Genomic DNA, 144,179 nt, shown 5'->3' with positions numbered 1-144,179 from the left:
CTTTTTTCTATAAATTTAATATTAAAGCATCTCCAGTTGTTTTGCAACGAAACCATGTTCTTATTTGCGTTTCTTATGTGACCAAGCGTGGATCCAAGGCTACGTGTTGGGAGTGGGCGATTTATTGCGTAGGTTTGTAGGATCATCCTGTATTTCCAGGGAGGGACCGATTTTTCCTATATTAACGGCTCTTGGAAAGGGTGATCACCTCCCGCTGGATCCGTATTTTCCAGTGGTTTGAAATTGCAACCAACAACGTTTCACGCAATCTGGTTCCATCTGCCGAAGCGATATTTACAATACGTTGTGTTTTTCCTGTTTTCATCATTTCATTTCTTGGTCGAATAATTATTTTATTATGGAAGGAATAAAGAAGGGGTAAATAAAAAATAATAAATAAATAAAATAAATAATAAATAATAAATAAAATCATAATAAAATAATTATTCACCCGAAAGGGTGAATAATTATTTTATTATGATTTAGTCCGAGATGGGTGAAAATTTTCTGAAGAGAATAATGCGAAGAAAAACATCTTTTAAAATAAACGATGAAATTGTATTAATAAAATAACAAAGAGTTGAGGTCATTTCATTTGTGTACATGCCCAAAAATCAAGCTTCTCAAGCTAATACAAACACACCAACACATCAATAAGTCATCAAGACGTTGTATATATAATTTTCAGCTTCAATATTGAAAGAATAGTGTATTTAAAAATATGCAATTTTTTGCAAATATCTTATCAAAAAGCCCCTTCTACATTCAACTACTTGGAAGTTCTTGCACTTAGGGGACTATATAAAATGTCTATTTTTTAATTTTTTTTCATGTATACATGGGAAAAAACCCTAAAAAAACATCACGACGTTTCAAGAAACCGCATGTCGTTTGAAAATTTTTGTAATTGTAAATATATTTTTAAAGTCAATAGTTGCAGATATAGTGCTACGGACACACAATTTGAAACACCCTTGTATAGCAAAGTAAAAACACTGACAGTTTTTTCCCATTCAAGCTCCTGCCCCCCCCCCTTTCCCGAAGTCTCTCCGCCTTAACTGATTTGGACTGTATAGAATTGTTATACTCGACTTTTGATCCGCACAACACAATCCCGACAATTTCAACGAAACCGTTCAGGATTTGGTCAAATTCTTACGTTATGTCTGCATGAATCGCAAACGCTCAAATTTAAGGATAACAATTTGCTACCTAACTAAAATTATTCTGGAACTTAAGTCCAATTGTTTTTCGAATAAAGTAATTGAATGCGTGTCTTTCATATGAAACATGCGAGAACCTGAAAATATCTCAATTTAATTCATGGAGATTATTCTCTTTCTATTCGCTTTTCAGAACGTTTAGTGCTTACATAGCGTTTTCAGATTTTTCTTTTCTTCACAAATGCAAATGCAACAAAACAAATTTATGGCAAATTGCACAAGAAGGTGACAAAAAATATATAGAATAAAATGGAATGGTAAATTTTATTTTATACGCGTGAATTTTTTTTCTTAAAACGAGATATTTTGAATTGAATTATTGTTTAGCCAGAAGCTATGAAATCAATAGACTCGCATCGTACAACAAACACCTCTATCAGATTAAAAACTAAATTGCGTATTTTCCTCTTTTAATTCCTCATTCGAATATTTGAATTCGTTCAAAGACGAAATTCTAAATCACGAGTTCACGAAAGAGACGGAATAAAAGAAAAATATTTCAATAAAAGATTCAGAGAAATCAATTTGCATGAATTAGTTCGGAATAGGTTGTTAGTATAACGGCGAAATTCATATTTAATTAACTCCCATAAGGAATTTCGATTCGGAACGTCGCCTAGCATTTCGTTTAATTTTTATTTCTTAGAATCTCAAAGATCTTTATAATGTTAGACGCATTTAATATTGCAGTAGCTTCATTTCTGAAGGGCCTACAAATAACGTTAATTAAAAAAGGGCATCGCTCATGTCTCACTAGTGACACTTGATTTGAGTATTAAAAAAAATAAGCAATGATTTTCTTGTATACATTTGCTCTCTAAAATAGTTATACACAGAATAAATTTGTATAATTGATTGTTTAAGTTTTCTTTTTTGCAATTAAATGCTACATTAAATCTGAAGAACATGAAATCTTGTGAACTTAGTCGCCGGTACGGTATATGAAACTGAAAACAAGACTTTCTTTTACCAACAAAACGCATTTCAGTGTGATTGCGCTGAATAGGGACATTGCAGCGTCCTCTGGTGTAATGGACTACTACTACTACTACTACTACTACTCAACCACTTAACCGTACATTCATCTCGTATACATTCCTCTGCTGAATTTCTGATGAATCGGTGCATGCAGGAACGTGTTGTGTGTGTGTATGCGTGGCCCTAACGTATTTATGTATTCAGAGTTGCGCTTGTTTCTTGATGGTGCTGCCATCGTGATCCCTACACGACCACACAGTGGCCCTGATCTGAGCTGACAAAAATCATTTCTCTTTGCTTTTTCTTTTCCTGGTGCTGCTATTGCTGAAGTTAACCCTTTGACTACTGACGATACTTATAAGTACCACTTTCATTTCTACATGTTAATTATAGTAGACATTAATTACCATAAGTTAATGAATTAATAATGTCCCTTTTGTTATGACATTATTTATTAACTATTAATAATAACGATAGTTAATCGTTACAAAACGGTATTGGATTTAGTATTACACCATAAAACGGATAACCAAAGTGTACGTTTTAAGGTGCAAAGTATCCGAATTATAGTTTAATATACCCTTGTAAAAAGCATTCGAATTGAAATGTAATAGTAATATTAATAATCGAATTAAGTGTTATAGTGAAACATATCAGACTTTCATGAAAAAAAATTTCAGTCAAGTACTTTAAACTTTCAGCTCGATATTTGAAATATAGAAATTGAATAGACTTGGTCATGCATTTAGGAGGACGAACGGTTAGACTCATATATGCAAAACCTTGCCTAATAGGAAGTTACTCCGCCCTTTCAATGTTCATGCCATGAAGTTCTCTTCGAAATTGTATTGCCGTTGATGAATGGGGTCCTTTATTGACCATTTGCAGCAATATTTTTGCAATAAGTTGCGAAGCAATTGCCGCTAACTATCACAGGCGTCGGAATTGTTTGCTTTGTGTGCGCTCTGCCTGAGCTTGAAGTTAGAGATTTCGATTTCTGAAATGATTCTGGGGATACTCGGCCTCGTGCTATAAAATACCGTTGGTGCTCGAGCACTCGTGGCGTTTCCGGCTTCAACGCCAATTCTCACTACATGTGATTGTAGCTCATTCACATGTTTTCCGAGGACGTTCCATCAATCTCGATTTCTACGTAGATTTGATGATGAATGCGTCTGTCTTCTCTGCCAATAAAAGCACTTCCTGTGAGAATTTAATAATACAACACTCGGGCCTTCTTTTTTTTTGACGTCATAATTTCTTTTTGCAAGTTGCTTACATAATACGTATGAAAAGTAATTAAAATGTGACTGGAAACATTTCAAAAAAGTATGTTTCGATAAATAATGAAACATATTTCTTATAAAATGAATTGAAAGTACCAACTGATGGATTTCAACTTTTTTTCGGTCCTAATCCAATATTATATCATGTTTGCATGTCTATTCTAATTTCCTTGCCATATGTTTATTATTTACGGAAAACTACGAATTGCAGTTAAACTCGGTTATAACGACATCGGCAGAATCCACAACATTTTGTCGCTATAACCGAGGTTTCGTTACAATTTTGAGGAAAAATATAATCAAAGACAATCAAATACTGTGCACAAAGTTTTTATTTCTTTATGATTGAGAGGAGGGTAACCATATTTGATCCAGAAAAATCGGGTTAATTGACACGGGAGATGTATGCGAGTGTGTATGTCCATGCACAGTCTCAACGTATTGATGTTGTTAGAATTGTACTTTTTCGTGTTCTTGCTAGAGAGCTGTTTACCCCATTTTGAAGTAAAGATGTTAAGTGCTTGAACTTTCGTGTCGTTATAAACGAGTTAGACTGTACTTACATTTTCAATTAAAACGTTTCCTAACTTATGAATGAATCACCTTGTAGTACATTTGATAGGCCCATATCAGACATATTCACGATGAAAAATTGCAACAACCTTTATCTCAATTTCATTTAATCAATTCTCAAATCCATTTCCTGAAGTCAAACAATTTAATCGTGGATTTCATCTTATCCATTGCAAAACTACAGATTACAAAAGAAAAGGAAGTTTTTTCTTTAGAAGAAATAAATTCTCTTTATTGTTTTTACGTGATAAATTCTTTCCAGGAGACATTCTATACGGTTTTGATAGACGGCGACTTTCTAGCTCCCTCTTAATATACTATAGTACGTACTTCCGACAACTTCCAAAGCTACCAATCAGTTCGGGAATACTGTAGCTTGCTGGAGAAAATTGTCCGATCAACATCCAATGAGTTTCTTTCTTCCAGCTATCACGTATTCCAACGAAAACTACTCTGACATGTCATTTGATATCTTTTCTAACTCACTTAACGGTATCAACTAGGCGTTACGAGACACCCGACTTACGTAGTTCAAGTGCCGGCACAAAAAGAAAATTCTTCCTTGAGAAGAAAGATTGGAGTAAACTGACGTACTCCGTAAGTTGCTGAATAAATCGCATCCCTTCACATGTTGTGTGAAGTGCGGAATGTTTCTCACCCTCGCCGATAAGACACAAACTTGCGTAGCTTTACGTTATACCAGTGTTTCCCAACCTGTGATCCGTGGGCCCCTGGGTGTCCGTGAATACTTTGTAAGAGGTAGGCGGTATCATTTTCATCTTCTACCACTGTATGAATGACACATTTAGTGCTGTGAAATTATAATTTATTATATCAATTTTCAATTTTTTATTATATGCAAATTTACAGAAAACAATACATTTTGGGTTTTATAGGGGTGGGGTGCTCCAAATTGACCTTCACTGCAGGGATCCGTGGAAAATTCCCCTTTACTATGGGGGGGGGGGGTTCGCAACGCATTCAATTTCACTAACGGGGGCCCGCGTCATCGGAAAGGTTATAAAACAAGGGAATTATATACATACATATGTATATATTTATATATACACATGCTTATTGTTTCCAAAATGATAATCAAAGACAAAAATAACGCAAAATACCTGAATTCATTATTGCAGTAAAGCGTCCATGTGGCAGCTATTTACGAAGAAAATAAAATATCAAGGAGAACACAAAACACTAAAACTGAAAAATGCATGACAGGCATTTAGAAGTCAAAGCAAAACCATGAAATCTATATGTATAAAATTGATTTTCTGTCTGTCTGTCTACATGTGTGTGTGTGTATGTTCTCTATACAAATCTGCATTTTTAGATCGATCGTCGCCAAATTTTGCATATATACCAAAATATACCAAATGAGACCCGACTTGAACGATAGGCTACTATAAAATTTCGTCAGAGCAGGGGAATGACCCAAATGGGCAAAAACTGTCGGGCAACAATGGTTTTTGGGCCTCAACAATCACTTTCGGAACGTTTACTTTGGTTACCGTGGTTCCCTAGCAATGCGTTTTCAGACGTGTATATGCCTTTACAATGGTTTGTCATTTCTTCAACGCTGCCAATGTACGTATAATATTTATGCCTTTATAATGGTTTGCCACATTTTCAATACTCCCAGTAACGAGGTTTTTTGAATGACGTCGTAATCATCATCAGCATCGCTTTGATGGTCAGGAAAAGGGTGATCCTCATAGAAATCAGTGTTAAAATTGCCGATTTTAATGTAGAAATGCGGAAATTTGGTGGAGTTTTTTCTGTCACATCAATAATTTTGAAAATTGTATTAAATACTCGATTTTCGAGATATTGAGTTCGCTTAGAGATATACGAAGCCCAGGAGATTAAATATGACGTAATTAGCCGCACCTACTTTCGAGTTAGATATCCAGGCAATAACATTGATTTCAACTTTTTATTTATATCTTCTCAACCATGAAAATTAATGTCTCCGTATTGTGTCTTTTAATATTCAACTGCATAAATTCATATAGTTTAGGTTGTTTTAAAATTAATTATGGGCCCGTAAAAAGTACATCGCAAAAATTCCACAGCTTTAAGTATTTCTTGAAGCGGAAACAGGCAGAGATGGATAACTTGGAGTTCAAAGGGGGGGGGGGGAATCGAAATACCTAGCACCCTTTGAAAAAAGAAAAATATATATATTTTTTTTTTTTACGTTTCTTTGAATCTAAATGTGTTTCTTTCATGAATCGCGCAGGAAGTCGCCATATTGGTGAACTTAGACACGATTTGTATGTCCCTCAACGAAAGAGGGAGATATCACGTGATCCAAAAAAGCCTCATTGAAGAAAACCCGGGCAACGCCGGGTATTGTAGCTAGTGTAATATATTTGTATTGGCATATGTCAAGATATCTCATTCATCTATATCTAGTTTGATTAATTTTGCATGAGCTTTTCAGGGAACACAACGTCTCTCTTATCTCTGTTGAGAAAAGGGGAAAATGCTCTCCCTTTTTCCCCGCGAGGTAATCTCTCATTTAAAAAATTATTTCCACACAGAGCAATCAGGTCTATAACATTTAAAAAACTCACGCCAGCCGAAATAATTTTCCGAGTTGCTTGTTCCGAGTTCAGAAGGCAGATTGCGGCACTACTAAAACACATTACAGGCATTCTTTGAAAACAGACTTTTGTACGGGACACATACACATACGACAGTTTTTTGTACGGGACACATACTGGTACATTGCGATAAGCACCAATTCGTTAGAAGTTTCTCAGGGGAATTTGATATTGAAAGGATTTGTTATATGAATTTCAAAGTTTCTACGAGGTGAATGTGCAGTTTAGCAGTGGTGGTGGGGAAGCGAGTGACGCAGTGGTGTGCCACCATGGAGGCTACAATAAGGTCTTCGGGTTCGATCCTGAGGAAGGACATAGATGATAATTTCTTTTTCTATGGAACCTGAGGTGACCACCGATAGATGGTGCCCCAATATGCTCTCGCAACGTTTCAATTTATATGACTAACGGGTGTGTGTGTGTTGCGTCGTACATATCAACGTGAACAACAGTGACTAAGCTTGTCTAGAGCTGGACGCACACCGGTTATGCAAGACAAAACAAGACAGTTTTGGACAAGCTTAGTCAATGTTATTCACATTTATTTGTATGCCGCAACGCACAACGGTTCGTCATACAAATTGAAAATTTTCACCAAGCAAATCGTCAACAACAATGACTGTGCTTGTTTGAAGCTATCTTATCTTGTCTTGTATAATCGGTATCCCCCCCCCCCCAGTCTGACATGACTTTCTCTAGAGAGAATGATTTCCAACCTAATTCAAATCCCCTGAATCACCGGAGGTGTGTATAGTGAAACGGAATGTCTACCTCCTCCAATTACGCAACTTGATGCACTAAACGGGAGAGGAGCGATCGCCCCCACTTCTTCGTCATTGCCTATGCAACTATATCGGTGGTAAACTGCTATATGGAGATATCCAGCATTCATCGTGCTGGACTCTAATCATGAGGATCAAGGTTTGAACTTCTTCGGCCGCACAGTGGTGATCAACTGAAGTTGGTTTTCGGCGGTTTTTCAACTCCGAGTAACGAATGCGAGCCTGTGTCCCATTTGAAAAAGTTTCTTCGCAGACAGCAGAGTCCTTAGACATAATACTCACATAACATGGAAATTCACGCATTTACTATCTTTAATTCAAGATATGGAAGGCAGATGGCAGAATCATCAAGAACACAAAAAAGCACAACTAAGACAACATAAATACGTTCGGGCTACGCATAAACTCACACAACACTTTCCAGCATGTACCGATTCGTTAGAAATTCTACAGAGGAATGTGCACCAGGTGCATGTACGATTAAGTAGTAGTTGTTGTCAGGAAATATGTGGCCGGAGTTAATGTCCGGCAAGTCATAGTAGTTGCGGTTCCCCTTCCTGAGCCAACTTATGATCCTATACTGCATCTGCAGCTTCTATTCCACCCTCTGTCCTTTCTAGATCTCCCAAGGGTCGATATCAACCACTGTACTAATAGTAAGTATATTAGCTATAGATAAACCGCTAAAGATAAATGCTCCCGCGACAATTTATGTATACAAAATTATCGAAAGTTTCAACTTTATAAATTCAGCTCCAAACAGGAAGAAGTTTAGGAAATATTAACATTCAACCTGCGAACATTAATAAAACATGACGCATGAACTAGCAAATGAGGGTGAGTTATAATTGAGGCAGCGTTACAACTATGGCCAACAGTTCATAATATTGTTGTATCCAAGACACACGTACTCAAAGGTATTTTCTTGGTTTTTTTTCACGAGTTAAATCATGTTCCGTAGATCGAACAGCCTGCAGAGGTATTTCCACCTCGACTCGTTTCTCTTGGTTTTTTAGGCAAGATTCGACGACGCGTGAATCCTTTTCTTACTCGTTGCTCCGCGAATTTTCTACCTTTTTCCCGAAGAGATTGCGGAACTAGGAGATAAAAAAAAGCATAAGGATTCTCTCACCATAGACTCTCCGTCGAAGATCGAATCCGATGCCGAGGAAATGAGAAGACGAACGAGAGAGAGGGAAAACTATCGAAGGGGGAAAACCCACGCTTATACGGTAATGAACGGAGATGAGAGAAGAAGACATTGGCTGCACATATTGCTCGTTGACATCAGACGTGCGAAACGGATTTCCTACTACGACAAAGAAGGAAACCCCCCTTTACTAAATCGAATAACATGGTGAAATATTAGACAGGGATTTAATAGTCTCCACATGCCAGAGATTATGTTAGAGTTAAAATGTTTTCATATGAGAGAATAGCGAATTCTTCCTTTCCTTTAAATTTTTCACTTTATTTGATTTTCACAAACAAAACTTTAGTTCTAACAAAAGGAAAGCACGTTCATGTTCTTGTACACATATATATAGATATTTGAATGCTTCTTTAGGCTTTTTTTTCCAATTTTCTAGGAAATCAAGACCTATCTTTATTTTCTGCAAATTCTTGACTGTAAAGAAATTCTACCGGAAGGGTATTTTTTTCATTTGGGATATTTCGCCATCACATAAACAAATTCTTGAATTCTTTCAGATTATTGAAATGTGTTTCCCCAACTGATGTTATTTCATGAAGAAAATAGTTTTCATCACAGAATAAAAATAAGAATTATATAACGTAAATATAGTAGAGAGGGAGAAAAGACGTAAATATATTCTCTTGTATTACACGCGCCTGTGACAGAATAAAAATGAATTTATGTTTCGGCAAACAATTCACTACGAATAATGTGAATGAAAGCATATTTTCACACTTGCTCCACGGAAGGATAACATAAGTGTTGTTTTTGATTTGTTTTTTATTTATATTTCAAGGGCTTATTAACCCTTCAATATGTCCATTGTAATATTAAGTTTGAAGTTCTGTGGAAAAAATACAAAACGCCATTCTTTCTCTTGCCAAGTGCGTGCCCTGGTTTGCGATTTGAAAGTAACCGTGAGAATAATTTTGCGTGAGTAACACACACGCAACCCCTTCCCTCCCCCACCCCCATGTTCTCTGCTCTTTTTTGCTTGAGGGATTGTATATTAGAAAAATTTTCGTGTAGAGGGAGTATTTGAAACTGACTAGTGCGTTATCAAATTAGAAATAATATCAAGTACACTATGTGCAAAGGCGTGAAGTTATTGAAAATATTAGGAGGACTCAAAAATACCGTGGGGGGGGGGGGTGGCTCAAACCCAATATTTCCATAGGTGTTGTCTAGATGGTGGCAAATGACGAGTGGGCTCGGGCTCATGGACCGGATACAAGCACCTACGAGTGCGACATTAGTATAATTGGGTAGCAATTATACAAATGTCGGAAGCTGTGAGTGTATGTGTTGCTGACCAAACGTGAAGTTTGTTTCTGTGTAATGATTGTTATACTGCTGCCATCTGCCACCTATATTTTGAAATATGAGTGTGAGGGAAGTGTAATAATTGAAAATTGCGCCGTTGTGGGCCTGTTGCTGTCTGTGGCGAGACTTTTTTAATGGGGAGATAAGTGGAGTTTACGATGATTCAATCACCACAAGGGTCTTACATATATTTTACAAAAATTTTTCCCTTACCCCTTTTTCCTTTTTTCGACAAGATATGATACACGTGCTACAAATTAGATGCATATGCTCGAAAGTAGCATGCTTTCGTGATACTTAGTAGCGTGTGTATAATGTACCTAACACTTGAGAATTTATTTCCCCATTTTGTATTTTTTATTTGGTACACATTTCATTCCACATCGCCGAATGGTGCTACAATCTAAATGCTCAGTTTTAAGTAGAGGAAATTAAATTAAGGTGCGTCTGAAGTATTTTAGACCCGTGGTGCTCAGCTTGAGCTTCATATAAAAAAATTCTGTTGTGCTAGGAAGCAAGTCAAAAAATATTGGGGATACTCCAGCCCCCATGGCTCCACCGCAACAGTTTTACTTTCGAGGTTATATAAACAGTCCTAGAATGTGGGAAGTTCCAAAATCTCTCGTTTGAAAAAACATCAGTCATCTGGCATTCAGTCAGACGACTAAATACGTTTGACGTTCTCTGAAAGCGATCTTTACATGCTACTGAATTCGCGATTGCAGAAGAGTGTGATCGTTAATAATCTTGAGGAAATATTGAAAAACTGAAATTTTTGTGAAAGGGATCCAGAGGGGGCCTGTATTTATCTCAACTCCATAAATGAAGACCTTTAATGACACATGAATGGAAATCGCTTAATTTGAAATAAAAATTGAGCGATTTCCATCAAATAAGCATCTTATAATTATCTGATATTGTAGTACACCTACACAAAAACGTAATAATTTATTGTTAACTGTGATAATAAGTGTTCGGTAACGTTTCTGGAAGAAAATGGTTCTAGTTTCTGGGTTCAGGAGCCAAATGTTCTTGAAAAACACGAATCCTTGATGGTTCGAGAATAAGAGAGAGGATAAAAGAATAAACGAGAATAATCAATTCTACAATTAGATTATTGCACTACTATTGAAGAATTTCAAACCAAAACCTGCTGAAGAATGTTGTTTTTAATATTACACAAAAGAAATTATCAGAAGAGAAAAATTTCTGAGTTTAATCTATTTGCATTTAAGTAACATGATCCCTCATTTCTAAGTTCACGTTTAATTATTATCAACGTTACCAAAAAAACTATATTTCTTTCCTCTGCGTATATTTTTCTTATTGATTGACTGCTTTAAGTACACTTCTTTTCTCATATTGGTGAATGGAACAAACTCGCCAGCTCTATTGTCGACTCTCCCACAATCATTAGTTTTTTATACAATACCAAACTATGTCTATGTTGCATTCAACCGCATTCTTTGGTATAGGCCTAGCAAGGCCAACAATTTCATATAAATAAATTAATTAATTATAACCATATGTCTTTTTTTGTATAAAGTTTATTACATTTTTTTAATGTTATAACAAAAAACTGGTTTTTTACCCCTTTTGGATGTTAGTGTATATCAAATTTAAGCCTAAAGCCATTGCTTATATCGGTGTAGTGATAAAATAACATTTCTCTGGATGTCGTCAAAATGTTTATCTTCTTCATTCTCCCTTTTTTGGTTTTTTTTTTTAGTTAATGGACACCAAAGAAGAGAAATGTATATTGATACCAAACTATTGTACCAGAGAAGTAGGTCCTACTGATTCAGGATGAAAGACAAAACATGCTACGAATAGTAAATATTCAATATCCATCATTCACCATACGCCTATAAATTGTAGATTACTTGGAATTCTGAGATGTCTTTCTTTACCTTTCAAAGCCTTCTTCCATCTGTTTGGCAACGTGCCTTAAAGAAATGTTTTTTCTATGAGCAAACAACTGCATAGCACTTCATATGTGCTTCCAGTTTCTCCCAGGGTGGTTCGGACTATGCAAACAAATGCTATTTTTCGATTGGAAAGGTCGCTTTTTTCCTTCTTTCTTTCCTTCTATCTTCGGAACGGAAATGAAAAGGAGTCCTGCTTAAAAATCGGGATTTCCTGCAGAATAGTGGCAGCAAAGACATTCGATCTCTTTCGAGTGGGACCGGATGGGATTTATCTTTCCTGAAGCTCTGGCTTTTCTAGCCCGTGGTATTTCATACATAAAGAATAAGTCACGACATCATGCAGTACCTTTTTTTTCGTGGGGACACGGTAGGTGCTAATCAATTGGAACCAGCTATCTCAGTACCTTTTTCGGGTTAACTTATAGGAAACCTTTGCTGCGCGTAATTTAAAATACGCCCTTTCAATATTAAATTGTAATTTTATTTTTCAAGTTCGGTGAAGCTGGTTTTGAAGATTAGCGGTCATATTTTCACATTTCTTCTTGAATATTTTCAAAAAAACGTTTGTTTGTTCTAAGGGTCTGTGATCAAAATATTCCTAGAGTAGCGTGAAAAAAAGCTTTTCTCAATCGTCTCCAGAATAGTGTAATTAGCTTCCGTGTGCATAAAAATAACCATTAGTCCCAGAAAACGAATAAATGAGAAACTTGTTTGGTGAAACGCTGCATATAGAAACGAGTTCAAATCTTTTATGAAATAGAAATACTGTACAAGGTGTCCTGGCTAAAGATATTGAAAAGAAATGATTCGTAGTGAAAGAACCACTCTTGACTAGTACTAAATTTTAGTACAGTCATTTTTAGTACATTTTCAGCATTGAAGAGAAAAACTTCTAAAGTTTATTTGCAGGTCAATAAAGTATAATGCGAACGCCATTACTCTGCAGATGTTCAAATCATCCCGATCTCATGTAAAGTGTTTAGTAGCAGTTGAGATGTTATTACATCAGCTGCTGCAGAGATGCGTTGCTCATACGGAGACAACATTTCAATCAGTTCGTACACACGCTGATTTAAATCCTGCTAGTCAAAGCATTTACTTAACCTTGTGCTTTGGTATCCACATGCTGATTACTGCTACTTAACAAACCAAAAAATCAGCCATGGCTCCCCGTCGTCCCCCATAGCGGATATACTACTACTTAACAGCACACGCACCTTATGAGCATTCATCTGAGGAATTTCTAACGAATTTGTGCATGCTAGAATGTGCGTTTGTGTGTGACCCTAACGTATTCATGCTGTCAGAGTTATGCTTTGTTCGTGTTATAACACCTATTATTCATAATTTAGAATGAGCATAGTAAGTTCCTGGATTTTCATGTTATGCCACGTGCTGACTACTGCTACTTCTTTGTCGTACATGTTCCTCTGCGGAATTTCTAACGAATCGGTATACGTCGGAACGTGTTGTGCGAGTGGTTGAATATGCATGGCTCTAACGTATGTATGTATGTTGTCAGAGTTGTGATTGTATCGTGGTCTTGCTCTGGTGCTGTCATTTAGCTTCCATATGTTGAAGTAAAGATGGCAATTGCTTGAATTTTTCATATTATGTAAATATCATGTTGAATGTCATGTTGAATCTTTAAATGGGCGCATTCACGACGCAAAGTTTGAAAACCGCAGAAAACCAACTTCAGCCGATCACCACTGTACCGCCAACGGAATTCGAACCTGGATACTCACGTTCTGATCGTGAGGATCCAGGCACTTACTGGAGGGTTAACACTCGACTGCTGTTAAAAGCGTTTCAAAGCAGCCACCGATAGTGTTCTTGCGCGATCTTGACAGGAAACCCGGATTTGGAAAAACTTGGTGCAATCTCCTGTGATTATGAAAGCGGAGCGGTTCCGTAAATAAACACGCATGACTCTGAATATAAGCGAGTACATTTGAATATCTTTACCCCGGCACCTTGGAAAAAATTGTTTTTTCCGATAGTTGGTGGAAAAAATAGTTTTTGGTTGTCTATGCAGAACGTTTAAACTTTTGTTTAACGTTATGCAGAACTTATAATAATAAATTATAATAACTTCATGCAGAACGCGCATAAAGTTATAGAAATGCAGTATTGGTGTGGCTCGGGAATATTGAGGGAGCCTGAGACCCATGGGTCCAATACAAGTTTACGGCTGTGAGAGACGAAGGATATTTTCCGAATTTCATATGAATTCATTCATGAGCTATCCACGTGGCGCCCGACTGGCGTGGAGGTAAGATGCTCGCCTACCACCGTTAAGGTTTCTGTCTCGATCCCAGGTTTAAACCTGAAAGAGGATATAGGTAAGATATTTTCCCTAACGAGGTTGAGGCGACCACCATAGCGTCTTCATTTCTAACCCATCTCATTAATGGCAGTAAATTGCAATATAGCGGTATGGCCAGAGCTGGTGTGTAGTGAAGTAGTTACCCCCGCGACCAACAACCAAAAAAAAATTTTTTCGTCCACCCCGTACATTGTCAACAGTTTGTTTTTTATTAAGCGTAAATCCAAAAACCCCTCATCTTTTCTGTATCACACATTACTCGTAGTTTCGGATGGATCTTCCTCCATCATTGAAAATTTTCACCTCATACTACAGCATATAATCAATTTAAAAATCGAGAAGCAATAACACTTTACCTTAATATCAGCGAAATACAAAGTTCACAACGCTTTCCAAGGCAAATAAATATAAAATTGATATTTATTTGCCTCTTAAAGCATTATGAACTTTTTTTCGTCTTCTTGTATAATCAATACTTGTATATTCACGTTAATATCACGAGAAAAAAACAACAGAAATGTTAACTGTTTATCTTCATGGCCAAAACCTGTTTGTTTCAATCAATTTCAAGACATAAAGCCGTGAAACATTGCCATTAGGATGGTGCTTTTTCCGATTCACAGCCATTATAACTAGGTTTTTTTTAAAAGAACAATGATCAATTTTATATCCTTTTTTTTCTTTTCAAATATCTCTTTGTGATTGCCATCAGTTCCACAAAAAAGTCCGATTACTCCTTATTTATTCAATAGCTGTAAATGTTTTCGCCTCAATGAGCTTCAGTTTCCATGTTATTCACATCGTTCTACATCTTCTTTTCTTTTTTTTTTCATGTCGAAATATAATCATTCTTCCCCATCTATTCAAAAGAAACGATTCGAAAGGCTTTGCTTCTAGGATTACGCAGAAATGAAATAAAATCGCTGAAAAGAAAAGCATGAAAACAAAATAAATTATGTTTTCGATGAATCAACAGAAAATTATTTGAGCTATTTGAAAAAAAGAAAAAGACAATATATAGCGAGCCTTTATGAAAAAAAAACAATTGAATACGCATTGTTCTTGAATATTTTTCAACAATTCTCCAATTTTGCGTAGACCTTTTTTCAAATTAAACAATATCGATACATGTAATTAGCAATTTTGTTAGTTAAATCGGATGTGTTAATTCTGATGACAAGAACTCCTTGTGGAGTTCTAATGAAAATCGCTGAATTGATACTGAGAGTAATCGACTACAAAATACCGTAGCAGGGGTTTCCAGTGACCTGGAATGTCGGTTAATGTCAGGGAAAATGTGACATATTTTTTCGGCAATAATCACAGAAAAATATTCAAATATTTAATAAAAGTCAGGGAAAAATCCTGTGAAGGGGGAGAAAACAAACTTTTGGAAGGTTGAGATTTTGAGGTTCAAGAAAAATTTATGAGTTTTGGTTAGGGAAAATCGTGAAATGTTTTTAATTTCGGTCAAGGAGATAGAGGTCGAGAAAGTCAAGGATCGAGCAGGTTCTACTGTTAACTCTGTGTTGGTGCCCATAGCACTACCTCCCCCCCCCCCCCCCCCTTCGGCTCAAACGCAACTGATCTCGATAATCTGCGAAATTCTGTCTGATATCGAAAATTCTGTTCTGTTATCGGCAATTCTGTGCTGTTATCGGCGATTCTATCGAATTCAAAACTTCCATACTAAAACAGATGCACTCGCTCGGAGTCCGTTAATTACTACAAAACTACTTAATTAAACGTGCATTTGTGTGTGTGCACTTCTGGGAATTCCTCTGGGAATTTCTAACGAATTGGTACATGCAGGTGAGTCTATATATGTATGGCGCGAACGAATTTAGGTTGTCAGAGTTATGCTTGTTTCGTGTTATGCTTGTGCTACCATCTGTTTTCTATATTTTGAAGTGAAAACGGCTAGTGCTTGAATCTTCATGTTGGGTAAGTATCGTGTTGAAGGTCTGCCTCTCTCTCTACGGACAGAATTTTTAAAATGGGCCATCGGCTCGCACATATTCGTACCTCAAAGTTGGAAAACCGCAGAATGTTGGAGTCCGTCCACTGTTAGGTTGGTGACAACTCATCCCAGTAACAGTTCCTACCTTCTGGACCATCTTAACAACATCCTGAACACCCGGGCCAAGCAATGCACAGAGGTTTCCTACATGTTTGACAGAATTGCTGTGTATTGTTTTGTAATTTAAAAGTACCTCTTTGTCCAAACACATACAGGGTGTTCTGTTAATGCACCGATAAATGCACATCAAGAGGAACAAAAATTGTGATGGAACATGGTGTCGCAAACCACGTTGAGAGGGTGAAAATCGCGAAAAACGCATGCAGGTTTCGACGTGAGATGCAACCGCTCTTGTACTTGTCGATGGGGAATCGGCAAACCGTTGCAGCACGGTTTCTTCCATTAAGCCGGGTTTTCCTAGGTGTAGAATTTCTGCGCCGTGTGCAGCGTGAAAATGCGTTAAAAACCTGAAATTCAAGTTTTTTTGACCAATCAGCGTTTTCACGCTGCAAATGCTGTAGAAACCTGCTCCTAGGAAAACCAGTCTTAAGAGTGCGTACATTGCGTGGTCTCTCCTGCATCACGCCGTGCTGGGTGGAAGTTCCCTGTCTCCCGTAGTATTCAATCAATCGTGGCGAAAGTAGTATGGTGCAGACAACGCCTCATCTGATATTGTTGTTGGTACCATCCGCTGTGCTAAGTGCCCATTGCCCTCTGCTCGATCGTAAATTAGATGCATATCAGCGTATTCCTCGTTCGTGTAGTCAACCATCACGATACTCATTGAAACAGACAACTAACTGCTACACGTGCTTACTACCTCAATACCGGTAATTTACGTAGTTCACAATGCATGATCCTACCCCAGCGCATGCGTTTCACGACGCTGCTTACGTCAGGTATGGTGAGCGAACCCACGCACGCATTCAGCGATCAGCTGACATCCACTTTTCTTCTCTTCTGGTCTCAGAGCCTGCATGTGTTTTTCGCGATTTTCACCCTCTCAACGTGCTTTGCGACACCATGTTCCATTGAAATTTTTGCTGCTCTTGATGCCTACTAACAACCCTTTGAGTTTTTCGGCCCACAACACATGAACACCCTGTATAATTTCCATCATTTATGTCATTATTAATTTTTTTAACCTTAAAATCTATTGAGATCCTTATTTCTTCGGGTTTTCGGTTATTCGAGATAATTCCTCTTCACATAAGCTCAGCCAATCGGAAACCGCCAACTGTAGTTCTATAACAACTGCGTGTTGAAATTTTTTTAAATATGTTGCTTTCGTTCATATTTTATTCGAGGAAAAATGCTCAGTCTCTACTTATAAGACGCACTATATTTATGCTCTCTATCATATTTTATATTCCTTTTATTTTATTTTCTCAGTGGAAAATCCCAACAAGAAAACTCATAAAGTTTTGTTCCCTTCTGTATCGGAAAATGCATCCAATGTACCTTCGCTGTAAAAATATTTCACTCCAAGAATTTGTGATATTTGCATTTTAATACAGTTTGCAACATCTATCAGGCATAGTGCCTCAAGGAATAAGGATGTAAAAGATGAAACTCTGCGCTAGAGAAAAGCTATATAGTTGTTCCTGATTACCTGATATGGGCTCGACAGTTTTTGACAACTTAGAAGAAACTCAGAATGACAGAAAAATGTTAGAAGTGAGTTTCCCTTCCCCCACCCCCCACTTCTTATTTTTCTTCGGTTACACAAGTTGTGTTTCCTGAAGGCCATTCAAATAACTTTCGGCAACAACCAAAATCGCATTATAGCCTAAGCCGGAGCTCGGGAGAAGAAGCAAAAAAAAGGGATATAACTAGCAAAATAAGAAATGTAGCGTACGTACCTGAGCTGGAAAGAAAAGAAAATTGTGGAACTAATGTTGATTACTTTTCGTACCCTTCAGGCATGAGAAACGGCAAAAATAAAACTACAATTTCTCATCTGGATGAAGGAGAGCGCGTAAAATACTGTTTCCATATACTATTTACCAAACTATTCGATAGTCAATTCGTATGCCGCATCTACATCGTGATGTACTATCACGTAGGATGCCAAATAGAGAGACATGATTCAATTGTATTTTCTATTTGCAGAAAATTGAAGGGAAAAAAATCATAACATCATCGATAATAAACCAAACAAGACTCGATGAAATATATTGATGAAAGAAAATGCTCTAAATTCGAATTCAATAGTTTTGATATCAGAATATGAGAGCATTGTGTGTGCATTGAGTTTGAAATGCGCATTCGACGTACGTGCATTAGTCACTTGCATAGTCATGTTTATAGAATAATTCGTCAAACTACTGGGTGATCCAAAAGTCTAGATCTGTTTCGAAAAAAATATTTCAAAAGAAAGCTGTCAAAGTTAGAGACAAACGGCTTAAAGCATTTGAAAGAAATGGTTTAATTTTTTTTTACTTCCCTCTTTACCTCCATCCAGTTTATTACCATTCTTTCTAACATCCATAATATGCAAGAACGACTTTAAAACTTTAAATCCTCCTCCTCATTAAAGGTTTACTTTAAGCCGTTTTTCTAAATGTTTAATAGTTGTTTTTTTTTCTCAAAACAAGCCCACACTTCAGAATTACCCTGTAAATTACTAACTTCATCTAATCTAATCACATAAATTCAACCACTTATTAGTGTCTCCCGTGCTTGATGGGTGCTTTATCCCAAAATAAAACGATTAAATTCACATAAATGTAAATAAGTTAGAAACATTTTAAAAAAAATTATCAGTCTTGCAATGGTACCTTTCTTCACATTTATCATCATTTTTATACATAATCGCCAATCACATCGTCGATCGAATCCATCGTCCTAGACTAAAGTTCGAGTGAAATATCTGCTAAATTTAAGTAATTCATCGATGATTTATCATATTTACCTATACGAGCTGTAATCACCAGTAAATTCGCAAAACTTATCAAAATGGCTAGTGATTATGCATAATTGCCTGTTAATATTCACAGTTGCCTACTATTATGCATAATCGCCGGATTTATCACATTTACCATAACAAAGGCTACATATCTCAAAAAAGGACTTGTAGCCATTCTCCACGAGGAGACGGGTTGTGTAGGAAAAGCATTTTTGTACCCAGTAACAATTTATACTTCGTGTTAATCTTCTCAGCCCCAGAACAACAATGATAATAATAAACACGCATCAAATTCCGTAGCCTTTCCTTCTCAACTTTATCGAATTTCTTCTCTTGTTACTGAATTAAAACGAAAACTCCTTGGAGGAACCTTCAATTGATTCCGCTTTTATTTCACGCAAACTTCAAATCCTATAATGTCACGAACAATATCTAGTATAAGAGCTGTGTATACAGTATAGCTGTGTATACTATAGAAGGGAAAATAGGATTTGTGTGACGAGCGTTTCTCATCAATAAAATGGGGGAAATTTTTCATCACACAACGGCCATGGATATTTGAAAATCTGAACAAAATTTTTTACACATGTTTCAAACTGATATTGTGAAATTATAAATGCCTTGAAGCCGCTTGTTAGAAATCACGGGGGAAAATGTTATCATTCGAGTATGGTCATCACTTTTGTGCAAAAAAATTTTGTTTATAGTTATCTGAGCTTCGGATAAAAAATGTTATCGTTTTTCCGGCGAAAGATTTTTCTATTTTTTTTGTGCATTCTGAAGTTAAAATTTAACTAAACTTTTTTCCCCTGTAAATTATCGATATCAAGCTGCAAGACAATGTAGGAGGCTAGAAGCTGTCTGTAATATTCGCTGGATCCATGTATGTCTATGGAGCTGCTTTTGCAATGGCTTCAGAGAAAGAAAACTGGCTCATATAGAAAGCAAAAGTATGACAAAAAAGCCCTTCCTTGCAGTTCTTGCTTAGTTTTTTTTTTATTTGACCACATTCAGATCTCTTTCACCGAGGGACTTTTTCCTCAAGCTATCTATGAAATGTAGTCTGAACATTAAAAAAAGTATCGGAATTCGTGACATACAATTACATTCTAACGGCTCACAATGGCTGAATAATAAAATTGCAGGATCTGGGCTAAGAGCGGGGTTCTCAAACTAGATTGACCGTTTTTTTGAAGAGAAAAAAATAGAGTGATTGAAGATTTTGCAACAAATTATATGGGAAAGAAAAACAGAACGGTTCCATTTTACCAATACCCGTTTACTATGCATCTAGACCAAACGGGATGTATGGTCACCGTACTAGCAAACGGAATTTTTCGGATATAGTTATCATTTGGTTATTTTTATCGGAAATTCTAAGTCCCGATGTGATCGCATTAAGTGGCGTGGATTGTATATTGAAGTAAATGATAACACATAAGTAAATGATAAAAAAAACACAAAGAAATTGATAGGAGTCTAATACATAGTGTGGGACTTAATTTCTTTCCTCTACTAATGACTAGGACGATGCTTTATGTTAAAACCTATAATTCAAGGAGGCCAATATAAATTCAAGCTTAAAGGAGAATAATTTGTAATTACAACGAAATAGATATTTTGCATGATTTTTGAATTCTTTAGATACTTATATTAAAGGTAAACCATACAGTAAACGATTTCTTCATTTGTAGCAATGGCAAGAATGATCCAGACCGTCCGTTATTATTATATTTGAATATATTTATTGTTGTTTATATGATATGCAAGGTGTCCCGTAAGTGCTAGAACGTCCTACATTTCATCAACTGTCCGTCTTAGAGGTATGATTGAAATTTAAAAAATGCTCAACAGGCGTTCAAAAATGACCTTGTACCAGTTTTGATCGTGAAAATACAGTATAAAAAAATAAAAAAAATCTAAATTTTAATACGCCCCCCCCCCCATCGTGCTCTAATTTCCAATAGGAAAATTATTGCCCTGTCTCTCCTGGTACCAACAAAAACATTTCCATGTTGCAATATTCACGGAAATATTTGAATTCAAAAAACGGAGGAAATTTGGGAAAAACAGCTGTAAATGTGGTAAGTTCGCATATCATTTATTTATTTATTTATTTATTCAATATTGATTGGCCGAGGCCTATACAAGAGTATGCGGAATTATATATGGTGAAAGTGACGATTAATGGTACGAGAGAATTTTGAAATCGAGGTGCAATCAACAATATTTGATGGTAGGTTGTTCCAGTCGATAATAGTTCTTGGGAAAGAGCTAAATTTGTGACAATCTGAAGAGGCAAAGATGGGCTATAATTTTTTGGAATAATTGAGTCTAACAGAGAAATGAGAAGGTTTGATTAGAATATTGGAGGTGTCAATATTTTAAAAAACCCATGGAGGATTTTGTAAAGAAAAGTTAAACGAGAGATTAGTCGAAGAGAGGAGAGCGGTTGGATACTGAGTTGTCGCTTGAGTTCTGTTATAGAGACAGAAGAAGACCAACAGTTAAAAATGAAACGAGTGGACTTATTTTGGATAGATTCTAATTTGTCTATGTTGGTTTGGGTGCGGGGATCCCAGGCTTCACAGGCATAAGAGAGGGCAGGGAGAATATATGTTTGGTAGCACAAGTGACGAACATGACGGGTGGAGTATTTTAGGTTACGGCGAAGGAAAAAGAGTTTTTGGAGACATTTATTAAAGATATAACCAACGTGAAGGTTCCAGCGGAGATCGGAAGAGATTATAATGCCCAGGTATTTATAATGCGAAACCTCAGAGATCAAATAGTCGTTTATAGAATAGGGGAATTCGTGGGGATTCTTTTACGGGTGACTCATAAAAACAGTTTTTGAGAAATTGAGGGGTGTTGGAGAGATTCTTGGTCAGAAAGATTGGACACTGTTTTATAGATGACACAGTCATCAGCGAAGAGTCTGATGCGGCAGTTTATGGAGTCGGGTAGATCATTTATGTATTATGAATAATGAATTTTTAATTTTGGTAAACACATTCAACACGCCAACAATTGTTTTTCTACTTCCGTGTTTAGAGTTTACTCATCTCTGCCAGCTCTTAAATATTAATTAATCTTTGTCGATAGAAATGGCGTTCACAAGAATTTTTTCACGGCTAGTTTCAGCTTTCAGTAAACAACAAAAATACGTTATGATACTTTTGGAACATTAAAAAAAATGCTTCGTTAAGGTCAAAACTACTTTTTTTTTTTTACCAAAGCTGGAGAAAATCAAGAGTTTACAGAATACGGCTAAAGAAAAAGAACAGAAATAAAATACGAAGCAAAGTGTATTTCGTTCTTCCGAAGCAATGATGGATCACGTTGTTTTACTGATGCATCCGCACAAGAGCATCTATACATTGTTCTTATTGTTTTGTCTTTGAATGTCTTCTTCCTTTGGTTGGACATCAAAAACTCTTCGTCGTCATTTATCTCCCATCGCTTCTAACCTCCTTTTATCATTAGAGTCTACTTTTATGAAGTAAATTGCTCTTCGAACAAGATCGGAAGAACTCCCATTAGCGGCTCTAGGGCATCGCTCTTACCTAACATTCTGATGCAGCAGCGAGCACACAACCGAACTCTTCACGCCATTTTCCACATCTCAAGCTGAGAATTCCAATGATGAATGTGAAATAAACTCGGGAATTCGCTTATAATTTTCCGTATCGTTATTCAAACATTTGAATGTATTTGTATAACAATTTGTCTTTCTCTCTCTCTCTCTGCCACACAGACATCTTCCGAGAACTCTGTGCTCGCTGTTATTTCGAACGTTCTTCACTGAACTTGTAATGGCTGGGAGCGCTTATCACACTTATGATATAGAAAAATTGCTATAGTTTTGGGTTGAAAAACATGCGAATGACTCGATTTACAGGGTGACTCGTTATACAGGGTGATTCAAATTGTTTGTCCGTAAGACTAACTCTGCAACCGGTTGACTTTAGAAGTATACTCCCAATTACAAGATGGGTTCAAATGACGTGACATGCGGTTTCTTCAAATGACGCAGTTTTTTTGAGGGATTGTACACATAAAAAAATAAATAAAAACCTTAACTTTTCATGCAGTATCCGTGTGCTAAAAAATCCAGTTAGAAAGTTGTTGCTCTGTCTCTCCTGATGCCAACAAAAAACATTCCACGTTTCTAAGTGTATATTCGCTGAAATATTTGAATTCAAAAAGTAGAGAACGGAGGGGAAAACAGCATAAATGGGGGGGGGGCGCAAGCATTTTCCGTAGTTTTGTCTGTAAAATAGCCAAAAAGATTTCAGAGGCTAGTAAGGCTTCTAATTATAGCCAAAAAATAGACTTCAGGGGGTCCATGAGTTTTGATGAGAAAAAAATTAGCTCGTTTTTTATATTTTTATCTATAGAATATTATTTTGTAAATAGGTCAGTAGACTTTTTTACTAGCAAAAATTGTCGATGGAAACATAAAACGTCAGGAAACTTCCAAAGAAAACACTGAAAGAGGGAAAAAAAAAGATGTCACATCACAAGAAATTGCTCGAATGTAAATGAACTAATAAAGAAAATAGAGAAACTTCTCAAAATTTCCAAGCCTTAATATAAAATCTTATTTTCAAATTGCCACCCATAAAAGTCAAATTACCCGCTTTGGGGGCATGGACCCCTCTTTGGTGGGAGGAAATAAACCGTTGATCTTCTCTCCTCGTGTTTTCGGAGGAGTTATCCGCAGCTGCAGATTGGCTACCATGACCATTTGGGATCTTTCCGACAACGGATTTCATTCTTCAACAAATGATACCGTAGTTTCAAGTTATTCCAAGTTCAAATTCAAGAAAGAAAAATGACGGGTTTGAAATAGTCGAACTCTTCCTTAAACAAGCAATTTATGATGTAGGCATTAAGCTACGGGGAAAAAATTGTAAACATGTTTCGAAAATGTCGTTGAAATAAATCAGGAATTTATGGGATGTGCGAATCGATTCCAGCTCATATAATAGCTGTTTTGTTATTCCAGGTCTGCCACTGAGAAGCAGGAGGCGCGCGCGGTAGTAAAATTTCCTATTTTAAAATCTGTATAAGTATCAATGGAGTAAAAAAAAATTTTTTTTTCTTGTTATGACCCTTGTTTTTACGATCTTCTTTATTACGCTAAACACAAAGAGGAAAAAAAGTATCAGGCAGTTGCACTCATCCAAAAAGAGCCGGTAAGTATGAGTACGGCCATCATCAACATCATCTCGGTGATTATGTAAATGATTTTTTTCGACCAAAAATAAAAACACGAGCGTAGGCTTCTGTTTTACTTCCGCGTGATTTTGCATTAGCCGGTCAGATTTTATTGCAAAGATTCGCATTTTTATTGCTATTGCTCGATACACCGTTTCCCTCTGCGGGATAGAAGCTCTTCTCTTCTTCTTTTTTTCAATTTTCAATGCATTTTTATCGGAAAATATATATCTTCCAAAGTTCGTTTCAATGGGATGCATTACAGAGATTCTCAAAATCGGAAATTTATGTTTTATTCTTTCTCTGCGACGTTCAAAAGTCCTTCCTCTTTTTTCATTCTTCTTCGTTTTAGAAGAAATGTCAAGAAGACAGCCGTGCTCTGATGAAAACAATATCGATGCTCTGCAGAAAGAGTATATTCGGTTCGTTTCTTCCGGGTCCTGATGGAGAGACATCTATACACGTCATAAATATTTGTCGAACCTGAAAAGTTATAAGACAAGGGAAATCCTAAAAGCAATCAAATGAGTTTTAAAAAAAACACATCTTGTTCTATTCATGCGATGGTTTTTATTTCTCCTTCAATGCATGAATTTTATAATTTAAAATTTACCATATTTAACCATAACAATATGAAACAAAAAACTTTTCCTTTGTTCCTGGTTAGAAGTTAGTTCTGGGTTTGCTTGGCCTGAAAAATTATGAAAATGCTCATTATTGTCTCCCCCCCCCCCCAAACTTCATTTTTGTGGTAGGGGGATCGATATTTCAATCAATCAATCAAACTTTATTGTGTGGCACAATGTGTCCTACAAGAGATTTATTTATTTGAATCACTTGTGAATGGCGGGGTGCCACTTACATCACGAAGAGGGAGAGAGGGGAAGCCCACACAAAAAATAAACAAGAACAAACAAGCAAGTAAAAAAAATAAAAATAAATGTTGGTACAAATAAAATATACACAACTATTGAAAGAGATGTATGTAAAAATTACGTAAAAGAATGCAATGAAAAGTTAAAACCACAACGACATAACAGTAACTGGCTCAGAAATGATAAAAACCGTGAAAATTCTTCGGGGAAAAAAATAACAATTAAAAAGCATAGCATCAAAGATGTGGAGACAGATCATTGCTTTTTAAAGCTGCCTTAAACTGGTGGATTGTAGGCCTCGTCACAATTTCACCGGGTAATGAGTTCCACACTCAGGCTGTGCGAAAGAAAAAACTATGGTATCTTGTGTTATTTTTGCACAAGGGAATTCTGATAGTAAATTCATGGGCGCTTATTGTTCAGTTGATGTAAGTGAGATCAACGGCTATGACTGTTAGTCCTCACCGTATTTTGTAAAGCAGTACTATATCAAGGAAGAGTCGACGCCATTCGAGTGACTGTTGATTCCAGTCTTTCTCTATAGGATTTCCCGCGGAAACCTGATAGGTTCTCTGTAAATCTTTTTTGTGGCTGTTCAAGCGTTTTGATATCTCCCGCTCGGTGAGGGGACCAAACAGGTGAAGCATAAGCATAGGTCTAGCTTAGATAAAGAACCTGATTTTAAGAAAAGAACCTATAGAACCTATATTTTATAGCTGCCCGTCACAAGCAGCCTGAAGGTTGAAGCATGAGTTGAAATCATGAATCTTCGTATAAAATTTTACATCATTTGCATACTTGTATGGAAGCCAGTTCAGGTTAAAGGTCGTAAACAAAACCCGAAAAAAGCACTCGCCAGAGAACGGAACCTTGAATACAGCCCTCGACAGATAGCTTCCAACATAGACCTGCTGAGTTCTTTCAGACAGTAAGCCACTGATAGCTCTGACGACATGTGGGGGAACACCAACATAGTTAAGTTTTCTCAACAATACCAATCTTTTCACTTTGACAAATGCCTTTTCAAAATCAATGTAGATCAGCGGTTCTCAACCTTTTTGACTCGCGGAGCCCTTTCGAGTAAAAAATTCTATGGTGGAGCCCCGTAGACAATTTTTTTAATTATTCATCAAAGTTGTTGACTTATTTTTACTATTTAAAAATATTTATAACTATTGTTTTTAATTTTACCGGTTCTTTTTAGTTTCGTCGAGCGGCCGCGGAAGCCCCTGGAGAGTGCACAAGGAGGTTAAAGATATTGGACGATAATTTTCAACCAATTTGGGTCTGCTTTTCTTTTTGGGTATTGGGGTGATAATTGCATGGTGCTAGAGACCTGGCATACGACCGGCCTCGAAACAGGTAGAAAACACTCGTGAATGTGCTAGCACTTATCCTCGAGCAGAACATATTATAATATTTAGCGTTTAAAAGTAGGGACCAAGAGCTAAGTTAATTTTGATTTGAGAGAGAGCATTAGATGGCATATGTAGGAAGCTATCTATCAAGGGGCTGCTGAAAAAAAAAGATGTATCGTGACTTTGTACTCGAGTAACGAGCGACTGTTTGAGAACGTTAATTCGAACAGTAACAGAAAGGAGAATTGATTGAGAAATGGTGTAGTAAAGAGTAGTCGTAGAGGCATGTTAATGTTCTAAGTTCGAATAAAATTTAAAAATCGTTAACTTTCTAAAATCGTTAGAAAAGCCCGGAGTACACTGATTTGAAGCCGCGGCCAAAATTGTTACACCGCACCAAAAATAATGGACTTCATCTACTCTAGTAATTACAGAAATAGTAATAAAAATACAGATTACAATATCTTTTTTTATGATCAAAAACACAGATATTAATGCAGTACTTTGAAATAAATTATTGCACTAATGCATATTAATTACATATAATATTTTTAATTCTTTTTTTATAAAAGAAGTGGCCATCTCAATGTGAATTACATAAATCTGGAATGCAATTTAGACGTCATACTATACAGGTACCAAGGCCAAATAAAACTAGTTTCCAAACATTTTTTCTTTATTTAGCTCCTTTCTTTATTAGCTCCGATTTAATTTACTTCCTCTCGGTTGATAAAAGAACAATCTTCATGATCTTCATGTAAATCTTTTTTTATCAATTCAAAATCTTGGTTATTAACTGAAGAAGATTTAAATTATCTGTTTGATATTGTGATGTAATCTTCTTTTATCTTGCATACACTGCTAAATGCCAAACTTTTTTTGTTTATCAATTCCATTCCTGTTGCCACTTATTTCTTGGTGTTATATACAGTCAAACCTCGTTAGTGCGTCACCCGGTTAACACGTCACTCCTCTTGCCGGATCACTTTTTCGGAAGTCCCAATTGTCCTCAGGCAGGAATTGGCAAGCTATGACTTACTCCGTTTAACGAGTCACTCCGCTTACTAAGCCATATTTTTGCTCTCACAAGAGTGACTCATTAACGAGGTTTGACTGTATATGTGCGTTTTTTTTTCTTTGTTTCTTTTTTCTCTCGTTATTATTTATGGCGATAGATATGTATCGGATATTGTTTTGTGGGCTCATAAGCTTACTTAGCCCCCTATATATTATTTATTTTTATTTTCCTATATATATATATAGATAGAAAATCAAATAATTAAAATCATATAGGCCTGCTGGAAGGACTTTACAGTCCGTTGGGGTTACATAGCGCATGTAATATATGTGTGTGTGTTTTGTGTAATATGTGTTTTTTGTATTTGTATATTTTTTTATATAAAAAAAAATCATCCGGAATAAAAATTTCTCTTATAAAGGCAATGTTAAACATGAAATGTTGCTTATAGAATCATTTCCCCAGATAATGCAATAAATTCGTTGTTCACTTCTATGTTACGTCCTCAACTGTAAGAAAATAATGAACCCAAAAATATATTTACGTCTGTGCGATCAATTGCTATCAAAATTCAAAAAAAAAAGTAAACCGAAAATGCAAAATAATACAGAATTTCTCAAACTCGAGGGTTTTTGCAAACATGTAAATTTTTCTGATTTAAAAAGGTAAATGCATAGATTGCAGCAAAGAAACAATTTGATGCTTGAAACATTCTACAGAGAATTGTCATGACCGCAATTCCCATCTTGAAATATTTAATACAAGTTTATTAAAAATAAAACACACACTCTGCTATCGTATAGTCCTTTCAAATGCACATTTTCTTTCTCACGCTACAAATTCTACGACGCAGTCAAATCTCAATCATCACTTACGTGACATGAAATCATCACAACATAACATTCTTTGTTTTTCAAAATATCTCTAGAATCAAAAAGATACCGACATTTACAGTCTGCCGAAATCCGGACGTTCTCACATTTTGATATACAAAATACGCTTTTTGGATTTTAGATTTTAACTTTTGGACCAATTGTGAAGTCACATTAGAATGAGGTGCCCACCTCAACCAATGAGAGATGTAGGAAGCCGAACAAAAAAACCGAATGTATAGTCTTTTTTTTGTGAAGGAGAGAACTCACTCTCCCGGTGAACATGCTCCAGTAAATATAGTGGAAATTATTTCTTTGTTTTTTGTGGAGGTGAATTTTGAAAATGTTTTAAGATTAATTTCTATGACTGATAAATTTATATGAAGAAAATGTTTAAATAATTAAAGTTAACATGCGGCACAACGACAATGCATCTTGAGTATTTGATTATGTATATGCGTTTCATTTTTAGTTATAATATGTCGTAATACTTACAACATCAGGCTCAATTAACAATATAGTTCGTGATGAATGGCTTCCGAAAAATTTATGTATACCCAAATCTCAGTGAGAGCGTAATATAATCCAGAAACATTTTCAAAGCCTGTTTGAAATGGGGCCGGTTTTGGAAAAACAAGTGAGAGAGAATTCGTGGATTTGAGGGTAAAAACGGGGATCGTATAACGTTTCTCATGTGTATGAATAAAATAAGTGAAATAAAAGTTTCAGCTTTTTTTATTATCAAAAGTAGAAATGCCCACGTGTTTGAAAAATTCAAAAAAAACTGTCTCGTTCAGTACATTCGTTCTTGCACTTTTGAAAGATAAGTAAAAATTCGCGGGCTGACAAAATTAAATAGACTCTGACATTAAAAAACGGGACAGCAAAATTGTTGTTTTATGGCGAATGTCAAATGAAAATTGCAATTTATTTTTATTGATTTATTTTAAAGACATGCAAGTATATTGATTTTCTTTTAATTGCATTATTTATTTTTCATTAGTTATCAATAGAGCTTGGAAACTCAGAAAAAATGTCATAAATGAATTTGTTAAATTTTTCCTGCCATAGTTTCCTATTTCAACATTGCTTTGTGTTTATCCGGGAATTTCATGTCATATGCTGTATAACTCGGATATTTTAGGCATTAAGAACTCAAAAACAATAAAAAATTTCAATTTTTATCGGAAAGCCTCACCCCTTCCGACCACATTTAAACGCAAATAGGCGTAAGTTTCTAAGAGGTAAACATCGGATAAAGCAGTGTTATCAGGCATAGAAAGACAAAGATTTTTCATCTGCGCTTTCAGATAGCAATCAACAAATCATCGAACTCACATCGATGCTAAGAGTATAAAATTAATTAAAACATAATTACAACTATTCACCAATTACTGTTCTTTAACTTTACCTAGCTTTATTTTGAATGTTAGCTAATTGCATATTTAGTGAACTTGATTAAATCTTCTATAACTTAAGACCTTGATGGGGGTCACAAACCTTTCTTTTTTGTATAACATATCGGCATAACTAATAATGCAGTTATTGCAAAGTAATATGTATGGAACAATAGACAGAGCATGAGCAGCTAGTTTTTGGGCCTTTAATATCTTGGTCCTTAGTAATTTTTCCTTTTGTTCTATTAATTATTATTTTTTAAGGCTCATAATAGCATAAATTTTTAAGCAATTTTAGTGTTTTTATGCCGTCCAATTTTTACACCTTTCAGTGCCTAAACTGCTGTAGTCTCTATAGTTCGTTTCAGGTTAACTTTGCAGTGGAGAGAAAGGTAGAGAATGTACTCCTCCGCCGCAAAATAAAGTTCCCATAAATCGGAGTTTTATGATGATCATTTATACAGAATATTTCAATTTTTTTAATGATTTTGGGAAAAAGAAAGGAAAAATATCGTTTTGAACCGATGTTTCTTCGTTTGAAATTTTTAAATTAGAAAAAAATAGTGGTTACTATTATCCAAAAATCTATAGCAACCACAACGACATTTTCGCGGTATCCTAGAAATCGTCCATACCTTACCCAGGCCGCGCATCGATACATTGGTTAAGGGGCTTTTATTGCCATAGCAACGAGTGATGAGGTTCCATCGTAGCTTCCTCTCCACTGCAAAGTTAACCTGAAACGGACTATAGTTATTATTAGAGCCCGGATTATATGCAAATGCATATGTGCATATGCATTTGCATATTTTGGCCTTTTTTAGTATTAATGCATATAAATGCATAAAATCAAAGAATTTCCAGTATAAGTGCATATTTTTGAAGGTTTACTTAAACTCACTTTTTTTTTTTATAATTTTCCAAATAAATATTGTTCATAATATTTTCATAACATCGATTTTTTTTCCCGGTATGTGAAATTTAGTGAATTAATACATATTTATAAAGTATTTTACGATTACTAACTGTTTTATTGTAAGGCTATTTCTAGAGATGTGTCAAAATGTTGATTTTGTTTTTAGAAATAGTGTCGAAATTCTTTTATTACTGCTATTTTCGTTATTGAGCAGCTACAACAAACTGAAAACTAAAAAAATGCCTGAATAAAAAATATGTAGAAGTTATTTGCATATGCTGTATACATATATATGAGGGGATATTTTTTGGTAAAAATGAAATATATATGCACTAATAGAAAACATGTATTTTAAAAACACATTCGCTTTTTTTTGCATGGTGTATTTTTTAATGCATATTTTCCCTTTTTTTATACATATTTCGGAATTTTTGACTTTTTCAAGATTTCTAATGCATATTCTTGGGTGTTTAATGCATATTTTGGAATTTTCAGTGCACATTTTGTATTTCAAGTGCTTATTTTTGCATTTATAAGTGTATATTTTTGCATTTTTAAGTGCATATTTTTACATTTTTAAGTGCATATTTTTACATTTTTAAGTGCATATTTGCATATTTTTAGAGCATATTTTGCCACTTTTTTAGTGCATATAATCCGGGCTCTAGTTATTATTATATAAACAGTGTAGCCACGTGGATATGCATTTGTTTTTCTGCAAAATCGAAAACCTCGCTAAATATGTACTGGAAACGTTGATATTCGTTTAAGCGAAACCGACTGAAATCGCATTTTTTCCCTTGCGTTTAAGTGAAATAATTGATTATTGATAAATTTTAGTAGTTGTAACTTATCAGCTGCACGATGAATGGAGCGGTTAAGCACACACATACAGATGACATTTGATATTTTAAATGAAAATTGTACACCTTCAATGAATGAACTTGATTATAATAATAATAATCATTTTTATGCCACTAATGCTATAAATTATCATTAAGAATTATAAATTATAAGTAATATTAAAACAATACAATTAAAGTCCAATTTAACGGGTAATTTGGAAGTGATTGTTAATGTGATAATGTTAAAGATACATAATGTACAAAAATAATGAAGGGATAATGTACAAAACATATTCGATAGTAGCCTTTTGAAAATTGGAAAGCTTTCATTATAACGTCGAACAAATTTTTGTAAAGCGAGTTTTCCTTTATTTTTTTTTTCAAATTTAAACCATGACTGATGCGTGTCATCGTTTATGCTTCTCATAAACATTAGACACTAAGACACTAAAGACAAACACACAGAAAAGTCATATTTTTTCCTACTCTTACTATCTTTAGACTTTCCTGGGAGGGGGAGGGTCATTTACATTTTGGACTTGATGGTAGGATAGCGTCGAAATGGGCCGTCTGACGCTGCAGTAGATCCGTGGAAAATTTAACGTACGGGAGTTTCGCGATGCATTGATTTTCACTATAGAGGTAATATGATATCAAAAAAGTTGCGAAACCATCGTTTAAAATCACCGTAATTCTTGTTGACAGGTTTGCTTTCTTCTTCTAAACACCATTTTTTTAAACTCTAGTTTAGACTAATGTCTCACTCACTGTTTAATTATAAATTTCTCTACAGATTATATTGGATATTAACTTCGATTTCATGAGAAATTTATAACAGAATATTTTCGTGAAAACAGTGCACATATACCAATCGACGAAAAAGAAGAAAGGACTATTCAGCCTCAGCTATTTTTATGGTGCTTTTTTTTTAATGAATTAATTTCAAGTATTCAGTTCATTCAAACAATTTCATCGCATATATATATGAAAAAAATCATAACTATATTTTGTTCTTCTTGAGAAAAAAAAATATTATTTCTTTACAAACATTTGTTCAGTCTAATTTCGATCTGGTCGTTTTTCTCATTGTTTAAAGAACACAGCGACCTCTATGAGCTTCATTTCCAACTAGAAAATTGTCGGGAAAGAAAATAATATTTACGTGCTGTTCGAAACGGATGAAGATCCGATAATAATCTACGCTCAAGGTAAACTGGGTCAAAAACTTTCACAAGGAACATATTATTTGGGTGGTTATTTTTGTTTGTTTTATTTTTCGCTCATGCTTCAGTTTATTTTATAATGATTGTGTCCCATCTCCCAGGCATAGGCGGAGATAGACTTGGAAGTCTGGGGGGCACGATAATGATGATGTCAATTCATATATATGTTACCGGCAAAGTATGAAATCCAGGCATTCTATAGAATGCCTAGGCATTGTATAGAATGCCTGGTCGTTTCAGGCAAAGTATGAAATACCGGTTTTATTCTATACTTTGCCTAGGCATTCTATAGAATGACTAGTCATTCTATAGAATGCCTAAACACAATCCAGGCAAAGTATGAAATATCTTCTTCCAACAAATCTCTTTAGGGGTGGTATAAAATATTACATAAAATTAAAATTTCACAGAATTTTCTTTTTTTCCCGGAAACGTTTCCCTTTCGCTCTCGTGAAAAAGGATCTGTTGAGGGGCGGTATAAAATATTACAATTTCTTCGAATTAAAATTTCGCAGAATTTTCGTCATTTTTTCCCGGAAAAGTTTCCCTTTCGCTATCGTGAAAAAGGATATGTTGAGGGGCGGTATAAAATATTACAATTTCTTCGAATTAAAATTTCACAGAATTTTCGTCTCTTTAGGGGTGGTATAAAATATTACATAAAATTAAAATTTCACAGAATTTTCTTTTTTTCCCGGAAACGTTTCCCTTTCGCTCTCGTGAAAAAGGATCTGTTGAGGGGCGGTATAAAATATTACAATTTCTTCGAATTAAAATTTCGCAGAATTTTCTTTTTTTCCCGGAAACGTTTCCCTTTCGCTCTCGTGAAAAAGGATCTGTTGAGGGGCGGTATAAAATATTACAATTTCTTCGAATTAAAATTTCGCAGAATTTTCGTCATTTTTTCCCGGAAAAGTTTCCCTTTCGCTATCGTGAAAAAGGATATGTTGAGGGGCGGTATAAAATATTACAATTTCTTCGAATTAAAATTTCACAGAATTTTCGTCATTTTTTCCCGAAAACGTTTCCCTTTCGCTCTCGCGAAAAAGGATCTGTGGAGGGGCGGTATAAAATATTACAATTTCCTCGAATTAAAATTTCACAGAATTTTCGTCATTTTTTCCCGGAAACGTTTCCCTTTCGCTCTCGTGAAAAAGGATCTGTTGAGGGGCGGTATAAAATATTACAATTCCTTCGAATTAAAATTTCGCAGAATTTTCTTTTTTTCCCGGAAACGTTTCCCTTTCGCTCTCGTGAAAAAGGATCTGTTGAGGGGCGGTATAAAATATTACAATTTCTTCGAATTAAAATTTCGCAGAATTTTCGTCATTTTTTCCCGAAAACGTTTCCCTTTCGCTCTCGTGAAAAAGGATCTGTTGAGGGGCGGTATAAAATATTACAATTCCTTCGAATTAAAATTTCGCAGAATTTTCGTCATTTTTTCCCGAAAACGTTTCCCTTTCGCTCTCGTGAAAAAGGATCTGTTGAGGGGCGGTATAAAATATTACAATTCCTTCGAATTAAAATTTCGCAGAATTTTCTTTTTTTCCCGGAAACGTTTCCCTTTCGCTCTCGTGAAAAAGGATCTGTTGAGGTTCGTAATTTTTTTTCCGAAAACATGCATTGGTCAGCGACGACTTCCATTCTTATTGGTGTATAATCGCACCATTTGATCCACGATGTCGACTCCATATTTAATTTCGTTATTGTAGGCAACTGTTTCTGGGGTCTTTTTCACGTTTTCGTTGATAGTTACATCAGTATGAAGTGAACTCAGAACTAGACATTTTTAATTTTTTTTTTCTCTGATAAGATGTCAGCGTGATATCAGTTCCAGTTTTCAATACTATCGACGAGTATAGATCCTGTGTTCCTGTTTTTGCAGTTGGAGGTACCTCACGACGGTCTTTTTGAAGGGTCCCAACCAAGCCTGTCCTTTTCAAAAATGCACATAATCTCAGTGATGTAAAATAATCATCTGTTGTTTTGTTTCGACGTTCTCCTAGATAAGGTTTGACTAATCGAATTACATGTTCATAGACAAGTTGATTTGCTGGTCTGGTGTTATCTGTCCCAGTGTAATCGAAACTGATTTTCTGTCCATTCAGAATATATTTGGAATCAACGCAGGCAAGAAGCCAGAATTTTATCCCAAATTTGTCTGGCTTACTTGGGATATACTGTGTAAATGGACGTCCTGCTTTTGAGGGTAGAAGTTGTTCGTCCACAGTTAGATTGGGCCCTGTTTTGTAGCAAGTCACACTGTATTCTATGAATGAAATCCATTGTGAACATGCAAGAGAAAATTGGTCAGATCGAATCGCATGAATTTCAAAATTTCTTTGAAACGATATATTGTCATTGTTTGGGGAAAAAATAGAGGACCCCAAATCTCGACGACCACAATGAATTCAGTAGGAAGTTTTTTGCACCTCTTGCATACATAACGGATATCGTTGCATCCAGTTCAAGCAAAGAAACTGACCAAGAAGTTTTATTTAGACGACGATGGGCTTCAGCTTCTGTATATGTCGAATCATTTTGTCGCAGAAAATAAGGCGTCACGAACCCAGAACACTTTCATTTATGTTTTTTGAGCGCATAAAATGTGGGGCCTTGATTTTCTCTCAATATATTTTGCGATCCTCGACATCCTAAAGTTGAGGAAGGTTCTATGATTTTCCATATGCTCCCATCTGCTACAGTTTCTTAGATCGTTTCTGTGGCTTCAACGAGTTATAATGAGTCACACCACGGTCATTTTCTGCACACGAGAGCTAATTAGACCGGGACCTACAATTTATTGCCGATTCCGAACGGCAAGCTTGTTTCTAAGCTCATCGAGAGGTTGGTGCACTAACTCCTCAGTGAGGGACTTCATGCGGTCAAGTCGCCGTGTCTGTTGTACCCCTGTGCCAGGAAAGTTTTCTGACAAAGACGAACCGGGTATCAAACTCGCGACACCTCTAAACATCCTTTGGTACTTTAGGCGAGTATCTTATCGACCTGGGCTACCGCGCCCGAGAAATAATTTTATATTGATTTAAATCTTCGTCATCAGAACCGCTACTTTCTTCACTACAGTTCGACATAGGGTAGGTCTATGCTCTTCTGCACTTTCATCATAACTGCTTCCAGAGTTTCTCTCATCTAATCTTTGCATCTCCTGGAGTATTTCTTCAGTAAATATACGTTTTCTTGTCATTCTAAACCAATGTTTCCCAAAGTGGGCAATATCGCCTCCTGGTGGGCGATAGAAAGGGCCAAGGAGGCGATAGAAGCCACGGGTATAACATAGGATCCTATGGGTTCGCTTGAGTTGGGGGGTGATGGGGGAAAAATTTATCTGAAGAAGGGGGCGATGGAACAAAAAGTTTTTGAAACTATGTTCTAAACTGTTTGAAAAGATCACATGCACTCAAATTTTCTACGTCCCAGAATAAACAATTTAACGGATAATATGGCAAGAATGCTTGACAAAAACCAAAAATGACACACCTGCTGACGACACTTGCAGATAAGAATGAGAGGAAAAGAAAGGTCACACACAAGGTCAAATGCAAAAAAGACTTTCAGAAGGATTATAACCTACTTAGAAATCAATTGTGACGACGATAGTAGTATTTACCGCATAATGTGCTAGAATATAATTAAGGGTCACTATGCCCCCTTCGGTCTTTCTAGGTATATCCGCTCGTAGCTTCGTTGTTAAAAAGGTAACGAAAGGAAGCTTTGGTATACAATAAGAACATGTTAATTTAGGAAAAGTCCAGAAATTCCAGGTGGTTCGGTTTATTCTTAGCAGAGATATGTAAGCTTAAACAGCGTACAGGGTCAAAAAGACCCCCGTTCCGTCTTTCTACTGTTAATATTTCATCATTGATAAATGGAACTTGCAAATGCGGACTATGCGATATCATTTTGTCTTGAAGTAACCAAAATTTTTATCTACGGATTTATGAACAAAAAATATAATGTATAAAGCGCCCGTTAACTCATCTATTCGAGGGAAAGTGACCGTGGTATGTCGGTCACGGAAAACAAATTGGTATACGTAGGTTTACCATATTTTATCGTTGGAAATACGGGAGATAGAGATTCTAAGTAAAGAATTGGTTATTGTTAGGCCGACCATATTTGCTCGAGAAAAATACGTGAAATTGGGATTCGAAATACGGGAAAGTGCGGGACAATGTCAATTATCGCTAAATGATGCCAAAAGTAAGCGAAGTCGTTAACTCGTGCTAAAATCACTGAAAATTCGCCAATCGCGAGAAATAAAGTGCCACTTCAAATTGCAATGAATTAAAAAAAACATGACAAATGTGTGAGATGAATATTCTTGTTTTTAGTCTCTTAATGAGGCTTTTTGAATCACATGATATTTCCCTTTTTCTGGAGAGACATACATGGTAACCAATATGGCGACTTCCTGCGCAACTCATGAAAGACATAAATCAAAATTAAAGAAACATAGAAATGAATTGGTTTTTTTTTTCTTTTTGATGGGTGCTAGATATTTCGAAAATTTTCTTGAAGCTCAAGTTATGGATTTGCCTGCTTTTGCTTCAAAAAATGCTTGATTAAAGCTGCGGAATTTCCTCGGTGTAATTTATGGGCCCATAATTAACTTCAAAACATCCTAAACTATATAGATTGATGATATTGGATATTATAAAACAAATACAAATACAACGCCACAACAGGCAAAATGCCCAACGAGGTGGCTGATAAATATAGGTGGATTATAAAACAATACAGAAGTATTAATTCTCATTTTTGTGCTTGAGAAGATATAAATCAATGTTATTGCATGAATATCTAACTCAAAAGTAGGTCCGGCTAATTATTTTATATTTAATTTTCTGTGCTTCATATTTCTAAGCGAACTCAATTTTTCGAAAATCGAGAATTCAGTTCAACTTTTAAAATTATTGATGAGGCGGAAAACCCTACTAAATTTCCACATTTCTACGGTAAATTCGGCAATTTTAACATTGATTTCCATGGGAAAAGCATGCTGTGCTTATCCCTCCAAGTGATACTGATGATCATAGGCGTACGCAGAATTTTCTCGAGGGGGAATTGAGATTTTTTTACCTTCTGAGGGGGTTTTACCTTTTTTCCTGTAAAATAACACTATAATCTTGGCTCGGGGGGGGGGGGGGGTTTCCCTTTGAGAATGCTGATGATGATTATGATGTCTATTCCAAAAGCCTCATTATCGTGATGTAATTTCTAAGCTGGAAAGATAATTTTAATCGTTGATTTGAAGAATAAAAAGTCAAGTTGACTTCGTTGAAAATATTTGAAAACTCAGGACATTTCTGCAAAAAAGTCGGGACAGCAAAAAAACAGAAAAAAACTGGGACTGTCCCGAGAAATACGGGATGTATGGTCACCCTGCTTATTGCTATTCTATCTCTCAAAAAATTGTCAAATTTTGAAAAATTGATAATTATGGTTAAAATTGATGGGAAAGAAATGCTGATGGGTATGTACGAAGAAGGACTACAATAAATTGCTGTAAATAAAAATGTATTTTACGAAATAAATGTTATGTTATTGATATTTATTTAAAAATGTCTTGTTTTTGTTATGTAAAAAAGAAACACGTCACAAATATATATACGACATGAACGTTTATGTTTACAATCATAATTAATCGTACCGTGATTTGTAAGAAATTAAAATTATCTTCCTCCACGTTTTCAGTCAAGATTGAGCGAGTTTCAGCGAGTCAAGTGAGTTTAGTCGAAAATACGGGACATTTTGAAAAACAAATTCGGGACAGTGAAAATAAAAGATAAATAGCAAAATATAGGCCTACTTAGCAAACGTTTTGTGGTGACCTTATGCATATGACACATATGTCACGCATTTCCCGGGACATTTCCGTATTTTCACTTTATTTTGGCTGTCCCGACTTTTTTTGCAAGAATGCCGTGGTTTGTCGCGAATGTTCTGCATTGTAGAATCTACAAAGCCTACTTTTAGATGCTTATAGTTTTATACTTTATTAAAATCAACTATTGAAATTATTTTTCGACGCATAAATTATATCACTATAATTACAACTATGAATAAGAATATCGACCCTATAAACAGATCCCTTCTCCAGAGAGCCAGACGGTAAGGTTTCCCGGAAAAATCGAAGAAAACCGTGTGAAAATTTAATTTGACGACACCGCCCCTCAAGGGATCCCTTCTCAAGAGAGCGAAAGGGAAACGTTTCCGGGAAAAAATGACGAAAATTCTGCGAAATTTTAATTCGAAGAAATTGTAATATTTTATATCGCCCCTCAACAGATCCTTTTTCACGAGAGCGAAAGGGAAACTTTTCCGGGAAAAAATGACGAAAATTCTGCGAAATTTTAATTCGAAGAAATTGTAATATTTTATACCGCCCCTCAACAGATCCTTTTTCACGAGAGCGAAAGGGAAACGTTTCCGGGAAAAAAAGAAAATTCTGCGAAATTTTAATTCGAAGGAATTGTAATATTTTATACCGCCCCTCCACAGATCCTTTTTCACGAGAGCGAAAGGGAAACGTTTCCGGGAAAAAGTGACGAAAATTCTGCGAAATTTTAATTCGAAGAAATTGTAATATTTTATACCGCCCCTCAACAGATCCTTTTTCACGAGAGCGAAAGGGAAACGTTTCCGGGAAAAAGTGACGAAAATTCTGCGAAATTTTAATTCGAAGAAATTGTAATATTTTATACCGCCCCTCAACAGATCCTTTTTCACGAGAGCGAAAGGGAAACTTTTCCGGGAAAAAATGACGAAAATTCTGCGAAATTTTAATTCGAAGAAATTGTAATATTTTATATCGCCCCTCAACAGATCCTTTTTCACGAGAGCGAAAGGGAAACTTTTCCGGGAAAAAATGACGAAAATTCTGCGAAATTTTAATTCGAAGAAATTGTAATATTTTATACCGCCCCTCAACAGATCCTTTTTCACGAGAGCGAAAGGGAAACGTTTCCGGGAAAAAAAGAAAATTCTGCGAAATTTTAATTCGAAGGAATTGTAATATTTTATACCGCCCCTCCACAGATCCTTTTTCACGAGAGCGAAAGGGAAACGTTTCCGGGAAAAAGTGACGAAAATTCTGCGAAATTTTAATTCGAAGAAATTGTAATATTTTATACCGCCCCTCAACAGATCCTTTTTCACGAGAGCGAAAGGGAAACGTTTCCGGGAAAAAGTGACGAAAATTCTGCGAAATTTTAATTCGAAGAAATTGTAATATTTTATACCGCCCCTCAACAGATCCTTTTTCACGAGAGCGAAAGGGAAACTTTTCCGGGAAAAAATGACGAAAATTCTGCGAAATTTTAATTCGAAGAAATTGTAATATTTTATACCGCCCCTCAACAGATCCTTTTTCACGAGAGCGAAAGGGAAACGTTTCCGGGAAAAAAAGAAAATTCTGCGAAATTTTAATTCGAAGGAATTGTAATATTTTATACCGCCCCTCCACAGATCCTTTTTCACGAGAGCGAAAGGGAAACGTTTCCGGGAAAAAGTGACGAAAATTCTGCGAAATTTTAATTCGAAGAAATTGTAATATTTTATACCGCCCCTCAACAGATCCTTTTTCACGAGAGCGAAAGGGAAACGTTTCCGGGAAAAAGTGACGAAAATTCTGCGAAATTTTAATTCGAAGAAATTGTAATATTTTATACCGCCCCTCAACAGATCCTTTTTCACGAGAGCGAAAGGGAAACTTTTCCGGGAAAAAATGACGAAAATTCTGCGAAATTTTAATTCGAAGAAATTGTAATATTTTATATCGCCCCTCAACAGATCCTTTTTCACGAGAGCGAAAGGGAAACTTTTCCGGGAAAAAATGACGAAAATTCTGCGAAATTTTAATTCGAAGAAATTGTAATATTTTATACCGCCCCTCAACAGATCCTTTTTCACGAGAGCGAAAGGGAAACGTTTCCGGGAAAAAAAGAAAATTCTGCGAAATTTTAATTCGAAGGAATTGTAATATTTTATACCGCCCCTCCACAGATCCTTTTTCACGAGAGCGAAAGGGAAACGTTTCCGGGAAAAAGTGACGAAAATTCTGCGAAATTTTAATTCGAAGAAATTGTAATATTTTATACCGCCCCTCAACAGATCCTTTTTCACGAGAGCGAAAGGGAAACGTTTCCGGGAAAAAGTGACGAAAATTCTGCGAAATTTTAATTCGAAGAAATTGTAATATTTTATACCGCCCCTCAACAGATCCTTTTTCACGAGAGCGAAAGGGAAACTTTTCCGGGAAAAAATGACGAAAATTCTGCGAAATTTTAATTCGAAGAAATTGTAATATTTTATACCGCCCCTCAACAGATCCTTTTTCACGAGAGCGAAAGGGAAACGTTTCCGGGAAAAAAAGAAAATTCTGCGAAATTTTAATTCGAAGGAATTGTAATATTTTATACCGCCCCTCCACAGATCCTTTTTCACGAGAGCGAAAGGGAAACGTTTCCGGGAAAAAGTGACGAAAATTCTGCGAAATTTTAATTCGAAGAAATTGTAATATTTTATACCGCCCCTCAACAGATCCTTTTTCACGAGAGCGAAAGGGAAACGTTTCCGGGAAAAAGTGACGAAAATTCTGCGAAATTTTAATTCGAAGAAATTGTAATATTTTATACCGCCCCTCAACAGATCCTTTTTCACGAGAGCGAAAGGGAAACTTTTCCGGGAAAAAATGACGAAAATTCTGCGAAATTTTAATTCGAAGAAATTGTAATATTTTATACCGCCCCTCAACAGATCCTTTTTCACGAGAGCGAAAGGGAAACGTTTCCGGGAAAAAAAGAAAATTCTGCGAAATTTTAATTCGAAGGAATTGTAATATTTTATACCGCCCCTCAACAGATCCTTTTTCACGAGAGCGAAAGGGAAACTTTTCCGGGAAAAAATGACGAAAATTCTGCGAAATTTTAATTCGAAGAAATTGTAATATTTTATACCGCCCCTCAACAGATCCTTTTTCACGAGAGCGAAAGGGAAACGTTTCCGGGAAAAAAAGAAAATTCTGCGAAATTTTAATTCGAAGGAATTGTAATATTTTATACCGCCCCTCCACAGATCCTTTTTCACGAGAGCGAAAGGGAAACTTTTCCGGGAAAAAATGACGAAAATTCTGCGAAATATTAATTCGAAGAAATTGTAATATTTTATACCGCCCCTCAACAGATCCTTTTTCACGAGAACGAAAAAAAAAGAAAATTCTGTGAAATTTTAATTTTATGTAATATTTTATACCGCCCCTAAAGAGATTTGTTGGAAGAAGATATTTCATACTTTGCCTGGATTGTGTTTAGGCATTCTATAGAATGCCTAGGCAAAGTATAGAATAAAACCGGTATTTCATACTTTGCCTGAAACGACCAGGCATTCTATACAATGCCTAGGCATTGTATAGAATGCCTGGATTTCATACTTTGCCGGTAACATATGTTATACATTAGATCAGTCGACTCCACCTTTGACGATGGGGGGGGACAATGCCCACCCCCCGCCCCCTCCCCCACGTATCTCCGCCCATGCTCCCAAGTCTTCCTCGAATTCAAACGATGAGAAAGAAAAATTTTTGGTAAGAAAAATTATAGTAAGAAAAATACCCACACAGTGTTTTTTTAAAGGGAGTGACTCTTGTCAGAGTTTCATTTGATGGATCTTTCTCGCAAAACTATTTTAAAACAGTTCCATCATAATTATAATAGTTTCTTGATTTTACCACGATCCATCGTGATGACAGTCTTCTTGACCAATACCTTCTAAAGCAGAAGGTGTTGTCTTGACCCTGTATTTGCGGGAATTCCTCCAATCAGAGATTTGCTAAATATTTGAAATACAGTCATATAGTTTGCTCTCAAAGAATAAGGTCGTCGATGCCTCGCGGATAGAAAAAATGATTACCAAATAGTTTTTGTAGAAATAATACATATTTTTATTGCTTCTAGATAAAAAAAAAATGAGCACATGCTTCCACGATAAATTTTCACATTTTATATACATATTTGCTGCATATCATATTTAGGAAATACCGTATTCCCCCCCCCCCACATTAGCTGTCATGCTGGAAAACATCGAAGGAGAAAAGCATGCCGGGAATATCCGTATTCTCTGGCAAGCCGGGAAATTCGTGCCACTGATTCCGGAAAATTTTTGACTATCCAGACTTCAAGAATCATTTGAATTGGATGATTTTAATCTTGTCTGTACTCATTTTAGAATTTTTCTATGAAATTTCACTTTAGTTTTTGCTATCATTAATCATGGTTTATTGCAAATGTTGCAGTCTATATATAATCTCGTAAATTAGATGAGCTAAATGAAAAACTAGTAGACTGTGAAGTATTTTTTGCATTGTGATGAATTGCACTGCAAAATAAACTGTTCCAATAGAAATGCGACAGCATGTTTTTTTATCTCTGACTGTGCAGAGAAAAAAAAAAAAAAAAACGGCGTGCAAAACACGGTATCTCTGTATTTCTCGTACAAGGCTGACGATAATTACTTGAGAGCGAAAGTAAGAGTTCAATATTCATTATTGTTATCAAATTTCTAGACAAAACACGTTTGCTACAGTGAAAACTATCATGTTATTCCGATTCGAAAATTTATTTGAATTTGATATAGATCGATATCAATTTTCTGATTGTATCATCTGATCCTTGTTGAACCTCGCTTTTCCCGGCATGCCGGGAATAAACCAGACACAAACATTCGAAAAAGCTGATGCTCCCCCCCCCCCTTCGATGTTAATGGCATGCCACCTAATGCGGGGGAGATACGGTACTTATAGATCCATACGTCACTTCGAGCATCTCATCAAAGTCTCATCTATCAACAGGGAAAAATCGGAATCGAAGTGGTTTATCTGGTACGTTTATAAGTCTATTGTAACTGTCGATGTCTTCGTAATGGTATTCGATCCTATAATTCCGAATTATCTGTAAAAAGAGAAGGGAAAAAAAAGAATATCTTAGAAATTTCTTTCCACGTGTATTTCATCATCCGAACATTTCACAGGATTGAGAAATTAATCTTTCAAAGCAATCGTTTATCATATCATTCGTTTTTACTCCATTCACTTAAACAATTAACCCCGTGTAAATCATGAATAATGATCAAAAATGACGGTGATAGTAATTTTTAACAAAAAACCAAAATCTGTGCACAATTCATATACGTGGGGTTTTTTTTTACTTTCGCTGAAACGTTGCGCCATTAAGATATGACTGATTATCTCACTGCCAAAAAGAAAAAAAAATCACAGTAAGATCGATGCCCTCTTTATATGTTTCGAAATAATTCCACTTGAAGTCACTAATAAGGCAGTGGGTTTCAAGTACGTCTGGAAAATACGTCAAGGTTTCACAAATAATGTAAAAAAAAGCTGGTTGTTATCGGTCATCTCGAATAGCTATAAATCCCTCACAAGTCAAGGAAAAGGAAAATAACTGTTAAAACTATGTTTTATTGTTGCAACTTTTTTTTTGTCTTTCTTAATCTTTGTATGCGTTTTGTTTAACGGTATGAAGCTCTATAATGTCAAAAGAATATTATGTGGCCATACATGATCAAAACCCTTGCTCCGCGGGCCAAATGCGGCCTTCACTGTCATCTGACGTGGGCCGCGACATCGGATTTAATTTTGTAAAAATGAACTAAGCGACACATTTCAATATCACTTAAGTGGCCCCTAACCAGCGGTGCAGTTCCGCATCACTTGAGTGACCCGTGACATGTTCCCGGATCACTCAGTGGCCCGTAGCACACTTCCAAATCACTTAAGTGACCCGCGGCATATTTACAAATCACTCAAGAGCCCCGAACACACTTTCAGATCACTTGGGTGACTCTCAGCACCATTCTATATAACTTGAGCGACCAGCGGCACAGTTCCACATCATTCAAGCGGCCTGCGGCACATTTACAGATCATTGATGTGACCCGTGGCACATTTGTAGATACTCTAAAATGACCCATGGCAAAAGTTCCAGATCACTTGAATGTCCCGTGGCATATTCCTAACCCAGTTAATAGTTGTTATGTTTTAAGTGAATGAGAAGGGGCCCGCAAACTCCTAAATGTTGAGCACCGTTATTAAATACTGAAGTACAATCGAACTCGGTAAATAAATAACGACATTGAAGATTCCGAGAATTTTTTTAATTTCTCGGATTTATTAAGGTTGAAATTTTCAAGACCCTTTTAAATATCAAAAATGTAACCAGGTGCGATCAAAAATACCGTATAAAAAAATATATATACTATATTTGCACTTCCAGTTGAAATTTCATTATTAATGTGATTACGGCGATTATACTTTATCGATAAAAATGCAGGGCTCATTGGGACACAAACAGGACGTCGCCAATTTACCAATTATTGCTTATGAGCAGCCCTTTTGGTGTGAAATCAAACATCAAGTGAGTTTTATTTCACAGCAGTGAGTAAAAATATATTCACGGAAATAAAGTTTAATACGGCAGACATTTTTTTTTTAAAAATTCCCTGATTGTCATCAGTTCTCTATTCTAGGGATCTCTTAGGAAAACGCCATAGAAACGAAGGATAAAACAACGAAAAATATGGTGTTAATATTCGAGGTCACTGCGTTTGGATCGATGTTGTATGCAAGATTCATTAACATTTTTCCCTATAGGAATTAGCCAGGACTGATAATTATTGACGTTATAGCCAAGGTGTCGTGTAACCGAGTTTGACTGTATATATTATTGCTCTCTGAAACCGTCCATTCCTTTAGGAAAGAACGAAAACCATCCCAAAATTGTCTCTCTGGGCGGTCAGCGGTCATGTCTGTCTGTATGTAATGTTCTAATATTTAATAGTGCTAGTTTAATAATAGTATTTTACATCAAGGAAATAGACCTTTTTTTGAATATTTATGCTGAAGTGAACTCGAAAAGAGAAGTCATCTGGTCTCCTTCCGGAAATCGAACCCAGAGCCTCTTGCGGACCGGGCAAGTGTGCTACCAAATCAGGAAAGTGAGGTCGTGTCTCCAGTGGTATATATGGTAACGTACTTGCCCGGTTTGAGGGAAGACCTGGGTTCGATACCCGGTGGAGTCCAGATGACTATTTTTTCCGAGTTCACCTTGGCATAAATATCCAGATAATTATTTTTATAATTCATACATATTCATGTGTCATATTCATGAATTTTTTATCACGAACTTATCAAACATTCGCAAATAAGGTTAATAAATTCCATGAATTCGGAGAATGCAGCAAATTCCAGCTCTTTAGGAAGTTATTATTGTTTTTCAAAAATAAGCGTAGGCCGGGATTATACAGTGAAATTTGATAAAAGATCTTTTACAAAACTTGAAAACAACCGATAAGCCTAACGGTTGCATTCGTTGGAATGCAACCGATTCGCTTACTGATTGCATTTTTCAAGTTTTATAAAAGAACTTTACCAAACTTTGATAGTGTAATATCGGCCTTGCAAAAACTTGGAAGAAAAATATATTTCAAAAATTTATAATACCTGTGCGCGTGAAAACCACAAAATAAAATAACTCCAAAAATGCTGCGTTGGGTGTAATTCCTTGAATGATATTTGAATTTTTTTTTCATTTTTTCATTTTGAAAGCCAGGAAATCACATTTAAATTTTGAAAAACTACCTGATAAACAAACACACGTGAATGTAATGGTAATAAGGTGTCACTCTGTCCATATTTTTCCTCTTTTGTTTTTCAATGGCCGGGAATGCATTTTTATTCGTATTCAAATACCGAAAGCACATTTGTGTATTATGAAAAAATGTCAAGAAAAACTTTGTTTCCTCAATGAATTTTCTTTCAGCCCCCCCCCCCCCCCTCCCCATTTTGGAGATATTTTTGTCAGTTCTTGAACTCGATTTTACTTGAAACTGTAGTAAACTTGAACAGGATAATCATAAAAATGCTGCTGGTCCTGTGGCTAGGATGAGTCAGAATTATTTTAGAAATGGGGCAACTGCTGTGTATTTTATTTCCTTTTATTACGTACAGGGTTATTACTTGAATCGCTTTTCCGCAAATTACTTGCGAACCGTTGATCTTAGAAGCATACTTCCAATTGGGAACTATCTATCCAAATAACGTGTGGACCTCGGATACGTCATTCATATTGCAAGGGTATAGTTACTAAAATAAAAATAATTAACTTTTTATTTGGTTATTCTATGAGAGAAAAACTCAACTAGAAAGAGAGAAAGTTTTTTTGTCCTACCTGTCATGAGGCCAACAAAAATTGTTAAGTGTAGAGTTAGTAGTAAAGTGTAGAGTAGTTAATGGTATTCATTGAAATAGTGGGATTCAAAATTCGTTGAAAATAAAGAAAATGACTGCATAAACTAACGGGTATGTTGTTCTTTATGCTTGTTTCTTTCTTTCTTTCTTTCAAACCGAGCACAACTCAGGTCTATCACCATCTATGGGCGATTTACTACCTAGTGAGTTGTGTCGGAAGAGTAACTGTGCGTGTACTCTAACAGTCTGAGTGCGTATGCAGTGTTGTGTTTGATTTTTCAGTGCTGCCACATCTATATTTCAGACGTGAAGTGAGTGATGTGTTATGATTGAATTACATTTGTACTGTTTGTAGGTCTGTTGTTCTCTGTGGCGAGACTTTTTAAAGGGAAGATCGGCTCGCATTCGCGCCTTGAAGTTGGGAACCACAGAAAACAGACTTCAGCCGACCGCGGGATCTTTTATTGAACCCATAGTTTCTACCGCTCCTGTAGCGACGGTGGGGTTTGAACCCGAGTGCTCCTTATGGTATTCTTCCCCCTTTTTTCAGTAAATTTTTTCAAATTCAAATATCTCAGCGAATATTACACTTTGAAAAGTAGAATTTTTTTCTAGATACTTTATCTAGTTAAAAGTATGCCTCTAGGATCAACGATTCGCCATTAATTTATTTTACCAAGAGACTCAAGTAATCACCCTGTGTATAGTATTAATGATTTGCCTTTCGAAAATTCTAGTATATGTTTCTCGTGATAAGTGATGTTCATTTATTATTGAATATAATTCAGAAAAAATATTTGCAATTCTAATGATAATATTCATTATAGTATTATTAATTTCAATAATATTTAAAATTTAATATCTCAGGGGGGAAAAATATTTAAATGATCAGCTGTGATTTTTTTAGTTACTTGACTCAGAATCCATTAAAATTTGTTTGAAAAGAAAAAGTTAATGGATGCATCGACACCACTTATATTCCAGAACTTTTTTATAGTGTTTATATATACATAAATGCATAAGATAAGTGTGTGCCTGAAGGTCCGTAGAATTTTTAAAAGTGAAACATTCATCACATGAAGCATTTTTTCTTAAATTATTTATTTTTTTATGAATTATTTAGAAAAAGGTTATACGAGACGTAATAATAAATTAAATACGACATAACGTCCTACAACTATACACAGAGATAAAAATCACAATCTAGGAAATAATGAAATGATCTAACTCACTGAAAAAAAGAAAATTTAAATAATTTTCTTTCTGTATACAGTCAACGCTCGTTATAACGACCCACATCGTTATATGGAAAACGGACGGAATATTAGGAGGTCGTTACATCAAAAGATGAACGTATGGGATGGTCGCTATATGAAAACCGGTCTTTTTTAATGGAATGGTTGCTATAACGTGGAGTCGTTATAACGAGACCGTGACTAAAATAAATTCTCTGTGGATGAAATTAACAATTTTTAAGTTTGAGCGTAGAAGCAAAAAATGACTCTTCACCTTTGATATGACGAGGTTCATTTCACGTTGAGCGAATTTCCTTCCGATGCAACTCCTGGGACCGAACCCGAATGGAGCCGAGGTGATAAAGTAAGACTGTGGTTTGTCTTTCGGTGCCGTCTCCCAACGTTCTGGAAGAAACGTCTCAGGATCGGGGAAATTCTCATCGAGTTTGCTGGCCGTCTGATGATGGAGAATTGCATGCGTCTGAAAAATATATCATGAGACGTTAAATTTACCCATTTCCCATTATCATCACACGGTAGGAAACGACTAATTCGATATTTGCAATCAACATTTACAATAATGAGATAGCAATCAATTTCCCATGCATTTTTCTTTAATCGTTGCTCCAAAAATACACTATCAGTTCTCAGGAAAGTACTATTACTTAACCAAACATGCACCTCGAAAACATTCCTCTGGGGAATTTCTGAACGAATTGGTACATGCAAGCAGTGCCACCTTTAACAGTGACAGGGCACGGTGTGTAAATAAATTGTTGAGCTTGGGACGCCTTGACACTTTGAAAATTTCAGATTTATGAGAATTTAGCACAGAAAAAAATTCCAAAAACTAATGAAAATTAGTGCCTGATGAAAGAAATAATCTGAAAAGTAATGGGGAAATTTGGGATTGATGAATTATAAAAATAAGAAAACTAATTGAAAGAAAATGTATCAGCACCTATAAAAAATCAGAATTAATGAAAGAAATAATTCCAGAATTAATGTGAGACATAATTCCAGAGTAAATGGAAGACATAATGAAATTATTAAAATTCGGAATTGAAAATTCAGATCAATGCAAAAAATTATTCTAGAATGAATGATAGAAATAACAAAGTTATTAAAATTCAGAATTATCAGAACCAATGAAAGAATTTATTTCATGATTAATGAAAGAAGTACTCTTCAAGAACTGATGGAAATTCAGGATAAATAAAAAATACAATTTGAGTATTGAAGAAAGCATTCACCAATTTGGGGCTCCCAGTTTGATTCGGGGCTGTGGGGCCCTTGGGCCAACAACAAGAAACAAAAATTAATTTATTCACGCTGGGAGGCGGAATCCCCTTCGCACACGAAGTTTCCGTACTACCGTAAAAGTAGGGTACTTTGGCCGATGTTTTGTAAATTTCAAATTCACTTTCCAATAAACCCAATATTTGATTACTACTTCTAATTTCTGGTGAAATATATCGATAGGCTATCTTATATTATGTACATGTAAATAAAAAACTGATTTTTTTTAAATTTGCTAATTAAAAAATATATCATTTTTGAATCAATTTTACCCTTGTCTGTGGATAAGTTTGGCTCACTTTACTTTTTCCTATTTTAAAGTATTAAATAAAAAGCGAGGGTATTTCTTTTGAACCTGGGCTCGTAATAAAACTTCAATTTTTGAGATAAAACTTATATTTCAACTTGTATTGATCATAAAAATAATGTTATAAAACAATAAACATTTAATAACATTCATAAAACAATATTTCAATATTTTGTTTGGAATTTCTAATACATTAACAACCTACGTCTTACAAGTCACCCTAAAAAAACCTCTTAGACCTCTTTTAACAGGCTTTAAAGGCTTGGTTACTATAAACTCAAAATCACACATTTTGTCAACGTGACTAGTAAATGCTTCTTCTTCCTCGGTGCTAAAAACTTTAGGATGCGTGGTTTCTCGAGAAAATAGGATTTCAACATTGACGAAGTGATTTTATGTACATTTAAAATCTCAGATTATTTTTACAATTACCGAAAGTATTTGTGGAGTCATCAAATTTTCAGTACAACCTAAGCTTTTGTTTAAAAAGATATATTTCTCACCCCTGCAGGAACTCGATATCCTGAAAGCACGAGATCTCTGTCTAACACTCTACCATTTCCAATAGACACCGGGTTTAATCTGCAATATACACAAATATATTAAATATGTACTTTATGTTACTCATATGTATTAAAAATATGAACATACATGTTCATGACAAAATTAGTTTAAACTCCTAATTAAGGGAATAAATACGAGGATATTCCTTGGTCGTAAAATCGTAAAATTCGAACGTGAAAGAGAGAAGATGGAAACACCTAACTTCCAACTCGAGGTAACTCGAAACACCTTCAAGCATCCTGTTTTTGATCGTAATATTCACCACATGATACGTATATATACATTTCGACTGTATCGCAATGTGAATTCTTACATTCCGACTCTTTACATATGGTCTATCTATTACAACGGCAAGATCAAATAAGCCAAGTGTTTGCAGAAAGTGTTTGCTCAAGACTTCATTGAAAAAAAGAAACAGCGTTTCACGATGTGTGAGAAGAAGGAATTCACATATATCTTCATTTCTTCTCAAATAATATCCTAGGCGCTTCGTTTAATGTTAGAACAAATCTAGGATTATTCTTTAAGCAATATCGCCGAACACAGAAAACAGCCGCAAAACACTAGCCAATAAAGGAATCAACGTAAAGCCTTCGATGACCTCCATCAACATATAACACTGAAATGTTTGTCATATTCTAAGTTTTTCAATCTAAGTTTTTGTTTTGATTCTAAGTCGAATTTAGTTATTCATGGGTATTAGGTGATCATCCATTCTGAAAAACCCTTAATTCCTGCAAGTTATGTGTGACTTTAAAAATGGAAATGAGTAGGGGGTTGGTCAATACCTGAAAAGTCATCAATGATGACTTTTTAGCATCATTTGATCATTAGGTAGAAAACAACGCTCAATAGTTCGATGTGAATGTGCACATTATCTCTCCTTACCTTAAGCTTTCCTTCACAACTAGATGCAGATATCGCATAGTCTCTATCTTTCCGTTGATCCTGTCGGTTTTATTCGGAATAAACTGAATCAGCTCTTCCCTAAGCTTCGACTGGACTCTCTGATTTTTACAAAGATTGTAAAGAGCGAATGACGTTGTATATGCTGTCTGGAAACAAGAAATAATTCGTGTCCATAAAAACTATAGAGAATATGATATAATTTGATGAAAGAAAAAAGTCTGAAGCGTACATGCAATTATTATTTTATCAACTTTCATTTTTCTAACAAAAAGGTGTAAACTCAATTCATGAGAAAAGACGCGTTTGCAACACATCATTTAAAAAATACATGCCTATCTGTGATTAAGAACATGTTGCATTTTTTTTTTTCAATGGAGAGTGTTTCTGTTTGAGTTCTTGATTATTTTCAAGAATTTTCTTTTGTAATATAATCGGAAAAGCATAATTATAGTCTTTCTCCATGAATATACAGTCTATAATCTGCTACTTAAAACTATCTCTGTTAAACAAGATGATTGCTTATTGAAAGCAGTTATCTGGCTACGACGGCATTTGCCGTCGCTATCATAAGTAACAGTGGTGCCTACGACGGCGTATGCCATCATGCAGATTTTCGGTCTTTATCACGTGGATATGCCGGAATAGTTCGTCATACTGCTGTTGCCACCTGCATAGGCATCCTTCTACTTTATTATCTCACCATTAGATGGAATCGAATAATTTAGCTGCTAGGCAGTCCAGTGGTTAGGGGGAGCTAGCCTCTGACTGCAGGTCTGGATTCGGATCCCGATTCGGGCATGAATGTCTACTAACATTAAAAAAACTCCCTGGACAGATCTTACGGATCTCTTGGGAATACGTGAGGATCACATTGTTCTAAAAAAATAAAAAATTATATTTCAAGATCTGAGGTTAGTATTACTATTATCTTCTCCATGCTTTGCAAGGCTGAATCCCCCAAGCGTTTTATAAATATATTTTCTATCTTATAATAGGAACATACTGGAAAAAATATATAAAATTTGCATGTCATTTTATAAATTTCAATGCATAATTTTTAACATGAATTGCTGAGAAATATTTTTCTGCATTCATTTTGAACTTGAACAGCCCATGCTATCATTGCACTTTTTTTAATTAAGAATTCAGTATTTCTATTTAGAAAACTAATTAGTTTTACTAATTAACTTTTATTATTATTTTTTGATTTGAATATATAGCAAAGAACATCAGTTTTAAGGTTTCTTTATAAAAAGTTCAGTAAAAAAATGTTTTAATAGCTTCAAATTTCTAAAAATATAAAAAAGAAGAGAAAAAGCATGCGCATCTTCATAAAAAGGAGCATCGTGGGTAACACACGGAGAAATTAATTGTCCAGGTGACTGGTTAAATTTGGTTTTGATAGAATTAGAAATGTGAAGCAATTCGAATATGTAGTGAGTCTTACGCTATCGATACCGGCGAGGAAAAGATCCAATATCATGGTGAAGACATCTTTGTGATCGGCCTCTGGTACAGCTAACATTTTTGCTTGCATCGAGTTCGTGAATTTATCGGGATCTTTCGATGCCTCCTTCATGTTTTTTTCGACCATACTGAAGCAACACAAAGCAAAAAAATACAGCAGGATGAAAAACAAACATTCTAACTTCATTTTCGGCCTGCACATTGATGTTTAAAATTCTTCATTTGTGAATACAAATGTCATTATGCTTCTAAAAGTTTGAATCGTCCAAAAAATTCATGCTTTTTAACGATTTTCATTCAAAAAAATTTAATTTGAATTTTTTTAATTAAATTCCCTTCAACATAATTATATTCGTGTGACTTTAACTGTCATATAAATAAAATCTTGCAAAACCGTATTACAAAACTGAATGGTGATTTACAAGATTTCATACTAAATTTCGGGATTTTAGCTTTAATTAGTTAAATTCACGATTTTTCTGGGAAGTAGCGTAGGGGGAAACTGTTGTACATGTACAAGTACAAATACAACGCCACAACAGGCAAATTGCCCAACGAGGTGGCTGACTTAAGAACCTCATAGATCCCCGAGCCATTTTTCCCCGAGCCCACCCTTCCGGAACCCCCAATGAATCGGTACATGCGGGAATGTGCGTGTACGTATAGTGCAACCTGACGTAAAGTTTTTTGTTTCTGTGTAATGCTTGTTATGTGTAGTGCTGCCATCTGCCATCAGTTTTTCAAACTATGAGTGAAGTGTTATAATTGAATGATTTATCGTTGTAGGACTGTTGCTCTCTGTGGCGAGACTTTTTAACGGGGAGATCGGCTCGCATTTGAAGTTGGGAACCACAGAAAACCAACTTCAGCCGACCGCCACTGTGGAGTTCGAACCCGGATTCTCGCATCGCGAGTCCGTCACTATAACCACTCGACCACCACAGCGGCTATGTTCCATTACTATGGAACATAGTAATCCTTGAAACACTTTGAATAGCTTTAATAGTATTGTTTTCTAGCTGAAGCTTCTGGAGTGAGAGATTAGAAATACATAGCCTCACAACTGAATGTCATATTTAAGCTCTTTGTCTGTAACCATTGTATAGATTTTGAAAGTAGGCACGTTTTAGTAACAAAATTACGCTCTTCTTCTTGCCGTATTTCTTCTCAATATTTCACGTTTTAGTATTATATAAATTTAGTAATTATAAACTATGCAATCACCTGATGAACCACACCAAGCACTCAATCATACTAAGACTGTGCATAAAGCTATTTGTATTTTTCACCACTGGTGGAACATTGTGTACCTTAGAACAGTGTAGTTTTTTTTTTTCATTTAGTTCTATACTTTTCTCCCATCAAAAAAAAAACTTCAGCTATCCCATTTTTTTCTCGTCGATCATCCCAAATTTTTTGGAAAAAACATAGTTTACAGTGTGGGACGCACCTACTTTAAGTTACCTGGGCGACCCTTTGACAATATGCATTCAAATACAAGATTCAAAGTAGCATGCGCTGGTATAAATATATACACAAAAATTCGAGACCGCACAAGCAAATAAGTAAAAATAAAAAATAAATCGGGGGTCCCTGGCGTGGGACCTAAAGGATCCCGAGTTATGTGAATTCAAATACAATTTCTAAAAGTATATGCGAGGGCAGGCAAATTCGAAAATTATCAGGTTATACAAGTTCGGGGGGGCCATTTTAGGGTGCCTAGAGTACACTTTGATAATATGCATTCAAATGCTAGATTTAAAGAAGCGTATACAAGCATACAAAAATGAACAAAAGTGCGAGACCGTGTAATAAAATCGGGAGGGGGGGGGGAGCTGGTGTAGAACCTAAATGACCAAGAGCCATGTACAATTTCTCATATGGTGTTTTTAAGGGTATTTATGGCAAATAACTTAAAAAATCCCATGCAAAATTATCTTTAAAAGATAAAATTAATTATCTTTAAAGCCAAAGAGTTCCACCCGGACCCGCATCGTGTGAATAGCTCCATGTAATCTAATGTACAAAACATGTATGTGCGGATGCGGAGCCCGCACCTATATAAGTTTTGACAAATGCGGACGCCATCCGAACCCGCATGAATACTTCGAAGTTGCATTTGCGTTTGCGCATTTCGCACCGTCTGAAAGGCTCCGTATATACCGATTGTTAAAACTTCTTCCGGACCCGAGTCCGCATCCAAATCCGCTCCGTGTTAAAGGGCCCGTAAGCGCAGATATTACTTGAAGTGCAGTGAGCCCCCTCGGTTATTCGTGGGTTTCATATACGCGATTTCATAATCTACCCAGTTTTTTTAGGAAAAATGCTGTTCAGGCCTATTTCTCGTATTTGAACAAAATAGGAATTATATATGTTAACTTAAGGTTCATACCGTTTCTCCCCTTCTAAATTTTCTTTCTAGTTCTTCTGAAAATGTTTCTGAAAGTGAGAAAGAACTGTCTCAGCCTGCCCCTATATATCGCTCCCTATGATTAGGGGATCATCGCCGAGTTGGCGTATTTGTTTTAAGATAATTATGAACATTTATAATTATCCATAGCTATCCATAATTATTATGGTTAGCTATGGCAACCCTAACGATCCAAGGAATCTGAATATCGATATCTCAGTGATACATATGTAGGTATATATAGGCAGGACCGGAACTGGGGAGGGGGAACAACTGTCCCGGGTGTCAAAATTTAGGGGCGGCAGTGATGGGTGGGAACAAAGAAAACCATTACAAAATTATCAATTATCGAATTTTAAAGTTGTAGGGGGGTGGCAAAAATCATAGTTACGATCCTGTGTGTAGGGATCAACTGAGCTGATCACTTCACAAAGTGGCCAACTTTTATATGTTCCAAAAGGTATAACTACCTCTCCTTTGTGAAAATAAAAATCACGTACAATTACTCTTGAAAATCAAAAACTGCAAAGAGTCTGAGCCCCCCTGATACAATAATAAAGAAATATGAGATTTTTTATTTGTTCTTATTATACCTGGCGAGAAAATCTTGGGCAGCAACGAGCCTCTTGTAACTGGGAGTCGTAAAGAACCCGAAAAAGGGGCTCATCTCGGTGATGTAAACGGCCTCGTGCGTGTCGTGCGCGGCTTTCAATAACTCAGTGATCTCTTTGTTGCCTTCTTCAGACAAGCAGCCGAGCCTTTTGTTGAGCGTGACGGCCCCAACACCTGAAATTCAAAACGCCCATTCACACACACAAAAGTTATTTCACGTTGACAAAAACCATCTATTTTCTTAGCTTTTTTTCAATATTCGGTCGTGCTGTTTTATTTGCAACTTTGTTTTTTTTTTTTTTTTACTCACATTCTACCGCAAATTTCAACAGCTCGGGTTGGATGTCGAATTCCATCTTCTCGTTCAATCGCTTAGGAATTCTGGAGACGAGGTCATCAGATATATCTTCCAGAACCGTGGAATAATGATCAACTGTCTGTGGACTGAGAAGAATCTTCTGGAAAAGTCTCCTGAATCGATACCAGTCTTCTCCGTTGCTATGAATCACGCACAAATTATTCGGACAAAACAAAAATGGTACCGAATAGAAAAAAATATATGTTACGATGTGTGATAAATTGGTTATTATGCATAATCGCCAATCATCTCGGTAAGTTTGTTAAATTTATCACTTTTACCTACAGATATGGATAATACCCAAGTGTCGTTGGTAAATTGGATGTTATCGCTTTCACCGGTGATTATGCGCAATATCTTAATGTAATTGTGTATATATTGTTTATAATTTGTGTTAATTGCATTTTTAATTGGGTTGCTGAATTTTTGAAATATATGACATCCATATTTTTATGGGCATCTTTTCATCAGCCACCTCGTTGGGCATTTTGCCTCTTGTGGCGTTGTATTAGAATTTGTATAATTGGTTAATTTGATAAATATGAAAAAATCCTGAATGAGTCTTATAGGGGGTCCGATTGTAGAATACGTTGAATAACAGTTTGTTAAATTGGGGTCTAATTTCATACGCACAGAAACTTGTAAAAATTCGTTAAATCGAAGAATTTGTTAAGTAATAGTTCATTATATCGGAGTGTACTAGCGAAATTGGTTAAATGATAGATCATAATATAACGCTTTGAGTATTGTGCATACATGATCATCGGTTAGTGATAATTCTTTTAGCATTTATCAGATTTACCAACCACGCTTGAATGTTATACATAATCCCTAATATAAGTGATAAATTTAAGGAAATATATCAAACTCACAGAAATGGTTGGATGATTATGCACAATAACCGGATTTATCACATTTACCGAAACATCTACACGCAATATGTATTCATAACCAATTAAATATTGCAGTAAAGAGCAGAGAGGAAAAAAATATCACCTGGTTTATCATTTCAAAACAAACAAGAAATTGGTGGGGGGAAATAGCTTTTCATATATATTGTATAATCAGAGCAATCTTTCTTTTTCTCAAATGAACAAAAAATCACTTTTATTAATATCTTTTCTCACCGATCATCAGCATCATCATGTGTGTGTTCGTGTCCTTCACTAAAGATTTTTGTTTTTAATTTCTCCTCTCATCGCATCAACGCCAAGTTCAATTCAGTCCATATCTCACGGACTGTAAGCAAAGGTCATAAACTACGATAGTGTTTATCGGTCGTGTAACAAAGTCATGTGCAAGTTACAACAAGGAGTACCACTAATCGATAGCTGTTCAAAACCTGATACAGAATATAACGGACGTGAAACACGTTGTTCCCCAGACTAGTGATGGGCAAACTACGGCCCGTGAATGTGTTCCGGTAGTAAAATATCAATACACACAACACAATAAATACCCAGACTGACCGTATTTCCTTTGTAAAAATACTAGAAACAGAGAATCGGGATGTATGTGGTATATCACAAATTATCGTTAAAAAAATGCCAAATGCAAGTTAACATGCTAATTATGGCAAAATGAATTTTAAAAGCAAGTAAACTTGAAAACTGTCACTAAAATTGTTGCAAAATCACCAATGGCTGGAAGTAGGGAGTTTCCACAATACGCAATAAGTGAAAATTCATAATTTACCAAACAAAATGTATGTTTGACAAATATGTGTGATGATTATGCTTATACATGACTGTAATTAATTGCGATATAAATTATATTATAATAATTATGACTAAGACATGAAAAAAAATCTCAACTCTTCATTTCAAATGTTCGGTTAAACCTCATTGAAAATAAAAAGAGAAAATCGGAAATTTTATAAAAAAAAAAAGTTTGCACGTCCAAAATGACAGAAATGTCCCGTAAAATACAGGTCATATGGTCACATTAATAATACAAGTTTCTGTCCCGCGAGCGACAGAATAAACGCATATCTGACCCACGGACTGAAAAGTTTGCTCACCCCTATCATAGGCAATGCCGTAATAGCAGCAAAGTTAGAGAAATGTGGTACAAAAATGAATTTAATCCGGGAATATACCTTGGGAAAAGCCCGACGTTCTTGTAGATGTCAGGTCTTTCCAATCGGTATTGGGCGAGGGCGTGATGACTCTTCCTCATTGGGTATTTACCGGAGAAATGATAGACCGTCAGTATGTCTTCAGGATTGAAGACGTGCACCATCACCTTGTTTTGAGTTAGCTGCTCTCTGATTATCGGACCGTATTGCCGGTGCATCTTCTCATAGGTCCTGTGGATTTTCTCAAACGTATATTCACCTACAATAAAAAATTTTGAGAAGAAAAAGAAACCAAATCTAGAGCACTGAACACGAGCTGTATTGCATTAAATTTTTTATCGATCTTTTATTACATAGTAGACGCTGCTTATTGGAATCATTGCTAATGTTATCATTCGGGTATCACTAGCACTTTTGCAAAGTACAGACCAATGTCATAACATGGGAAAAAATTCGTTTATAATTATCAGGACTTCAAATTATTTTTCGTCAAAACCTTTTTTCTTCTTGTGCATTATGAAGCTAGGGGTGAACCAGAACAATTTTTTTCTCTATAAGTTATCGTTATGAACCTGCAGGACTTTGTAGGAGGTCAGAAGGCTCCCCTGTTGACATTCCCGTACTCAGTTCACAATATCATAATCAGGCAAAAATATTCGTTATGATCCATGTACTGTAGCGCTTCTTTTGCAATTTCTTTCCTACAGTGAAGGATTGCAGTACAAAAAATCCCTTTCTTCAGTTCACGGTCAGTTTCTTTCAGCAGACCATATTCACAGTTCCTCGGCCGAAGGACTTCCGTAAGGGATCTATGGAACGTATCGTGCATCAAAAAAGTATACCCTAATTCACAATGCACATTAAACAGTGCCATTCTTAATCCATTTTTACAATTTCTGAGTTTAAAAAAAGGATTTTAGCTTAAAGGAAAATAAAATTCTGTTTTACAATACGGAACATGAAATTGCACGATTTAACATTTTGAAACCAGTTATGTGGGAAAAAAAGAGGTTATTTCGTTTCATTCGTCCCATGATACCAAAAAAATATTCCCGTTCGCGAGCCGAATAGAACCCCTTGGTGCCACATTTGGTCTACGGGCCAGAGGTTGCGCACCCCTGATTTGCATTGGTTTTTAAGAAATGTTCATGAGCTTACTGTTGTTCACACCAGAAACTTTCGGGTTCCCAGGAAAGGATTAATTCATTTTGCATTCTAATTCCTATGGGAAAAATTGTTTCGGTTTACGAACGTACTTCAGGAACGAATAAGTTCGTAAATCGAGAGTCAGCTGTGTATATTATAGATTCAAGCACCAATCATATAATCGGGTAGTCCGCGCGCTTTCGTGTTGTTTTTTTCCCCATTATACTTAAGAGCCTATGCTGAGCACTGAAATATTTGGAATGCGTTAAATGTACTCACCAATGACTGGCAAATATCTCCATATGTTACCTATTAGGGGTAAAGGTTTTGGACCGGGCATCATTTCGAACGGTTTGACATCCACCGTCCTCGAGTCAGTTATTGCCTCTGCATGTGTACATGATCTCCTCGTCAGATGAGGAACGATGCCGCGTGCCACGAAAACCGAAGCAGATGAAGGCTTCATCTGAAAGCAGAAAATGCGTACTTACTGTAATGCTTAGCCAACATAATGCGATCATGAACACGTGACCGCACTGGAACATGAAAAATGAGTACCACGTTTATATATTTATGTATCACTTATCCATGGCATTTATATTTTATATTCCCTTGGAAACTTCAAAAGAATACTCAAGACAAATCTTCATAGATATCAGAGATGCCATTTCAACAGCTTTTGCGCTGTTTTATGCAGAGAGAAACGAAACAAATAGAAAATTGTTTGTCGAAAATAGAAATTCTATTCCAAAATTCAAAAAAAGATTAACCGAAATTTTTTTACACCGTCCAAGCTGAGATAATATTCACAAAAAGGCGTATATTTCATGTCAGAAATAGGAGGGACAAAAAACAACGTAGTAATTCACCTAGCAGCTGTAAATTTCAATTTCCTTGGAAACTGCCCCCATGAGTACCAAAATGATTCGTAGGATCGTAGGACATAAATTTATTGTTATTTGCTAGTGCTACGTAGTTTTTCCTCCAGTTCCAGACAAAGTTATTGATTTAAGCATATTTCATGTCGTTCCCTAGTATGGAAAAAAAGTTATTTGATAGGAAAAATTACCATCCCCTCACTCAATATTTTTTTTTCAATTACAACTAAACGCACCTTACGCTCACACAGTCGTGTGAGCACAACTTAAAAGAAGGTTGGAGTTATCACGTGCCCAATTCCATGTACCAGTTTTCGAAATGGAAAAAAACAAATACACAAATAAAAGTGCTTGTTTTCCCTACACAGGCTATCCCAAATTGTTAGCACAACAGATATCTCTGCAACCGTTGATTCTTGAAATATACTTACGAATATAAAAAGTTTTTAATGACGTGCAGTCACTTAAAAATCTCAAAATTTCTTGAGGGATCATATACATAAAAAAATTAAGAATAAACTAACTTTTTATATGGTCCCCGTGTACTGAAACATCCAGTTATTGAAATGTAGATCCCGCTCTCAAAGTCATTTACAAAACATTTCACATTTTTAAATGAGATATATTCATCGAAATTTTTTAAATGCGATATATTGATCGAGATGTTAAGTATTTCGCTGTTTTTTGAAACTTATCATTGTATTGGCAAGTTTTCATTGGCTCAAAAGTTGCCATTTTTAGGGACTGTACACAAATATAGAATGAACTCAACCATTATATTTTTTTTATTCACAATAAATAACAATTAATTTTTTTAACAATTGCAGAATTTTTGCAACTTCGAATTTGATTTACGTTTCGGAGTTTGTGAGCCACACTCTCAATATGTAAGAATAGATCAACTCTGTCCAAGAATATTAAGAAGTCATCATCAAATAAGGCAAATACACGAAAATTCGTGTATTTGCGTTATTCGTTGATGAACACACACTCAATCATTGCAATAAATGCTGAAAACACTCCGAAGTCAAATATGTCTGTTAATATTACATTTAAAAAAATGCAATTTTGTTGTGAATGACGTCTCAGAGCAAATGAGAAGAGCTATTTTTCGTGTGTACGACCCCCTGGCGAAATTTTAGACATTTTGAGTAAGCGCACGTCCTTTGAAAACTTCTTATAAGTGAAAGTATATGTTTCTAAAATCAACGGTTGCATATAGTCCTATGAACAAACAATTTGGGAAAGCCTGCATATTTATTCTATGACATTATAAGTGATAATTATAAGGGACCACGCTGGAGAGAGCAAATACATTATAAGTGCTGGCTTTGTAAACATTTACGTGTATTTTACAAAAAAAAAAATCGTTTGACTTTTGGATTCAGGATTGTTTTCTTATTTGTCTCCGTAAGTTCCACCTGTTTTTTATGTATTTTCGAATTCCTAAATGTTTTTGAAAAGTTCTGCGGATGATTATTATTATCAATGTGTGATACATATCGCAGGCTTTCATCGCTTTTCATCATAATTTGTAACAGAAGGTAAAACACGGGTGTAAACCAGAAGCTCAGTGGGTTAATGATCTATTTCGATGATGAATTTTTTTCTTTTCTTTTTTTCGCCCATGGTGGAAATTAATAGAACGACGAAGGATAAGGCTGAAAAATGTGCGATATGTATATCTTCTCGGTCAGATACTTTGCAGCTTATTATCACTATCAAAAAAAACATTTTCTTTCACTCCGAGTACCTCTCATTCCATATAAGTTTTTTCGAAAATTACTCCACAATTAACAGTTCCTAAATGATGAAATGGGTGATGCATTTAACTGAGTATGTACTAGCTAATGGTCAAAAACGCTTCACTCGAGAAAGTACATTTTTGACCTTGTATATTATGCATTAAGGTATCTGACTACGTTCGAGAGCACTTTTCTATAAAATGGTACTAGAGTGAACTTTAAAAACATTTTTGATAAAAAGTGCCGTAAACTGATGAAAACGATCATAAATTTTGGACTCCTTTTTGTCATTTCCCTAAAACTTATGATTCTGGTTTACACCCGTGTTTGACCTTCTGTTACAAATCATGATGAAAGCGATGAAAGCCTGGGATATGTATCATCGATTATAATAATCATCTTTTCACTTATTTTTATGTCAATTTTTAAGCAAAATTCATGTAATATTCGAAACGCGATTGCAAACATTTCTGTGAATGAAATGTTTTGTTATTTCGCAGTATATTCAGCTAGTCATGGTGCACGTTTTGAAATAAAATTTTAAGGATTGTATATTATGCTCATAAGTAACTCTGAAATCTGTTAATGTATGTGTGAATTTTTTGAAATTTCAATAAAACACTGTAATTAGACAAATACAGCATATGTGACAGACCTCATAGGTTCATAACGTCACCAATATATGCCAGCATATCATTTTCAAATTTTACAACGATACAACGAATAGATTTTTAGAAATCCAATTTCAAACTCAGACTAAATATCAAAAAAATAGCATTCTTCGTAAAACACGTTCAAGTTTTTATTCATGGAATACTGGTATGTAAAAACGCAACACAACACTGAGTGGAATAACTTCGATTCTAAGCGTCACATAAACAAAACAAGGCCGGTTTTGGAATCACAATAAAGAGGGCTATAATAAAAAATAGTAAAAATCGATATTTTATCCCAAAAAGACGTTTTCAACGTAGTCGGATACCTTAAAAAAGAAAGAACTGAGAAAAGAGTAAAATATAAGCACACAATCATTCAAACAAGTTCGAAATGGCTTTTATGGTAATACTTGGAAGTACTGTTTTTGAAGAGAGAAGATTAGTCTTTTTCTGGCCGGAGTTTGCAGACTTATTAAAAGTGTCCGGGAAAATTGTTATATGTCTGATCGAGTCGTATCATAACTCGATCACGACACAACAGCATATAAAATTTTAATAGGTCATTGCTGTGTTTCGACGTAGCAATACAACAACAGTAGCAATGGGATATGATGATGCGATGTTTTTACTTCATCTATCTCCGAGTGTTTATTCCATTTTCACCGATTTTCTTTTAATAATAATAAATTATTCTGACAGTTACATAAGCGAAAATACCCAATTTAAAAAAGAAATTTTAAGACGCAAATACTGTACTCTAGTAGTTTCTTGAAATTTCTACAGAATATTTTATTGTTCTTTTCAAAATACAGCAGTCTTCATATTTATAACGAACTTCTATGAATCAAATTTTTTTTCAATAAAATCTTTAGTGAAATGCTCACATTTTCCTTAATGAGCTATAAAGAATCGTCAAAACTATTTATATATAACGACTTATTTGATAGAACAAAGCAACTTCATTATATTGAGACTCGACTGAAGTTAAATACAGTAAAAGTTTATTATAACGACTGTTTGCAGTCACGAGAAAAACTGCTGTTATAACAGACTTCTCGTTAAAAGCGAATTTCCAATTTTTTGCTCTATCATGTTACAAAATTGCAGATAATTGCTACTTTATCTGCATTAAAATGTCTTACAGATCATTCCGTTCTAATACTAGCAACTAAAATGAACTCTATTATATGAAATTCATTTTTGGTCTCGCAGCAGTTAATGTCTGTTGACCAACAGACAATTAAAAGCCTCAATTATTGTTACATCGCTTCTCATCCATGGCTGTATGGACTCGTGAACATTTTCCCGCTTATCGTAAAGGTTTTTTAGCACGATTTTCTCAGTCTTTTGAAAGTGACTTTAAACTACAAGTTGTGGTGCCGTGATGTCTTGGAAGAGAGATAAAAGTCGAATAAAATCATCACTCAACCCATGGGAAAAATAAAAAATAAGAAGGAAGATAGAGTTAAGACAATTTGACTTTTCTGTGACCATTCTTTGTTCGAAGTGCCTCTGAGTAATTTTTACGAGGAGCATGTGCCATGACAAAAGTCATCTTGTTTAATTAATTAATTTGAAAAAAGAGAAGGTAAAACTAGCATTTTTGAGAATTCTTCTGACGTTATAGCGAATGCTTCCTAATTTTCAACTCGCTATACCCGAATAATTTTTGTATCTTCAACGTTAGCTATTTGATAATCACTTGCAAATCAGTCGTTATAGCGAGATTTTCATTATAAAGACTTTCACTGTATGTATTTTATAGCACAATAGTGTATGCAGCATATACCTGTAGTGATTTTCAGTTATGGTATATTCTTTTTTAGTTTGAAGAATAATAATAATATGTCGTTTTTTTCGGTATTAGTACTAAGAGATATGTTTTCATAAACCTGAAGGATACATATTGTAAACCCTTTTTTTTTTATAAATTATGTGACAAGAAAGTACAACCAAATTGATTTCATATTTCTCTATATTTTAATTAGTTTTGAACTTATAATAATTCATCTTTAATCCCCTATGGTTCACCCTCATAAAAACGTATTGAATTTTTTTTTACAAATACGGATGTAACTGGGTGCTGTTAGCATATTCTTCATTGAAACAATAGATCAACAAGACAATATAATTAGAGTGGATTTTTTTAATTAATTACAATCGAGGATAAAATATCACGTAAAATTCAAGAAGCGCTCGAAAAACAACGACAAGAAATCAACTCTTCTTAGATAAAAAAAAGGACTGAACTTATATAGGCCGTATTTTGAACTGAAATGACACTAAAAGATGTATTTTCTAAAACACTAAAAAATTGAGAAAAGAAATTTGTATAATGTTTTTTTTATCATGTATTTGCATGTATATGGAAACATACGCAGTTCCATAGAGGGCAAAAGATTGTTTAATAATTCCATCAGAAGAGATTTTGATTAATCGAAGAAAATCATTCGAATTCCATTAATAGTTTTATTCGTCGATCCGGGGTTGCTCTGGTATTCTACAAATATGTTCTTAAACGATTGCATGGAAGGAACATTTTTCCGATTTGTTTCTTAAGTCTGATAAAATCAACACTATTTATACAAAATGCTGTTCAGTTTCCCCGAACTTCGTTTACTAACCACAATACCTTAATTATTTTTCTGTTTTCAGCCGATCTTAATTTGATGTTCACAAAAAAAACGTCTCTTCGTTGGGAAGTTTTATGACATTATCTTTATTGACTATGTCATAAATCGCAATGAAAAAACGCTAGTTTCAGCAAAATTGGATATTTTCAAAATGAAAAAAAAAGATATTGAAAAGGCGACGAAAACGAATGAAGATGCGTTCTTAGAAGTTTAGCACTGATGTTATTATTATTATTTTTTAATTTCATTTTATTCAGGCTATATTTCATAATTTTTTTAAATGAAAAAAGAAATGTGCTTACGGTACCTTGTCTGACTAGAGGTCTCGAGATTTCCGTTCAATAGTTCCAGATGTTTCTGGAGAATGTAAACATCGCTCACATCCTCCGATTCGACATGTCAGAGACGAACATCACACATGTGATGCCAGAGATCGTTGAAATTTTCTACCAGTGAAAAATAGGGAGTTGAGGGGTGGAAAGGCAGCGAACGAGAGAAAATATCTTCTCCTCCGCCATCTGCACCCACGATTACGTCAAGAACAAACTGATACACGATGATGATGTGTTTACGTCCACCAATAATTATGAAAGAAAGAAAAATATCATCGAATTCGGCCTTCATCGCAGCGACCAGTAGCACGACCGCACACTTTACTACAACGAAGATGATTTGCGAAGAAAAGAAAAGTAAAGAGAGAAAGGCATCTTTTCTCACATTTTATGAGGTGACCTTGAAAAATCTAGTACTGTGTGTGTGTATATGTGGGATATAAATGTGCCCCTCCCCTCCCTTCTCAACCCTTTCCTATTCTCTGAACGACGAAACTAAAAAAGCAAAAGGTGGGGGGGGAGGCTCTAAAAAATTCAAAAAACGGGAATTTTTTTATAACTGCATTCAAGGTGTACGGGGATTTCTCCCTGAAGCGGTAAAGAGGTTCATGGTAGGTTTTGGGGTCTCTGCCATTCGCTAGGGCATTTGTTGGATGTCATTGCCGTGTTTTACTTTCATTACTTTCATGAACCTACTACACCAGTCAGGTACCAGCTTATCGCTAGGGGTTATCGCTCTTTCCGAAAAAGGGGGAACCTGACATGCGAATGTTTGAGGAAATGTCAAAAAAAAAAAACAGAAAAAGAGAAGCAAATATTTTTTTTTAATGCGCAACTCCTGCTGGACTGGTAATTTGTTGCTTTGTAATGTTGTTGCCAGACTGCAATGTTCTACTGTCATAGGTGGCATCAACCTCCCATACCTCCATTCTTCAAGTTTCGTTCACCCTTAACCCTGCCTCGACCAGTTGTTTGGTGAATCTAGTGTCTGCGTTCACTCTCACTGCTTTCGGTTTTGTTTTGTTTCCCCCCCCCCTCCTCCTTCCCACACCTCTCTTTCGGTTGCTACCTTGGCCCGATTTTCGAGAATGTTCACCACTGATCCGATAAGACCAATATGAACTAGGCTGTCGTCGTCAAAGTTTATCTTCATTATTAAACCCTTTCCAACAAGATATATATATATATATACTCGCTTCTTTTTCTTTAGATTAAAAAATCTCGCAAAAAGAAATCTTTCATTAATCCATGTGAGATGGTTAGATCCCAATCATATTTTGCACATGAACAAAAGTGAACCGTTATTCTGTGGTAAATATGTTGAGTCACGCTTCAAAATCAAATGCTTCTCAGATAAAAATTTTCGCGATTCCGTGGTCTCCCCATCACGATTTTCGTCACTATCGTGGTCTTTCCAAAACATGATTTTGGCTATTCTCGTCATTTACCCAGAACATAATTTTCGTGATTATAGTAGTCTTACCCCCCCCCCCCACACACACACACACACACACAAAAAATAATTTTTTTCGATTCCCGTGGTCTTACCGGAACGAAATTTGCATATGATTCGTGATCTTACCAGAACATTTCCACAATTCTCGTGGGTTGTCCCCAGAACCTCATTTTCGTCATTGTCGTTCTTTCAACAAAAAAGTTTCCAGTTTTTCTCCAAAACATGTATTTTCGTAGTTTTTCCTGAACATAGTTTTCTCGTTGTCTTCCCATCACGATTCTCATCGTCTCTCCAGAACGATTCTCATCATTCTAGGGACTTCCCAGAACATAATTTTCATGATTCTCGTGTTCTTCCAAATACCGATAACGTCGAATCTCGTAGTAACAAACTCCAACGGACTAAAGAAATCGGTTCGTTAAAACAAAATTTCATGATAAAGGAATTTCCAATTTTACGAATTTTAACATTCGTTGTAGCAGAATTTGATTTTTCGAATAGTGTCAGTATACTAACGGGTGCTACATTGGTCTGAACAGTATCAGTATACTGAAACTATACTACATAGGTAGGAAATAGTGTCGGTGTAATGAAACTACTCAGACCTATATAGTGTCCTTTCTGTTATAATAAGTTTCATTGAAACTTATTATATACGCTATAAGGACCATGGGAAAATTTAAAATGCAATAAAAAAGCTCCGCCCGGTGGTCGAAAATGAACTGTTTTTTTATTTCATAAATCTCTCTTCCATGGTCTCATTAAGATATCCTAAAAATTTAGCTGTATTCGGATAGCATTTTCTAAGAAAAACTACTTAGAGTACGCGAATTATAACTATAATCACCCTGTATATAAAATAACATGTCCCCTGACTGACTAATTCATCATCGCCGAGCCGAAACCGCTGGAGTTATAAATATGAAATTTCGTCAGTAGTCTAATTTTCATTTCATGACTCACTAAGGTTTTTTTCAAAATTCGACCCCAAAGAGGGTACTAAAGCGGGGGGGGGGGGGGGTTCAAATGTTCTATAGAGAAATCGCACCGAGCCGTAACTGCTGAAGCTATAAATATCAAATTGGGTCAATAGTTTTGTTTTATAATGTAAAGACTCAGCAAGAAGGGGTTTTTCGCATGTCCGTCATTTTAGGGGTAATGGTGGGGGGGCAACGTCCCCTCTCCGGCTTTACAAAATAGAAATGGACAAACAAGATGAAATATATGTAATATGTATATGCATATATTGAGTCGAGTATAAGTTCTTCCCCCCACCCTCCCAAAAAAAAATGCCGGAATGATGAACCTAGTTTTCCGAAATTCAAACTCGTATGGGGTCATGGGGGGGGGGGGTTCAAACGTTATATAGGGAAATCATGCCGAACCAGAACCGCTGAAGCCAAAAATATGAAATTTGGTTAGTACTTTTATTTCATGATTTCATGACGTAAAGACTCACCGAGAACGGGTTTTTTGAAATTTGACCCCCCCCCCTCAAAGTGGTCATGAGTAGGTTCAAATGCTATATGGGGCAATCATCGGCTGATCCAAAACTGCTGAAACTATAAATAGGAAATTTTAGCAGCAGTTTTATTTTGTAATGTAGACTCTCTAAGGAAGGATTTTTCAATTTAATCCAATCTCTAAGGGGTTCAAACAGTTTCGATTATTGGGGGAGGGAGTCAAATGTTATATAGAGCAGTCATCGCTGAGCCCAAATCACTAAAGCTATAAATATGAAATTTGGTCAGTATTGTATTTTATAATATAGGGACTCACTGAAACAAGATTTCAGGGAATTCAACTCCCAATGGGGTCATGGGGGGTCAAATGTTATATGGGGGGGGGGGGAATCATCTCCGAGCAATTTTCAGATTACCAAATCTACGTGAGCTAGCGCATGTAATACCTAGTCTATCTATAAAGTCGGAATTTCTCTATAAAAGTTTGATAAAAGATCTTCCACAAAACTTTTAAAAAAACAGTGAAACAGTGAATAAAGCCTATTAAATACATTCACTCGAGTGTAACCGATTCGCTTATTGGTTGCATTTTCAACTTTTATAAAAACTTAAATTTTTATAGTGTAATACTGGCCTAATACAGTATCAGTCGCCAAGTGACTGGGACCTGTATAGTTGACCATGAACATAATTTTATACGATCAAAACTATAAGTGTAGGAGTGAATAAATGCTAAATAATTTCAAAATAACTTCGTTACTATCGTGATTTTTCCAAAAAAAAAATTTAACGTTTCCGTGATCTCCCAGATTAAAATTTTAATTATTTCCGTGCTCTCCGAATGTTGATTTTCGTCATTATCGTGATCTTGCCTAAGAATAATTTTCGTGATTCTCTTGGTCTACCCAGAACATGATTTTCAACATTCTCGTAGTCTACCCAGAAAAATTTTGACAATTCTCATGATCTTCAAAAGCCATCATTTTCACAATTCTCGTTGTCTTCTCAGAAAAAATATAATTTTCGTCATTCTCGTGATCTTTCCAAAAATTAATTTTCATGATTCCATCCCTGGGGCCCAGGAGAAAATTACTATTATTTTTTTGTTTTTTCATGCTATAAATTCACCATACAAGGGCCCGTGAAAATTCTGGTGTGGGGGGCCCGATTAAGATTCCAGCGAGGGGGCATTGTTCATGCCCCTGGGCATGGCTCCCCCACAAGGGGTGGGCTGGCAAGGCTGCAGCCCTGAGGCCCAGGACGATTTATTATTATTTTGTTTTTCCACGCTATAAATTCATCATAAAGGGGCCCGTGAATGTCTGGTCGGGGGGCCCGCAAAAGATTCCAGCCTAGAGGCCTTACTCCAGGATGTGGGGGCCATTCCCCTGGGCTGGGGGGCCCCTTACGTGGGAGGCCATGCGAGAAGGACGCCCTAGTGCCTTGGAGTCACAGAGTGAATGTTCCTGATCTATGTATTTATACATGTTTTTTTGTTTTAGATTTTGGCCTTTCATACAAGTTTTCTATTGTTTTTGTGTCTTTTGTATCAGTTTGCACTTGTTTTTTTGTCAAAAAATAAATAAAGAAAGAAAGAAAGAATTTCCCTGAATAAATTGAAAACGTCCTGAGACTACAGTAAATATATAATATATCAAATCATTAACTGAGCTATTTAGCACATATATATATCATATAAGGTATTGAAATTCTACATAAAATTTACTAGAAACAATTTGAAGAAAAATCTTATTCAATGAAGTATCGTAAATGCGCTTTTATGAGAAAACAAGAAAGTTAATGAAGTAATATTAATCCAAAGAATAATTTATTTATTGAAAACATCCAAGAATCGCTGTCCTCATTTCCTAGTTTTTAAAATCGTGATTCTCTGCTTTATGTTGCCTACACACGCGTAGCATAAAGATAAGTTTTTCCTCTACCTTTTCATTTATATGTTACTGCGAAATTTTCTGCAGGAACAACAGCCCTGATTTCATACGTTTGGGACCAGAGGCATACGCAGGAGAGAACATAGGGATCCCGTGTTTTCCCCAAGACGATTAAAAATTAAAAATACTCTCAAATATTTTAGTAAAAACTATAATATCGAAAGAAAATACCTTTGTGCTGTGTATATTACCTTTATCCACCATTTCTGTTTATTTAAAATTCTTTTTGAGGGGTTGGGAGCTGAAAATTTCTCTGGTATTCCTTGTTCTCCTCAAACCGAATGTTCGATCTCGCGTACGTCAATGCTCGTGACCAGTGTGCAGGGTATTGTAATCATGGGCCCCCACAAGGGGTGGGCTGACGAAGCCCCAGCCCTGGGGCCCGCTACGATTTTCACCATTTTGTTTTTTCACGCTATAAATTCATCATAATGAGGGGCCCGTGAATGTCTGGTCGGGGGACCCGCAAAAGATCCCGGCCTAGGGGCCATGATTGTAATGTGGTTGGCCTTCTCGTGGTGCAACTTGGGTAATGATATTTGTTTTCTGGATGAGATGAGGCACCGTGTAAAACGGGGGGGGGGGCGGCACAAGAAAGAAAAATATGGTCCAAAAAGGGCAATAGGCTAAAAAAGGTTTAGGGCACCACTGCATTATACTGTTATATTATTAGTAATAATATAATATTGTAATGCATTTCATATCTTATATCATTCTATTGATTATAAAGTTTGAATGATATCATATATCATTCAAACTTTACGTTGTATACCCCTGATATAAAGAAGAGATACATATAGGTGGTACAGAAATGGGCAATCAGAACATTCCTTGGCCAAAACTAGAGATATTTCTAGCGTGGTGTTGGCTACTACCACTACTTCTACTTAACCGTACATGCACATTCTACACATTCCTCTAGGGAAATTCCAAACGAATCGGCACGTGCCGGAAGGTGTGTTCTAAGTGTATGTGTTGCCTTAACGTATTTCAGAACACACATTCCGGCATGTGCCGAATATGTGTGCCATGGTGTTGGCTGAAAGAGACATTTGAGGGAAGATGACCAAGGAATCCAACACAATCAACTTATGCATGCTGGGGGAAATTCGACTGAAGAAAGGAAAGTCACTAGGAAAAATATTGATAGTGACAAGATCCTTTAAAAAAATAGAAGGGACGTAACTTCTTTTAGAATATAGCTTCTTAAGAGATAGGTGGCACTTTTTGGCAAGAAAGGAGGTGTGTTGAGATTAATTAAGCATTGAATAGCAAAGAGTTAAATAGCATTTCGGCACTGAAAAGTATTGTATTCACCTGCCACTCACACTTTCCCTTCAGAATTATTTCGATGTATAAAAATTTTTGAGAGTGAAAGCACCGTCATATTAAATCTGTCATGAAAAATTGCGCCCTGTAATCATGCCGCCAAGTCTCCTCACGCCTGGCGCCGGGCCCTGGTCTTTTTCCACATCTTCCTCCCAATTATTCGGAGAAAAACGATACATGTTTTCGGAGGGAGAATTCCGATAGTACCAAAAAATTTCCCTTTTATTCTTATACTAAATGAACGCCAGAACTTTGCCACTGGACTTATCCCGTTGCCGAGATCTCTTCCAGCCCACCTTCGTGACATTTGTTCTTATACTGTGGTAATCGGCACGGATTCCTGATAAGCGTGAGCAGACGGTATTGCCCCTCCCCCACTTGGCTTCAGTGAAAATTCTTGGAAAAAAAATAGGACACTTTTACACAGATTCTAAAACTGAGAAAGGAGGAGACGCCTGAGGGCACCCTTAGTAACGTCACTTATATCAATTCTCACAATAGATGGCAACTCCATTCCGATCAATAAAACCGGCCACAACAATAATTTTTCCAATTCTAAAACAGAACTGCTATAAAAAACTGAAACAGAAAAAATTCTGGGAATTTTGGCGGCTATTGATGAATGCATGTGGGGAAAAAACACAATAAAACTCATATCAATGAATAATATGTTTCCCCGGAAAAAAAGAAAAAATAATTCCGGAAACCTGAAAAGGAGGACAAAAGGGTATATTTTGCGAAGAGTAGGAGGGCGCTTAAAATGGCATCAAAAAGCAGTACATTTCCTCCTAAAGAAGGACGGTTAATAACTCTAAGTTATCACATCCAAAAAATCACATCCAAATATGTTTTGGTTTGAGTGGAAAACAGTTGTTATGAGACTTTTTGAATCACGTGATATTTTTCTATTTTTTGAGGAACATACAATGTAAACCAATATGGCAACTTCCTGTGCGATTCATGAAAGAAACAAATCTAAATCAAAGAAACATAGAAATGACCCTTTTTTTCCTTTTTAATAGGAGCTAGATATTGCGAAATTTTTTTTTAAGTTCAAGTTATCGATCTGTCTGTTTTTCCTTCAAAAATGCCCGATTAAAGCTGCGGAATTTCTTCAATGTAATTTATATGGGCCCATAATTAATTTCAAAACATCCTAAACTGTATGGGTTGATGAAATTGGATAATATGAGACGATACGGAGACATTAATTCTCATTTTCGTGTTTGAGAAGATATAAATAAAATTTATACAAAAATTGCCACGTTTTTAAGACAAATAAATTTAATTGGTCGAATGGTCGACGCGTTTCGGCTCTCCATTGAAGAGCCGAAACGCGTCGACCATTCGACTAATTAAATTTATTTGTCTTACAAACGTGGCAATTTTTGTATAAATTAAAACCAGGCAAAGTTACTCATTTTTTGTGATAATATAAATAAAATGTTGAAATCAATGTTATTGCATGGATATTCACCTCAAAGGTGGGCCTGGCTCATTATTTTATATTTATATTTCTAGGCTTCGTATCTCTAAGCGAGCTCAATATTTCGAAAATCAAAAATTCAATTCAATTTTTAAAATTATTGATGTGGCGGAAACCTCACTAAATTTCCGCATTTCTAGGCTAAAATCGGCACTTTTAACATCATCCTGTGTTTGTCCCTCAGAGTGATGCTGATGATGGTTATGACGTCTATTTACAATGCCTCTAATAAGAATGTTGGACTAGCCGTTTCAAAAGCAAACTCACTCTTGAGCCGAGTGGACAGGCCACTGCTCTCGTGCGTGTTGCTGCTGCGGATGTTTACGTTGGAAAAGCTACGAAGGTGAATAAATTGAAATTTCCTTTCGATCCGCTCGAGAATGTTTTGACATTCATTTTTTTTCTCTTTGACATTGACAGTGTTAATTAATTAATGTGAGCCATCTTGTCCAATTATAAAAAGAAGTGTAGCTAAAGTATATTCCCCACTCATTTCTTATCACATCCCTAGGCTTTTGTAATTCAAAATGTTCAGCTCCGGTACGCACTCGAGACACTGGACTTACAGCAACGAAAGGGAACTGTTGATGCTGCGGGAGAAATCGAACGAGCAATACGTGTCTCGATACGCCGTCGGAGGTGGCTCGAGCAACTCCCCGGATTTCCTCGCCCCTAACGAAGAGAGGCTCCTGTGCAAGTACTTCGAGTTCACTCTCCACGAGTTCTGTAAGAAGTTCAAGCCCCCGATGCCCAAGAGCGTCGTGAGCTGCTCCTTCCATTACTACAAGAGGTTCTACCTGAACAACTCGGTTATGGATTACCATCCCAAGCACATCATCGTCACGTGTGTGTTCCTCGCTTGCAAGACCGAAGAGTTCAACGTCTCCATCATGCAGTTCGTTGGCAACGTCAAGGGCGACCGTGCCAAGGCCAAAGAAATCATCCTCAGTCACGAGCTCCTACTGATGCAGCATTTGAACTATCACCTCATAGTTCACCATCCTTACAGGCCCGTCGAGGGATTCCTCATCGACATGAAGACCAGGTGCCCCAGGATTCATGATCCCGAGAGGTATAGGCTCGCCATAGAAGAGTTCCTGGATCAGATACATTTCACCGACGCTCTATTGTTGTTTTCACCTTCCCAGATAGCTCTGGCTGCCATAGCACATGCTGGACTGAAATTCAAAGAGAATCTGGTCGACTCTTACATTCTGAGCGTGTTGTTTGCGAACAGCCCAAAAGAAACCTGTCAGCATATAAAAGACGTGATCAAGAAGATGTGGGTCATGGTGAAGAGTATCGAGGCTCCCGCTAAGGAACTCGTGAAATCGATTGAGAAGAAGTTGGAGAAATGTAGGAATGAAGAAAATAACCCTAGCAGTCCGGTTTACAAAAGAAAACTGGAGAGAATGCACGAAGAAGAAGAAATAGAGCAAACTAAGAAATACATGAAGATTGCGGAACTTAATGAAAAGGCCGAGCGAGAAGTTCTTGGTTCCTCTAAAATGGACATGTGATATCGCTGGATGAATGCTTGAGAAAGTACTTATCGATATCTTTATGATATGGCTTTGTTATCTCGATAACCGTGTAAAAACTTGAATGAATCATCAGTTGAAAAAGAATATTTGAGGTCCTTATTTCTTGGAATGTTTCAGTGAAAAAAATGAGCAGTAGCCATGTTAAAACCTTCCATTGCTTAACTTGCATTCAAGGAGATGATGCACTCACATACATAATTTAAAAACTTGTAAAATAAATATGTTTAGACTAAATTTGTATATAGTGTCTTAATAACCATTATCAACTCAAAAACCATACAGTTTTTGAGTTGATAATGGTATTTAATCATCAATTCTTTAATCTTGGTGTGATAAGACCTGTATGAATGATAAACAAATAATGTCAATTTGATTTGATACGATCAAACTTTGCTTATAACAAATAAGATGTTTGGTCTCATTCCTTAACTCTTTAGAGTCCAAGACTGCCTAGATCAGTGTTTCTCAACTGCCGGGCCCTAATGTTCACACCGGGCTGCGTAATGATAATCCCTACTCTCTTAGTAACACAGGAAGCATTAGCCACCGGTGATTGGTTACTGCGAGCAAAAAAGCTGGCAAGACGTCAGCAGAGGGGCAAAACTGAATTTCAAAGTACATTGATGAAAAATGAAAGTATTTTTTATTGAATCAGTAAATGATAGCTGGGCACTCACTTTTCGAGCCATTATTATTGTCTTCTCGATACACGCGAACCACATTTGATTAAATCAGAAATGGGAACATTTTTTAGTAAATCAATAAATGACAGCAAAGATGGAAAAAAAAATCTGATGGTTTCAAACCTGATCGAACACACAACCTTCGGTAGGTGAGTCTTGTACTATAACCATTACTCTAATGGTGGATGTTGGATTCCAGCACAATTAAATGTATCTGTTAAATGTTGCTCGTAAAAATGTCACCTGGCGTCACGTAATGGTACACTCATTTCAGCCAATCAGGATGCGCTAAATTTCTGCAATGCAGCTAGAAATGTAGTGATTGTCCATAAGCCACCAGTGATTCCTTATTCACCATTAGTCGTGTTTGACCAGGCCTTCCACTTGTAAAAACAAATTAAACCGGGCCAAAAGTTGAGGACCTCTGGTCCAGATAGTATGTGTATGTTCTGGATTTGTGAAGCGTGAGGAAGAAAAGGAAAGATCTCGTCAGATGCTGAAAACCTGAAACTTGTCCAAGTTTCATAGAAAGGTGGGGGAGGGAAAAAAAGAGTAGTTAAAAAACTGGAACGAGTCTACTTTGACAGAAAAAAATAAGCTATAAAATGGTTGAGATGTTCTATTGAAGCAAATTTTGAGCACCTCTGAGTTTGCTGTAATCAGGGTGTAATTGCAGTTGCATTACAGACATGAATAATACATTATTTTAGCTCAAATTAACGCATTTGAAATGGAATTACAATGAACTCTTAGTAGTGACAAATACATTAATTACTTTTCGATGTTAGTGGACTTGATTCAAATATGCCTATTAAAGCAGTGCTTGGCAAATTAATAACGGAAAAATATTATGCCTCCTCTCATTGGTGGAGATGCAGGGTTTGGTATTGTTCCCCCAGTGGCGGAGCTGACATATAATGAATATGCATATGAATTGGCATCTGTTACCCCAACATTTCAAGTCTATCTCCGCCTATGCCACAGCTAAATGTTGGGTTGAGAATTTTTTCCTTTACTTTTCCCACATTAGTGGACACAGATGGATACAACTTCCAAAACATTTGTGTAGCCCTCAGACTTTAGTAATCAACACACATTGAAAACTTTAGATGTGATTCTAATTTATTATTAAAAGGTGACCGGGATTTGTATATTTGCGCATATATAAAAATCGGCGCAGTTTCAACTTGATTCTTGGTCAGCCATAACTGTTGTGTGGTCGTGTTTTGAAAAAGCTAATTGAAAAATTTCCAAATGAGTTTGGATCTTAACAGAATGAATCTTAATGGACAGTTTGGATCTTAAATGAGTTTATCTTAACACAATCATTAAAAGTGGATCATTTGGGTAAAATGGGGGGTCACCCTAATCATGCATCATTAACGGAAGAAATATAAGCAGAATTTTGAGAGAGAAAGCCAAACTCAAAGATGCAGTAAGATGTGTCCTTGAGCGTTTTTTACTCATGATACCCCTTTCTCTAATCAATGCTTATCCCTGGCTCCCCAAAGTAGTTTAACAAAAGATCGCTTCGAAGAACCTTAATCAGAACTGCTGTTCTGCAGCACCCCTGACAAAGGTTGTTGGCGCACCAAGGCTTTGTGCCACACAGTTTGAGAACTCCTGTAGTAAGATATTCCTATTGCGAATGGTATCAAAGCTTGCCTGTTCAAGTAAAGAAAGTAGGATCCTGTGCTTGGAACTTCGAATGATTCATATGTTGCAACCATACAAGACATCAAGAATCTCAGATTTCTGTCCACTTAATATTCTTTTATTATTTTGGATCTAATACAGCGAAACCACATTAATATAAAACCAAAAAGGCCAGAGACATTATTTCGTGTTTTCCACCCTTTAAAAAACATTTGCTCTGATATGACCAAGTGTGTTTTGTAGAAAGCGGTAGCCTATTTTGTGTTAGCAAGATTCTGAGTTATTAGGCCTGCAGAATCCAACAAGTGACTCTAAACTTTACGTCCTAATTTTTATAACCATTGTGAATAATTACATTACAGTAGACTTTCTATAATCCAGTGATGCATTAATCTGATGGGTTTTCTTCGGGCATAGAAGAGGAAAACCTGTCACTGTATGTCTGCAGAAGTTTATATTATTTAAATGGGCTTTTTTAATTGGCTTCCAGTAATCTGGTGATTTTGATAATCTGGCACACCCTGGTCCGATATGTGCTGAATTAGCAAGAGTTTACTGTAATGAAATTATAAATTGATTCTCTGCATCTGCATTATTTTATTGGGCTATTGATTATAGTTAGGAATAGTGGGCCATATAAATGAATTAATTAAGGCTTGAGAATAACTTTTGACGGCCCTCAAGTAGATGATGGACAGTTTCTGACAAGTGTAGATCTTTTCTTTTTCCGAAAAGGCCAATGAGGATCGCATGATAACTTTTTAATTCAAATGGTTGAGATTCGAGTGAGGCATGGCGCACTTCATCTCTATAAAACTGGATGCAGCAACACCAGAGAACTCTGAATATCCCTAAAAAATGCAACAATTCTAGTCTCTGTCATTTTATTCGATTAAAATTATGATGGCAGTGTCAACCAGTGCTGGACAATTCTAATTGACCAACATGCTGGGGCCAGTGTTATCCAAAAAAAATTGAAAAATTGGACTACTCTTTAAAATTTCAAATGGTAGTTTTCCAAAAAGAGAAATAACTCCAGATAAAAAGAAATTGCCTAAAAATTGAAGGATTATTTTCACCCCTCAACAAAATTCAGAGGAGTGAAACTTAATTTTGATGTGTTAATAAATATAGGTAAATTATAGGTGTGTATTAATGAACACTGAACAAGCATGTTATTTTCTTCAACCATATATCCAACTCCAGTGTAATATTTCAAGTTAGGATGGTAATTTTTTTTAGATTTGATCACCTCTGGGGTCCCTTTGTTACCAAAAGATATTTATTAGTGAGTACTAGATTTGATTGTTTCATACACATTTGACTCATCTGCATCCTCGAATTCAACAGATTTTGTAATTTTGCATGGATATCTCCAATTTGCAAGCTTATTTCAGAATTTAAGTCAAACGCCAAGCAAGATATTGAACGTTGTGATTTCTTACATTAAATATTTAAAATTTTGTAAAGAGGCGAGTAATGTTAGTATTCAGAGGTATGCGCTCAAGCTATACAACTTTCAACAAGTGATATAAAAACCTACTTGTTTTCATTTTACAATCAAATCATGATTTTAAAATTTTCAAAGAATTTCAACTTTCATTGCCAACAAAGTTTGGCAGTGGTAATATTTAGCTGATTCACACCAATTTCGTAGAGCTGGCAGTGCTAAGGTGAGAGCCTCTGCAGCTGCTCAATGTGTTCGCAGCCACAACCAATTTAACAACTTCTTCACTGTGAAGCGGTTGTTAAAGCACAGTAAAACCTCTCTTTTATAGACATTAATGGGGCAAAGAAATTGTAAAAGAAGGGGTATTGTTAACGAGTAACGAGGAATTCGAAATGCACACTGCTCCTATACAATAGATCAGATGTGATCACATCTGAGGTGTGACCATTAAGAGGAGTTTTACTGTATATGAATTCCAAAAAATGATGCTACAAGTTTGTTGTGAAAAATTGATTCATCGTTGTCAAAAGTGTTCATTGAAAAATTGTGACGTTGTATGGGGTTGATGCAAAATTGAAAATGCTATACAATAGTTTGGTTGCATTTATTTCTTAAAAAGAACTTAATGTCTCCCACTCGTATCTTTTCTTGAAATTCCACATTTTGGAACCACTGGTTTAGCAACTTGTTAGAAAACATGTTAATAATCTTTCATGTATCAATTCCATCTCATAATGACTTTTCTTCTTAGTGACATTTTTGTGTTTAACAGTTTGTTGTCTTATTAGTTGTGAAATTTTATATTTAGTTTTTATAGATTAATCAACTTTCCCCCCCCCCCAATATACACACGTAGAGTTTCATGTTTATACTTGCTATAAAAATAAGTTTCTCTTTTAGGCAGTGAAGATGGTTATACATCATATGTTTAGGCGGTACCAGGTCAAGGCCTTTCAGCTCTCAAAATATGTAGTAGCTCAATGTACCAAAAGGAAAAAGTAAGTTAATCTATTAAATGTTTGCTATAAAACTACTTTTATACCTAACTTCCATATTTTATGAAATAAGTAGCTTTCCACATTGGTGTATGCACCACACCTTTCTTAGATATAACTTATTTTCCATGTAATGCAGGGCTCAACAAACGACAAGAAAATCTAGGCATCAGAACAATTTTTCGAGAGCCAAAAAATTTATTAGAGAAAAACAGGTCTGAAATAATGTTTCTTTTGACTTTTCCCCAGCATAGTGACCCCTCCTCTTTTATGTTGGTAGATATGCTCATGTAAATCCCAAAAATTTTGTGCTGTTCTCAGACTTCAATTTAGTAACTATACAGAAAATTTTATAAATAGGTGTCAATAGCAATTTCAACTCAGGATTGAGGATTTTACCAGCCCTATCACTGTTTTATTATGCTTGACAAAGTAAAATTTTTAGAAAATGTTTGCTAAATGCTCAAAATAATTTCTGAATAGTTTAAATGCAATCAATATGTAAAAATTATACAATGATATCCATAAAGAGTCAGTTTCTTCTAGATTTTTTTTTTTTTTTTTGAAAATCAAAACTAATATTTCCTCCACATCAGTGCTATTGCAGCAGGCTTCTAAAATCATGATAGATCACCTATACCAAGGTGCCTAACCTTTTGCATTTTCTAGGCCACTTTACAGCCAAACTAACTATTTCTAGGTCATAAAAACAAACCAGACTCTTCTCAATCTTTGGTTGTGAAAGGCAGTTGAATTTCACACCGAAAATAATATTAAAACATTAGTAAACTATTTTAAAATTTTAAGATCGCTTGTTGGATAATATATTCTATGCAGACACTCCCTCCCCTTCCCTCCTGGTGTACATGGAAATTCCGGGATACAGTAAAACCTCCCCACAAGCCACAACAGCCACTAACAGGACTGCGAAAATGTGGCAGCTATTGGGGATGGCTGTTTTATTTCTGAAAACTAAAACTTGTGATCTATGTAACATTTGAAATGATCAGTTCTGTAATTGATTATAATATATTAATTGGTTAATCGACAGGGATGGAACTAGAGGGAATCAGATATGTGTCTGGGTGCTGGATGAGGAGCACAAATTTCTCCTTCTAAACTATCTTGCAACATTACAATACGGTGGCAAAATGTGTGCTTGCCTTAGCACACATTTTGAAGAAAAGAAAGCATACATAATTCCCCCCACCATAAAGTTTGGGGCAGGGGGACTCCCTTGAAAATCAGCTTAAAAATTATTTTTCTCATAGCAGTAGGCATTGGTTGTTGTTTTTTTTCAAAAGTCCAAAGTTGATGTTGTTCAGAAATCGTTTTTTGGAGGTTATCTGTGATATTAAGTCTATGAGACATGTTCGGTTCCAACAAAATATGGCAGTTGTTTAGAGGTTATCATTGTTCAAAGGTAACTGTTAGAGGAGATTTTGCCGCATATCCAAAGGCTCTTTTATAGTGTAATGGTGAAACAAAATTTCCCATTGTAAGTCTCTATGAATCATTAAGCAACATGTTAGCCCAGTTTGATAAAATTCTTTTCTGTACTAGAGGATATTCAGTGTCATAAGTTTGATACCCATTCAGTCTGTGTCACAATCTTCCCCCAAACTTGGGTGCAACAGAAATGGCAGTATGGTACAATGCTACTGCAAGAACTCCCCCATGCTGCTCTGTTCACAATCAGCTTTAACCTTTAAACTGTGCAAATAATCAAAATTATACATTTCTGTATGTGGTAGAGAAAATTTCCTTTTTTCCCTGTGTCATAAATCATCATAAAAGCAATTCAGCAGTGTACCCCCATTCCCATTCATGATCGGAAGATCATTTTAAAGTTTAAACTTTATGTCTTGATCAGAATAGCCCTTGAGTGCAGAAAATGATCATGGTACAACAAAAATAATCAAATAAGAATGAGACTATAGTTCGTTTCAGGTTAACTTTGCAGTGGAAGGAAAGCTACGAGGGAACCGCATCACACGTTGCTATGACAACGAAAGCCTTTTAACCAATATATCGATGCGCGTTCGCGGTAAGGTATAGCTTATTCTCACTGAGAAAAATCTTTTCACGTATAATGGTGACCATTTTTTTTTCTAATTTAAAATTCTTAAACGAATAAAGATCGATTCAGAACAATATTTTTTCAGTATTTTCTTCAATCATTCAAAAAATTGAAATATTTTGCATAAATGATCATCGTAAGCATCCGATATATGGGAACTATATTTTGTGGCGAAGGAATACACTCTCTACCTTTCTCTGCACTGCAAAGTTAACCTGAATTGGACTATAGTGTGTGATATTTTCATTTGTGCATACTCATTTATACATTCAGGATTTTTATTAAAAACTTTATACATGTGTCCAAAAGTTAAGGATGGAGTACTTTTTCACACATGTTGAGAAAGCCATGTTTGAATAGCAACAAACATGTGTTAGCATGTTCATTGCCATTTGTGTACAGTTTTCTCAACATCCGTAAGACTACATCTTATCCTTAACTTTTGGACATGTGTTATTTGAAAGCAAAATGATTTGTTTTTAATTATTTCAATGAATATTTCAGGCTTATCACTTGTAGCTTAGTTGGAGCCGCAGTGATTTGGAAAACTGCCAATGAGCCTAAGGTTAGTATTTCGCTTGAAGTAAAACAAAAACTCTATAATTTTGTTTTAATGAGTTTTTTGCTTTAATGAGTTTCATAATACAGTAGAACCTCCTTATAACCAATCCTACTGCCAGCTCAAGAAAATTATAACGACAGTAAAGGGTGCTTATTTTTATCTGACAAGTTTTACATTTCCTAGCAAGCTATTCAGTATCGATTGTTGTGTTGTTTTGCATAAACATGGATGTGCTGCATGACTAATACCACTCGCCAGCCAGAAAAATTATTATTAATGCAGGGAATGCGTACACATCTTTTTCAATTCAACCTAGGTTCAAGGGTGTTTTTTATTTTATACGTAATAAACATTTTTTTTTATATAATTTACTATTGTATTTTCATTGATATACATCTTGTTGCATTGCACCTCCCTATAAGAGTTATTTGTTATAAACTGGACTTTCACTAAAACAGACAACCTGCAGCCCCTATTATTACGTTTTAATGAGGTTCTACTGCACCTTTAAATATTAAACCATTTTTAGCCAATTAATCAGTTGATTTTATTTGTGTGGTTGCTTGAAAATAAAATCAAATTGTTCTACCTTATGATTAGGTGCAATTTGTTATGATTGTTATAATCCTTATAAAACAAAAAAATTATTTTGCTGTGTCTCATTTATTTTGAAAACACCCATTTTTCTCATTCAATCAGTACTATAGTGTTTCCCAACCTGTGGTTGCGAGTACTGCATAGGGGTTCTGCAGGATAATTTTCATTTACTACCATTGCGTGAATGACACATTTTGTGCTGTGAAATTGTAATTTATTCCATTTTTTGTGATGCAAATTAAAGAAAATAAATTTTTGAATTTTATGTAAGGGTGGCGTTCAAATTGACTTTCTAACACTACTTGGGGGGGGGGGGGGGTCTGCAGTGCATTGACCTTCACAACGAGGGGTCCATGAAATCAAAAAGGTTGAGAAACACAAGTCTATTACATGGCTATGATCTGCTTAGTCTCTTTCTCTTCTCTTGTGCACATGCTTCATAGTATGCAACCATATTATGTTATATCATGCAAGGCCATAGCCAGTTCCATCATTTGGGCCCGCCCCCGCCCCGGCTTTTGAAAATACACTAAAAATGGTATATATATATATATAAATGCGTACATTGAGTACATGCTCTTTGTCCCCCCCCCCCCTGAATGAATGAATGAATGAACGCCAGGGCTCTGCCACCAGACTTATCCCGTTGCCGAGATCTCTTCCAGCCCAGCTTCGTGGCAGCCCCCCACCCCGGAAAAAGTTGAAATGATGGCCCTGGCCATAGCGGAGGGGCCCTCTTAATGTGAGCAAATGACTGAAAAGGGAAAAAAGTGGGCCAAATCTATTGTTCTATCACTTCCCCCCCCCCCTGAAATGAAAGTGCTCCCCCTTAGGAAATTTCTGGCTATGGACCTGATATCATGGCTGTAATAACACAGTCAAACCTTGATAAGTCAAATGTGTGGTGGCCGACAAGAAGCAAGTTGTCATTAGTTTTATTTATATGAAATTCCGATAATAATTTTCATAATAACAGTTTTATATTTACAAATATTGTATTGGTTATTAACAAGAGTTAATCATTTTAATACGTAATTATTTGATGAGAATATTGAAAAAACAAAATATGTGGACATACATTATGAGTGTAGACAATATTTGTATAAATTAAACGCATGAACAAAAGCAAAATTATTCTGTATAAAAGAATATTCAGGGATTTTTTATTACCTCTCGTTTCATTCATGTTTGAAGATAATTAAATTTGTTAATTAATTTTAGTCACACTAATGATGTCCTTGTTCTTTTAAGATTGTTTATATGTATTCGGATGGACGTCACCACTTTCCAACAACAAACATTTTCTTGAGAATTGGATTTCCTTCCATTTTATTGATAACTTGTTCTTTTTTCTTTCTAAAGCTTTCAACTTTTGTTTCATAATTTTAAAAATCTATGCACAATTAAAATTTATACTGTCGTCGGACACTGAATCCACTTGCAATTGGGCAGAAATGGGATGATGATTTAGATGCAACCAGACTTGCAACAAATGATTTGCAAGCAGAGATGACCAAGTTCATTGTCATTGGTCAGTTTTTATCCAAAAAAAAATGTGTAGAAAGTGGGAGGTAGCAAAAGAAATAGCTTTATTTATTGGTGCCTCGCACCTTTAATTCCTCACTGTGGGGATAAATGCAACTTTTTCATTCATCTTATACCCAGTAACTTGCACTTAAAAGAAGAAAACCTCAACTTGGGAAAAATTTTAACGTTAAAGTAATATTGAAGGTTCTGGAGAAAACTTCGAGACTTAAACAGATATTCAAGTTATTGGAATTTGACTTATGAAGAATTGACTATGCATCCGGCAAGCGCACAAGACTTATGTGTGACTATTTCGTTATACGGTTCATTCAATTGAAAATTGTACTTCACAATACACAAATGAGTTCCCGTGGGTACAATTTCAAATTGAAAATGCTGTATATTAACTACTTGATACCTCAAATCATCAGAATTTTTTTATCTTTTAATGACAAAGTTTCCTTTTTGTTAATACAGTTTCATTTTCATTCAGGTTCTGCTGCAAAGGTCAAGTTCTGTTGATATGAAAACTGAATTCATGGCTGAGCCAATCACCAATATTGACACTTTGAAAAAGGTTGGTTTTGGGCTAATTCAGTGTTCCTATATATGTCATATTAAAGCTGCAGTATGGTTTTAAAAATCAAAGTATTGAAAGTTTGAGGTTTAAAATCTACAAAGATAAAAAAAAAGTTTTAAATGTTTACCTCTGCAGCTTCAGTTTGCACTGACTTAGAAACAAAGCTGGTAATATTAGCACATTAGCTTATTTTATTCTTATTTAGGCGTGGGCCTCCCAAGAGCCGGATAGTATAGGAAAAATTGGTCTGTTCTGCAAAATACAGGGAAATCCTAGAAACCTATGCAATCAATTTGACACATTGCCTTAGATCTACGCATGGTTCACACTGGCAAGACTGCTGGTGCAGAGGTGGTTTGTTTCTCAACATTGAACTTGCTTAACCACTTTTCTCTGGCAGGAAAAAAAACGATAATAAATTTTTACCCTCTTTTTTGAAGATATATGGGGTTTATACTTCTTTTCCCCATAATCCTTTGCACAAGTGGGATGAACTCTGTCATTTTAGTGCTGTGTTAACAGTTTTTGATGATTTTTCCCCCCATATAAACATTGCTATTGTGGATGAGAAACAGAGAAGATGTTTTTCATTTATCCAATGAAAGCGTTCTCAAACAATTCAAATTTATAGATATTTTATAATATACATATAATGTTGAAATTCATTCCTTGTCTTTTAAATATGTATTTTCAGAGTGAAAGCGCTGATATGAAGTCAAAGGTAGAATGCTTGATCATGAAAGTTCAGGTAATTTGTTTTCCATGAAAACTCATCAAGCCCCCAGTTGATTTCAATCTATTATTCAGCGCAATATGATTGATATTTGTTTTTTCATCTATCATAATTATAATCCTTGCCCTAAAAGTAATAATGGTGATGGATTTGATGTATTTAATTAGTGTTCACTTTATTCTTGAAACTTTGCAAGAGGAGCTGTACATGTGTATGGTAATAGATTTTCATCCCATATCACGGGAACAAATAATTTATAATTAATGTTTCATGAATTCAAATGGAGAAATTGTTTTTATAATGTTGATAATAAGTTGATAATTAAGTTAATAATTTATTTTACCAATTGATTTTTAGCAAAAAATTTTAATGATTCCTTAGATCAGTGGTTCTTAACTGGGGGTGAGGAGAGCATTTTTGGGGATGTGAGATGGAAAAAATTTTACAATGTGTTAACTTATAATAAAAGTTCAATTTTTCCAATTCTTAAAAAAGTATGAATCATACCTCATCTTTTAATTTTTGCTTGCAGAAATGTGTGACAAAATTTGCATTTCAAAGTGATTTTTTTTGTTTAGCGATAGTATTTCTTATCTTATTTTGATTGAGAAAAAATACCATTAATGAAAAAATATTTTATGGTTTATTTCCATTTGTACCTTGTGTTATTTAGCTTGCTGTGCTTAGATTTGATATTGTCATGAGCATGATTCATGGAAGACTTCGACAAATTTGTTCAAATGCTAAACAAACATTTTAATATTATTATTCTGACTGGAGTCAATAAATCATTGAATCTTTTTTTTTTATAAATTTGAAAAAAGGAGCCAAAATTAAAGTAATTGAATACATTCCATAGCCGAAAATAAATTGAGTAAAAAATTAATTAATGGATAATTACTGTGATTTAGGAAAATTGAATTTTCAAACAGATAGAAAATACATTATCCAAGGAGGTGCAGGAAGATAAGTCATATTGTTCTGGGGGTGCCGGATAGAAATAAGGTTAATAACCACTAGCTTAGATCCACCCAAAGAATATTCAGAACTGGAAACCTAGTTCACATTTAAAAAGAAAAAGAAAAGGGGATTTGGTCATTATTTTATTATAGATTAAATGAATTAGCATCTTCATCCACTCTTAAACATTCATCACCATTCTTTATCTTTATTACAATATTTATTAGCTACAAACCACTCTTTCTCTGATACTATTTTTGTTCTCTTCACTTGAAAAGAAGGGGGGGGATGGATATCTTTTATCTTTTTTTTCATTACTATTTTTACTATTGCACAGTTACCAAAGAAGAGAACTTGGGTGTCTCTTCCAATTAGACTAGTTCAAATTTAAAAAATAGTTAAAATCATGTTTTCTTTTTATTACACATTTCTTTTAAACGTTACACTTTAGGTTTCAAAAACATTTTTAAAAATTCATACAAGCATTTTAGTATAAATATATCATTTAAATCATCAGTGTGCTGCAAAAATTTTTATAATTCAATAGTAAAAAGTAAAATAGGGTAAGCATCATCTCCAATTGCATTGTTTTAAAAACTGTTAGATTCTACATCAAATGTTTCGTTGTATCTGCTTCTTCCCAATGTCTGTATTTTTTTTCTTTTTTTACCTTTCATTTTAAATATTTTTGTTCTCTGAAATGTTATGATTTACCCATTTTGTCTTTTTTGATTATCTAGGCAGATGTTTGTGCTGCATTGGAACAATATGAAGAAAGAAAATTTCGAGTTGATAGGTGGGAGAGACCTGAAGTAAGTTCTCATGACAACCAAGCACTAAATATATTTATGGGCAGTAGGATGTTCACACACACACAAAATATTGGGAAGCTGCAGTCTGGATAATGCCCAGTCTAGATTCAGCCAATGTCATGTCAGCATTGTCAACAAGCTATGCAAAAAAATTCAGTTCACTGAATTTTTCAATGAAGTTGCCATATTGCTTAACATACTTGTGTTTTTAAATATAATTTTGATGTTTTAAAGTTTATGGCACTTGCACTGATGCTGCACCTAATCATTACACTTACGTACAATAAACTCGTACTCAAGGGATAGAAGAAAGGTATTGTTATGCAGGATTTTTTTTATCATCATAAATTGTTTATATTTTTTCTATAGAAAATGTAACAGGACCAGGCAGCAATATTGTTATATAAATGTTCTGTTATAGGTGCAGACAATGAGACTCGCTTATAACCAAACACAGATATTACAAATTATTATATATATATCTGTTTTCCATCTCCCATGAATTTCGTATTGCTTGTCTATGCTATTTTGATCACTTATAATTTCAGATTTCAGCAAAGTATGCCTGTAGCAAATTTTCTACATATTTTCAAATATGGAATTGTCACAATATTCTTTGGAATCTAAATCTTCGTATTTGTGAATTTACCTTTCTGCAACTGATAATTTCTACTTTCTTTCCTTGGGAGATATTCTAGTAGGACTGTTTTGGGTACTGTAAAATCCAATTTTGTTTCTTTCCTCCCCCCTCCCCCGCTTTTCTCTGTTAAATCTTATTTTGTTTGCAAAGAGCCTCATTAAGGAGAAAGGATTGAGGTTGTTTATTTTCAAGAATCTTACCTACAAACTACCTTTAATGGGCATTCGCCATTCTCGAGCTAGTTTCGGACGGTGATTTGTGAGGTATCGAGAAAATTCAGTATTACTCAGTGGGTGACGTGCAGTGTGACATCAGTATTATCACTACAGCCAATATTTATCACCTATATTCTATATGACTTTTTTTAAACAATTTGTCATCCCTTTGAACAGGAAACTGGTTTTTCTTCTCTCCATAATATGACCACTAGGGTATAAAGTCTTTTTATCTCAGATTACTGAAAAATGTGTATCATGCGTGTAAAATGTTTTATTTTGCTTAAACCCATTATTTTAAAGCAGGTACAGATGTAACGAAGTTCACGTATAATGAATAGTTTCACTGTTTTTTCCCATTTCATTATAAGTGGATTTGTAATTAGGTCCCAAAAATACCCAATTCTGACATTGTCTTCCTCTGCTGAGAAAAAACTACCTCTTTTGTGGTAAACCAGAATCGAGGATAAAGCAAAGTAAAGAGAGGCTTTTCAAATAAAAATAAGTTATCATTGAGTATCATTCAATGTCACAAAAATGTGATACAAGCTGTATGTATTGATAAAGTGAGCAAGTTAATATGTGGCTGCTTGTGTGTGTACTACTCTGATGGCTCTGTAAAATAAGAAAATAATTGCAGGGTGGTGGAGGCATTACGTGTATATTAGAAGATGGTGATGTGTTTGAAAAAGCTGGTGTAAATATATCTGTTGTACACGGAACCTTACCTGCTGCAGCTGTTCAGCAAATGCGTTCCAGGTATGATCAGGCCTTTCTCGGAATAAAATTTGTGCATTTTAATGACATTCTTGCATGTATAAGCAAAATTTGTGCTTTCCTCAGAATCATTGTTTTATCTCACTAATAATTTGTTTCTATAATTTTTTCTCTTTTTAACTAATAACAATGTTTTTCTTTTATTTGTTTATCAACAAAATAACCGTAGTATACTTATATAAACTATTAGCAAAAGTATAAAATATGTTTATGAAACAAATTGTACCTTGAGCTTTAGAGCATAATTCAGTTCAGAGCATTCTCAAAGAAGGAATGCTTCGTATTAAAAGAAAAATATTCATCATAGACTAGTTGTTCATCATAATTGCTCATCGTAGATTATGATAAATGTTCATCACAGTATTTGAAGTATGCAAATTATAAAATTTATTTGCAAAGTATAATTTATTCATGAGTTTTTATGCTAATAGGGGAAAACAGATATCCGAGAAAACAAAATTGCCATTTTTTGCTGCTGGTGTTAGCTCAGTAATACATCCAGTAAGTATATGATTGGGATATGCAATCTGTTTTCTTATGTAAAATGTCAAGCATTTTGATTTCTATGCTGTGCACATGATCACACAGGGCTGGACAAATCTATTGCCCTTTATACCTAGGGGCGTGTAAAAATTTCTACCAGGCATGTATTTTTATTTTCAACCACATGCCCAACACTGGCATATAGTTTACTGATTTGGGCATGATTATTTTAAGTTGCATGCCCAGTTCTGGTATGTAAATTTCTGGAACTTTGTCCACCCTGGAACACATATGCACCCTGTTAACATTCCCTGTAGAGAGCAGGGTATTTACTTCTTGTTAACTATACATTCCACTTTTAAACATGCCTCTGGGGAATTTCTAATGAATTGGTACATGAAAAAATGAGTGTGTGTATATGTGTGTGGCCAAAAATTATTTATATTAAAGTTATGCTTGTATCATGTTATACTCGTGCTGCCATCTGTCTACTGGTGTAGGATATTTACCAATAGCCATATTTTATATCCACTCGTTCTTTCGCTTTTGCTGGTAACTGTTTAGTACTGTAGCATCTAACTATGCAGTTTGAATCATAGTTTATTCATCAGTATCATTTCTAGTCATTTGAACTCAACTTTAATTTTAACTTGAATTAATGTCTCTAATAGCCATAACCCACCGTCTACAGTTAACTTGTATGTTGAATGTTGAAACCAGTATTGTACGATTCTGTACTCAGTGGGTCAGTTAACTGATTAAAACTCAGCTATTAATTTACTGGTGTGATTATGGCAGATGAAATAGCCTGTGAAGATTAGCACTTGTGAAAATTGTGGATTTGTATTGTGATCTTGAAGTCTTGTAAGCATTTCAAACCATAAGATGTTGCTAATGAGTTGCATACTGCTTCATAATTAATCCTATAATCTGATATCAATAACCAATAAAAACAACCTTGAATGTGTTCTAGTGATTTTTGCAAAAAAAAAAAAATCCAAAATGCATTTTTTTTAAAGTGATAGAGTCTATCACAGTACTGTCAACCCTTGGTTTATAAGCAGTTTTGTTTAGAAACAACAAAAGATGATTCGGTTTACAAACTAGTCTTGATTTATGAACACAAAACTGTTTAAATCCTGGCATATTTCAGAAGTCTGAAATTACAGTTTTTCTCTCTTGATAGAAGAAGGGGTTTGGTTGAGGAATAATATTTCATCAGATTAAAGTTCTGCCACCAGACATGGCTCTTCTTATTCAGCCTTTAGATCAGCAGATCATTTTAAACTGTATGAAGCTCTGTAAAAAGAACTTTTTCAAAGATGTTTTGCAATAATTTCTGACATAGAACTAATAGTCAGTAACTTCTGGAAACATTATTTTATCATTCTACATTACATAGTTATTTAAAAAAGCTTGGCAGCAAAGTGCTTTACAGCACCATCAATTTGGTTTAGAGTATACTATGGTCAGATAGTGTTGCAAGTGGAGATTTCTGAATCTTTGATACCAAGATTATAGATGATACATATTCATGAAACCAGACTTTGCCCCTCTATTTGCATTTCCTCTCTTTCGAATCATGGTAATCATTTCAGTGTTGATTTAATGGTTGTCATTGGTTGTGCATGGGAGCTGGTGTAAAAGTTCCACTTGAAATCTTTGGAGTCCCAGGAATGGATTAATTCATTTAACATTGATTCCCATGGGAAAAATTATTTCGGTTTGTGAACAATTTGGTTTACGAACGGACGTCGGGAACAAATTAGGTTCGTAAACTGAGAGTCAACTGTACCATGGGTGATAAAAATTTAAATAAGATTTTTATTACTGTTACTGTATATATATTTTTCAAACTGAAACTAAATTTAACACATCCAACTATATTCTTTAAATGTACGAAATTCAGCTGAATTTTTTTTTTTTTTTTTTTTTTGCTGTTTCAGAGAAATCCAAATGTTCCTACAATCCACTTTAACTATCGATATTTCGAAGTCACTAATGAAGATGGATCGACTACATGGTGGTTTGGTGGAGGTACTGATATGACACCATACATACTAGATGAAGATGATGCTAAGCATTTTCACTTGACTCTAAAAAATGCTTGTGACAAGCATGATTCTTCCTATTATAGTCGATTCAAAAAGTGGTGCGATGAATATTTTTTCATAAAACACAGAGGTAAATAGTGATTTTCACTCTTTCCTCTCTTTTATGTTATTTTTATGGAAATTCAGTGATATGAATGGCTTTCTGGCTGATGGATCATCGTATACGGAAATAGCCTACTTACTGGAGGTTTCCCCAGCCCCAGTGGCTCCATCGTCTAACTGTAATTATGATGGCGATCACTGTAATTAGAGATGATGCAAAAATATGGTAACCCTTCAGCCTGAAAATGAAATTCGGACCAGATTATGGAAATCGTCCAGTGGTTTTTAAAATTTTCTTATAGTCAGACCTTGGTGTAAGGCAAGATTGCTCAAGCTTTAGGAGAATAAGAGTCAACTCATTGGTTTTAAAACGTGTCGCGAGCCACTTGGGTGATGTAGAACTGCACTGTGGGCCACTTAAGTGATCTTGCTCTGGAACTTAGCCAATGTCACTTAAGTGATCTCTAAATGTGCCATAGGTCATTTGAGTTATCTGTAAATGTGCCTGGGTTGCTTGAGTTATCTTTTATTGTGCCTGGGTTGCTTGAGTTATCTGTCAATGTGACGCGGGTCACTTAAGTGCCTGGCCGTATGCTGCTGGCCACTTAGGTTATCTGGAACTATATTGAGGGTGACTTGAGTGATGTGCAACTGCACTGTGGGGCCATGTAAGTGCTCTAGAAATCTTGTGATGATCATGATACAGTAACACCTCCAAAGACAAAGAAAAAAAAGTGATATTTGAAAACCTGCTATAATTGATAACTTTATCTTTATCATTATGTCAAATTTTTAATATTGGTTGTAATAAAAGCCCAAAGTATTCAAGTGTGCATTGTAACGGGAAGGGAGGGAGGGAGGGGAATTACTACATTTATACAAATTTTTATAAAAGTTGATAAATACAAAAAGTGGAAAAAAAAAATGTTTTTCTATGTTAACTCCAAAATTTAAGTTTTCAATCAGCTTTTTCAAAGCTTAAAGTATGAAGTTATGAAATTTTCATTAATGACATTAAAAATTTATTTATTTTTTTTTTTCCTTATTTCAGTTTACTACATTGTCATTATTTTATTTATTAAATTTTTTGCCATGTTTTTTGTACTACAACAACAGTTTATAATCTATAGGTGAGTGCAGGGGAATTGGTGGGATCTTTTTCGATGATGTAGATACACCCAGCCAAGAAGAGTGCTTTAATTTTGTCTCAGTAAGTTTTAAATATATTCAGCTTCTCTTTTCCCTAACTGTTGCTGAAATTGCTTTGAAACTTTTTTCCATAGTTCAGTCAGTCTAGCACAGGTGGCAAACTTCGCCTCCCTCATTTACCATTCATGCCATCTGTGATCCGATGCCCCCTCCCATTCAAAGATCCTGTATTTGCTTGTATGGTCAAAGCTTCTAATATTAGTTTTGATTCTGTTCTGTTCGTTACTGTCACTTTCATCTATCTCTCGATGATACTAAATACTCAAGTTTGAGAAATGTCTAGTCGATACTCAAATTCACAATATCCTCTCAGTCCAAGGAAATTTTACTAATTTAGTGTGCTATGTGTGTTTCAAATATTTGTTCTTTGCCTTAATCTCTCTGCATTGTTCTATTTCTAAAAATTAGTGATAGCTTCATTGCTTTTCAGTTGGTGTATGTCTACACATGCTACTGATTCCTGCTCGATTTTTTTTATACCAAATGCTTTGTAATGGTTATCTACCAGCTATATGGGGTGCATAGTTAACAGCACACACCGCAAATTACTGGCGAACTGTTGATCTTAGAAGCATACTTTCCATTAGAAAAAGTATTGAAATAACGCAAAGTACTCAGAGATGTCATTCATATTGCAAGGAGTTGTATAGTTATATAAAATTTAAAAAAATTAGTCTGCCCTAAATTTCTATCAGAAAGTTTTCCCTGTCTCTCCTGAAACCAACCAAAAAATCTTCATTTTCAAGTGCAGTATTTGCTGGGATATTTGAATTCAAAAAACAGAGGGGGGAACAGGATAAGTGAGAGGTAAAATACATTTTACTTCTCTTCATTTTTTGAATTAAAATTAGCCTTAATAGAGACAGAGCAACAACTTTCTAATTAGGTTTTTGAGCACAGGGTGTCCGTATTAAAAGTAAAATTTTTTATTTTAGTAATTATACAGCAATATGAATGACTTATCTGAGGTCTGTACATTAGTTGTATATGTATGTAGATACTTTTTCTAATAGGAAGTAAGTTTCTAGGATCAACGGTTTGTCAGTAATTTATGGTGCATGCACCCTGTATGTGTATATGTATAAGGTTTTCAATTTCTTAATGTTCAAAACATTCGTACAAACACCTGATTATGAACATCTGTTAACATTCATAAAATTAATTTTATTTTTAAATTTAAAAAAAAAAAAATGTTTTTCCTTGTTGCTATAAATAGGTTTTCTAGCTGTATCATTGTAGTTTGTTTTAATTTCTTTTTACATTACAAAATTTAAATACATTCATTGCTGATTTTAACATATCACTGTATTTACAGAGTTGTGCCAACAGCGTTTTGCCAAGCTATATACCAATAATAGAGAAGAACAAAGAAAAAGGTTATTCTTATGCTGATAGACAATGGCAGTTACTGAGACGAGGAAGGTGATAAATTTTTTCCCCTTCCCTCTACTAAATTAATTAATGTTGTACATTGAATGGTAAGTATTGGCATGATTATAGGGAATTTCTTTAGAATTTTAAATAAATTGATGGACATTATGCTTCCATTTGGGTGTAGTTGTCCATTTTGATGAGATACTCACCTAAAGTGCCAAAAGATGCATAGAGCCGCCGCAAGTTTGATACCCAGTTCATCCTTGTCAGAAACTTTCTAGACACTGGGGTACAACAGAAACAATGCCATTGACCACAGAAAAAGATTTCTTCCTTAGGGAGTCCCACGCCGAGTGGTTAGCACACCCAGTTCATGGGCGTACCCAGCAAGGGATAGTGGGGGGCAGTGCCCCCTCCCCATCCTAAAAGAGAAATTAAAGTGTATTAATTGATGCACAGCACAGGCGTATCAATTTAGTATCTGTGAGTTACCCATATCTAGTTCAGATCCTTGGTACGCCCTTGAACCTCTTGGTGAGTATAAAAAAAGTCTGCCATTCAGAATCAGCAAGAACTTGTAGGTCCCGGTCTAATTAGCCCTTGTGTGCCAAAAATTATTGTGGTGCAACAAAAATGTTCATTGATGTGCTTCTAATTTAAACAAAACTACTCAGTTAAAGAAACTGGTAGAAATGTTTGTGGTGATGGAGTGCTGTTTAATATCTGTTTTCCATATTGAAAGTGAAAGGGGGGGAGGAGCATCTTGGTTTTTGTGTTCATAACAATGATAGGAAATCATAAGGATTTTGATGGATGGCAATTTACGTACATTCATTGTTTTTTATTTTATTTATTATCAGTTTTATATGTGACATTTTTTTTCATAGTATTTCAAAATGGTTGGTATCATTTGGTATAGTATGAACACCTGAGTAAAGGCTGCTGCACACTACTCTGACATGAGACCACATTACACCAGAATAGTGTGTAACGATCTTAAGAGTCAAGGAAACAGTTATTTTCCGGATATTATGCTGCAGTGAACTCGGAAAGAAAAGTCATCATGTCTCCGTCAGGACTCGAACCCATGCCCTCTTGCATACCGAGCAAGCATGCTACTATCTACACCACTTTTCTTTTCGACTATGACTTTTCTTTCCGAGTTCACCTCAGCATAATATCCGTAAAATAACTGTTTCCTTGATATCTCGGGCTGAGAAAAAAACCATCTATCTCACTCTAGATCTTGAAAGTATTAAGAAGTCACCAACGAATAAAGCAAAATACATGAAAAATACAAAAACTCCTAATGCATTTCGACACACAGTGGGTACGTCTTCAGAGGAAAAAATATTTAACCACTAATCACATGCTGACAGAGGATCCCACTTGGGTTGAATATCAAATCTTAACTCTTGGTTGCTCAACAGAAAAAGTACTTCTGTTCACTTCAAATGTCAGCCATTACAGATAGGTCACTCAAAGGAAATGTAGTCATACTACGATCCAACACACTCACTAAAAATCAAACCGATTCTCAAAAAGTTTAACTTAACAACCATAGATGTGTCGACTAAAACCTTAGGTGTCATGCCCCCTAAAGATGCTATCACAGAATAAACAGTGGGGCATTTATTACATTCCATGTGGTGATTGCTGTCTTGATTATATAGGACAGACAAGAAGACCCATAAAAGCAAGATTAAATGAACTCGTTGTGTTAAGAATCAGGAATGTGAAAAATAGACCATCGTCGCTCACTGTTGGCAAGAGGTCCATAGATTCAAATTTCAAGCAGCGAGAGTTTTTCACTAAGTCAAGTCCACAGTTGATTTAGATTTCTACGAAGGCACATACATTCGGGCCTTCAAAAATAAACTAGTAAATGATAATAAATCTACATCCCCGATCGCAACACCATGTCTTAAATTCATTTCGAGCAGGAATTCTAAGAAAATTCGAATAGACCAATCGGATAGTACTATTCCGCAAGCGTCCAATCAGGATACTGCATTAGTATCATACACAGGCTCTCAGCTACATTCTGACCACAGTGTTTGAAGTGAGCAGACATACTTTTTCCACAGAGCAACCAAGAGTTAAGATTTCGTATTCCCAAGTGCGATCCTCGGTCAGCGTGATTAGTGGTTAAATATTTTTTTTCCTCTGAAGACTACACTCACTATGTATTGAAATGCATTAGTTGTTTTTTTTTTATGGTGTATTTGCCTTATTTGTTGGTGACTTCTTAATATTCTTTGGCATTCAAAGTCTATCTACTCTTTCAGATCTTAAGAGTGTTCATCAAAATCATGATTCTCATAATTTCTCTTTTCTTTCTTTTTTTTTTTTTTTTGCTTCATTCTTGAAAGGTACGTTGAGTTCAATCTAATCTATGACAGAGGGACAAAGTTTGGCTTGATGACACCCGGGGCAAGATATGAAAGTATCCTAATGTCCCTTCCTCCATTTGCTGTAAGTTTTCCAGAATAATTTATCATAGCAATCATATAGAAAAAATTATAACAAATATTTTTTCTGTCATGAGTTTTAAAAACATTTATTTCATACTTTTCATAAAATCTTCGTTGTATGTATACTGAATGAGGCAATTATGAGTAAACACAGTTATGTAGTTAGTATTTTCATTTCACATGCAAAAAATATACAGTGTCCTGAAATAAAATTTTCCCTTCTAGACAACTTCAAAATTGAGGGGTAATTTTCAGTTGTTTCCCGCCCTTGTGTAGGTTCCAAAGGGGAGTTGGCTTTCATAGTGAAGAGAGTGATCATACAATATTCCCCAACAATACATATTCATTCTAATATTATGCTCACTCCGAATTAAGCATTTGCTGCCAGTTTATGTGTGTAGACATCAAAACTATGAATTTCCTACAGACATCTTTTACATACATTAAATATGTTGTAAAATTACTTTGTGAACAAAAAGCATGCATAATAGAACTCTTATAATAAAAGTGATACTCAAGTGACCAGGTGAACATATCATTGCAAAACAATTATCGTTATAAACAGATTATATTAACACTATGAAAAGTGCATTAGAACCAGAAAGTAGTAGTATTATATGGGGTGTCCTGTAAGTCTTAATTCTGGTTTTATCTCATCAATCGTTCGTTATAAAGGTATGGTTCCAATTTAAAGAATGCACAAAATTTGTTCAGAAATCACCCTTTGCCAGTTTTAAGAGTGAAAATACTGCAGTGTTGCCAAATGAAAAAATTAACTTCTTTGTATGGACAACCTGTTCTAAAAACCTAATTATAAAAAGTTTTCTGTCTCTCCTGAGGCCAACAAAAAAATTTCATGTTTCTAAGTACAGTATTCTCTGGGATATTTGAATTCGAATATCGAAGAATAGTTGGGAAAGAACAGCATAAACTAACAAACAATACTTTTTTCCTCGTTTATGGTGTTCTTTCCCAACTTTCCTCTGATTTTTAATTCAAATTATCCACAGAAAACATTGTACTTGAAAACATGAAATATTTGTCTGCCTCAGGAGAGACAGAAAAACAACTTTATAATTAAGTTTTTTAGAACAGCTTGTCCCTATAAAGAATTTTTTTTATTTGGTGAAACACATTGTATTTTCACTCTTAAAACTGGTACAGGATTTTTGAACACATTTTGAGCATTTTTTGAATTGTAACTATACCTATACGATGAACGGTTGAGGAGTTAAAAGCTGTATCAGGACTTACAGGACACCCTGTATAGATGTGTTGTTGATATAGATGATAGCTTTACATAAGATTTTCACTGTATGACCCATATCTACCTATTCAAAGGTAATCTTCTAATGGCTGTAACTTATAATAGAACCTTGTTAACTTCTCAAACTGAAGGAACCAAGAAATGTTTTTTACATTCATCAAATTTTGTTATCAAAAAATTAAGTTGCCAAAGTCAATCGCAATCTACCAAATTCTGCTTAAAAGCATGAGTCAGTGCAAAAATGTTTCAATTGAATAAAGTCAATCAGTTGAATGTAGTGTTTATTTGATTTTATGTATGTCTTTTCAGAAATGGGAATATTGCCACTCACCAAAGATAGGATCAAAAGAACACAAATTAACTGAAGTTCTTCGTCAGCCAAAAGAATGGGTGTGAGCTTCCAGATGTACACTGTTCAACATGACACTGGCTTTGGAGAAAAAAATATATACAAAGCTTTCTTTTTTTTCGTTCAGTTATGCTTTAGTTTTTTTGTTTTTGTTTTTTTTTATGTTTTAATTTATACATGTTTGTTTATTTAAAATGATTATTAAAGTTATATTTATTTTCTTCATTTTTACATATCATTACTTAACCATTACTTATGATATGTTACGATTGAACTATAGCATCTTTGTGAAGTGCCAGTCCACTTTGCACATTTCTTAGACCTGAGACACTGGCCCTTTCGCAAATATCCTACTATCCAAATATGGATTGCAACATATATATTTTCAGAAAAGCTATCATCATATTTTTAAAGTAATTTTTGAGTTATCAATGCAAGAAGGTTTCAGTGCCATTATTCAGTGTTCTGGATATCTTACTCCTTCGATGGACATCTGTAAATAAATTTGATTCTGGTTCCAGTCTCTCAGAATAAACACATAATATGTGCATTTATCTGCGTGAAAAAAAAATTACCCCCTCCCTCCCCACAAAATTTGTTGGTGTGTGCATGTGGTGCTAACTTTTAAAGAAATTCCTTATTCATCACCCTATAAGTTATGGGAAAAAAAATTGTGCATATTGTTTTGTACATTTTAATTCCACCAGTGGAGTTAATCATCTCATCAGGTGTGCACAACCCTTTCAGTCAAAATATGCAGTATTTCTGCTGCTCGCATGGCAGAAAGCCTGGGCGGAGATATGGTGGGGGCACCCCCGCATCAATGACAGAGCCAACTGCTCTGAATGCATACATATCCATTGACATCAATATCGTCTATTCAGTCTCCCAAACCTGCCTATGCCAAAAAAATTGTATACACAGAGTGACCATGTGACTCATATTTTACGGGCATTCCTATAATTTTAGCCATCTTAACGTTTTTCATGAAATAACCCATTTTTTTTAACAAAGTTTAATTTCTGAAATTAAGATTATGTTCATTATTTATAGATTATATTATGATAATTATGAATCTGTCGTAATTGGTTATATTCATATAAATATATTGACCTCACATATTTGTCACACATGTACTTTTTGTATGAGTAATTTTTCGAATTACATTTTCGCCCATTGCAACTTGCAGTAGCCTTTTATTTTCCCGCTAATGGCAAATTTTGGTGGTAGTTGGCAACTTTACTTGCTTTTGACAGTGTTTCAGCCATTACTGACCACTTTGCTGGCCTTTCACAATTTTTTGGGGTGTAATTGGCAATTTCACTTTCTTTTGACTTCTTTTTTTTTTTTTGCTGTAACTGGCAACTATACTTGCTTTTGACCATTTTTTTAACTGTAATTGACATTTTTACTTGCATTTGCCAATTTTTTGGCAATATCCCGTATGGATTCTATATGGTATTTTTATGAATAAAATATGGTCAGGGGTGGTATTTATCATGTGGCGGACCATGATCTGGTTTGGAGAACATATATATAGTACTGAATGTACTGATATTTTCTATAGCAGAACACATTCCGGATGGAACATCTTGGCGGACTGGAGGTTGTGCACCTTGATCTACGTCATTTACAATTCAACAATTAACATGGGGATGGATAAGTTCTATTATTGTTGAGGTGGTGCTATTAAGTGAACCTTGCTATTCAAATATCTATTGACCAACCTTTTCCATCACCATTTAAATTCTTTGAACATCTTTTTTTGTGGGGTCATCTGATTGAATAGGGAAGCTTCTTTTCTGAAACTTGTGTGTGATAACAGTGCCTTGTAAAAATAACCAACTGCAGGGTTGTTTCAAAAAGAATCACCCAATTTGAAATGTGTATATTACAAAAAATATTGAACGCATATACACTTGAAATATTACATGGCTAATCAAATTTTTTTTACAAACCAAATTAAGGGTGCTCAATATGTTCACCTTGCGATGCATGGCATATGTCTATACGGTAGTCAAATTCATCCCAAACTTTTGTGAGCATGTTTGCATCCACTGTGAGTGGATTTCTGTGAACTATGTGCAAAACTCTGTCAGATGGGCTAAACATTTTCATCTGACATGCGGGGATGGCCAGGGGATTTCCCTTTACACACAGACAACCCATGTCTTGGAATTGTTTATGCCATCTCCTATTGCTCTGAGCGGTAGGAAGTTCAACTTCAGGTTGTTGTTGACGAAAAGCATGATAACAGTTGCTACGGACTCACATTTTGCAAAGCTTAGAACACAAAACGATTTCTATTGTGCAGTCGTCATCTTGACAAACGCTTAAGTGGTGGCCGAAGGAAGAGCATTAACGTTACCTGTCGGCAACTGCATGAAATTCAATATTTTCCTCTTTCTACCTATACATTATTCGATCAAAATGGATTAAAAGCTGAATAGTTATGATTTTTTTTTTTAATGGATGATTCCTTTGAAACACCCTGTATTATAAGCAACTGATCAATCACTCACAAATTCTACTGACAGATAAGGTTGAGATTGAATATTACACCAATCTGTTAGATAACCAAGATGAAAATTCAAAAGATCTGGGATAAATTTTTTTTAAACAGTCAAGATTATTGATTTTTCAGATATTGATTTGAATGTATAATCATCCATATTTATCTTGTCTTATGAATTCCAAGAACTTCATTCTACTTTCAATCGATTTCATGTCAAAAGACATTCCATTGACCATTTTTCAACATTGTAAGATCATTGTTCAGTTTTAGAGGATGGGAAAACCATTTACATAGTTAAATACCAAGTGCTTCTGGGACTCAACACGCATTACAAAATTAATTTTTGACTTGTGACAAATTTGACGATTCAAAATCTATTCAATAGCTTTTTTTCTCCACCAAACAATTTTCTATTCTTACTAAGTATTCAGTAGCGCACGCAAGATTTCTAGGGGGGGGGGGGGGGTAAGAGTTAGATTTTTTTTTTACACTTCAAGAGTACACCATAATATCAACTCAGAGGAACTCTCCCCTACCTCCTTCCTAGTGAACGACTACTTTTTGCTAAATAGCGACATGGACAGACAGCCATCAGACAGTTCTTCCTCAAACGCTCATATCTATGATTTTTCGTACGGGATTAGAGAGCGCTAGATATGTACAGAAAAAGCTATTATCAATCAAAATACAATTACCCTTGATTGTGGTAGGTTATTTTCTACATTTTCTGGGATTGTCTATATTAACCAAAGTTCTGAGGACTATATTTCCCTCGTTTAATCGAGGCTCTACTACTGTAAAAACACAGCTTGCAAGACAGGGAAAATTAAGAGAATTTTTGGTTAGAGCTCCTTGAATCTCTAGGCTGACTCATCCGCCATCTTTGAGCCAAAGTGTGGCGTCAGCATTAACTCTATAGCCAGTCCAGCGCTCCTTGAATCTCTATGCTGATTCAGCCGCAACTGGGAAGAGAGATTGGTGCACCGGTTGCTGTGCCAAGTTGACTCCTTTTCCATTTAAAGTTTCCTGTTGGCGAGCTGCTCACCCGCTATCTTTGGTGGAAGTGTTACATCAATATTATCGCTATAGCCAATCGCTGTTTCACATCTTACTTTTTTTTTACCTCTCTTAGAGCAGCAAAAACAAGCTTTTTGTTCATTCATGGAGGACGATGAGGCCGTTCTACTTTATAGGTGCCTTATTTTTGGTAAAAAAGCTTTGGGTGACATTTCACTTTCAACGGCGACAGTTGAAAATGCTGACTACGCAGACTTGTATTTCTACGCATACAACGCAATCGGCAAGATGAGATGACTGCATCCGGAATCGCAGGGAAAAGCGAAAGTTTTTACAAGACGATTTTTTTAGTGTATTTATTTTATTGTAGCTTGACATCACTTTCCCGCAGAGGTGATGGCATTTGCGCAAGCTACACGGAAATCGAATGAATGGAAATCATTAAAGTTCCCGTCAAACTTGGCCATTTGCATTAAAAGTCGCCCTGCCGTGACGTCCTTGGATAGAAGTAGCCGTAAAAAGTAGCACACTGCGACGCTTCAGCATATTACAAGGCCGGCTTAAAACACCGACGGCCAAGCAAAGATGTGGTCATTAATTCTTCTCTATTTTTTTTTTTTCTTGCCGAAGGGTGATTTCGTGCTGTCCTAAATTGATGTCTGCCTGAAACTTCCGCAATAAACTTTCGATTTTGCTTTTGACTCTTGGATAAACGAAACCTTGTTTGCTTTTACTTTTTTTCCTATTTCTTGATGGAACAATAAAAGAAATTTCTATCAAGAGAGAAAGAACGACGGATAATAAATTTAATAATCATTGAATTGTCCCACTGGATTGATTGTCACGCACATACTACATAGTGCTAGTTTGTGAAATAAATTTCAAAACTAAACATGATGACCATCGTTTGCTCAATGTCATTAAATTGTGCTAAAAATGTACGACATCCGGAACAACTTTAACATGCAATAACTTTTCTTTTTGTCATAGGATGCATAGTCGAGAATGAAACTTGAATGCTCAAGAGGGTTCGTTCCAGTATCATCATGTAAGTAGAGTGGTGGTCAGAGGAAGTTGGCTATCTGTGGTTTCCCAATTTCGAGGTACAAATACAGGTCCGTCTCCTATTTGAAAAAGTCTGTCCGCGGAGAGCAGGCAAACTTTCAACACGATACTTACACAACATGAAAATTTGGATATCTGCCATTTTCACTTCAAAATATGGAAGACAGGTGGCAGCACCCCTGAAAGGGTTCACGCTGGTTTCCGATTCTACATGTCAGCACCGTTATTGATTGGTTAAAAACCTGAATTTGAAGTTTTTCATCTAATCCGTTACGACGTCGACTAGAAGAATCGGAAACCAGCGTGCACTATGTGCTTGTACCTGAAACTACTACGAGCGATAACAAGTCGCGTATATGCGCATGACTGCTATAGCCTAGCTTATAATCTCGTGCTTACTTATTTATCGCTCGTAGTAGCTTACAGTGGACGACCAGCCGATATTTGTTGCACAACAGCCACATTATGCAAACGAAGGTTGAATAGGCTGGAATCTGCAATTTAGAGATTCTGTACTGTTGATCTTCCATAGCTCTCCTGGGATTCGAATCAAAACTTATCTGTTCATAATAAGGTGCACTGATCGCGTTATTTTGCGACTCGATTAAAGTTTTTATTTGACGCAGCACTAAGTACAATATCAGTTTTTCATCTTTTGTAGCACAAAAAGCGGATTTAAGGCTTTTGTTTGCTACGGGCTATTTATATTTTGCCGCCTTTCTCCAGTTCTAATTTTACGTCATTTACCGCTGATTACTAAAATTTGCCGCCCCTTCCAAAATTTCCGCTCTGGGCAGTAATCCGCTCAGCCCCCCTCTGTAAAAACGCCACTGAATAGCATTAGGCTACTTTTTCTCGTGATACTTTGTGAGCTGAATGGGTCAAATTCCTAATGTCAAGAAAAGAGTAAAAATGAAATTTGAAAGAAATAAACAATTTTTGATCAATAAACACAAAAATGAAACTTCGAAAAATATAATTCTTCAACGCTATTTTATTTTAAGGGTTATGATCCTCGCAATCCTCAACTAAGTAAATATCAAAAATATGATTTTTGTTTTTTAATTCCTTTCATGTTATGTTATATTCAGATGAATTATATACAAATCCGAAAACGCAATAAAAGCATTGCATTTTTTTTGAATATCGCTGCATTAAGTATATTGCATTTTTTTAGTATCGATATTTTTTTAAACCTTGTTTGGAATTGTCTAATGTTATACTCTAGATACGATATCCTTTTACTGGGATAAATCCCTCTATAACAATATTTTCAAGCGCTACGGCGATATTTTTCTCAAAAGCGTCTTGAATCTAATTTTGTCGCTTGTTTTCGTTCTTACGTTGACGTCTGATAAAATCGATATTTTGCAGACGCTTGTTCATGGCCCACACATCCTTGAGCAGGACCCCTAGGCTTAAATCTTTAGCGGGCCCTTCTATAGTGAATTTATATCATGAAGAAACAAAAAATAATAGTAATTATCTGAGCCCTAGGAGGGGAGCCCTATCAGTCCCACCCTTGTGGGGGCCATGCTCCTTATCAGTGAAAAAGTTTTGATAGCTTTTGTCACTAATAAGGAGCATGGCCAATTCCATGGCAATAATTCTAAATTTCCAATTGATAAAATGTTGATATTGCTACTTTCTGTGCAAGACCCAAAAGTGCAATGCATGCAACTAAATTTTACCAACCCCTTTGCTTATAAGCGATTGGCAAGAAATTCGGATGCTCATTATATGTCGAATCGCCGATAAATATGGTAAACTAACCTACACGCACGTTAGAAAAAGCAAAAAAAGTAGAAGGGAAGAAATGAAGTGAAAAAGCAAAACAGTAAAATAGATAAGTTGATAAAAATGTATTTGCAAAGTTAGATTTCTCTTTTTACTCTCATCTTACCTGTTCTCTATCTTTCGTGAGAAAGGTACAGCATGGGGGGGTGGGGGAATCCAAGAGAAAAAAAATATAGGGTTTCAACAAAGGTTTGCGATGATGGAGAGAGGAAAGAAAACAGAGAGAACTTGTTTGAATTTATTCCGCTGGTGTTTGGAAGCAATATTACGTCCTTGATCGTAAAGTGGTTGATAATCGAACCAATTATAATTTTTCACAATGGATAAATACTTAAATCTAATTTTATGCTGGTTCAAATAACGCTGATTCAGAAAACATGTCAACAAAGACATAAAATCGGTAACAGATGATGATAACACTGCCGCTCGATATAATCTCTCTCTACAACATTTTTGCTTAGTCCGCAGAGTATCGTTTTATCGGGGTTTCACTATACTGAATGAACGCCAGAACTTTGCCACTGGAATTATCCCGTTACCGAGATCTCTTCCAGTCCAAGTTTTCAGTATATGTTTCACTATACTAAAATTGACTAAAGAATTCATTACAGGAGTGATCTCAATGGAGACTCAACGATCAACATTGTCAAATATAATATCCCTGTACTTTTGAATTTATTATTTAATTTTTTTATTTTCAGTTTAATGGGGAATTTGAGCTTCATGTTCTAATGGTTTTCCCACAATTGGCAATAATTCCAAAAAAGATGTTTCGAAATATTTCCAATGAATTTGATCGTAGTATGGTAAATAGGCAGGAACAAAGAGAATAAATTTTTTTCGGCATGCAAATCAGCGGAAGTTGATACACTGTCTGGATTTGCGGTCATATTCGGTGACGTCACTCGCGCCGGACAGTCTCCGACTCGCCCTCATTGGTTCGCTATATCTATTATACAGGTAGGGGAGGTAAATAACAAAACAACTTGGAGGGCGTCACAACCTGCGTTTTTTGCACTGGTGTGTGTTGGGGAGAGTATCTTTTTTTTCTTTCAACTTGGACGCGACAAAATAACGCTGCGATTTTTGTTGTTTGTGGTTCCATCGGGTGCGACAAAGTATAGCAAGTCATGGCATTTCGGGAATCGGGGATCGTTATTTCTATTTTGTTGGCAATAGCTTCACCCCTGTTTGCCCAGTTGCCGCGTAGAGGTCCCAAGACAGCCGTGTGTTTTTTTGACAGCGGAGAGCTGAGAGGCAAAATCACTTTCACGCAATCGGTGAGTTCTTACTTTTCTATAAATTCTACTTGGTCAAAAAAAGTTCGTGTTTAAATGACGTTATGGTCAAAAGAATCGTGAAGTCTGATACTTTTCGTCAAAAGATAAAAAAATATCATCGATTGCAGGGGTACACCTGTGAATAAAAAATATACTCCACCCGTTCCCCCTCCTCCCTATAATTTTGAACGAACAAAAAATGAATTCGGTGTGACAACTCCTGGTCCGTGCACCAAACCAGCCCCTCACTTTCCGCGTGTTCATAGCTTGCATCTAATCTCTATCTTGAAGGCTTTAGTTGTGACCAGGGCCACAACTAGATGCTTGGTCAGCTGGAGCAAGCATGTATTTTTGTGTCCCGTCCCCCCCCCCCCCTTGTAATGTTAAGAGAAGGTGAAAATTTTGTCCCCTGTAGTCCTTGGCACCCCTACCTAGTTGCCGCCGAGGTAGAATTGCAAGGATTCAATTTCCCCTAGTGAATCTCAAAACTGATCGTTCTAAAATATGATCCCAAAAATTCTAAAGATCACTACTACCACTGCCGTCTCCACGCATGGGCCCACCCGGGTGCCTCAGAAGAAAAAGAAGCCTTACAAAAATGAGATCCCGTTGAAATTTTCGAGAAGCACAAAAATTTGTAGGCAAGCATTTTTAGCCAAGTAGGGCTTCAGAAAAATCACCTTGCCTCCTGAACCCGTGACGCTCTTAAGACTGCCCTAACTACTACTTAAACATTCATGCGCCTCGTACACATTCGTACAGTGATTCACAAAATCACTGCCATATATGCATGGAAAGAGCTTTTTTTCAAGACTGCACTCATTGGCGAGGTAAAATTGATGAATGTGAAATGGATAAGCCAGATAAGCTCAATTCACATCTAGCGCAACGAAAATTGCGACTTGCTCGAAATTAACTTTGGCCAAGAACACTCATTTGCCCAATTTGAATTTCGAGAAGCAATTTTATCACTTGTGATACGGAATTAGTCCATTGGAATTGCAATTATTAAAACTCCTCCACGATATTCCATGAATGTCATATTATAAACGCATAACAGTCCAGTATTTAGGTAAGATACCTTCTGTAGCAGAAAGCCTTCAAGCAAAGCTCGTGACGTCACTAAAGTCGCCTATTTCACCTAAGACCAGTGCCGTCTTAAGGCATGGGCCCACCCGGGCACACAGAGTAATAATACTATATTATTACTCTGAGTAATAATACTATATTTATATCTTAAGTCTATGCCCGGGCACCTCAAGAGGAAAGGGGCCTCACAAAAATCAGATTTGGTTGAAATTTTCGAGAATTTGCCCGGTAAGGCTCAGAAAAATCACTTGGCCCGGGGGCCCATAATGCTTTTAAGACGGCCCTGCCTAAGACGCTTTCATATACGTGTATGAAGGGGGTTCTAATTTCACCTGTAGTCATTGGATATACTGCAAAAAAAGATTTTGCATACGTCCCGACTGCTATATCCAATGGCTACAAATGAAATGGATGTCAAATCTTCTCGCAGCGGCTTTCTGCTATAGTTGGTGCTGGCTAAGGTGCCTAATAAAAGTATTTCCAGTAGCTCTAACTGGAGCAGTCTTTTATGTGCAACTGCTATTACTATTTTAATAAGGGTGCTTGATCCGCAAGGAAATCAATAGAATTGGTAGGCCTATTATCTAGTTGGCATTGAATATCGTCACAAATGACGAAGAACGATAAGGGCAAAGGCACGGAGAAAAATACGAAATTCCTAATGCATTTCGCCACGCTATTAGTAGTCTCCAAACAAATATAACCACTACCATTCTGACCAAGGATCCCAGTTGGTTACCAAATCAACGAACAAAATGGATTTGTCCATACGTCAGATGAAGGATTAGTTTTTGTTCCCACTTTCAACACGTCCCCATTTAAAACATTTCACTTAGACTTATTTTCTTGGCCCCAAATCTTGCAAATACTCAGTTTCCCCGCTTTCAACGATTTTTCATGGTTTTTGAAAAACAAACTGTATCCACTGTATCTATTGTCCCGTATCGAATATCAATCCATGAATTCGGATAGACCCAGTGTTTCCCAAAGTGGACAATATGGACTCCGGCGGGGTGGGGGGTGATATATATTAATCCAGTATAACAATATTGGATCCTATGAGATCTCGGGACGAGGAAAAGAAGCAGACAAATTTCTTAGTACGGGGGTGACCTCCAAAAAGTTATTCTATTCCAATAGCTTCTATGTTAAAAATCGGGATACCGATCTTTAAGTCTATTGTCTTTTCCATTAGCGTACGCAAAGGAGGGGTTCTAACCACCCCTTGAGCCACGAATATAGTGTTATTTTGCAGGAAAAACGTACCCCCCCCCCCCCCCACCGAGAAAATTCTGCGTACGTCTATGTTCACTTCTAAATAGATTTTATAGATTTGGAAGTTAAGGTGATAGTGATGGAAACCGAGACACCCCAGACTACGTAGCAGGAATGTGAAGATAGCTTCCGCTATCTACTTGTAATAAATGGTTGCCACTATTCTTGAAATGCAGAAGTGTTTTGGCATCCATCCCCCCCTCACTGAACTTTCGATAGTAAGCTGCAACGGGATTAGTTAAAGAAAATATATTTTTAGAAAGAAAAGTTTTCTGGTTCAAAATGCTGAGTAACCTCCCGAGGAAAAACCAGCTTGATGGTGTCTTCGTTGATACAGTGAAATCCCGATACGACACTCTGCAGACTATTGCTGCTGTTGATGTCTTGTAAATTGGCGTCGTTAGTATCGCCGCCACAAAATGTACAAATGAGTGCTTATTCACCACGAAAAATTAGAATTAATAAGTTGATCGATAAAAATTCAGTTACAAATGTTCTGCCTCTGTAAAGAGGGGGGGGGGGGTTACGGTATAAGTTTCGTATGCTACAGAAATTAGCAACGCTGCTGTTAATTTGATTCGGTGCTGAGGTGTTGCAAAATACCGATGTTAGACTCCCTCGGAAGAACAAAAACGAGAGGTTATGTTTAAAATGTTATTTTTAAACTAAAATATCGGGGAAGCAGTTTCAAAATCTCCTTTTTAAAGAAATTATCGGTATAGTAGCTAATGGTAGATTAGCTATAGTAATTACACGAACCTTTTGTTATAGTTGATGATAGAGCAGGGGTGCACAACTTTTTCGCGGTCAGCGGGCCAGATATGTTGTATTTCTGTTGCTTGCGGATCAAACTTCTATAGCAGTGACCGCATAACCGAATTATGGGATATTCGCTTAAAATTGGCCGTCCCAACTTTTTGTAAAATGTCCCGTTTTTCCCTCATTTTCAACAAGGCTCAGTGGAAATTTTTAAATCAATAATTGAGATTTTCATGACATGATAATTGATTAAAACATATTTTGTATGCTTGACAAATATGCGAGCTTATCATAATTATTCATGTTTTTGGGTGAATTACATTGACTTGTGCAGTACCCATCATTTTCTGCGATTGGTAATTTTTCAGCAATTTTAACGAGAGTTGGCAACTTTACTTGCCTTTGACAATTTTTTCGTCGATATCCAGTATTTTTGAGACCAGTCTAGGTACCTCTTTGTGTTTATTGATATTTTTCTACCGAAACAACTGTCGCGGACCCAATGGCAGGCAGGAGGTTGTGCACATCTGTTAGAGGGATTTATGTTGCTTAAAAAACATCGTTGCATTTAGAGGAACTCCGCATTAGATTAAAAGCAATCCCAAACAAAGTTTAAAAATTATAAGAATGTCGTTGAAAAGTAGATTTTATCGGTCTATCGTAACTAGGTTTTACTATGCATAGATACGACATTAATTAGAGCATCAATAAATAAGGCGGGGATTTCATTCGATCCAAAAAGAAAATTCTTCCTTTTTTGGTTTCGGAGCAAAATTTGGACTTTTTCCTCGTTTTCGCACCCCTATCTTAAGTGGTTCGATTTTTTTCCTCTTAAATGTCAAGGCCTTTTTCCTTGACAACGACCCTGTCAAGGTCTAACCTCATTTCACGATGTAAATAATCCTAATTGTGAGTAATCTAAAAGATTCTGTAATAAAAATCTTCCTCCGAGAAACTTTTTCATTTTCGGTTGTTTTTAATTAGTCAACCCTCAGTTTACGAACACGCAAAACGACCTAAATGCCGTAGGAAACATATTTCAGGAGTCCGAGATTACAATTTTTTCATCGACAGAACTTGGTTGAAGAACTGTATTTCATCAGATTAAAATTCAATAAACCAAATTCTCCCCACCACCCCCTCTCCTGGAACAGATGCCACCAAATATCCAGACCATGGATCAGCAGTTCGTTTCAATTTACGATGATCTGGCAACATTATCATCCTACATTGCATAGTTCTTATTTACAAAGCTTGGCAACGAGTATCTCAGAAATATCAATTTGGCTTGGAGAATTTTTTTTCAGTGGAGATTTTGAGACAGAGATTAGGTCGATTGTTCTTATGCACGAAACCGCGCGAATCTCGTGACGTCACTAAAGTTATTTCACCTGTAGGCATTGGATATAGCAGGCCGACGCAGCATATTTTTTTTTTTTTTTTTTTTTGCAGTGTAAAAATTACAGGTGAAATAACTTCAGTGACTTTACGAGCTTCGCGCGGAGGCTTTCTGCTATAGATGGTGTTGACATCGTTTGAATTTCATCTCTTTCGAATTCTTTAGCATTGACAAGTACGTGGTCTCGATTTAGTTAGAAAAATCCACGCTTCACGGGTTGAACGGTGTTATTCCGGATTCAACTAAGATCACCGATCTGGGTATTATTGATGAGCGGCTTAGGTTTTCTGAAAATTGTTCATCGGTTGTCAAAAAATCGAATAGAATGTTCGGTTTCATTCTCAAAAAGGTCTCTTCGTGTTCTGCAGTGAGCCGTCAACAGGTTTTGGAGACCATACTTACAGGGACATTTACTTCATCGAGGGGGTGCAGAGAAGAGCCACGCGTGCTTAACACGGGGTACATGGAGCTTAAGCTATGAAGAAAGAGTTGGGGGGCTTTTTTAACGTTTACATTGGACGAGCGCAGGTGTCGGGGATCAGGGGCCGTTCAAGTATTACGTAAGCAAATTTTTAGCCATTTTTGACCCCCCCCCCCTCTGCTCCTCTGAATCCTAACTCGTATTTTCATTAAGGGTGGTTGATGACGTAAGCATTATCCAAACCCCCTCCCTAAGACGCCTTCATATACGTGTATTAAGGAGTTCTACCCCTCCCGCTTGTCATCAAAAGTCAGCAAATCGGAACCCCCCCCCCCCATCGATGACGTAATACTTGAACGGCCCCTAAGATTGAAGTGTTAAATTTTCACCGGGATGGATGGATAAAACGGACTATGAGTTATTTATACATTTTCAATCAACTGTTTCGACGGGGGCACCAGTATCGATTGGTAAGGGATAATTCTAGCTTGTGGTGTTGCAAGTTTTTCCTCTAATAGGGTGTGAATAAATGGAATAACTGACCTCCGGGGGTCATGAATTCCAACACAATTGGCACGTTTAAAAAGAAATATTTGTAAACACCGGGATAAATCGAGAAGCTATTGATACGTAGATGAGACAGCCATAATTTTTTATGGGCAGTATGTTCATATTTTATCATAATTATTGGGTTGATATTTGATATAGTTTAGATTATATACCCGACATCTATATTTTTTTATGCGCATATTTTTTTCAGCCACCTCGTTGGCATATTGTCTATTTGACATGAATGTCGCTCTTCACTTGTTAATACAAGATATACGGAAGACTGGATGTTGTGAAGATATTTATTATTTGAGATGTTAAATTTTTTTTTTTTTTTTTTTTTTTTTTTTAAGGAAGGGAAAACTCATCTCTGCCTCTACCGGGAGTCGAACCCGGGTCCCTCGATTGCCGGACGAGTGCTCTGTCTAACCACTAAACTACAGAGGAGATAGATCTTGTATTAACAAGTGAAGAGCGACATTCATGTCATATATATAGCCATCTGGTGGCTCGTCGTCCATGAGCTATTGGCTGATCGGTTCAGTCCATTGCATGGTTCCGTTTGGCATATATACGCTCTAGCGAAGGAAAATCTATCTCCTCTGTAGCTTAGTGGTCAGAGCACTCGTCCGGCAATCGAGGGACCCGGGTTCGACTCCCGGTAGAGGCAAAGTTGAGTTTTCCTTCCTTAAAAAAAAAAAAAAAAATTTAACATCTCAAATAATAAATATCTTCACAACATCCAGTCTTCCGTATATCTTGTATATTGTCTATTGTGGTCTTTGAAAAAATTACCACCTTCATTGGTGTGAATCGGGGTTCCACTGCATAATAACTCAGCAAACCCACTTCGTCAAATAATTACCATAATTCAAATACAGTTTTGATTGATAACCATTGGTTATGCGCAGGATCTGTTGCGAAAGTTCGCCGTAAAAAATCTCTCGAGTCCTAAGTGCGGATTTATTTAGTTTACAGCCATTCCTACGGGCATGGCCCCCACATCCTGGAGTAGGGCCCCTAGGATGGACCCTTTAGTGTTCCCCCAGACCAGACTTTCCACGGGCCCCTTTATAGTGAATTTATGGCGTGAAAAAACAATTGAGAATCGTCCCGGGCCCCAGGGCTGGAGCCCTGTCAGCTTCCCCCTTGTGGGGCCATGCCTACGGGAAAAAGTACTTTTGATTCACGAACAATTCGGTTTACGAACAGACTTCGGGAACTAAGTTCGTAAACCGAGGATTGACTGTTCATAATTTTCGTGCAAATGGAAAAATCTAATTAGGGTCATACAATGATCAATCGTAGTCTCCGGCATTTAGTATGTACGAGTAAATCGTGATTTTAGTACCAGTTTGCCCAATCGTCCTGTAAAATAAAAATTCTCTTAGAACAAACTAGTAGTAAATTCTAGCAACACAGTAATCGGAGAATCGTGATGTTTTCAGTTATGTGTGTCCGTGTTTAGAATTTTATGAGGTGCATTGCGTAACTTCTGAGCTAGAGCTTTCGAAAGAGCAAATATTAATCTCTCCGTTGGGTGCCCTTTGACACTCCCCCTTACCCTAGTCTGATAGATCTGATTGGAAATCGGTAAATAAACGCACGCGTATAAAACAAACTTTGTTGTTTTCTCTTTCAATGCAAATGCCGAGGAGGAGGAAGAAAGTAAATCTCTGCCGGGGCAACTACTGTATAATCAACCGGACTTCCCTCCGATCATTTCATTAATCTGTTCGCCTTCTTGGGAGACACAAGATGTTCTCGTTAGCGTTGTTTTGTTGCACCGCGGCCGTGTCCTTGGCAGCGCGTCCCTTAGACGAGGGCCATGGACAGCATCAACATGGTTGCGAAAATGCAGCCGCCGTTTGCCGCATCACGAACGGGACCGTATCCGGCTCCATAACTCTCAGAGCCAACGTAAGTTTGCTGATATCTAAATATTTTCCTTTCATTATACTCTTAAAAGAGCCCCGTCGAATATCCGTTCATTGTTTGTTTTCCTTTTGAATTAAGACGTCATTGCGTGCACCCAACGGATTACTTTCCCTACAGTGGCGTAATGCTTGCATTGTGCTGTTTCAATAGGATGTTTTTGTTTTTTGCAAGGAGTAAAGTTTGGGTGTTGTTGCTGTATCAATATTTGAACGGTTCATTCTAGATACGAAATATTTTGGACTTTAGCGTAACGTTGTTTCTCCTCCAAGTTATAAAGTTCGCTTTATATTAAATAATTCAGTAATCCATTGTTTTCTGAATTTCACATCTTCATTCCCATTTATTAGCAAGAAAGTATGTATTTTCCTCCAAATTTATTTGAATAAGTCCATTTCTATTCTTACTACTAACACAGTGGTTCTTCTGGTGTCCTTGGCAGGGCCATCTTAACAGCGGCATGGTGCCCTGGATCATGATATTCTAGAAGCCCCAATTAGCTTGATACAGTGCATCCTCCGTTAACGGACACTTTCTGATCCCCCCCCCCCCAGTCCCGTACAATATTGCTCCAATATATTTCACTCCCCCGCTAGTGGACACTCTACATCAGTGGTTCCCAGCCGGGGCCCACATGGCCCCTTGTGGTCCTGAGATATTCCAAGGGGCCACGGCAGAAAATTAAATGAGGAAGCCATGACACGTGCTTAAGGTGGGAGGGGGGGGGGCACAGAGCTGCGGAGGAAATGTATATGTGAAGAAAGGATGCTTTTCAAGTAAAAATATGATGGGGGAGGAGTTGCCACTTTTTAGCAAAACTGTCCTTAGAACCGGGTCATTTTAACGCATGTACCAATCCAGGCATTGTCCATGGAACCTCATATCCACAGGGTGCCTACTCAGTACCATCTTAACTCGTGGGATTTCGACGGGCAGGGCGTGTTTCTGATACTACATCTTATAAGTTCGGGCAATGAACAAGTATGAATTTTCGCCCCCCCCCCCCTTATATTTTGTGTTCTTTGAGGTAGAGGCGTTGGTAGAATAAAGTCCAGTGCCTATAATACATAAAGCAGCTAATTTCGGTTGCCCCTGAAAATTTGTGAGTCTTGGGCACGTGCCTGGTTTGCCCAATGAGAAATGCCCTGCCCGGGGTATCACGATAGTTAGATCTATTTACAATTTTCGAGAGTGTCAATGAATTGGCTGTTACTTCTAGCCAGGTAGGGGATCCCCCAGAAAAATCACTTTGCTATGATGCTGTTAAGAACATCCTGGCCTACGTACGGAGATCTGAGGTTGTCAAGCATAAATGCACAAATATGTAATCTTTTACTTCCATTTTCAGAACATTACTTTACCTGGGGGCACAGTGACGTTGACAGCCCTACACAGAACCGCCACAAAAAGAATTCCAACCCAGGGATCGGGAGACTTGCAGTACTTTTTGTTCATTATGCATTTACTCAAAAAAATTCAGTTTCCAGAAAAACACAAATGAATATAGTGTAGAATGTTCGTATATTATGTGGCAAACAGGAGTCAGTTTTAATAACACTATAACGACTGATATATTTTATCTCGGAGTATTAATATCTATCGCAAATCTATATTTGCTACCAAATGAGTTGTGCAGGAAGTGTGCATCTGTATCCGAGTATATTTAGTGTTGGGCGTGAATTCTTCAGTGCTGCCGTCAAATTTTCAAATTAAGTGAAGTGCAATGATCGAATATTTATACCACTGTGTAGGCCTGTTGCTCTCTGTGGCAAGACTTTTTAACGGTGAGATCGGCTGGCATTCGTGATTCCGAAGTTTGAAACCAGCTTAAGCCAGGTCCACACACGATGTACCAAGCGACACCGCAGTGAGCAAAACTGCCGCTTAAAGCACAAAGTAGCAGAACAACTTTGAACGGAGCAAGGTTTCAGTAGTCGAACAGCTATGATCCATATGAAGCGCACACTAGTACTGACCATTACAACCGATAGCGATGCGCGTTGGAAGAATAAAACGTCCTAATAAAACGAGTTAGTTTCTTTGTACCAACATTGCTGCAAGGATTAGCAATTTTGAGCTATTCACCGTCCACATTGACCGCTCTGTGAGCAGCTCCACATCGAACCAGTTTTCCGCTGCGCAGTACTGCGTGTGTAGACCCGGCTTTAGTAAATTACAAGAAAACTAATTGGATGAAATTTTTTTCTGAAAAGAAGCAACGCTGACCATCTATTGACTGGTTTTTTCGATATTGGCACCTATACCGATGACTAGGAACGCTCGATTTAGACAACTCCGTTGACTGACATTGTAATGCAATATTAGGTCCTATGGAAAATTCCAACTTCTACCAACATTCTTGGCTATAATCGAATTAAGCGTGAGATAAAGTAGACTTTTCTACCTATTGTCCATATCTTCCATGAAATCGTTTTTGAAGAGACAATGGTAGCAAAACAAATTTTTTGCGCCTGCGAGGCAGATAACATATTACTAATGGAGTTGTTTGACGAGAGGGGGGGAAAACTGGTTTTGACTGAAACCACTATCAATTATCTCAAAAATGAGTTTGGATGTTGCGGGGAACTTTTCATTACCATGAATTCCTTTCTATCGCGAAAGTATCCAAATGCACTTATTCTCTACTTTCTTTAGCACTTTTTATAAATGACGGTACTTGCACTCTGTAGGGCAGAGATAGGGAGAAGGGGGCACGATGAGATTTTGTCAGTAGATAGGCTCTATCGGATATTATTGGAGCCAGGAAGTTTAGGCACTTAAAGTGGTCGGAATAGGCTGGCAAAAAGGCACACTACATTTATTTTTGGAAGAAATAACTAAAAACGAAGGTATTAAGGGTTCCAAAACTGTAGCTAAAAAATTGGTTGCACTTAATCCGTTTATTGTTTTACTTATAGTTTATAACAACTGCATTATTGTCCATGTTAAATTGATTTCAAGCCCAAAATAAAATATTTGTAGACTCTCAGGATTAGGCCAATTCTAGGACCACCATAACCAGACGCGGAGCCGATAGGAAATGATCTGTGGTTATCCCTCGAGTTACGAATAATTCTCGTTTATTTGTAATGGCCATGTTTCAGCTATATAAATGATAATGTTTATCTTCTATTTTTGTAAAAAAACCTTTTTTATATTATCACGTATGTGGGACCCCTTCAAGCGCGGGGCCCTGAGTGGCCCCATCTGTTACACACTCATGAGGACGACTCTAGTCAATCTAATCGAATACTAAATATGTTTGTCCAACAAATAACCGTAGTAGTTTGTAGTGCATTTATGGTGCCCCAGAGCCCTGCCTGTTCCTACTCCACCTTGTGTGAGCCATGACGTGAACTGATGACCTCTTGAGACAGTCATCGGTCAGTTATACACATACAACGCAGTCCAATACCTGATCGAGGTATATGAAGCATGTATAAAAACAAATTTCAAATTTTTCTGCTTTTCTTACACGGGCTGCGTTCATCCGATGCAAAATCATTCACGTCAAACGTCATCCGGTCAAAGCAAAGTTAATGGTGTTGTCTAAGTAATCTCTTAGATCACTTTTCCGCGTTTAAATCGGAGCTGGGAGTGGGCTTTCTGATAATTAGTACTGAGTTCGAAAATTTTGAAAAGAGCGATTCTTTTTTGTTTTTGGTGCTCAAAATACCCAAATTTTGCAGGTTATGAAAGTTGATGGTCGTCCTGTATATACGGGACTCAAGCGCGTACGCAGTGGTGGTAGTCAAAAATCCTAATCTCGGTATAGCAAGGGAAAAATAGTACAAGCCTTTTACAAAAAACATTGGGTTTTTTTCCAATGTGCATGTGAGATCACATAGCTTTAGGGATACCCAGGGGCGGCAGCATACTTTAGTTAGATGTCAAAGTTTTTAAAACTTTCAATTTGTAAGAATTCACGTGGTATGCTTTTAAGATATACCTTGACAACGAAGATGGAGTAACTTGAGGGAACAGAAAGGCCCAAGAGACCATAATACCAGAAATAAGAATTTACTGTCGCAAAGGGGCACATGCATTTTGGTGTCTTCCCCCAGTGCGCTTTTTTTTTTTTTTTTTTTTTTTTTGAGTAGTCAAATGTCAAAATTGTTTCGTGGACCTATTCTAGACTGGACTGATTAAAATTCTATCTCTAAATCAGCGGTTACCCTTCGGGATCATTTTTTATTTTTAAATGAAATATCAAAATGTTATCGTATCTTCATTCCATTATTATCACTGAATCATTTGTAATATTTTTCTTTGCAGAGCCCAACTGCGTTTGTTTCGGTCAACGGGCAAGTCAGTGGTCTATCTCCTGGCAAGCATGGCTTCCACGTTCATCAGTACGGTGACTTGAGTAACGGTAAGCTCATTTCGATAAATAAAATCCACGAGAGGGGAAAACAAACGCTTGTAAACGAGTCTAACACCAATTAAAAACATTAAATAGTGTGTGCCAATCTACAATTACGCCATGGCTTAACAAATCGATAAAAACTTTAAGCACCTGCAATATTTCTCAGGAGCCAAGAATGATTTCAATCTTAAAACATTATATCAGCCTTTTTTTCCTTTTCCGGGGGGGGGGGGGGAAAGGGTTCTTTCTCTTTCCATTGCTATGGAAACTACGTATTCTTTACCTAACTAGAGGTATGGCATTTTACAGGTGAACCGTTGATCCTAGAAGTATACTTCCAAGTAGAAAATGTTTTCAAATGACGTACTCGGATATGTCATTCATGTTGCAAGGGGTTGTGTAGTTATTGAAATAACTTTCCCTGCAGTTTTTCGAATTCGAATTATCTCGGCAACAAATTTTTAAGTACATTGCCTCTTCTGATGCCAACTGAAATTACACGTTACTGATTAGGTTTTGGGGGCACACGGAAACTGATTTAAAATTTAAAAAAAATTAACTTTTGTAAACCATATACACACGAACTCTTGAAACATGACAGACTTTAGAAACTTTTCCTAATTGAACTTATACCGCTAGGATCAACGGTTCGCCAGTAAAATGCCATACCCCGTTTGCTATGCACTCTGACAATTCTGATTTCGTGACTGTATACCTTCAGATATTCCAATTTAGCCATCACATACAAAAAAGTTTTAACATAGATTTTATAGTCGCCATGATGCCGAGATTCGTCAAGCCAGACCTCCCCCACCCCCATATCTTGAATGCAATTAAGTTTAATCAACTTTATTTCAGAATGACCAAGTTTATATCGGAAAATTTATTCGGTTTTATTTTTCTCAGTTTTTCGATGCTAAGATAAAGTGAGAGGAGTTAAAATTTGCGTACAGGAAGGATGCTCGATTTAAATTTCAAAGTGCTATATGAAACTGTAACAAAAATGAAATTGGTATCAATGTTGCATAGATTCTTTCTTGCCAAGTTTCAATATCTATTTTTAAATGATCCTAAAGTTCCTTAATCTATTGCAGGTTGCAGTAGCGCCGGAGGTCATTTCAATCCTTTTGGCAGGCAGCATGGCTCTCCAAATGACAATGAAAGGTGAGAATGCGAACAACATATCGTATTCGGTGGCTACAAAATCGTGGCGAATAACTGAGACCCTGATTTTATTATAGATCCTCGATTCCAGTGGCGTCGGAGCCGGGTTGCCACGCATCCACGACAATTAGCGGCATGGGTCCGAGGATCCTCCAGAATCGATTCGGAAAACAAAATATCCGACGTGAAACAAAAGATGGGCACCACCGGGCTCGAAACGCTTCCGACCTAGCATTTAGAAAACTGATTTTAGTAATTATGAATCAGCTCAAGTCCCTACTTGTTAGGATTTTCCCCACTTTTGATATTTTATCTAGGGTATAAAATAAATTGCTGATCCGCTTTTAGCTCTTAATTCATGCCCAGGGCGGTATTCACCGACGTGGTTTAAACTAGTCAATTTGTTTTTAAGAGATCGACACGGATTGGTTAAATGCAGGTTTTTAACCAATCTATGTTGATCTCTTATCCAGAAATTGTGACTACAGTTGTAAACATGTCGGTGAATACGGCCCTGAAGCGGTCACATTTTTGGAAAGAATATATAAGAGCCCAGGGTGTCACGAAATGCTAAAAATTTCGAGATTAAGCACGCACATATTCGATTCGTAGGCAAGCACGCCGGGCCCATACTCTTATGGCGGCCCTACAAGATGTAGACCCTATATTTTCTTGATTGCCACGAAAACGCAATCGGTCTGGTAATCCCTACTCTAGACAATGTTTATAGGTTCTCACGAAGACCCTTAATCTACCGTCAGTACTTAAAGTACAGTACCAGGTTAGATATTTTTATATACTACAGTAAAACCTTTCAGATGCGGTCACCTCTTTTACGGTGAAATTAAAATTTCCCCTAATAAAAGTATGCATTTCAAACCCCTGGTTAACGGTCACCCCTCTTACGGACGAATATGTCTCATCGGTGTCCGCAAAGGAGGTTTTACTGTAATTGTTAGAAAAACGGTATCTTTTTATTTTTTGTCTTTAATTAGAACTAAAATGACCTGCCATGTAATTTACACGAGTGTATTATCGTTATATTTTTTTCTTATTCTACTTTTCATAATGTGATATAGGCAGAAAAGTACCATTTAACCCTTCATCTACGTAACGTTAACAAATTGAAGGTTTGTCAATGAATGGTTCCAAAGCCCTGGTTTTAGCTTCCATTATTTTGGAACAGGAATAACATAACTAGTGTTCATTACATTTCATGTGAAATGCACCAACACGCTTGTAATTTATGTAAAATGACACCATGCTTCATTCGTAAAACGTGATCTCTTTCTACAGCTTGTCCCAGAACTCTACCGCCAAAATGAAGATGCCAGGGAAATTTTCGCAATTTTACCCAGAGTCTCGGGGATACATGCGTTACTTCACTTCAGAAGTCGCCAAAATAGGTAACTTTGCTCATATGAGAGGCAACAGAACATTTGATCTGTCACTGGCAATTGGGGGATATTTTTCCCTCGCTCCTAGGATCAATTTAGGATATTCTTTTTTGGCACCAGTGGCAAGTTTCTTTTTGGCTCAAGTTTCATGTTAACATTTGCTGACCAAAAAAAATTTGTTTGCGACCCAAGGTTTCATTACTATAGCTCCTCATTTTGGCAGTAGTCTTGGGATACCCTGTATTGCAGATATTGTTTGCATAATTTACGGTACGGTTTCTTATTTGTACAAACACAATGGATTTGTTTAGGCACGTCGGTGATCTCGGAAACATCGAAGCTGGAAGCAATGGAGTTGCAGACATAAACATAAACGACAACCAACTGAGACTCTGCGGTCCCTTGTCCATAATTGGCCGAGCTATTGTGGTAAGTAACTCTAAATATGCTGGAAAATATATTTTAGGTCGACGTATCACAATTTTAAGAAGTGTAATAACCTAAATATGAAATTGATAAATGAAACATTCTGCATATTCTTATCGTGCCACTTGCTTCGACAGGATTATGCCTTTTGTAAGTTGACTACGAAATTGCTAGACTGTTCGAGTTTGTTTCAGTTTTTAAAATTTCTTTTTCGGAGGATGGAGAGCGTGTCGTATTGCGGATGAATTTCTGATTTTGCAAAGCTTTTCCCTTATTTGCAGGTTCATGCAGGTGAAGATGATCTTGGAAGAAACCCTGACCAAGGAAGTAAGACAACTGGAAACGCCGGAGGAAGACTCGGCTGTTGCATAATCGGAGTTGCGCAAAGCTAAACTTTTTCTTTTTTTTTATCGTTTTTGATCTTCATTTACATTAAAGTTTACTTTTGGAGAATTTGCATTCTTTATTTTACTTTTCGGAAAACTTACTATCGTAAATGTGGCGGTAACGTAGGTGGGTATTCAGGGCTATATCGGTTTGGTGAATGTATATCCCGTATTTTTACGGGTTAAAACCAGTGCTGGGAATCTAAAACTTTTTACTAGTTAATCAAAACATTTTAATCGATCAATCGACTGGATTAATTAGAGTTGAAAATATTTTATTATTCATAACAAACGTAGTATTGGTAACTATATAAAAAAAAAATTTCTATTCATTCCCCGCATCTATCCACTGAACGGATGTAAACAATTTCAGTATAGAAATGGATAAATCTGTTAGTTTTGAAATCTGACACCTAAAAAATGATTTAGATTTTCATATTTTCCTCCCTGGAAACTGCTCTCAAATGGTATCTGAGAGAAACTGTTTCCCAAATAAGGCGGTATTACACTAAAGTTTTATAAAGATATTTTTTATGAAACTTAGATACCCATTGGTTGCATTTTTGTTAGATTCGAGCGAATGCAACCAATAGGCCTGTTGGTGGTTTCGGGTTTTAAAGGATCTTTTATCTAACTTTTATAGTGTAAAATGCCGGCCTAAGGAAAGTGCTACTCACAGTGGAGACGGGAATTTCAGAAGACCAAAATTCATTACCAGTTTTCATTGAATCTACTTGGTTTTCTCTATATTGAAAAATTTCAAGATATCGGTCCATATATTTTTAAATACAAGTTGTAGAGTTCCCACCCGCTGGTCCGGAATGACGGCACTGCGCCGAGAAGGCCAACTGGACAGTCAAGAGGACAAACATCCGTCTCCATCGGAGCAACACTACCTCCTATATACATATGTATATATACCGTAGTGACACGATACGGTCGTATGGTGCGGAAGGCCCAGAACTTTACGCTGATTGACTCTATGAGGACTTGTCGTTTTTATGAAAAACAATTATAAAGGGTAGGGATGTGTCTGAAGTGATAGTGTGTATAATAATCGGATCGGTATTCTCGTTGGTGCTAGTGTATACTTAAATCGTGATGTCTAGGAGGCCAAATGGAAGCAATATTCTCATCTGCCAACCGTCTCAACAACCCATCATTGAATCTTGGAGAATATCCTTGTATATAGCCAGAAATTTCGTTCGGGGGAAACCAAAGTGATAGAACAATAGATGTGGCCATCTTTCCCTTTTTTCTCACATTTCGGGCCTCTCCCCCTGCGCTACGCTTTTGCTTCCATCTCGAGTAAAACACCGTTCGATGAATTGATTGACTTTCGTTCCATCCACCTTTTCCGCCTTATCGCCCTTCCTCGTTTTCCAAACTCTCGCAAGCTGTCTTCTGCTCGTCCTTCCACTTAGGGGCCATTCAAGTATTACGTAAGCAGATTTTCAGCCATTTTTGACCCTCTTCCCCCCCCCTGTCAGCAGCATTGAATATTTCATATCTTCCAAAAGGGGTGGTTGATGACGTAAGCAACTTTCACACACCCCTCGTCAGCAAACCGAAACCCCTCCCTTCTCGATGCTGACGTAATACTTGAATGACTCCTTACTGTCAACGGATCACCCTTCCGTAAACAGTTAGCTAGTTTTTTTCAGAAAATACATTACGAATCCTAGAAATCTGCGTATCGCAAGACCACCGACTCACGCAGTTCATCCTTCAACACACTTGCAACGTTATCATCCTCGCAAGATATTCAATGTCCTATGACGACTTCACTTAAGCAACAATCAGTTGAAGGTTTTACTACTACATCCACTGGAACAACTAAATTCTCACCACAAAGTTTCTGACTTAGAAGAATCGGACGTAGCTATAGGAAACTCCTAATTCCCGGTTCATCGGCAGCGCTTGACGCACGTCCGATACTGTCCATCAAACTTCACACAATGTTCCCCTACATTCAAAATCAGAACCTTCGTTTTCCCCTTCACGATTTCCAGCAAGACATTGGCATTTCCTTAGCTTTCATCCATGCCAATCCAACCTCCACGTCATTTGTACTGGCATTAATGACTTCTGGATTCATGATCAACTCTATCCATTTCTCCTCAGCTCCGACATCATCTCGAACACATGGTAACTCACTTGCGTGCTACATGCGCAGTCTTCCTCCACTCCCGGCAAACGATCTCCAGCGACATCATATAGTTCCGTCCAACTATCAAGTCATACGACTGCATTATCGACGATTAAGTTTCCCAAGTGCAACTGCTGATGTCTTCACCAAATCTCCATAACCAAATTCTGATTTCGGCACATACATGAGCTTCATCTCCTCCGTTACGAACTTCAACATCGCACTACTTTTAGTGTCGATATTACGTGAAATACAACCACTGTCATCATAGCAATTTTCATAGTTCCTTTCGTAAAAATCATCGTATCAGTTCACGACCAAATTTCTCTTCGTTGATCAGTGCCTCTGAATACGTTCAGCCATCCCACACTGATGACTTATACTCTTCTTCCTCGGGCAATCACGCGAGACATGGCCCAGGTATCTACACGAAAAACATCTGGGCTCCCTGTTCCACCACCTATTCTCTTACAATCGTAGCATTTCTCAGTCGGTATACTGAAACTACTCGGACCTATGTAGCGTCCGTTCTGGAGGATATATGGTCCATGGGGGTGGGGGAATTTAATAAAGCTCCCCTTTTTCAGCTGGTGGCCGAAAATTAAACTTTTAATTTTGTAAATTTCTCCTATGGTCTCAAGATATCCTAAAAAATTCCACTACATTCGGATAAGCAGTTTTTGAGTAAAACTACTGAGTACGGGAACTTCAATTATAATTACCATTTATTATAACCATAGGTGTAAATGGGTGTTGTGCGTAACATCTGCCCGTAAAATTATACGGGCATCTTTGTTTCCAAAAACAAAGTGAAACCTCATCCCACGCTCGCATTCAGAACCAAAATCTTTTTTAAATTCGAAGACGCGTGCGGGCTTAGAAGTCAATGTCAAAGAAAAAAGTAACAAAATTGGCTCCCAAATTATTTAAACTTAGTAAAATTACTACGATGATACAGCTTCGGAGCTCAAAAAGTTGAGCTTTAATATTCCATAGACACGTTTACTCTCATCTGAAATGGGTTCAGCCCATTGTTCGATTCCTTATCGATACGCATTTGATTTTCCAAAGATGTCACTTTCCGCTGCCTACACGGTTTTCAACAGCTGGCTGATGCGAAGATGAATTCAGGAAAGAAAATTGGATGCTCTTACCAGACCGTCCCATGAGTTCAAAGGAAAGATTGAGATTTGTTACCTTTGTAGTCTAGAGCGCTCACCGGCAAGTGAGAGAACGTTGGTTCAATTCCCCGCAAGGGCAGTTAAATTTTCTTTCCTGAATTTATCTTCGCATCAGCCCCGACTGTTCAAAACCTCCGTAATTTGATTTTAATACTAATTTCGGTTTATCTTTTGATTAGCAGCTGGTTTCAACCAGCACCTAGAGATGGAAGGCCTCTGCACTGTTTGCCTTAAACGTCAGAGTTTGAGACACCGCATCCAATTTCTTTTATTTCGGCGCAGAAGCTTCCCGATTGGCTCACAAATACCGCATAGTGATTGAATGTGGGGGCATAGAAATCGCCAATTCTGAGCCCGATCATTTCTTTCCGCATTCTGGCGCGAGCAGGAAATATTTCCCTGAATATATTTGAGGTAAAATGGACTACTTACTGACGTCACAATCAGACTGCGGAGGCCTATCTTTAGGAGATGCTGTTTCAACACTATCTGTTAATCTAACTCTTCTCAGGTTTTTTTTTTTTTTGCAAACTAATACTAATTTAGAAAAATATAATGTGGGCAAATATAGGGGCACCACAAAAAAAAAGCAAGTTCAGCGAATTGTTTCAAAGTCTGCATCTCCCAAATGATTGCTAACAGAATTAAAAAATATTTAACATCGGAACTAATCAAATTTTTGTTTTCCAGTGTAAAACTTTTTAAAAGATGTGAAATTTTTTATGCCCTGATTAACTTGGGGTTCTGGAAAAAAAAAAAATTACAGTATTATGTCCAAGCTCATAAAATTGGTAAATTGATACACAACTGTATATTACTAAAAACATTTTTCTTCTAAATTTTTATTATATATAAAACAGACATCCAAGACAAGTCCACTAATAAAAAAAATAAATTGCCAGAAAAACTTTGAAAATATTTAATATTTCAGAAACAAATTACGAATTTCAATGATACATATTTGACGCTGAGATGTGCCCTCATTATTTCAATGGTACAAGACCAAAAAAAATCTGATATAATTTCTAACTGAAAAGGCTTATAAAAAACATTGGTTTTTTTTATGGAATGCTAAATATACATTTTTCATGCCTGCATACAAATTCATTTTTCTTTTATATAATATACTGATGGTCAAAATATTTTTAACAATATATATAACAATCAAAAATAAATATTTTGAGTGCTACCATGTATAGTTATCACTTTGAGACTCAATTCACTGCCATTGAGTGTTGATTATCTGGTTACAGATTGTTAAAACATTTTACGATGTCTCTCTACATCCCAATAAACATTCAAGGTTTCAAATAATGTACATTTTTAAACATTATTTCACCTGAAAAAAGAATATATATATAAAATGATCATTTGGTGATTTTATTCTTTGGAACTGATTAATCTCTTCTCTCTCAGATTGCAGATCATTATTAAAAACTATGCAGTTTTGCAATCTCTCAATATTTACAACACAGCCTAAGACATGTGAGGGGTCGTCTTTCACTTCTTTTTGCAAAATAACATTCAGCATATAGCAATGTGAAAACAATGATTTAACACTTTAAGAGGCATTAATGAGATGTCTTTTTAAAAGCCCCTTATTTTACCACTGACAAGCTCAGAAAATTTTGCAGAGTAAATTTTTAATAAAATACTTTCCCTATACCCCCTTAGTTTGCACCAAATGAAAATCTGAAGAAAGCCTACTTCATTTAAAAAAAAAAAAAGGCATTTTGAAAGCGGTTTAATGATTTTTGTTGTGCCGCTTAAAGGGTTAATTGTTTCTCATCCAAAAGTTCACAGAAACAAACCCCCCCCCCATATTTTTCCAATGACCCTTGGTCTACGATGTTTGTATGACACCTGTAGCATTCACACACATGGCTCATATATTATAACAGGCAATTTCATATAAAAGTTACTTTAAAAACCTATATTTTAAACGGCATCAAGACAAAACAACTTGGCAGTTTGTTCAACACACAATAGGGTACACACCAAATATCTATTTAAAAAACTCTACATGTTATGTGGCGGCGGGGGGGGGGGGGGGGAGAAAGGAGAGAAAGGTCTGTAAAAAAAGAGTAAACTGCTCTTTTAGAGAATGTTATTAAAATGGGATAACAGCTTAAAGTTTTCTGTTAAACAGAGTGGATGAAGTTTTGGAAACGTACAAAACTATATTCATAAAATACAATTAGCATATTATTTTATAGCTAAAATTCAATTTTTTGGTAAATATTCAGTATTTTTTCCCCAGCAGAATTTCTATTTCTTTTCCCCCGAAGTTCATTAATTTTTTTAAAAATATCACTTTCATCATTAAAAAAATATCTTGTAGCAAGTCAATTGTGCGACCACAGATATAGAGAAAATTGTATATATTAATGCGTCCTAAGTTCATCCAGTAGTTCATTGAAGCTCGTGACAAACCATTTTGATTCATTCTTTACTGTCTCACGGACTTGATTTCCACCAAATCCAATAAATGCATCCTGCATGGACAGAGAAAGAAAAGAAAAATGTTTTCTGTTAATTTAAACATCAGTGGTAACAAATGACTTACAAATCAGATATTGAAAGAAAAGGCATGCAAAAATTAGGCATGCTTGGAAAAAAAATATTACTCTTTCAATGAATAGCCATGTTGAATACACTGACAGACATGAATCTTTTACAAATGAATTGAATATCAATCTCTAGACAAGTATAAATTGAAAAAAAGTTTCAAAATTGTAACTTTTTTTAAATAATACTCATTAAACAAGTTTTCATTAATTCTTGAATTATTTTCTTACCAAGCATGTATTTTCATTAATTCTGAAAAAATAATTTTTAATCAAATATGAATTTTCACAAATCCTGATTGCTTTCACTAAAAGTCAAATTGTTCCCTTTAAAAATCATATTGCTCCCCTCCTTCCTGTGGGCTCCTCATTAGGAATAGCAGCACTAAATGGTTTCACTGTGGAAGCTGTGAGGGATATTCCAAAAGTAATTTTAACCTTTGTTTTTTAGAGGCAAGCTTTATCAGAGTCATCAAAACACAATTAAATTTTTTATGTTAATAAATTTGCCACATAATGTGATCAACTTCAAGAAACCTTTCTTGTAAAACTCTACTTCGAAGATTAACAAAATTCTTGACAGCCTGTTGCAACTGAATTGAGATGGACAAGGCTGTCAGTTGACACTGTGTAAAACAGATTGAGTGTTTAGCCTTTCTACTCTTATTCAGTCTGTCTGGACAGTTTGAAAATATGAATTTTTTTTTTCCACCCCTTATAGCCATTCCCTATCAGGTTATCCCTAAGTGAAACTTATTTCAACTCCTTAAAACTGTTTTTTAGTTCTTTTACCTTACCACCCCCCCCCCCCCATCCTTTTTTTCCTTGGTAATTTCATTTTGTTTTATATATAATTTTGTGTTATGAAATATCCTTTTTATGTCAACCAATTGCTATACGCCAGCGGCCAAAACAATAAACTTGATTGATTTCAACTCCTTAATGATTGGGAATGAGATATCCTGGCCCAATGCAAACGGAAAAAACTCATTCCAGCTATCCCTGTTTTCTTTCCCCCTATTTTCTCATTATCGTGAAGCTTCATTGTTGATGAACAAGAATATACCCTATGAACAAAAATAGTTTTTTTCCTCTTCTTGTTTACCTCAGTTTTTTTTTCCCCTTTCTATTTCTAACATGAAAACAGTTTTTGATTTGAGATTGATTGTGATACTTCATGCACAGATCATCCAAATTTATAGCCAAAAGCCAAGATGTAAGGGGGTTAAGAACAACCACGGCATTTACTGAAAAAAGTATACTAATTAAGTCTTCACCAGCAAAAGTTATAATTCACTCAAAATTTTATTTATATTTTCAACAAAAGTGGCTTGCAAATTTTCTATTCTTTCTGAACAACTAGTAAATATATATACATATAGTGGTCTGAAGGAAAGACTTTATTTCTGCATATTATGCCAAGATGAACTCAGAAAGAAAGGTGCACTGGTCTTCCCCGGGAATCAAACCCAGTCCATTAGCAAACCATGCAAGTGCAATATCCATGTACACCACAGGAAACATGGCCATTCTTTCCTTGTTTATGCACTGTACTGTGATACACTGAAGCAGAGGCTCACGCCACAATACATAAATAATGAAAGAATGGTTGTGTCTCCTGTCATGCATACCAATAGCAAGCTTACCCAGTTTGCAAGAGGACTAGGTTTGATTTCTCTCTCTAAGTTTATCTTGGCATATATCCAGAAAAAAAATCTTTCCTTCAAACATTGGGCTGAGAAAAAATTCAAATAGTGATCCAATACCCTGAGCAGCATTTCACATATATAGACACTCATGTTATACAGTAAAATTTTGAAAATAATTTGCTTTGGTCGGACTAAACACGTTTCACATACATCTAAAATACATTAGGTATCTAGAATAGTATTATGTCTTGTGTGTCTTTACAACTATAAAAGAACAGAAAAATTGAAGGGTTTGCAACAAAAACAAAGTAGCTCTACTTTTATCATTTTTTGGTGAATCAAACGATATTTTCAATTTTCATTTCACATCAACAAATGCTTTTCTAAGTAACTGTGTTTGTTGTTTTTGACCTGATGTAGCCTTATTGACACATAAAAATATCTCTCATGGGCTACGTGTATTTTTCTTACAAAATCATGATTATTCACTTTCAGGGAAAATTATTTTTCATAAAAACTAATAAGCATCCTGTTTTTGAACTGAAATGTAAAATTAACATTTCTTTAATGGCAAAACCAGTTTCTACAGGTGAAATTCCCCCACCCCGGTGACATCTAGCTCATCAGTCGCATTGTTTGCTCACAGTTCTTCATACATTCAATTTTCTCCAACATATTTTTGGGTCAGTTCTCATCACATCCTCATATTTTGCAGCTATTTCTTGGAAGTGGTGAGCTGTGTGTTGCTTGTGAAAACAAAGCAGCCTCCTGCTTGATCTAGATCAGTGTTTCCCAAAGTGGGGAAGAACACCTCCCTGGGGTAGAAACTATAGGTGTAACATAGGATCCTATGGGTTGGCCTGAGTTGGGAGACAAAAGGGAAAAAAATATTGTACAAGGGATGGGGAGAATGGAACAAAGAAAACATCTACATCAATGTTTTCTAACCTGTGGTATGCAGACCCCTGTGGGAGGGGGGACTGAGTTCTTTGTAATAAGGAGCCTGCTGGATCATTTCCATTCATTAACATTGCATAAATGACACATTTAGAATGCCACAAAATTTTCATTTATCGCATGAATTTTTTTATGATATGCAGATTTGCACAAAATAATACATTTTGGATTTTATGGGGTGGCCCCCAAATTGGCCTTTGCTGCAAGGGGCAGGCCAGCTGAGAATCAGCCTTTACTAATCGTCCAATTATAATTACATAATTTGTCTGAATGTAGAATGAGTGAAGGAAGTTGAATATTAAATTTTTTTTTAATTTTTCAAAAAACTAGCGGGAAAAAATTTGGATGTGAATATAAAATTTTGTGAAATCTTACAGCAGGAGGACATGTCTCCAAATCAGTTGCTCCATCACCAACCATCACTAATTTCCTGTATCCATAACGGTGTTTCAGATAAGCAATAACTTCAGACTTTCCATTCTGTTGCGATGTAGGCTCATTCAGATCAAAACCAGCAAAATTACCTAAAAAACAGACAAAAAAACTTTCTCATGAAAAATGAAATGTAAATGAAAAATAAGTTGCATTTGCAATAAATAATGTAATGTGTTAAATCTCTTTCATAATAAATTATGAAAATGCCACGCTTGCATCTATTGTCATCAACGTTACATCATAGTTAAGACAGACTGGCATCAGAGTGAAATAATTATTTTTTGAGCCAACACAACGTATAATCAAAAAGATTAATAATTAACATAGATGTATAGAGACATCATCTTGAAAGTGAAATTACACAGATGCTTTCCTTTTGAGAGCTGAAGCTTGAACGCAGCTCATTTTCATATACACATGACCCTTTAGAGACTGAAGGGTCCCATTCACGTGATCAAACCATGCTTGAGTTGAGGCAATAGTGCTGAGATACTAGATATCGATGGTGTTGTGGCTCTACAGCCTTATAGAATGAAACAAAAAATCTGGTATTTCAACAGCAGAATATAAAAGGTAGAAAAACCAATAAAAATATGAAAATAATTTTTCTCTATTTTTGGTCATTTTGATGGGAATCAACATTGTCATTTTATACTGCCCCAAAACAAATATTAAATACAGCATTACCTCAACTTACCCATGTCTTCCCTATTGCAAATGATCAGAGTTATGAGAGAAAAAAATATATGCTAACACGATGCACAAATTTGCACATCCCAATTCAACTAAAAACATGAAATATATGAGCAAAAGGTTGTAATATTCATTTAACACCAATGTGTTAAAGGTAGTCTCAGGTACTTCAAATATGTCAAAGCCATTCTTAGACTAGTACGATTCATCGTGCAGCCAAACCCAGATATAGCGCACCCAAATTCAGCGTCAATCCAGCTTAGTGAAAGAAATTTTCAATCAACAAATCTTCCATGTATAGGGATTACAGCAGGAAAAACCAGGATTTGATGTAACAAAAAACTAATTATAGCGTCAGAATTCTGCAAAAATCATGGCAATAAATAAGAGTTTGACTGTATATTTATCTTGTAAACAAAAACATTTATTATGTATAAAGTATACAACAATGTGCCAACTGATTTAAATATGCTTAATTATATACTGCATGTGCAACAAATTAACAGAATTTCCAATGAGAAAGTTTTAACTGAGATGAAATATTTTCATGATGCGAGATAACTTTCAGTTATGAATTCAATCTCTAGTAATGTTCAAGGTGCCACTGTTCAATGCAACAACTCATAAAACAAATCATATTTTTACATTTTATATTGTGATACAAAAACATCCACCCCACCCCCCTCACCTGTGGCATACATTTTAGAAAGATGAATTAAAAAATTTAAATATTTTTCCAGTTCAATTTAGTACATTATATCAATAAAAAAGTTGAATGAACGACTCAATCTGGCCGTCATTGAAAAGACTCAACTGGGGAGAAATCAATAAGGTAAACCCTACCCTTTGGATGTTCTGTCATCTCTGAAGTAATACAGAGTTAGCATAAATGAATGTGATCAGATTAAATATATATATATTTTAAAATGGTCAGATGAAAATGATCATTTTAAATTGAATGATCAGATTAAAAAAATATATATATTTTAAAAATTGTTACACATAACAATCAGTCATGTATGAAAATAAAGAAAAATATTCCAAGTTCTTTTTAATTACAAATGTTTGATGTGTGAACCTTTAGCAACAGGACAAACATCTAATCTGCAGTCAAGTTCATGCGACCCACTTTGTACTTTTGCACTGTTAGTAGTTCTTAATTCTTTCATTTCTCAACTGTTAACGGTTCTGATGTGCTTGTTCTTCAAGTTCACTGAGTGTTTTTGGCAATGGTGGTTTATAATGGGGATGGGACGAATAGTGATTTGGCTGAATAACTGAATAGCTTTGACACAACGGGACACACCCCACTTTCCATCTTGGAGAAATATTGAAGCATTTGCGAAGGATAATTTCAGAAAATTTTATTAAAATCAAAGAAATATAGGCAACAAAAACAAACAAAAGAAAAATAAAATAAGTAAATTGATACAATCATCAATCTGAAATCGTATAACAGATAAATAAAATATAAACAATCTATGCCAATGGGGAATAAAAATTATAAATATGATTACAGCTAAGTAAAAATCACACTTAATACGTCCTTGCTGTCAATGACCTAATTTGTCTCTTCCTTACAGGTAAACGTGCTTAGATCTTCCATTCACTGGTTACTTCTGTTGAGGCGACATGGTTGGAGATCATATTTCTTATGATCAATCATTGGGGCCCTTGAGGGTCTGAATTTGCCATCGTTCCTACTGCTTAGATGCACACTGACAGTCTTCTTAGTATGTATGCTGCTAATCTAGGAACAATATAATCTGCTGCACCCGAGAGCTAATAGGGATCTTTAAAACTCCCCTTTCAAAACATAGTTGACCGTTCTCTGGGATAGCATCAAAATGAAGTTTTGTCATACGTGGACAAGATGTCAGGTAATGCCATAAAGATCCAATCTCACCACTAAGCACATTTGGCGTTGTCCAACTTCTTGAAACTGGTTCTGAAATTACACAGCTCATTTACTCTCAACTAGTAGGCATCATAAAGTTAACTACTTATTTTCTTATTTTTCCTCTCTAGATGTTCTTTACTCCTTTCAGTAACTCAATATGTATCTTGTCTGGGTATATTCTTCGATTAATGAACTTTTACACCAGTTCATTGTTAATTCATGCTTGCTTTCACCGTATTACAGTAGAATCCTATTTTCAGTTTCATTTTTTCCTTATTTTAGAAGTTCACCCAGGCATAACCTCTTTTAGGGAAAGGGATATACACCACACAATAAAATATAATCAGTGAATTTTTAATTTATGAGAAAAATACGGTTCACACATCAAATATTTGCAACTGAAAAAAAAAACTTGAAATGTTGTTCTTTAATCTCATGTGTCACTGATTATTTACATGTAATAGCTTCAAAAATATAAATTTTTGAAATCCAGTCGTGTGTACGTGCGTGTGTGTGTAGTAATCCCATATTTTCAACAAATTCATACAAAAATAAAAATGCAGAGAATAGCTAGTGATATTGTTTACCATCGAAGAAAAATTGCAGACGGTTAGCAAAAACATTTTTTTCTGGTATATCTAGTTCTTTTGCAACAGGTCCAATGACACAATGAAAGCCTCCTGATACAAGATACACAGGAATACGTCGGCTATGCAGTTCTTCAACTAAGTCTCTGGAATAACAAATTTTTAATCATTATAGTGTCCAAATACTTGTGTATATTCACACACAGTAATCAGAGTTTAGAATGTAAAAATAAGTCACTTTTCTCACTGAATAAGAGAACCCACTGGTCCACTAAATGGAAAATCTCTTCTGAATAATAATTTATTTGCTAAATATATTGTCATTTAGAAGAGTGATACCCCCACCAAGGGATACAAAAAGCCATAGAAAGCAATTAAAACTGCAGTCAAACCTTATGAAGCCCACCACTGTTTATTCTGAGGCTTTATCAATAAACAAGTGTGGAGGTTTGAAGAGGCTCATTGAGAGGTAAAGAGGTGAATTGAATTACATTTTCAGGGAACGTTTTGCAAAAGATATTTGCTACTTAGAAAGAATAATATACTGAATAGTTTTTTACTGACTCAAGCAACAACATTGATTATGAAATAACGAAAACAAGATGATATCTTCACAAATATTTTTTCAAAAAAATAAATGTTTTTTTTAGAATATTCAGCAAAAAATAAAATATTTTCGTCTCAAACAGACTGGCGACGTTTTTTGCTACTGGTCCCACAGACCACAAATATTTTCTCTGGCCCCATTGTTTAATCACTGGTCTCGGACCAGCAGACCACCAATGACTTCGAATGCTGGTAATGTACATGTGAATTACATTTTAAAAGTTGCAATGGAAATTTGGTCATTTTTGTCGCACCACGGTCATTTTCTGCACACGAGGGCTAATTGGACCGGGACCTACAATTTATTGCCGATTCCGAACGGCAGGCTCGTTTTTTATACTTATCGAGAAATTGGTGCGCTAACACCTCGATGGGGGACTCCCTACGGTAGTAATTTTTTGCTGCGGTCAAGTCGCCGCGTTTGGTTGTACCATTGTGTCAGGAAAGTTTTCTGACAAGGACGAACCGGGTATCGAACTCGCGACACCTCTAAACATCCTTTGGTACTTTAGGCGAGCATCTTATCGACCGGGCTGCCGCGCCCCCTTGCAATGGAAAATTATCATTGATATTTACTTTTAGTTACAAAGAATTGTAATTTGAAACATAAAAAATAAGATAATCACTCATTAATATGGCCTGTAGCCTACTTGAAAATTCAGTATTTCAAATAAGTAATGCCTATTAAATATATTTAAAAACCGTTAATAAACTCAGCAGTAAGAAAACATTCATCCAATATTCGTTTTTTATAAGAATTTTTTTGTTTTGCTGATCAAGACTTCAAATTTTGATTTAAAAATAATCTTGCAATCACAGTAATTGTTTTTGGCAGTCAATTTCACCTAAAACACAAACGAAAACTGGAATTTGCTATCATTATGAAGGAAAATTGATTTACCATAGACAAAGAAAATTTTCCACTTTTATATATTTATTCATTTACTTATCTACGTTTTTGAAGCTTGTCATGCAATAAATTTATATAAAACACCTTCACAATGTGTAGCTTTTTACTTTATCACAGTCAGACCAGCTTATAATGATGTCTAGAAAAAGCAGCAAAAATATTTGTGATATGGGAACTTTGTTATATCTGTACCAGCTTGATAAGCAATACAAAATTCACTGGAAATGGAAAAACATAGTTATGTTGAAATTTCGTAATACCATGTTCATTATAAGAGAGTCACATTGTATTATATAATTTAATAAAGTGCAAAAAATTACATTTTTACACCGAAATTTTACATTAATCTAAGGTAAAAAAGAAATAGAAAAAAAACCAACTGCTGCTGTGAGAATAAAGTCAATTTCTTGACTGGAGGCCTGTTAATTCACTAATATGAAGACAAAATTATCTTAAAGACGACTATAACACAAATATAAAAGAAATTTTCGACAATTTATAACCTGACAGAGCAAAAGATTGAAATCTGCTTGTAACAAGAAGTCTGTTACAATGACAATTTTCCCTGGAATTGCGAGTCCTTGTTACAACAGACTTTTACTGTACTTTGAATGTCAGAATTCCAGCAGTATCTGCAAAACTAGGTCCTATTGATCAGGGACGTTTCAAAATCATTCATTCATTTACATTTTTGCTTCACCCATGATAAGACAAATTTGAGAGTGGGCAAAAAATTAAAAAGAAAAACATATCTTCAAAAACTTACTTGATTCCGGGTGTTAGATGGAGTGGCCTTTTTTTCAAGAACTCTTTTAAAACAGTCAGACTTGGATGAATCATTTCCAAACGCTTTGAAAGAGCATCTCTGAAAGAACATCCGCCACTCATAGCACTTTTTGTTCTGAAATAATAATTATCTTGATGAAATATAACATATACGTAACAACTATTATAAAAAAGCTAGGCAAAGGTATCAGACATCTCATACAGGCCTACACGGATAGTCAACGGCAAAACGATGGATGTTGTCAAATGGCCGCAAAGCTACTTCAACATGTGATTACACCTAAACTGTTAATCTGAGGTTATTGAAATTTCATGACTTTTTCATCTCGTTGAGGCATTTCTTAGTTTAGAGATAAAACGAAGTTCTACCTAGAATGAAGGTAGTGCTCATCTTCACAGCTAGAGATTGAACACTAATATGGTTACAAAAGACCTTATGGAAGTGGACATTTTTTTATGTGAACATAAATATTTGAAGAACAGAGGTTTTATTATGGTGTTTGCCAGCATTAATTTTATATCTTTCAATGCTGCGTCTTTGAAGAAGCTTGTTGGCAGACATTATTCAATCCATATGGCATTTCTATGGGGGTTTTGCTGTTTTTATTGCGTTGCAAGAGTTTAGAATTCATAATTGAACGCAAAGACCTTCACACGACAAAGAGCTTCTTAATTTTTCATTTTACACAGCATTGGCACTTTCTGCTCTGCTCACTAATAATACTCTTCAAAGCTACTATCTTTAGTTTGAACTAACCACTGATTTTGAAACCATATCACATCCATATTGTTGGTAAGAGAAAATCTGTCGAGTTGAAATCGTGGATAAAGCAAAAAATTATAACTCTACTATGACTAGTATGTGCTCCCTACATACCGGGTTGGACAGTTTCTTCCAAAGCAGAAAAATCATAGGAAAAACATGGAAAAAACCTGGCCCGAAGAAACTAGTTTCCTCCAATAATTTGTCATAAAAGTTAGAATTTATGCTTTAGACCATGGTTTCCCAAACTTTTTGTTCCATCGTCCCCTTCTTCAGAGAAATTTTTCTCTCATCGCCCCCCAACTCAAGCGAACCCATAGGATTCTGTGTTATACCCGTGGCTTCAATCGTCCCCTTGGACCTTTCCATCGCCCACCAGGGGGTGATATTGCCCACTTTGGGAAACACTGCTTTAGACATAGTAATTGTACATTTTTCACAGTATTAAGTAAATTTAACTTCACTAATTTAATTATGTATGCAAATTAATAAACTGTATTAGTCATTTGAAGATTTGGACAGTTCCTTCTGCTTGGAAAAAGTGCTTTTAGCCTTTCCAGAGAGAGGGTGTTTTAGTCTCTGCCAATAGTGTATAGACCTCCTACACTTAGAGTGGTTGGTTCTTTTGATGTCATGGTAGATACCCTCACTGTCCTCCAGCATTTTGTCTCCAACTGAGTTTGTAATGCATGAAACATCACACCTGGACACTGAGGGTAATGCCTTTTCTAGACACCTTGTTATAGGTAGCTGATTCCTGACAAGGTTGCTTAATTGTTGTTTCTAGCGTGTCTACAGGGCCTCTTCCACACTTACGTTAGGACTATGGAGCCTTTTTAGCATCCGATTTGAATCCTGAGGGTAAAGAATTTTTAGCCTTCTCCTCATCCTTCTGACCTATAGACATAAGTCCAGTGGCAAAGTTCTGGCGTTCATTCATCATGACCTATAGACGTGTGTTTCCCAACCTGTTACTTGTGGAATGCTGTTGGTCAGTGAGTACTTTGTAAGTAGTTCAAGGGATAATTTCCAGTTACTACCATTGCATGAATGGCACATTTTCTGCTGTGAAGGTGTAATTTTTCAAGTTCTTGTGATATGCAAATTATTAAAAGAAAATAAAAAAAATACAAATTGGATTTTATGGGAGGGGTATCAGAATCAACCTTTGGATGATGCGGGGGGGGGGGGGGGGGAAGCTGTAACATGAAAATGGTTGGAGAAAACACTCTCTCCTCAGATTTCAATTACATCTAATACACCTAATCACACATAGAAAATTCTAGACACCCTGGATCATAGTTTCCCAACCTTTTTTGTCTCATCGCTCCCTTCTTTAGAAATTGTTTTCTCCCAGCGCCCCCCCCCCCCATGCAATCTAACTCATAGGATCCTATGTTATACCTGTAGCTTTTACCCCCCCCCCCCCCCAGAACATTCCAGCGCCCATGTTGGGAATCACTGCCCTAGATGGTTATATTAACTTCAATTACACTGAATTGGTTGTTTTTTCCTCTTAAATGGTATCATTAAAAATTCAATGTAGCTAATACCAAATGCACTAGTACAGAATACATAAAGCACATCAATCTCCATTATGAGATGGGTTTTTTTTCGAACTCAAATATACTAAGAAATAAGATTTTCTGGATGTTATGCTTAAAAAAATATTTGGAAAGAACAGTGATTTGTATCCTCCGGGAACTGAACCTGGGTGCCCTTGTATACTGAGCAAGTGAGCTAACCAACAATACACCAGAGACACACTATTCATTTCCTTATAACACACATTATTAGCATGATGCATTGAGTGGAGACATTGCAGCCTCCCTTAACTACAACAATTTCCACCCCAGGTGGCGAGGCGATAGTATTAAAGGATGTTTTTTGGCCTGATATATACTGAGAAATAAGATTTCCTGAGCGTTATACTAAAACAAATCTTTGGAAAGAAACATGATTTGTCTCCTCCGGGAATCAAACCCAGGTTTCATCGTATCGAAAAGTGTATCTCTGGTGTACTAGTTAGTGCCCTTACCTGTATGCAAGGGGACTCCTTTGAATTCTCAGAGGAGACAAATCATTTTCTTTCTAAAGATTTGTTTCAATATAACATCCAGAAAATCTTACTTCTCGGCATATCAATCTGTTTAAAAAATCAGAACTTTTGAATATAACAATTAAAAAATATATAACATTTGAATTGAGAGATAGACTTTAGAAATATATAACAGTTGAATATAAGCGTGTGTAAGCGATGCAATGCCACAGCTTACATTTCAGCAACTTCCTTTTGTTTTCCAGCAAATTTTGCTATTTCGTCAATGGCCTCATCTTGACATACAGTTGAATCAACATCAAAGCAAACAGCATCTGCTGTACACCACATCATCCTTACAGCCAACTCTTCTTTGGCAGCATCGGCCACCGAACCATTTTGATTACCTGACTTGGTCATAGTTCTAAAAAAGATCACAATGGAGATACATATTATATTTATAGATACAAAAATAAAACTACACTGAATAAAATTGAATTTTTGCAAATCAATATCACTTTTATAGACATCACTTTGATTTCATTCATTTTCAGCAATTCTTACGCCTATCATCAGCATCATATAACTACAAGGTTTGTTCAAAACGTATCCCACTATAATTTTTTGTGCATAAACCGATGAAGATAGAAAGGCATTGTTTGGTGCATGTATACTGATGATCCTAATGCACTTGCTTGAATTTATCTCTGCCTACAGAACACCGACAGATCGCCAATGAGTGAGGAAGTGTAAGTGAGCGCAGTCTGATTTTTGTTTGACTGAAAGCTGGTCCATTTCAGGAGCATTTTAAGCTTGGGGAAGCGCCAGAAGTCATACCAACAATGTCAGGAGAGTAGAGAGCTTGACAAGGCACAGGTGTGTTGTGTTTGGCCAGAAAATGCTGAACCAAATATGAAGAATGGGTGGGGTGCATTATTGTGATAGAGCTGCCAATTGCCCGCAGCCCACAGGTCTGGTTATTTGCATCTCACAGCATCACAAAGGTGACTTTCTTAGTAGTACTCCTTTGTAATGATTGTGCCATGTGGTGCATACTCGTGATGAACCATACCATGTCACTGGAGTCAGCATGACTATGTGGTCTCTCTACTGATGTGATGTCATCTCATCTTTGAAACGGTTGTACCACTCCTTTAACTTTGTATTGCAAATTGCTTCATCCAAGGTGTTAAAGAATCATTTCCATTTGGGAATCGCCAAGCTTTACACAAAATTTAATGTAGTAGCATTGTTCAAGTTTTTCTGTAATTTCGTCAAACACGAAAATCCGACGGCGCTCATTTATTACACATCCTCACACATAGGCGATCTGCCAATGACCGATAGCTTTTGCAGGCATGCACACACACATTAGGTTTGCCTACATAGGTGTACCAAACCATGCGTCGCTTGCTTCATTGGTTCACATGCAAAAAATTATGAAAAAAATACTTTTTGAACAAACCTCATATAAATTTTGTCGAGGGAAGGAGGAGAACAATCTCAATTTTACTGCCCCTCTACTTAAAACAAATGTGCAAACTGAGCCATGTGCAGCATCCAAGACTTGACGCAGGGCAGCACTCCCTTTTATACAGTCAATAAAAATTAGAACAGCAGCACCAATCAAGAAACTTGGCGGACTGCTTGTGCCGCTACTGTCCAGCCAAAGATTTTCGCGTGTTCTAGGCTGTGATTCTTTGTATTTGTGTGTTTGCGGTTTTTTTTAAATAAACAGTCGAGAAGGAATTCACATTCTTGTATGAAATATTGTTTCATATCAGCATTATTTACATCAATACAGTATTTTATCAAATATTTCTTTCATCAATTCACGAATTTTTATTTTTTCTCAATTTTTTTCTAAAACCCTTGTATTAATTTTGTCTTTTCATCAGTTTATGAATTTACATTCATCATGCGATTATTTTTCATTAATTTCAAAATTTTCATTGATCCCGAATTTTTATTGATTGTTTCTAAATTGTCATCAATTCTGAACTTTCATTAATTTATATTAATCCTGAAATTTTATCAATTGTTAGAAATCTGTTTTCATTTCTTTAATTACAGAATAGTTTTCCTTCAATTCTTAACTTTCATTAATTATGATATTTCATCAATCGAGGAATTATTTTTCATTAAAAATTTGAATTTGATTAATTTCCCTGATTTTGAGAGATGTTTTATTAATCTAGTTATTTTTTCAATAAATATGAATTTCCAGTAGTTTCGGAATTGTTCATTAATTTCAAATATATTGTCACCAATCCTGATTTTCCATTTTTTGTTTCACGAATGTATGACTTTGAGTAGATATTTTTCAGCATTCTATTTTAATTAATATGTTATGCCTTTTTTTCAATGACTTCCCTTATGTATATCTAGGCTCGAAAAGAGAGACTATAAAATGAATAGGTTCTGCGACCCTGAAGTCATTCCCTTCCGACATCGTTCATATGCTCCAGAGGCTGCACGTCCAGAATTCATGGAAGAAACTGTTCTGATATGCACATTCGCTCACTATGCACGTGGAGTGTTGACATCATCGCACCTGGATCTGGTCCACTCGTTAACAATGCATGCCGCTTAATTTGTGCCTTCACTAATTATCTATAATTTTCTAACTACTCAAATTTCGCATCCGGCCCATTAACAGAACACCCTGTATATACAGGCTGCATATATGCATAACCTAACGTACTTATATTGTTATAGTTGTACTTGTTTCATGTTCTAGCTAACGATACCCCTACCCCATCCGTGTTCCATATTTTAAAAGGTAAAAATCATTAAAGATGGTTAATGCTTGAAATTTCCTGTTATGTACCATATTGAAAGTCTGTCTGCTCTGCAGAGAGAATGGCTGACATCCATGCCCGAATTAGAAAACTGCAGAAAACCAACTTCAGCCATCGATGGGGTTCAAACCTAGATCCTCAAGATGAGAGTCCATATAAATTTAATCAAATACATTTGTGACGCTGGCCTGCCCCAAGGTGCTATCCTGCCACCCACACGATATTAAAAAATATAAATAAGAAAATAACTTCAAAAGATAATTTCTTTCGTCTCAAAACTTTGCCGTTTTTTTAAAAGTCTCAATAACGCAAATGCTATTGGAAAACATTCCCTGCACTTTTTCCCCACCCACATCCTTTGTATAGCATTGTTGGGTTACAACAATATAATGAAATTAAACTCCCGTTTTTAATCGAGGACACGTTTCGGCGATTTTTTTGATAGGCGCGAGTATTTTTCTCCGAAATGAGGCAAATAATCGCATTAATAGTTCGGAACGGCATGTCCCCCCCTGGATTGGAACAGCTGTTGCGGAAGCACGTGTTGCGCCCTGGAATTCCGTAATTATATGAAAAAAATCAAATAAAGTTTCTAATATTTGTTTAGATGTCTCAAAATATTAAAGTATACAAAACAGAAATCCAATACCAAGATTTAGGAGTCGCGGAACTGCTTTTCATGAACTGTACACACTTGACCTGAATGTTTTTATAAACGTAAAAAACAAAAATCCCCCGCAGCAAGTTTTCGGTAGACCATGGCCTCCACCAGATTAGAGATTGGCTCATTCACTACAAGACACTGAGCTATAGAGAGCTTTCCTTATAGCCAGACCGACCATATTTGCTTGAGAAAAATACGTGAAATTGGACTTAGAAATACGGGACATCTCCAATAATAATGCCAAAAGTGAAAAGAGTTGCTAACTCATATTTGAGTCACATAAACGTCGCCAATCGAAGAAAATGAAGTGGATTTAAAAAAAACATGGCGAATATGTGAAATAGATATTTTTATTTGTATTCGTAATGTAATTTTTGCGTTGGGAAGATTTGGAAAGAATAAAATTCAAGTTGGCTTCGTTGAAAATACGTGAAAAACCGAAACATTTCTGCAAAAAAGTCAGAACAAACAGAAACAACCGGGACTATTACAGCAAATACGGGACGTATAGTCACGCTACTTATAGCTACGGTGCACTATATAGTAAACCAAACAGTAATTGACCATACGTTCGTCGTCGAAAAAGATGCATTAGATTCTCGTCAAAAGAATTACCTAGAACAACTTTATATATGAAGGAGTCTTACCGGGAACCAAGGAGATAATACTACGGAGCTGACATCAGGCACGAAAATTGAAGCCGTTGTGACAACCCTATGGGCTGAAGAGATTTCAAACAGTTCTTGTCCCTATACTTAACACATATGTTTTGCCGAATCGAACTCTTTTAAAATATTAGCTAAATAAATTTGAGCACCATGACTATTTAATGCCTCTTCAGGTAATCTACATGGTCCAATAATAGGGAAAGATAAAAGTTTATCCTTATATAAGGAGTTATATTTCTAATTATTGAAAGGGGAAGATCATTTTTCACTCTCAACTCGTCAAGTTTTTAGTTCAGTGCCTTCAATTTATTTTGAAAATTCTATGTACCCCATTAATGTCTATGAGAAAATGATCAATTAAAATATGAAGCTCCAATAAAATGCAATTTTAATTTTTTTTTCTTTTAACTGTTTATTTTGCCTTTTTTTGTTCATTATGATAGATCCAGGGCATTTCTAGTGTTTCGGGCAGGGCCGTCTTAAGAGCATCGTGGACCCCCGGGACAAGTGATTTTTCTGAGGCGCTACTATGCCAATTTTTCGAAAAATTCAATTCATTCTGGGGTTAGTAAGAACAAGGGTTTTTTTTGATCGGTCGGAGACCTGTTGGGAACTAAAGTTCGGGATTCCCTTCAACGAACGCTATTTTGTTCAATTTCGATCCAGAGTATTTAAAATAATAAGATATAATCATGGATACAAAATTTGTATGTATATATGATGAATCTCTTGCCTCAAAAAAATATATACAAAAAAGGAACTAATTTTACTGTCAATAAAACGATTCAAGTTTAAACCAGAAAAACGAACCTTTTTTCAAAAGCAATGCTCTATACTTGTGCTCCGGTCCTAGAACAACACCAAAAGGAAGAACTGTCACGTCGATGGCATTTCAGCTGCAGTTACTATGACGTCACACCCACGTCAAGAATTACGCAACTCTTATTTAATTCTTTCAACAACAGCTGTACGAGATGATTGCGTGAAATACGGCACCGATTTGTCATAAGCGAGACACCTGTAGCACCGAATAATTTCGGCTTCGCTAGACAAAGCCAAAGCGCTTGCAGAGATGGAAGCCACACGTAGCGTCAATGGCGGAGCCGACTCACATTAACACCATGCCTTCCCGCCTATGGTTACCAAAAAAATTGAATATATACAGCCCATTGTCATTTTCTCGGTTTGGGAGATCAAAAGTAACTTGAAGATACTAAATCCGTAGTTCACATTTTTTTTTTTAATGTACCTTACTTTACTACCACGAAAAGGTGACCAGCGCTACACAGCTGGTGTTGGCTAGACGCAGCGAATTCTACATCGGAAGTGTGAATCGAGTATTTTCTTATTAAATTTATTGCAATCAAATTGTTTCGCAAGTTT

The 144,179-nt window shown here is 36.0% G+C and overlaps 5 protein-coding genes across 7 annotated transcripts; 3 read left to right on the top strand and 2 right to left on the bottom strand.

The window, feature by feature from the left end:
* Positions 1–42,826: 42,826 nt before the first annotated feature.
* Positions 42,827–66,009, bottom strand: LOC149076764 (cytochrome P450 302a1, mitochondrial-like). The gene is made up of 10 exons (XM_089244425.1): positions 65,769–66,009; positions 59,829–60,015; positions 58,425–58,662; positions 56,279–56,466; positions 55,950–56,142; positions 52,927–53,074; positions 51,459–51,625; positions 50,510–50,588; positions 48,675–48,881; positions 42,827–43,851 (listed from the first exon to the last, which is right to left on the bottom strand). The coding sequence occupies exons 2-10, from the start codon at positions 60,013–60,015 to the stop codon at positions 43,738–43,740; spliced, it is 1,521 nt and encodes a 506-aa protein (XP_089100551.1). The 5' UTR covers positions 65,769–66,009; the 3' UTR covers positions 42,827–43,737.
* A 7,738-nt stretch (positions 66,010–73,747) lies between these two features.
* CycH (cyclin H) lies at positions 73,748–75,257 on the top strand. The gene is made up of 2 exons (XM_089244424.1): positions 73,748–73,822; positions 73,991–75,257. The coding sequence occupies exon 2, from the start codon at positions 74,007–74,009 to the stop codon at positions 74,997–74,999; it is 993 nt and encodes a 330-aa protein (XP_089100550.1). The 5' UTR covers positions 73,748–73,822; positions 73,991–74,006; the 3' UTR covers positions 75,000–75,257.
* On the top strand, positions 73,752–98,827 carry Coprox (oxygen-dependent coproporphyrinogen-III oxidase). The gene is made up of 13 exons (XM_089244423.1): positions 73,752–73,822; positions 79,713–79,810; positions 82,392–82,452; positions 85,067–85,150; positions 85,848–85,901; positions 87,587–87,658; positions 89,154–89,272; positions 89,722–89,791; positions 91,720–91,957; positions 93,060–93,139; positions 94,454–94,560; positions 96,885–96,987; positions 98,563–98,827. Exons 2-13 carry the CDS (start codon positions 79,722–79,724, stop codon positions 98,647–98,649), a joined length of 1,164 nt encoding a protein of 387 aa, XP_089100549.1. The 5' UTR covers positions 73,752–73,822; positions 79,713–79,721; the 3' UTR covers positions 98,650–98,827.
* A 7,179-nt stretch (positions 98,828–106,006) lies between these two features.
* On the top strand, positions 106,007–121,509 carry LOC149076761 (superoxide dismutase [Cu-Zn]-like). Of its 2 annotated transcripts, none has more exons than XM_089244421.1 (5): positions 106,007–106,276; positions 117,979–118,075; positions 119,164–119,233; positions 120,942–121,059; positions 121,338–121,509. In XM_089244421.1, exons 1-5 carry the CDS (start codon positions 106,127–106,129, stop codon positions 121,446–121,448), a joined length of 546 nt encoding a protein of 181 aa, XP_089100547.1. In that variant the 5' UTR covers positions 106,007–106,126; the 3' UTR covers positions 121,449–121,509. The 2 variants fall into 2 exon arrangements, with proteins under 2 accessions (XP_089100547.1, XP_089100546.1); XM_089244420.1 differs by lacking the exon at positions 106,007–106,276 and adding an exon at positions 113,204–113,688.
* Positions 121,510–125,598: 4,089 nt separating this feature from the next.
* Positions 125,599–143,858, bottom strand: LOC149076760 (phosphoserine phosphatase-like). Of its 2 annotated transcripts, none has more exons than XM_089244418.1 (6): positions 143,607–143,858; positions 138,902–139,087; positions 135,843–135,977; positions 133,561–133,706; positions 130,321–130,469; positions 125,599–127,267 (listed from the first exon to the last, which is right to left on the bottom strand). In XM_089244418.1, the coding sequence occupies exons 2-6, from the start codon at positions 139,081–139,083 to the stop codon at positions 127,157–127,159; spliced, it is 723 nt and encodes a 240-aa protein (XP_089100544.1). In that variant the 5' UTR covers positions 139,084–139,087; positions 143,607–143,858; the 3' UTR covers positions 125,599–127,156. The 2 variants fall into 2 exon arrangements, with proteins under 2 accessions (XP_089100544.1, XP_089100545.1); XM_089244419.1 differs by lacking the exon at positions 143,607–143,858 and adding an exon at positions 142,114–142,280.
* Between the last annotated feature and the right edge of the window lie 321 nt (positions 143,859–144,179).

Source organism: Pholcus phalangioides, unplaced genomic scaffold (assembly GCF_987345545.1).
Source record: "Pholcus phalangioides strain wild (caught in Gottingen) unplaced genomic scaffold, Ppha-v1.0 ptg000015l_1, whole genome shotgun sequence".
In the NCBI taxonomy this organism is placed as follows: Eukaryota; Metazoa; Arthropoda; class Arachnida; order Araneae; family Pholcidae; genus Pholcus; species Pholcus phalangioides.
The sequence above is the reverse complement of the archived record's forward strand: the minus strand, read 5'-3'. Positions and strand labels throughout refer to the sequence as shown.

Bases quoted from the DNA above. Each gene is read 5' to 3' on its own strand.
- CycH (XM_089244424.1), top strand. From the start codon at position 74,007: ATGTTCAGCTCCGGTACGCACTCGAGACACTGGACTTACAGCAACGAA.
- LOC149076764 (XM_089244425.1), bottom strand. From the start codon at position 60,015: ATGAAGCCTTCATCTGCTTCGGTTTTCGTGGCACGCGGCATCGTTCCT. The intron at 56,143-56,278 runs GTGAGTAAAAAA...TTTGAATTTCAG, and splicing joins GTTGAAATTTGCGGTAGAAT to GTGTTGGGGCCGTCACGCTC. The intron at 48,882-50,509 runs GTGAGAAATATA...TATATTTTTCAG, and splicing joins GATATCGAGTTCCTGCAGGG to ACGCATGCAATTCTCCATCA.
- LOC149076760 (XM_089244418.1), bottom strand. From the start codon at position 139,083: ATGACCAAGTCAGGTAATCAAAATGGTTCGGTGGCCGATGCTGCCAAA. The intron at 133,707-135,842 runs GTAAGTTTTTGA...TTGTTATTCCAG, and splicing joins CATCTAACACCCGGAATCAA to AGACTTAGTTGAAGAACTGC. The intron at 127,268-130,320 runs GTAAGATTTCAC...CTGTCCATGCAG, and splicing joins TGGAGACATGTCCTCCTGCT to GATGCATTTATTGGATTTGG.
- Coprox (XM_089244423.1), top strand. From the start codon at position 79,722: ATGGTTATACATCATATGTTTAGGCGGTACCAGGTCAAGGCCTTTCAG. The intron at 89,792-91,719 runs GTAAGTATATGA...TTGCTGTTTCAG, and splicing joins TTAGCTCAGTAATACATCCA to AGAAATCCAAATGTTCCTAC. The intron at 96,988-98,562 runs GTAAGTTTTCCA...ATGTCTTTTCAG, and splicing joins TGTCCCTTCCTCCATTTGCT to AAATGGGAATATTGCCACTC.
- LOC149076761 (XM_089244420.1), top strand. From the start codon at position 113,527: ATGTTCTCGTTAGCGTTGTTTTGTTGCACCGCGGCCGTGTCCTTGGCA. The intron at 113,689-117,978 runs GTAAGTTTGCTG...TTTTCTTTGCAG, and splicing joins CCATAACTCTCAGAGCCAAC to AGCCCAACTGCGTTTGTTTC. The intron at 119,234-120,941 runs GTGAGAATGCGA...GGATTTGTTTAG, and splicing joins TCTCCAAATGACAATGAAAG to GCACGTCGGTGATCTCGGAA.